Source organism: Siphateles boraxobius, unplaced genomic scaffold, assembly GCF_051911475.1.
Source record: "Siphateles boraxobius isolate OS27281-9 unplaced genomic scaffold, OSU_SipBor_1 12, whole genome shotgun sequence".
Classification (NCBI taxonomy): Eukaryota; Metazoa; Chordata; class Actinopteri; order Cypriniformes; family Leuciscidae; genus Siphateles; species Siphateles boraxobius.
Genome location: NW_027508722.1, coordinates 3,530,297 through 3,674,475, shown reverse-complemented (window position 1 = coordinate 3,674,475; position 144,179 = coordinate 3,530,297). Strand labels below are relative to the sequence as shown.

The following is a 144,179-nucleotide window of genomic DNA, read 5'->3' as shown; positions in this document are numbered from 1 at the left end:
AGGCTCGGCTATGTGATTCAGATGCACGGTCTCCTCCCCGCTTCCAGGGATCCCGCTATACCGTGGTGTGTGGCTATGCCCCTGTCATGCGTGTGAAGGTCTTTACTCTACTGGCGAAGGGTACGATCGAGACCGCCTCTCCAGCCGAAATGAAGTTCGGCTTCTTCAGCCCCTACTTCATTGTACCCAAGAAGAGAGGTGGGATACGGCCAATCCTGGACCTGGGCGTCTTATACCGAACCCTTCACAGGCTTCCGTTCAAGATGTTGACAGCCTAACGCATTCTCGAATGTGTTTGTCCGTTGGATTGGTTTGCAGTGATCAACCTGAAGGACGCGTACTCTCCATTCTTCCTCGACACAGACCGTTTCTTCGGTTTGCTTTTGAGGCGCAGGCATACCAGTACATGGTTCTCCCATTCGGGTGAGCCCTGGCTCCTTGAGTCTTCACGAAGGTCGTCAAGGCAGCCCTTGTGCCACTACGGCAACATGGGGTTCGCATCCTTAACTATCTCGTCGACTGGCTGATCCTAGCTCACTCTCGAGACCAGGTGTGCGAATACATGAACCTGGTGTTCCGGCACCAAGCCCGTCTGGGCCTTCGGGTCAAATGGGAAAAGAGCAAACTCTCCCCTGTGCATAGGATTTATTTTCTTGTTATGGTCGACTCGGTTGCCATGTGCGCGCATCTTAGGAGCGAGCGCGCGCAGTCACTACTGGCTTCCCTGAGTCAATTCCAGAGCAAGAGTGCGGTTCCACTGAAGTTTTTTCAGAGGCTCCTGGGGCATATGACGTCCACAGCGGCGGCCCCGCTCAGACTCTTCATATGAGACCGCTTCAGCAGTGGCTTCGCGATCGAGTCCCGAGATTGTCATGGCAACCAGGCACGTTTCGAGTACCAGTTACTCAGACCTGCCATCAGACCTTCACCCCGTGGTCGAACCTCTCCTTTCTACAGGCCCGAATACCCTTAGAACAAGTTTCCAGGCATGTTGTTCACTGCGTGAAAAGAGCTGTAATCGGGCATGTAAAACTCCTGAGTACTCCTGTGTACTCCACAAATAAACGTGTGTGTACGGGAGTTTGCTGTCCCGTCACACAATCCCGAATACTCCTGGATATGTACCAAGTTTGGGGCACAGCAGGGAGCCACTAAGGGCCATCAGTTACCATGGTGAATAATCCCCTGGTCGGGGTCAATGCAAGGGAATATTAGCATTTCACACCTTTGGGACACAAGACAGTGGCCTCCTTCAATTGGTCAGAGGTCTTACATAGGATTGGCTGCTCAATGCTTTGTCCCTCCTCTAAACCCCCACACTATTGGTCCAGTTTATGGCCTCATTTGGGTTTATTATTACTCATTATTAATATTTATTATCATTGGTGTTCATGGTTATAATGTCAAGAAAATCAGATAGACAAAGTTGAGTTTGTTATTTTTATTATTTGTAAATGACACTGGGCACATGACATATATATACACACAGTCAAAATTCTATAAATAAAAATTACTTTAGCACAGAATACACTTTACTATTAGTCATACAATATATAGCACAGCGCAGACAAAACTGTACTACGGGTTGGAGGTCGAACAAGCCACACCGACTTTCCATCCAAGATGGCATCCTCCTCTTCAGACATGTGGTCAACTGTTGCAGTCTTCCAGATAGCTGCCTCTTCCTCTGTCTGGAGAACGCCAGTCCTGCTGCTCAGCAGCTGCAAAATAGGAGGGAAAAAAGTAATTAAACCACTGAAAATATCAAATGGGTTGGGATGGTAGCCTCTCCCAGGCTGAGTCTTTTACTGAGATTTATATTTATTTATACTTACTCTTCTTTTTCTTTGTCTCATGCGTGCAATGATCCTGCTGTCCTCCATCTTGTCTTTGTTCTCATCTTGGGCCATCCTGTTACCCCTTCTAACAGTTTCAAAATACGTCTTGCAGGATGCTAGAGAGAGGGAGATAGTGAGGGGGGAGAATGTGTTTATTTACTAACTAATCTATACAGTTAACCCTCTAGGCGCCACGGTCGAGTTTACTCGACAAGATGCGGCACTGAATAAAACGGCCGATTTTGTCAAATTGGGTGTCAAATTTCGTTCGACCTCCCCTCCACTGGATGGCAGACATGTCATACTTCATCCCCGAATCAAAAAAACGTCATGTTTCTATACAAAATGTTCGAGTTAGAGCGCATTGAATCAGTGCGATCAAAAGCGGAGCTAGTTTGCGAGTGAGCCATTTTATCAGATCCTCTCCGCAATCGCGGCGACAGTATTGTGGTGGAGACTTAGTCTAATACCACTGGGTATGTTAGACAAGGTCGAAGTATTCATAGGACAGTTAGGAGACAACGTGGAGGCAGGGTGAGGAGTCGCAATGACAATGACAGTAGTCCGAGCTGTGCACACTCGGCGCGCGCGCGAGGCAGATCTAGCCGCGCTGCTCGTATCATCTCACTCATGATCTGTGCCTTGCCGTGGCGAGTGAGCGTTTGACCTAAACAGGTCTTGTCTACTTGTGTTTGTATGTCATATGAATAATATATATGTGCCCCATACATGGAATCAGAGTGCCTACTGTATTTAGTAGATGGAAAATCTCTACAGCAAAAGGCCAACCACTACATGCATTCGGTTTGTTTCTACCATTTATTAGTAATGATTTACACAGTTTGTTTACTACTTACCATATACCTGAGCATTCAGTATTGTGCAATATAGCATACAGAAGGTGATGGACATTTTTGGGGGAAAGAAGTGCTGCATTTTATCATTTAAACATGTGACTTTTCATGAAAATTCTTTAATCCAAGATTGCCACCACCATATGACGTCATAATATGCCAATTAGATGGGAAAATGTAATCCCTACATAAAATTTGGGTCATCCTTAATATTTCTCTAATTTACAGAAAGTCTCTATCTTTTATCACTTTTAAGATATAGCCTTTTGAAATTAAGATGTCAAAATCGAACGTTTTAGGAAAAAACCTCTGGCGCCTAAAGGGTTAAATAGTTGTAGCCTTGGGACATCTTCTTGTGACTTAACTTTAACAACAGCAGGATCTACGTCCGGTACAGCCATGGAGACGCCATTAAAAAGATAGGTTGTGACCTCGAGGTTGTGGGTGGAGGATAGACTGTCGAGCAGTAATTAAAGAAGGTTGATTAAAAATATAATTTAGAAGAAAGGACTGTTATGAAACAATAGTTTTAAAGATATACCTTGTCTGTTGGTCATATTTGTGTATGTTGTTTTCCCCATTGTGCAATCTCCGTACAGCTTCCTGTAAAAACCCAACATAGTATGAGGGCTCAATTCAAATACATTAATAAATAAAGCACACAAAGTTAAGCAGACACCGCCAAATGTTTGTGACAGTCAGAAAATAACTTACCGCAACAGAATTATTCCCAGCTCTCTTTAATTTCTTTGAAGCAGACTCCTCTTTTGCCTCTTTGAGCTCATTGATGTCAGCCTCCATCTTATCCAACCTCTTGTCCATCGTCTCCAGCTTTTCAAATATGTGACCAGTCACGGAAACTAGGGACACAATTCGGTTCTGGGGCATTTTGAGTTATTCATAGATTCTGAGAGTGTAATATCCAAGCTTTCCAACGATGTGTAACATGTGGAAATCTGATAATATTTGGAGAAGTTGTGGCCATTTTAAAGTAGGCACTTAAAAAAGCTCAAAGAGGAGAAAACGAGCTCTAAAGATTGTGCAGTTCTCACCTGTCTCTGCTGCTGGGGGTGACAATAGGGCTCATTTACATCTCATTTAGATAAGCCATACCCCCTGTAAAGCTCCTCCATGTGCTTTACAGCTTTTTTTACACTTCGAATGAGTGCACTTCTGCCGCACTAGGCGAAAAACAATTGTGCTGCCCCTCTATTTGCAACGTACCAGCAACAACACACAAAGACCAATAATGCCATATAGCCTGCATATAACGCGAAACCAGCAACAACACATAAAGACTAATATGTCATATACATATAACGCAAAACCAGCAACAACACACAAAGACCAATATGCCATATAGCCTGCATATAACGCAAAACCAGCAACAACACACAAAGGCCAATATGCCATATACATACAGTATAACGCAAAACCAGCAACAACACACAAAGACCAATATGCCATATACATATAACACAAAACCAGCAACAACAAACAAAGACCAATAAGCCATAGGCCTACATATAACGCAAATAGTGCGCAACGCTCGTGTGCCCAAAATGTCAACAATATTAAAGTTTATGTAGGAGGCAAATGCCTGCTGGCATTTTTCTTTAAGCAGTCATTTCTGTAATTTTCCAAATAATCACATTTCACCTCCTCAAATTACTGTTGCAAATCTCTTTACACCACTTTCTTATGTGCGTATACACACACAAATGAAATGTCCGCAAGCACATTATATCATCAGCAGGTTCAGCATCTTAAATAACGACTAAAGAGCAAATGAAGCTTAACTTACATTTCAGAAACACGCACGGCAGGCCTTCATCGCAGCAAAGGTCTTAACTGCATCCTCTATTTCGATTCTCCGTCACATATGAAACAGCCAGCCACCGCTGTCAGCGAGCCGAGCCGCCGAATTGAAGCACTGAGGGCGCGCGCGCTGCGCCCATACCTCCGGTTCAGTTTCCCGAGCCCACGAAGTGCGGCGAAAACATTTTCGGTGTAACTGCCAGACGGTTCAGCTCGTCTGCGACAATCTTTGCGGCATCCATCTTCATTGAATTTTGATATCAGAGAGAGCCGGCCAGAGCACAGCATAATAAGTAGCCATGTGGTTGACTTGGAGGGCGGGGGCAAAAGCGCCGGGTTATTCAGTATGGAAATACACACAGACAATGACACGCCACGCCCCTACTGCATGCTAGAATCTCCGAAAACAAGCCGATTTCAACCTCAAAATGTAAGCTTTTAAATATACCAATACTGCTATCTCAAACATGGAGAGGCTTCTTCGTGATTTCAATTAACAGATTCTCCAAAAAATTGAAAATCACCAATTTTGAAAAAAAACTCTTCTTTCTCATTTTGCTCGAAAGTTGTGCTGCCGACTTGTGTCCCTGGTTTCTGTGACGGGTCACATATCCTCTTCAAACTTGCATTTACCATATACACCAGTCTGTTTTCGTTCAGACTCGTAGTTTGAATAGCCACATACACCCAGGACACCCAGATACAAACAGCCTAATCACCTTTCCTGAATACTAATGAGGGGGGCAGGGGAATAGGGGCAATCTTGAGCTGCCAGTCCCAAAACAAATTAGCATTTACAAAGCCAAGCCATCAACTAACAGCATGTGGTCAGACAAGTTCCTGTTTTCGGGCCTTTGCGGGCATTTACAGGTACGCATAACAAAGTTCCAAAGATCCCTGCCAAACAGCACATTTAGCGGGCGTATTCATTGTCTGAATTCTCCCGTATACACCCCTTTTGATGCAGTGGTTGTTTTAACAGATGCCTTCACCACGGGCTGGGGTGCCATGTGCAAGCGACATGCTGCCAGCTCCTTTAGCATTTTAATTGCCTCGAGTTGCTGGCAGTACAGTTCGCTCTGCACCACTTCCAGGCATTGCTCAAGAGTCAACATGTACTAGTCTGGACAGACAACACGCCCACAGTAGCGTACATCAACTGTCAAGGTGGTCTACGCTCCTGCCCACGCTCCCGCCCATGTCGCAACTCGCCCTCCATCTCCTTATATGGAGTCAGAAGCATCCGAGGTCGCTTCCAGCCATTTATATTCCGGGAGACCTGAATCGTGCAGCCGACGAGCTCTCACGATTTCAGCCTCTTCCTGGAGAATGGAGACTCCATCTCCAGTCGGTTCAGCTGATTTGGGAACAGTTAGGTGACGTACAGGTATATCTGTTTGCCTCCCACGACTCTTCCCATTGCAGCCTGTTTTATTCCCTGTCCGAGGGCACGCTCGGCACGGATGCACTGGCGCACAGCTGGCTCCGGGCCTCCGCAAGTATGCGTTTCCCCCAGTGAGACTTCTTGCACAGACTCTGTGCAAGATCAGGGAGGACGAGGAGCAGGTCACTTTGGTTACACCTCATTTGGCCACCTGGACCTGGTTCTCCGAACTAGTAGTCCTCGCGACAGCACCTCCATGGCCAATTCCTCTGAGGAAGGACCTCCTTTCTCAGAGACGGGACATTCTCTGGCACCCTCGTCCCGATCTTTGGACCCTCCACACGAGGTAGGTTTGAGTACCCTACCACCTCCGGTGGTGGCTACCATCACTTCTGCTAGAGCACTGTCCACTCGACATGCCTATGCGTTGAAGTGGAACCGCTTCGTCACCTGGTGCTTTTCTCGCCGAGAAAACCTCAGAAAATGCCCAATCAGTGTTGTGTTTTCCTCCCTGCAAGAAGGGTTGGAGCGAAGGCTGTCTCCCTCCACCCTCAAAGTGTATGTTGCCGCTGTCACCACACATCATGACGCAGTTGAAGTTAAAATGTCCTTGGGGAAACATGACCGGGTCATCAGGTTCCTGAGGGTAGCCAAGAGATTAAATCCTCCTCGCTCTCCCCTCGTACCCTCTTGGGACCTCGCAGTGGTCTTATCTGCCCTGCACAGAGCTCCCTTTGAGCCTTTGCAATCAGCCGAGCTTAAGATCTTGTCTATGAAGACAGCGTTCCTGGTTGCATTGGCCTCCATCAAGAGGGTAGGGGACCTGCAGGCATTTTCGGTTGACGAAGCGTGCCTGGAATTCGGGCCGGCTAACTCTCACGTGATCCTATGACTCCGGCCTGGATACGTGCCCAAGGTTCCCACCACTCCCTTTAAAGACCAGGTGGTGAACCTGCAAGCGCTGCCCCTGTAGGAGGCAGACTCAGCCTTGGCATTGCTCTGTCCAGTATGTGCCCTCCGTCCTTACATAGACAGAACGCAGTGTTTCAGGAAGTCAGACCAGATCTTTGTCTGTTATGGTGGGAAGCTGAAGGGAAAGGCTCTCTCCAAGCAAATGCTGTCTCACTGGATAGTGGACGCCATTGCTTTGGCATACCAGCAGCAAGGTCGACCATGCCCACTTGGTGTGAAGGCCCACTCCACTCGGAGTGTGGCTTCATCTTGGGCTCTAGCGCATGGCGCCTCGCTCACAGACATCTATAGAGCTGCAGGCTGGGCAGCACCCAACACATTCGTGAGATTCTACAATCTCAGAGTGGGGCCAGTGTCCTCTCATGTACTTGCCCCCAATGGCCGGTAACAGGACACGCTCGTTGTCATCGCTTGCTCGCCATTCCACTCCTTGGACTGGATACATGCAATATTCAGCTCAGGTGAGTTTTCCGAGAAGCCCTGAGTTCCTCCAGCACTGCTGACGTCAACGCCAAAGTCCATGCCAGCTTTCACATTGGCTAGGTGCCTCCATGTGGCACGGTTCCCCCCCTGTGTGATCCCCACGTGTGTATTTCCGCTGTTAGCCTCTCTGAGCATGTGTCTTTCCCTTGGCAAGCCACCTTGCCACCCCTGGAGTTGAAGGATTCCACCCTACGGGCTGGAAACCCCAGTGTTTCTCCATATGTTACCCCCTCATGGGCCATATGTGTATTCCTAAGCCCTCCCTTCAGATATCCATTGTGTTGGATATCTCCTCTGACATATTCTTCCCAGTGTACCTTGGTATTCCTGTGTTAAGTAGGAGTCCTTCGTCCGTGCTAGTCTCACGACAGGGAGCTCAGACTTACGTAGGGCACTAGAAGACAGCCGAGGTGGCATGATTAGACTGGGAACCCCATTCGTCGTCACAACGTAACTCGTAGTGACTACGAAAGCGAACGTCTCGGTTACGTATGTAACCCTCGTTCCCTGAGTAAGGAACTTCAGCTGTACCTCTGGAACAGCCTGAGTTCAGTCTCGGCTCCACAGCAGGTAACATAATGGTATGTTGCTAGCGTACTTCCTTATATACCCACGAGGTGGGTATATACGCTATGCAAATTCCGCAAACCCATACATACAGTCAGCAACGCGTCATAGTTGGGGGGCGTGGTCGGCGTGGGGGAAAACACCACGAACATCATGTGCATTTGAATGACAAAATGTCTTATTGCGAAGCATTGACGCCTGCCGACTGGCAGCGATATATTGCTAAATGAACTGCAATAGGGTACGATTGCCCATATTTAATTAAAAACTAGGTCAATGACCCAACCAAATGGCCGGAGGTGTCGTTTCCAGACATATTTTGCTATCTGGTTGAATCTCCAGGTAAGACATCGCGGTAGCTACCGGTAACATTAGCCACTAACTCAATCATATGTTGCATACTATAACTCCATAAAACCTTGTCACTTACCAATTGTACGTATGCTTCACTCCAAACTATTAATCCTTTTGTAAAACGGTGATCAGTAGTACGAGGTTGCCGAGGGACTGTGCTGACAGTTATCCCTAACTCACAGACTGCAGTCTGTATTGAGTGTAGACAGCGATTGGCCTATCAAGCGAGCCTTCAGCTGATAACGCTAATGTGAATGATAAATCCCTTATGAAAAACAACTATAGGAATCTTGTAGTATTTTAGGAAAAAATATTATAGTAATCTTATAGGAATACTATAGTATTTTGGGACATAGGCTACTATAGAAGTACTATAGAGGTACGACAGAACATCACAGAAGTATTACACTACTGTTTATAGCTTGTAGCCATTTTGTCCTCCTTTCCGGGTCTGTGTGTTTATTAGAAAGGATGTAGAACTTCAAATCATAATTTGTTTGTTTATTGGCGGTACAGAAAACGACACAGCACCTCTTCGGCATGATTGTCGCGTGTATTTCAATGAGCGCTAAGGCAATGTTTTCCCCCACGGGCTAAATTCACATAACGTGACGGGGCGTTCCCTGGGGCGTTCCCAGACCAACCGACTGTATCTATGGCATTTCCTTGCCATTGGCTCGTTTTGTAATACTCGAAGTTGATAGGTTTTCTAAGCGAAACCCCATTCATCGTCACGACGTATGAGTAGGGAACGAGAGTTACATACGTAACTGAGACGTTTTTTAATTACATTTATTTAAAATACGTATTTAATTACTTTTGAGTATTTTGTAATTTGTATTTTTATATTAAACAAAAATAAATTAAATGTAATTTGTAATTAAATACTTTGAGAGACTTTATTTTGTATTTAAAATACTTTTTCAGATGTGTAATTTTATTTTGTATATAACAACTTTCATCACCAGGGTTAATAGGACCATAGACATAAAATATGAATAGGACTACCAAATTGCCTATAACAGTTTTTGGCTAAATGCAAGAAAATCACGTGACGTGACACATCCTATTGACCCTTTTAACATTTCCGAGTTTCTCAGAAGTGGAAGTCTTCATAGTTGGGTAAACTTATATAGCAGTAAATAAGAGACTAGGCTACATTAAATATATATTTTTGTGTTCCCATTTGCTCAATAGCAAAAGAAAAACTCCACAATAGTTTTTCACGACTTTCAAAAAGAGTAAAAAAATAGAGAGGGTTTGATAACGGCAGTCAAAAGAGAGAAAGATTTCAACTTTACCGTCACAGCCACTGTATTAGAAACTCCCTCACAGCAGCGTTAACGTTTTTTCTTCCTTGTAATTTGATGCAAAGGTAATATAATACAAAGTATAGTGTTTTAAATGTACATAAAAAATGTACGATGCTGATGACCGTTAAAACACGTCATCACAGTCAGTGAAAAGGGTCCAGCGCCGCTCATTGTGAAGAAGGTCAGACGCCATTAAAGAAGCTGCTTATGTGCTCAGGATTAAAATGTTAACTATCTAGTAAAATATACTATCAGATATTGTTCACTGAATGTCATTATAGGTCAGGAGATTAGCACAACTAGCTAGAATGTGTGAATTGACTTGCAAGCTAAAGAGTGAGGTGCGCTGTCAGTGATGCACGGATCGCAGTAATATCTGGGGGAGGGTGGGTCAAGTAATAAAAAATAAATAAAAACATTCTGATTAATAGCGGCTGGGTCACAGGTGGAATATAAAACATTTATGATGGAAATATTAAAACAACATGTAGGCCTACATGATAATGTGAGTGTTGCTGAAATCTGAGTGGTTGATAAACTGCTGTTTTGCGGGGGAACTGCCAGATACACATGAATGTCAATGCCCGTCTCTGAGAATATTCATGTAAACACACTTCGGTTGTGTCTTAAATTAATGTAAAGCCACCTTTCCACTGCCCACAGCATTCAGACTGTCGGAATTTGCCATCGCCACCTTGTGGCAGGCGTAATGATCTTTTATTTTGACCGTACGCGGCAACATGTGAAAGAAGCTCATTCTCGCCAATCTTCCCTGTTCCCTTCTTCTGCACTAAGCGATGCTATTCTGATATTCTATACTCTTACGTGCATCTAATTCCACAGTTACTCTTGCATTTGAAATGATTGCTTGTAAATTTTGTTTGTATTTTTGTATTATCAAATGCCAAATTACTTGTATTTAAATTAAATACATTTTTCAAAGCAGTATTTTGTATTTTATTTAAATACATTTGATGAGTAAATATATGTGTCATTTGTAATTAAATACTTTTTGATGTATTTGGGCCAATCTCTGCCTATAGGCTCATATTACTAATGCACCCTTAAAAAAAAAAAATAATAAATAATATATATATATATATATATATATATATATATATATATATATATATATATATATATATATTGTGCCATTTACTTTAGACCAGGTTTCAGTTGGTCAATGGCGCAGTCTATTTCAGTTTTGCCTAAAAATAGCAACGCGCCAGCAATGTGCCTGAACACACCTTGTTTTCAGACCAGCAGCACATGGGCGCATAGATGGGCGCAAATGCATTTGCTATTTAAACAACGTGGCACAGGACGTGAAAATGATAACTGCGTCAGGCTGAAACTAGCAAAACACACTTGTGTCGCGCCTGGCGGGCGCCACATTGCACCGGGTGTATGATATGATTGATTTAATGACTCTACAAATTACTTTTAATCAACAAGTAAAAAGTAATTACAATTTATTTACACCTTAAATACATGTGTACACATAACAAAAACAAAACATTATTTAATTTTTTTATTTTTGGACTGCATGTATTAAATCTTTTATGTCATTGTACCATGTATTGGATGCAAGTTGCATATGAGGTATTTTACCATGTCATTTGTAAATTCAGATCAGCAGCTAAAGTCACATTCATCTGTCCAAGTATTCTGGAATTCTGTGCATTCATACTAATGTTTCCTGGCGTTTCTGATACCAGCTCTGCCGCGACTGTCTCATATAATCTTGAGGTCATCTCAAACAGACAAAACATTCCCTGAGCTTCACACACGCACACACACACACACACGCGCACACAGACACACACACACACACACACACACACACACACACACACACACACACACACACACACACACACACACACACACACACACACACACACACACACACACACACACACACACACACACACACACACACACACACAAACACACACACACACACACACATACACACTGCACTCACAGGCATTTCACACTGCGATAAACAAACTTCACTTAGAGGCAAGCTTTGACGCCAACTGTCGTATCAATCCTTTGCTTCTTAGTGACACACGTGGACCTTTGATAAAAAGAGGAAAACAAAACTATCACTGGGATTTGATCATGAAAAGGCTGCTGGAGGTTACTATAGAGACATGGCATACCTCGCTGGGTAAGCTTCATTAGAGATAAGCACGAGGAGAAAAGTAGCCCATGTAAATGTAACACACACATTAATAGCCCTTACTTGATAATGATCCTTTTAGCACCATAGTAACAGCCTGGGCTGAATAGATGGCTCACGAAAACTGTATCTATATATTTCTGACCTCTTTTATATTCTAGATAAAGATGAACATGTACACAGATCCAGCACTCACTGACAGTGATGTGATCCGTATCATGCCGAAAAAAAATTGAACACAGGAAAAGGTCAAAGTCATCTTTGGGCCAATGGCTGATTTATGGACAAACCATATTAACCACAGTCCACTGGACTAGTAAACAAAGATGCCAGTCCATTTAAGTTGATTGTTCATTGAAAACATTAAGAAACTGTGTCGATGCAAATCTGACAATTTAATAATCAAAATATGAGAATTAAAATCATAAATATTGTCCTTTTAGCAATGACGGCTTGGGTTGTTTTTGAAAAGTTTTTAAAGTAACAAGGAGACAGAATGATTATGCGATATTGCTTTTACACAGAACTTCAATACCTTACCAGCAGAACTGTTGTGCAGTGAATAATTCAGTGACTCACTCATAAATCACTTGTTTCTTTCCTGAATAACTACGTGTTTTTGAACAAAACAGTTGAGTGAGTAAGTGTGTTCGACTTCAAGTTTGCAGACTGTTTGGTGTAAAGGTCCTTGCACACTGAGGGTGCTTTCACACCTGCCTCATTTAGTTCGGTTGAATCACACTAGAGTTCTTGGTGCGGTTAGTTTGGGCAGGTGTGAAAGCAGCAATCGCACTCGTGGTGCGCACCAAAAGCGGACCAGACAAGCGTACTGAAACCTCCTCGAAGAGGTGGTCTCGGTACGCTTTCAAACGAACTCTGGAGCGGTTCGTTTGTGGTGAGAACGTGATCCGACCTCGAACAGACCCAACTGCCAAAGAACTGCGGATTTTTGGACTAAACCGGCTGCCGTAGTCAGCTGCGCTGTGCATTATGGGATGAGGACTAATGTTTGTTGACAGTTTGCACTAGCATGGCAGCTCGCGGACAAACGTAGAGTTCTAAGGAGGTGCGGAGCATCATAGAAATTTGGTCTGATGACCATATTAGCTCCCAACTTTCCAAAACTCAAGAACAGCGAAATATTTGCTTTGTTTAGCAAACAGCATTAAAACATTATTTTGAAGCCGCATCCTCACTTCATTCTCAAATGTTATTGCTTGCCTAAAGTGGTGTAGACAAACTATATAATACACTATGACCAGGGATACAATCAGCCCACGCAGTCATCTCTCCATAGTAAAAAGCTGTCTGCTGGATTTTCCTCCTCTTTATTACCTCTTTATTAAGTTCCGGAGCTCTGGAATTTTCCAGCACATTAATTCTGACCAATCGAAGTGCAGTTACCTCTAGCCAACGAGTGATGTGGATGTTGTCACGTGACTGCATTTTGGTTCGTTTCATCAACTCATCATCTGATTCGGACCAGAGCAATCAGTGTGGTGTGAAAAGGAACCAAAACGCCTGAAAATGGAACAAAGTATAATTTTCCGCCCTTAGTCCGGACCAAATGAACCGAACTACAGATGTGAAAAAACCCTGAGTCTGAAAATCTTGTCCTAAATATTTGCACGTTAAAAAATAACGACCTCACATTGTGTCAATCACGTGTACACAATGCCTCCAAAACTTTATTTTTTTTCTTTTTTTCTTCTTTTTTTATTAATAAAAGTATCTCAAGCACAGTACAAGCATCAGATTGTTACATAATTAAATAAAGGGAAAAAATCTAAAATTAAACAAGCATAGTAAATTCTCACATTTGAATGAACATAATCACACTAACATATGCATATACATATAAACAACTAAATAAACCAGAAAAAAGGAAAAAAAGGGTTTATCCATTGCTCGTCTCCTTAAAATAATCTAAAAATGGGCTCTAAGATTTCAAGAAAAGATCGGGTTTCATTCTAGCTCCAAATTGAATCTTTTCGAGTTTGAGGGCAAAAGGTAGGTCAAAAACCCACTGACGGTAGTTTGGAGGAGATGGCCGATTCCAATTAATTAGTATAAGTCGTCTAGCCAACAGTGTGCTAAGTGCAATATTATCCATCTCTAAAGATGCAAGTTTAACATTTTCCGGAAGAACCCCAAATAAAGCTGTCAATGGGTTGGGGACTATTACTGTGGTAAGAATTTCTGAGAAAAAACTAAAAATTCCCCCCCAAAACCGTAATAACTTAGGACAGGACCAAAAAGGATGAAACAGAGAGGCTGGCTCCACAACACAGCGTGGGCAGGTGGGCTCTAAATCAGGAAATAACTTGCCGAGTTGCAGCCTCGACCAATGAATGCAATGCACTACATTGAATTGAATAAGCCTATGCCTAGAGCTAACTGAAGAAGAATGTATCCTTTTAAAGATAGTGTCCTAGGTTTCATCTTCTAACAAAATGCTTAAATCCTGCTCCCAGGGAGATTATTATTATCTGCTAGATGGGGTTTGTTTGTCATTTATTATACTGTAAATCTTTGAAATGGCACCCCTTATACATTTATGTTGGTCTAAAATACACTCCAAGACACCACTAGGAGGAGCAGAGGGGAACTCCGGAAAATGTTTACGGGCAAAGCTTCAAACTTGTTTTTCACATATGTACAGTAGCAAGCATTTGAGTGGTGTTTTGACAATTCATATCCACCGTACAAGTGCACAGCAAGATCCAGAACTGTTCAGGATTAATTGGTTTTTAGGTCTTCTTTTTAATATGTGGCTCCGGTATCACTAGCAAAGCATCAAACTGAGCCACTGACATCCTGAAGTAAACTTTAAATCGCTCTGGATAATCCTGCAGCGAACTCTCCTTCCTCTCTACTCAATCTCAGGATTGGATGGACCCAATATAATAGAAGAGAGAGAGGACAACAAAAACAACCTCAATGCTTGAAGACTCAATTTTGTATTGTTACACAAATTTTTTTCGCGACGGATTAATTAATACGCATCGACCTTAAGGCATCAAAGTACCACGAAAGCGTTTCAAAAGCATACAGAGTCGTCTGCTCTCTAAATGGTCTCGCAGTACTTTTATGTCATACACCGATTCGATCTACACAGTGCCACTTCAAGTTTTTGCAACAAATCAGTTGAGTGAATGATTCAATGACTTACCAATAAGGTCATTTGTTTCATTCCTAAATGAATAAGTGTTTTTGGACAAATCAGTTGAGTGAATAATTCACTGACTCACTCATTAAGTCATTTGTTTCGTTCCTAAATGAATCAGTATTTATGAACAAATCGGTGAATGAATGAGTCAATGACTCGCAAATAATGTCACTGGCATAACAATGTTACTAATTATCATTACATAGGCTGGTGATGGCGCAGTGGATAAGACACATGCCTTTGGTGTGAGAGACCCGGGTTTGAATCCAATGTGTCTCTGAGCAAGACACTTAACCCCTAGTTGCTCCAGAGGCGTGCGACCTCTGAAATATAGCAATTGTAAGTTGCTTTGGATAAAAGCGTCAGCTAAATTAATAAATGTAATAGCCATGTAGACATGTTTATGACACTTTAATAATAATAATAATAATAAATGTAATAATAGATCCCATCGAAAGGGAACATAGGCTGATTAAAAAGTAATACTAATAATTATAAATAATAAAAATATATTGTTTGATGAAATAGCAAATACAAACAACAGAATTTTCTTTTTATTTCGTTTCATTTGCCTCCAGGTGAGAAACACTACTAAACTTCACACGTACAATACAATGTTAGCACTTTTAACAGGATGCTTCATCGCTGATGTAATTAAATAAAAAGACACAAAATGCTGTTGTCATATTAACAACCGTCTCCCTCCTTTAACTTATTCCTGAGCCGAGAAAAGAACAAACACAAGTCCCTTTCACACACGGCCAGAGACATCCAAATGTTTTCGAGTGCAGGACTGGTGTGTTGCCATATGTGATTCAGCGGTCACAATGTCCAACTTTAACCCTCAGATAAGCAACAAACACATGCTGACTAGATTTAGACAATAGATAAGAACAGTTTATTGAGTTTACTGAGTGCATATTGCTTCAGTTAAGATTGATACGATTCCAAGGTTTTCTCTCATTGCTCTTCCTGTATATTTATTTCTCTGTCAGCAGATGAAATGGCACTAGATGTGTTTTCCAAGCTTGAGGAGCTTCCAGGAAAGAATATTCTTTTTAGTTCACTAAGCGAATCTAATTTTATTATGTAATGATGCTGCTAGACTTCCTTAATTCATAAAACATGAATAAAACATATCCAAGACACATCTTAAGAACATGTTTAGTATGTGTGCTCGTGCTTTATTTAGCATTCCAGCATAAGCTATTTCCTATTGCTTTTCCTCTGGGCTGCTATTAGTTTTCCCCATTTGAACAATGTTTTATCTATGCTGAAAACTCATCAAACTTTGCATGTATGAAGAGTCTGAGGCTGCATTTTGTGAAAATTTGGTATGATTGAGATGTATGGTGTGTGTGTGTGTGTGTGTGTGTGTCTGTGTGTGTGTGTGTGTGTGTGTGTGTGTGTGTGTGTGTGTGTGTGTGTGTGTGTGTGTGTGTGTGTGTGTGTGTGTGTGTGTGTGTGTGTGTGTGTGTGTGTGTGTGTGTGTGTGTGTGTGTCAGCCTCACTACTCCATCTGCACTAAAGACAAATTTGCTACACAGACTCAAGATCTGACATGAATTGACATAAAACTTTTTGAAAATTCTCCCAATTGTCCTCTCTGAGCTTTTTATATCATCTTTGCAAATGGCTTTTGTAAATTTGCTAAATAAATTAAATAATTACATTTGTTGAGTTTTCCTGGATCTAGAAATTAAAATCCAAGAGCCAATATCTGTATCCTTTAGTGAAAATCTACAATTTTCAAATAGCTGTTTCTTTAAAATAAAACAACTTTTCAATCAATTCTTCTGCACAATATAATGATGTTTTACTCTTTTTTCTAAATAAGCTGTTTGCATTTTGATGCTTGTGGATGCAATAAAGATGTTATTTGTCATTGCATTAAGAAAAGTATTGCATTTTATTTTCATTCAGGTTTCGTCCACATGCATGTTGCATAGTTAATTTTTTCTAGAAATTGTCAGCAAGAAATATGTTTTGAAAGGTGTCAATGTTAAGATGTAATATTATAGATAAAAGTCAGCTACATTAAATACTCAAGACCTACCCGGTACAAAAGAGTCTAACTGAGTGGTGAGGCATCAAAGAATTGAAGAAATTGAAGTGGATTGATTTGTATCCCATTATGAACACAGAAGCTGGTTCCATTTCATGTATCTTTACAAAACCGTCTCATATCCTTGAATCCTGTAATTGCTTCTTCTATATTTGTCATTCATGGCTGATGAAGGCAGGATGTGGTACTATTAGGCGAGGAGGTACATGACGTGTCTGTGCTAGTGGATCAATGCTTGCCTGTTTAAACCAGTCTGAGGTGGTTATCTGGAAAAATTAGTCAGATTGGTCTGTTTTGGGAACTTTTAAACCAATGTAAACCTACCTTATACTGGTTTCAGATGCCTTTTTTATGTTTTATTTCTTACAGTGGATTTGTGTTCACTATGTTAAGTTTTAATTTTTAGTTAAATTTTATCACTTTTTGCCGTTTTGTCTGTATTTGATAATTTTGATTGTATTTGATATTCCAAAGACACTCAAGACCGAATGGGGTTTGATGTCATACTATTTGGATGTGACATTGTAATTGTCATTGCAAAAAAAGTCTGAATGAAGTCTGTAAATTAAGCAGTTAAGGCTGAATTAATTGCTGAAAATATCATCCTATAGAGTAAAAGTTTTTAGAACAACTATTAAACACTATTAAGCCCATTTCACACAGAGATTCCGGAAAATACACGGATAAAGTGACCCGAGATTTGACCCGGGTTCGTTTGATTTTGGTTCATTCACACTGCCAGTGATTTTCCAGAATCAGAGAGTGCGTTCATACACAACCCGTAAAAATCTCGTAAAGACACGTGGCATCGATGTGACATGAGCCCCTTTCACACAGCGCGTTAATCCCGGAAAATTGCCGGGAAATTGCCAGAACGCAATTCTTCTGTGTGAACGCAAACACGACCCGGGATTGATGCCGGTGTTGTGCCGAATTTCCACCCCGCCAAATTACTAGCCCCCTAGTATTGGTAGGTTTAGGATTAGTTGTGGGGGAGGGGTTAGGATTAGGGGTGGGGTTAGGATTAGGCAATCAGGTACTGACTTCAATGAGGGGGGTAATCATTTGGCAGGGGGTCGAAATTCGGCACAACACGGGGATCGATGCCGGGTTGGGTAACCTAGGAACATTGCCGGGATCAGTCCCGGAACGCGCGCTGTGTGAACAAATGCCGTAATCAGTGCCGTGTCGTAATGATGAAGTGAAGTGAAAGCAGGAGTGAAACGGTACGTAATGCGCTAGTTTATGATCGAATCAGAGGAAAAAAATGCACAAGCGTGGTTTCTCGAGAGAGAAATCGACCCGCTCATAAGCAAACTATAGACGCTGCTGAGACATTACATGTCAAATTGATGTCACGTGTCCTTACGGGATTTTTACGGGTTGTGTGTGAACGCACTCTCTGATTCCGGAAAATCGCTTTTCATTTCATTTTCATTTTCATTCATTTTTTTGAATGACCCAAAATCGTCTCGGTTACGTATGTAACCCTCGTTCCCTGAGTAGGGAACGGAGACGTTACGTCGGATGACGACGAATGGGGTTTCGCTTAGAAAGCCTATCAACTTCGAGTATTACAAAACGAGCCAATGGCAAAGAAATGCCATGGGTCTGCGGAATTTGCATGACGTAACTCCGCCCCACCTCGTGGGTATAAAAGGAGGACGCCGGCAACAGGCAGATATGTTTCTTCGCTGAGGAGCCAAGACTGAGCTCAGGCGATCCCCGCGGTACAGCGAAAAGTGGCAGGCAGACGTAACGTCTCCGTTCCCTACTCAGGGAACGAGGGTTACATACGTAACCGAGACGTTCCCTTTCGTTGTCACTCCGAGTTACGTCGGATGACGACGAATGGGATTACCAGTCTAATCACGCCACCTTCTCAGCTGTCTTCCAGTGCCCTGCGTAAATCTGAGATCCCTGTCGTGAGACTGGCACGGACGAAGGACTCCTATTTAGCACAGGAATACCAAGGTACACTGGGGAGCATATCCCATAGCTTAGAGGAAATATGCAATTATTGCCAACCCAGAGGGGGGGACTTAGAGAATACACATGTGACCCGAAGGAGACATGGAGAACACTGGGGTGTCCAGCCGCAGGTGGAATATTTCAACCCCAGGGGTGGCAAGGTGGCTTGCCAAGGGAAAGACACATGCTCAAGAGGCTTACAATGGAAATACACATGTGGGGGTCGCTCAGGGGAGGGACCATGCACACGGGAGGCACCTAGCCGACGCACAGGCAATAGACACTGGCGCCAACGTCAGGAGTGCTGGAGGAACTCAGGGCTTTCGGGGAAGCTCACCTGAGGAGAATATCGCACGTATCCAGTCCGTGGAGTGGAATGGCGAGCAAGCGAAGACACCTGAGCGGGTCCAGTACTAGCCGGTTGAAGCGAGTACATGAGAGGACACTGGCTCCACTCGGAGATTGTAGAATCTGGCGAATGTGATAGGTGTCGCCCAGCCTGCAGCTCTGCAGATGTCTGTTAGCGAGGCGCCATGCGCTAGAGCCCAAGAGGATGCCACACTCCGGGTGGAGTGGGCAGTCACACCAAGGGGGCACGGTCGACCTTGTTGCTGGTATGCCAAAGCAATGGCGTCCACTATCCAGTGAGACAACCTTTGCTTGGAGAGAGCCTTTCCCTTCAGCTTCCCACCATAACAGACAAAGAGCTGGTCTGAGGTCCTGAAACACTGCGTCCTATCTACATAGGCGCGGAGGGCGCGTACTGGACAGAGCAGTGCCAAGGCTGGGTCTGCCTCCTCCTGGGGCAGCGCTTGCAGGTTCACCACCTGGTCCCGGAAGGGAGTGGTAGGAACCTTGGGCACATATCCAGGCCGGGGTCTCAGGATCACGTGAGAGTAAGCCGGCCCAAATTCCAGGCACGCTTCGTCAACGTAGAATGCGTGCAGGTCCCCCACCCTCTTGATGGAGGCCAATGCAACCAGGAGCGCTGTCTTCATAGACAGGAACTTAAGCTCCACTGATTGCAACGGCTCAAAGGGAGCACTCCGCAGGGCAGTTAGAACCACTGAGAGGTCCCAAGAGGGAACGAGAGGAGGGCGATTCAGTCTTCTGGCTCCTCTCAGGAACCTGATGATCAGGTCGTGCCTACCAACAGACTTACCTTCGACCGGGTCATGGTGTGCGGCAATAGCGGCAACATAGACCTTCAGGGTGGAGGGAGACAGCCTTCGCTCCAGCCTATCTTGAAGGAAGGAAAGCACGACACTAATCGAACATCTCCGGGGGTCTTCTCGGTGAGAAGAGCACCAGTTGACGAAGAGGTTCCACTTCAACGCATAGACGTGTCTCGTGGACGACGCTCTAGCGGAAGTGATGGTAGCCGGCACCGCTGGTGGTAGGGTACTCACACCTGCCTCGTCCCGTCCAGGAGCCACACGTGGAGGTTCCAAAGATCGGGACGAGGGTGCCATAGGGTGCCCCGTCCCTGAGAAAGGAGGTCCTTCCTCAGGGGAATCGGCCAAGGAGGTGCTGTCGCAAGGAGTACTAGTTCGGAGAACCAGGTCCGGGCGGGCCAGTATGGCGCGACCAGAATGACCTGCTCCTCGTCCTCCCTGACCTTGCGCAGGGTCTGCGCAAGCAGGCTCACTGGGGGAAACGCATATTTGCGGCCCCGCGGCCAGCTGTGCGCCAGAGCATCCGTGCCGAGCGTGCCCTCGGTCAGGGAATAATACAGGTCGCAATGGGTCGAGTCGTGAGAGGCAAACAGATCTATCTGTGCGTCCCCGAACTGGTCCCAAATCAGCTGAACCGACTGGGGATGGAGTCGCCAATCTCCCGGGAGGGGCTGAAGCCGTGAGAGCTCGCCGGCTGCACAGTTCAGAGCTCCAGGGATATAAATGGCATGAAGCAACCTCAGATGCTTCTGACTCCATATGAGGAGGTGGCGGGCGAGTTGCGACATACGGCGAGAGCGTAGACCACCTTGATGGTTGATGTACGCTACAGTGGCGGTATTGTCTGAACGGACTAGTACGTGTTGGTTCTTGAGCACGGCCTGGAAGCGGCGCAAAGCAAGACGTACGGCCAGCAACTCGAGGCAATTGATGTGCCAGAGGCGGCGGGGTCCTGTCCAGGAGCCCGCGGCAGCACGTCCATTGCACATGGCACCCCAGCCCGTGGAGGAGGCATCTGTCGTTACAACGACGTGCCGCGAAGCTCATTCCAGGGGCACTCTGGCCCGTAGAAAACTGAGGTCCGACCACGGGGTGAAGTTCTGACGGCAGGACGGAGTAACTGTTACTCGGAAGGTGCCGTGTTGCCATGCCCACCTCGGGACTCGGTCGCGAAGCCAAAGCTGAAGCGGTCTCATATGAAGCAATCCGAGCGGCGTTGCCGCGGCTGCAGATGCCATATGCCCCAGGAGCCTCTGAAAGAGTTTCAGTGGAACCGTACTCTTGCCCTCGAACTGTCTCAGGCAAGTCAGCAGTGACTGCGCGCGCTCGCTCGTAAGCTGCGCGGACATGGCGACCGATTTGATATCCATACCGAGAAAAGAGATCCTCTGCACGGGGCAAAGTTTGTTCTTTTCCCAGTTGACCCAAAGGCCCAGACGAGCTAGGTGCCGGAGCACTAGGTCCCTGTGTTCGCATACCTGGTCTCGAGAGTGAGCTAGGATCAGCCAGTCGTCGATGTAGTTCAGGATGCGAACCCCGTGTTCCCGAAGGGGAACAAGGGCTGCCTCGACGACCTTCGTGAAGATGCGAGGAGACAGGGCTAGCCCGAAAGGGAGAACCGCGTACTGGTATGCCTGCCCCTCGAAGGCAAACCGAAGGAACGGTCTGTGTTGAGGGAGAATGGAGACATGAAAGTAGGCGTCCTTCAGGTCGATTGCTGCAAACCAATCCTGGGGCCGCACACATTCGAAAATGCGTTTGGCAGTGAGCATCTTGAACGGCAGCCTGTGAAGGGAACGGTTCGGCACACGCAGGTCCAGGATTGGCCGTAACCCACCGGTTTTCTTGGGGACAATGAAGTACGGGCTGTAGAAGCCGGTCCTCATCTCGGCCGGAGGGACGGTCTCGATCGCACCCTTCGCCAGCAGGGTGGCGATCTCTGCTCTCATGATAGGGGCGTTGCCACCGACCAAAGTGGAGCGGACTCCCCTGAAGCGGGGAGGAGACCGCGCGAACTGAATCGCGTAGCCGAGCCTGATGGTCCGTGCCACCCATCGGGACAGGAGGGGAAGCTCTAGTCAGGCTCCCAAGAACTGTATCAGCGGGGTCATACGGACTAACCCAGAGGCGGAAGAGAGCGGCACGGTCCGGGGACGGCGCGCACTGTCAACCGGCTCTGGAACAGAGGGGGACGAGGGGTGCACGGCTCGGGGGCAGCGCACCGTGTCGTCCGAGAACTCTGTGTGCTCAGGGATGGAAATGTTACTTCTTTCTTTAACCACATTAGGGTGCTGCCCACCCGTGGGTGAGCAGCGGGGAGTGGAGAACAAAAGATTCTCCTCCCTTAGCATCTGGGCCTGATAGACCTGCAGAGTGGCCATGGCATGCAAAGAGGCAGCCGCCTGTCCCGCCGCTCTGTAGGACTTCGCCACTAGGGTAGACGAGAACCTACAGGCTTTGGATGGGTGCTTAGGCTCGCCGCGAGAAGAAGCACTCTGAGGACACAGCTGCATCGCAACAGAGCGCTCAACCGGGGGGAGCCCAGTGTACCCACGGGCGGCTGCCCCATCGAGGGGAGGAAAGGCGGATGAAATCAACGAGCGGTCGCGGGAAGACATGGGAGTCTTCCAGGACTTCGAGATTTCATCATGCACGTCCGGGAAGAAAGGTATTGGGGCAGGCTGAGGACGGGAAGCCGCAGCTGCACCCAAAAACCAATCGTCCAGCCAATGCTCGCGGCCGCCCGGGAAAGCATGGCCGTCATCTCTGGATCGGACTGAGCCACAGCCGTATTCACACCCGAGGGTGGCAGCTGTGACGAGTCGTCACTTCCAGACGAATCAGACCCGCCTTGTGATGCTGCGATTGACATCGCATCTTCCTCTGGAGCGCCAAAGGACACCCACGGGACCTCAAAGGACGGTCCCGCGAGGATCCCCTGAACGCTCGCGGGTTGCAACACTGGAGAAGGTGCTGGGGGGCACGGACGAATAGTCGGCGCTTTGTTCCACACAGTCACCCTCAGATCACCCTGGCCACCAGCCGAAGTAGAGCCTCTCGAGGAGGCGCTAAATCGGGGTGTGGATGAGGGGACTCTCACTCTTGCGAGATCATTGAGTCTCGATCTAAGTGTTGCGATGGTCATGTTCCCACAGAGAGAACATGACTCATCCACGAGCGCTGCTTTAGCATGATTAAAGCCCAAACACACCAAGCAGCGCTCGTGCCCATCAGAGTCAGACACCAGCCGACCGCAACCAGAAGTGCATGGGCGAGGCATCTTTAAAAAGACGTGCCGCGTGAAAGCTCTTTTTGTGAGAGAAACTCAGTGCTTAAGCGCCCGCGGAGAACACACTCGCTGGCAAACCACGCTCAGATAAGCAGGAAGTGTGCACTCGCCGGGAGATCGCCGTCACACCAACACTGGAGAGTTGCTCGTCTCGTAAGAAGCTGACAATCAGAGATAGCTTAAGGAGTGAAGAATTACACTTGGCTCCGAAGCGAAAACATATCTGCCTGTTGCCGGCGTCCTCCTTTTATACCCACGAGGTGGGGCGGAGTTACGTCATGCAAATTCCGCAGACCCATGGCATTTCTTTGCCATTGGCTCGTTTTGTAATACTCGAAGTTGATAGGCTTTCTAAGCGAAACCCCATTCGTCGTCATCCGACGTAACTCGGAGTGACAACGAAAGGGAACAAACGAACCCACCCGGGTCAAATCCCGGGTCACTTTATCCGTGTATTTTCCGGAATCTCTGTGTGAAAAGAGCTATGTAGTAATGTCTCAGCAGCGTCTATAGTTTGCTTATGAGCTGCGATTTCTCTCTCGAGAAATCACGATTGTGGATTTTTTTTCTCTGATTCGATCATAAATTAGCGCAATACGTACCGTTTCACTAGCCTGCTTTCACTTCACTTCAGCGTCATCATTACGACACGGCACTGATTACGGCTAAAATAGTAGCCTACTATTCAATTTTATTTAATGTTTTATTTTCCGTTATTTTTCATTTTAGTAAGTTTGTTGTGTTTTTGTCATTTTTATTAGTTATTGTTTTTCTTTTTTAAATGTGGCTATATATATATATATATATATATATAATTATTATTATTATTATCATTTTAATTATTAATACAATATTATTAATATTATTATTTCAGTTTTTGTTATTTTAGTACATAAACCTAAAATGTTGCATAGCTGAAATAAAATAAGGTTGAGTTTTTTATTTATTTAGAATAAGTGTCCATTTGTTAAATTTAGTTAATGCATTAACTAACATTAACTATCTATAGGCGATACATGCGTTACGTCATTGATGTTTGTTAACTTTGGTTAATACAAATGCAACTGTTCATTGTTAACTCAGGTCCATTAAATAATATTAGCAGATACAACTTTTGAATTAAATAATATATTAGTATTGAAACCGTATTGAAAAGCATAATGTTTCTTTTATATTTTATTTTATTTGAGTTATTTTCAGTTATATTTCAAGTGATAATTTGTTATGGTTTTGTTTTATCTATAATAACCCTGTTTAGAACACACAAATAAAATAACCAATCACCATAAAACTTGTCCTTTGGCACAAGTTTTGCATAAACACTGATTGACCATGCAATATCCCTCCAACAAAATATATAAAACCAGAAGCTACTGTATAATAACAGAATCTTCTCCAAAATCTGACAGAAAGGTTTGTAACTGGAGGAAAAAAAATATTTTAAAAAGTGATTTAAATATTTTATACACATACACACTTGTTTGTGTGTGTTGCAGTTTGTTTTCTCTGGGTACAACAGACTTTTGATGCATTTTATTCAGCTACTTTCTGTGAAAGTATCACATACGATTTCTTCCCACAGATGAAGGGAAACCCGGCGGTTCAGACATGCTGAAGTGGTTCTCTGAGACGAAATTCCTTTGAACCAATAAATGTCACACTCACATCTGCTCCTTTGTTATATGTTGTTCACATGTTTTGTGCCCAGAATCACTGCATCCTTCCTCTTTTTTCATACTATGATTACCAATTTGTTTCTTTTTGTTTTATTTTTGTATAATTGTATCCCTTTTTTAAATACTACTATGCAGTATTGCCAGACGTACGCTATTTATCATATTTGTACGATAATTTTGACCTCTGTACGATGTACAATCAATGATAAAAAAAATCATAATGTACGATAATTTCTGAATTTTGTGACACTTCAAATGATGGTGGTTGTAATCATAGGGCTTCTGTACTCATTGATCTAGCTGTGGAGTCTACGCATACCGTCATGATTGTGAGGAGAACGTGAACGTGGTGTTACGCATGTCTTCTTGGCCAATCATCGTGGAGAATGACTCTCTTACTAGCACAATTTTCCGTTCCTGCTGCGGCACTTAGGTCAGTTGTTTTCAAGCTGAGGTCGATAGTTTAACAATAAATATCTAGATAAATAGCTGTATTTTGTACGTTTGACCTGTGTACGATAATTTTCTTCCAAATACGGTAATTTTTAACTTCTGGTACTACACTTGGACATTTCCAATCTGGCAACACTAATACTATGGGCTTTTCACAATGTAGGTTAGTTATTAGCAGTAAGTTCATTAACTCCATAAAGGAGTTAAACACCAAAGCAGTAAAATGAAATCTAATAAAAACTTTGCACGAAAAGATCAACAGCCACCTTGATTTCTGCTGCCTCGGTGGCCAACTTCATGGTCCTTTGCCTACTGGACCCTGTAATGCCCAACATATCATAAGCCAGGGACTGGCTCGCACCTCACCCGCCACATGTTGCCTCAGTATTCTTCCACCAAATCTGCATACCTAGCCCTCTTCCTCTCGTTGGTCTCCTTGATGCGGTCCTCCCAGGTAACAGTGAGTTACAAGACTTCCACTTGTTTAGTGGATTCAGAGATCAGCACCATGTCTGGCCTTAGCATTGTTTTGGTAAAAGTTGCCGGGAACCTCAGTTGCTTCCCCATGTACCTTTTAGCTCCCAGTCTTGTGCTGTTTTAAGCAGGCCAGAGGAAGTGGTCCTGGTAGCTGATGTCAGCTTCAGGGTCAGCAGGCAGGGTTCCCCAGCCCTGGTCTTCTCCACTGGGTGGAAGCACTTGCAGTAGCTAATCCCACACCAGCAGCACCCCTCACCAATGGCTTTCAAACAACAGCTGAAGATGTGCTCTAGAGTCCCTTGCTTCAGGCACAAAGAGCAAGCTGGAGAGTCCACCTTCCCCCAGCAGAACAAGTTAGAAGGGCTTGGTATAACATCATAGATTGCCTAGATTAAGAATCTTGTTGGCTGGGGCTCGGCTTTACCAACTTTGTCTGGCTTCGCCGGATTTTAGCTTATACGAGCCCAGGTAACCAACTCCTTAGGGCCCTTTGGGAATCCCCTACTCTCTTGGACAGAGGCTGTTGTCACTGTCAAGTCATCCATAAATGCTCTAATAAAAAGTACAAAGAGGATCACTGGAATAAATGCACTGAAGTGCATCCAGTAATAATCCCCTCCTTGAGTCACTTTGAGGTGGTATTTCCAGCAGGTACTCTCAGACTGAACCTGTTGTAGTAGTCTAGAATGATGTCCCTGAATTTGCCTGGTATATGATGCTGGTTTAGAGACTCTTCAACCAGCTTGTGGGTTATGGACCCATTGGCATTTGTGAGGTCAAGCCACAGCACTACCAGATCCCCATTGTTCCCCATCCCCACTCTCTGGCTCTCCTGATAAGGTGGGTGACCATGGCTGTATGCTCCAGAAACCCCGGTACCTTCAGGACCCCTCATTTCTGGACCGAGGTATCAATTTAGGATAGTCTGTAGGATAATGCTGAAGAGTATCTTCCCCTTAAAAACACATCTCTTTGGCTTAGCATAGACATAACACATTATAGACATCTATAATTCAATGTTAGGCTGCATAGTTTAGATCAGACGGAATCAGGAACAATTCCCATAAATCCTGATGTACTTTGTACATCATAAGAAGGATGGCATTTACACTAATATTAGTCTTTCTGTTTATCCCGAGGTTTACCGCAAACTGCCGGATCCAGGCCATATCCAGATCTGATGAAGGACTATCGCATGGACACGACGACAACGCATCCCTGAAGTGGCAGCCTCATCAACACTGTGAAGGCCTCATGGACACCTCAACAAACTCATCTCCATACCGGCGTGATGACTCCGACCCCCAACCAGATGAACTGGATAACTATTGTGAAAGTTCTGATCCAATCTGACTTCTGACCTATAATGCTGCCTAAATCATAATCATACACTGTTCGTTCGTTGACCAGAGGAGGACTGGCCCCCCGACTGAGCCTGGGTTCTCCCAAGGTTTTTTTCCTTGTTTTGGTTCCTTGCCACTGTTGCCTTTTTTCGCCTTTGTCGCCATTGGCTTTTGGCTTGCTTAGTTGGGGACATTTAATTTTATATTTAACAATGTTATTACAACATTATTTTCCTGTTATCTCTGTAAAGCTGCTGTAAGGAACCTAGCTATATGAAATATTAATAATCAATAATAACTTTTTATAATTAATTATGAATATTTGGGTCAGTTAATTGGATTAACTTGACATGGCTAAATTAATATTACAATCAATTAATCAGTTCGTCCAACTAACCCTTTTGATTGTTAATTTATTCTAAGAAAAGGGTATCTTCCCTGGCCACAGAAGAATAATTATTTCTTAGCATGTACAGCGTTTTGAGCATGTAGCAAGAACAAAAAACGTAAAGAGACTTCGTATTGCAAGCAAATCAGAACCAAATACATAAAGTGCATAAGTTTTATTAACTAAATCATAAACATAAATAAACTAAACACACATATATACAGAAATACAGAAATAGGTTAGTGATAGGATTAAATTGGAAACCAGAAAAAGGGACTATGAGAAGAACCATCAGAATTTAATTTTCACATTTCATTGAATTGAATACTTGCATTTGTAATGGGAACAATTCTTGAAGTTGTTGAAAATTGAAGTCGTTGATGGTTCCGGCAGTGTCAAGTGGAAGTTGGTTGAGAGTTATCTTTCTCCAGGAACACATGGCTGGTTTGGTCAAGGCCTGGGACTCTGTTGAGGCCACGCCGAGCACCCAGGAGAAGTGAGGAAGTCGGAAGAGTGGGTGATTGGAGTTGTTATTGGCTGGAGTCTTTGTTCCAAAACTCCTGAGATTGTCCTTGGTTCTTTGTGAGAGAGTCTTCTCTCTACTGCCTAAGCCCATGCCCTGTAACATGACACTGTTTCTGCCCTTGTGTTCGTTCATTTGGGCTGTTAGTTTTGGAGTTTCATAAACATTTGTATATAATGAATAATTAGTGTGTGTCTGATTGGTCCATACCCTACACTGCTTTGAAACAATCTGTATTGTAAAAAGCGCTATATAAATAAAGGTGACTTGACTTTACTTGAATATTATTGTGTCACGGTTCATGAATCCACCGTCTCTCTCTCGTCCCACGCGCTGTGTGTGCGTGTCTGTGGGCGTGGTCACTGATCACTGCTGATTACAGCATCAGCTGTCACCACTTGTTTGTCCCTTTAATGTTCAGTTACTGTTGTCTCATGTTGTCAGATCGTTGTGGTTCCCTGGTGTGTGATCCTGTTCCTGTTCCCGTTCCCGTGCTGTGTGTTGGATATTTGTGGATTTACTTCTTGTTCTTCGTCATTGACTTCAGTCTGGATACCGCACTACCGCACCGGATCACCGTGCACTATCACTGAGGATTTACTGCACTGGATCACCGAGCACCATCACCGGGTTGCCTACCAAGGTCCCTGCGCCACTTACCATTGGTCTTTGTGTTCGCCTGACCTGCAACTGTCTTCACTTGCTTAATAAAGCGTTTTACTTGCAACTTGCATGCAGTTCTTGTTATTGTTACATATTGCCTTAAAACATTGCGATCCAAATGCTAAATTAATTTTATTGCCTGAAAAACATTTGAACATTATTAATTTCAGTATGTGTCAACAAGTGATCTTTATGAATTATTGAATCATACACTTAACTGATGTGTATCAGTTAATGATTCGAAATTTTGTCCAACTTGAGACCACGTCACTGTGACATATGGCATATAAGTACCGCAAAAGCGATTCGAGAGTACTGATGACGACACAACTGTTCCACGATTGGCCGGATTCACAGATGGCAACAGTGACGTTTAAGAAGTTCTGCTAATACTCACAAATCTGTGTTTTTATAACAGTAAAATATCTTTTCATGTTACCATAATGTTATATATTGTGTCATGTTTAAAAAACAAAATAAAACCAACTTTATTGGTATTTAAATAGTATAGGCTTACAGTGTGTTGAACTTCATTTTTGTACAGATGGTGCTGTATTAAGCAGTACATGAAATGTGTTTATGTTGCTTCATAAAAATGTCTGAAACGTCACTGTATTTGACATATTTTGCGTCTAATCCACTTATCTATGAATCCGTCTGTGATAAAGTATGCAAACACAGTGCAAGCGTCACTACGGAAAGCAAGTCAAGTCAAGTCAAGTCAAGTCACCTTTATTTATATAGTGCTTTTTACAATACAGATTGTTTCAAAGCAGCTTTGCAGTGATTACAGGAAAATAATGCAACAAACTTTGTTTCAGCAAACAGCAGGTCTAAAAGAGAGTAGCATCTTAGTCCAGCTTGAGTAAATTCAGTGATTGTTCATTTTGGTTGTAAAAAAGTTATAAATGTATTTCATACATTTATACATATATATATATATATAGCCGCTCTGGAGAAAGCAGTGATGTCATCGTCCAGCTCAGTTCAGTTCTCATATAATGGTGTCAAGGGTTAGGGGTTATTTCTGTAATAAGTACTCTTTTAAAAGTATGTTGTTGTTGAAGTGTATTTCTTTTACACAAGGGGTTTCTTTTGTGATGCCCCTAACAGGAATGTAGTGTAACACTGTCAATGCCAAACAGGCAGCATAAATCCTCTTGTCAAGTAAGAGCAGATAAATAAGATCAGTGTTCATACGTACAGGGCTTCAGCCCTCAATCTGGCATAGAGAGATATGTGGATGAAACTCAAAGGTCTTTAAAAGATGATTAAATATTTATTTATCTATTTGGCTACACAATCATGCAAAGCTGTTGAGAAACAATTTGCTTCAGATCTCCTTCCTTTTTCACTTTCTCTCTCTCTCCCAGCCTCACACGCACGCACACACAAACAAACAAACAACCTCACACATGCTCTCAATAGAGCTGAGCTCTTTCATTTAGTCAGGTATGTCAGTGTAGATGACTCCAGCAGCAACTCATTTTTAATATGCTCACCTTTCATCAAAGATTAATATGGTTAACCTGCTGCAAAAGGCCAAAACTGACCAGACCATCCGCTCATGTTCCTGGCCTTTCTTGTCACATTCAGTATCAGCATCAGACAGCTGCTAATGGACCTCCCAGAGCCTGTTTCCTGACCCTCTTATTCTCACACATCTGGAATGTACTTTTTCATTGTGGCAAGCTCTAATCTGATTGGCTGACCCAACACAAGTTGCAGGAGGAAAGCCACACAAGTGTTTTATCAGTCTTTTTGCCATGTTTGCAAGGTAACAATCAGCACTTTTCTAAACACACTGAATTTGCCAAAGTTTGTCAAGTTACATCTGTGAAATAATCAGTACTTTTGGACATGCTCTGATCACAAAACTTTTTTTCCCACCATTATTTGAATTATTTTTTTGTCTGATACATGCTGAAACTACACAATTACACATGTGTTTTCTATTGAATGTGCCCATAAATATTATGAAATTGCATGTAAAGTTGTAGTTAAGTCCTAAGACAATTAAGGCCAAAAAAGCATGTTAAAGTTAATCTAATTGCATTTACTATAATGCATTTTGGTTAATAGCAATTAACATGCAATTAAAAATATTACATTAATTTCAATATATCGAAAAAATGTAACATTTATTTACACTAAAGGGTAATTCTTTTCACAATGCATAACATTTCAAAAATAGCTGCGCATACTGATAACAAATTATTTGGTAGACAAATAAATTGCAAAAAAAATTATTATTATTAAAATTCTGGGCCGACACTATGTTGCTGTCTGGTTCAGGGTAGCACAATATTTCATTTTTGACAGGAATGATATTGAGGTTGTGAGGAAAAGAATTACAGTGAGTTAAATGGATTGCACTGTTGTTTAAAACTCTGTTTTAAAAGTTATGAGTTGTGAAAATTATGTGATCTAGGACCTTGCAGTGTGTCTCATTGTAAGGTCTGTAAGTCTATCCCTCACAGCCTCGTTTTCATATGCATTAAATTCAATATGGCATCTAACCTGACTAAGGTTGACTGTAGCTCCTTAGAATCATATATTGGTAGCATTCTTGGCCTGATTAAACTGTTATGAGGACTAGGCTATGAACAAGAGCAGAGGAATCACAAGCATCTCAATAAACTGTCATCCTTAGCATTTGTCACTCACTGTGATGAGGGATTGCCGCCTAGTAATGATGGCAGGTGATAATTGCTACTATGGCCATGAGATAAGTATAGCTGGGAGTCCTATCCAGACGGAGATGGCTGAGATTTGCCCAGGAGCACATGGAGAATTACACACAGAAAAGCCTTAGTGAAGCTTTATAAGCTTACAAACTGTGAAACTGAAACTAAAAGTATTTAGAGCAGTGGTTCTCAAACTATGGTACACAGATGAAAACAACTAGAACAGTTTACAAAAAGCATCAACACTATGTGAATTGACTCATTAAATAACCCATAAATGATGCTAAAGGTTCGGTTGAACTTCGCTCTCCACAAAACAATTTGTTTTTACTGTTGAAGCACCTACACGTTTGAGAACTACTGCTCTGTCTGTTAGAGATGTAGCCAAACTTTGAAAAGCTACCATATCTTTATATGACATCCATGTAAGATTAATCTTTTAATAAAAGAAAAACTGACAACTTTCCCTAATTATTTAATGAGTAATGGTTAGTTTTGGATGAAGAACACAAATCAAGTACTTGAGTAAGTGCAGATATTCTAATAAAATATGACTCCAGTATTAAGTACTCTTTTTCAATTTTTTTTTAGTAAAAGTACAAAAGTACATTATTTTTTAATGTACTTAAGTATTAAAAGTAGAAAGTACTAATAGATGAATGTTTATTTATTTTTCAATTTTATAGGCTACACCATCTTACAGCTCGAAATACGTGTGCAGGGTTGAGTGGGATGGAGGGAGTATAACGAAGATACACAGATAGTAGCTCAGTCTGACAGCAAAATAGAGAGAGCTTTGGTGATAACTAAGTGAATATTTAATGACTATAATACCAATTACTTGCTAGAAATTACATTAGAAGTGGAAAACGTTGATCAACAATTTACATTTACATACAAACTGACCAGCAACCACAACTTTCAACCGCCATCTTTCTTTTTCTTGTCCTCCAAAGGAAGCATTTATCAGCTTTCGGACGCAGCCGAACACACCTGTTGACTTGAGAACAGATGCAATCGGATCAGTCCAATTCACTATTGAATCGTTCAGTGAGATTTCCAATCATGTCTGGGAGCCAACAGTTTTGAATATAAGAGATATAATTGCTTGTGTAGCAGCTCATTTGTTAGTCACTTGGATGAAAAGTATCTGCCAAATGAATACATTTAAATGTTAAAAGTGCCCTTCAATGTTCAGTACTCTTTTCATTGCTATAATTAGCAAATGCTAACATCAGAACTAAAAACTAGCAGACCGTGGTCAAAATTACTATTGGAATTTCTATAATATTGGGAACCTATCCTGATGGAAATTCTCAAACACGTTCCAATGTAACACAAAACATATTTTAGAACACACAGACCCAATTAGACTATTTGATTCTCAATATGATACAATTTGACATGAAAATTAGGATTTCATGTAAAATTTTCGGTATCACTGTCCAAATATATTTGTATTTATCTAACATTAAGCCATAATTCATAGCCATAAATATGGCAACGGAAGTTTAAAGTTTACTTTGTGGACTAACATGGTGTAACTCTTTATTTATAATTTTATTCTCGGTTACAAGTATTTATTGAACAGCACCTGATGAAATGGAGAGGTCATTAACTTGATTCAGACATTTCTTCATCTGGATAGAATCATTGTCAGGATTATTGATAACCTTACAGGGGAGAGTTTAGCATTCAAACAGGGAGCCCATCTACATGTCATACTTTTAAGTCATCAAGCACAGGAAATGCAGTATTGAAAGGCGGTAAAACAAATCTGTATTGAAAGTCACAGAGATTTTACAGGGCTATTTTCTAAAAGTGCTGTTGCACATAGTCCCCCATTGCAGGGATCTGGCGATTGCCTTGGTGAGTTAGCCTATCTGTAGCAGATAATTAACTTTAATTTTCTTTTTAAAAATGTATTGTTTCTGAATTGACACCTTCTATAGCTACGCTCAGATATTCTGATGCTCAACCTGTCATCCTGCCATGATGGTTGTCAGGGTTATGTTTAGTTTCATTGTGTTTTTGTTTATGTGCCTTGGTTTCCTGCAATTCCTTTCAGCTTAACGTTCTTCATTACCGTAACTACTCCCTGTTAGTTTCCTTAGTTACTGATTATTGTCACCTGTGTCTCACCTTGTTTGCTCCTGTGTATTTATACCCCTGGTTCTGTTTAGTTCTTTGTGAGTTCACGCCTTTATTTCATGTGGTTAGTGGCAATTCTCTGTGCATTCTCTTGTGTATATTCTCTGTGTTGAATAAAATGATCTTTGTTATTTACTCTGCGTCATGCATCGGATCCCTACCGCCATTTACGTGACAGATGAACCGACCGAAACAGTAAAAGAGAAAGAATATGTAGAGGGCTCCTTGGAGGCAACGATGCATGCTGGTATGATGAGGTGCTTAAACATCTCTTCTGGAGTGGGATAGACAACTTACTCGGCCAGATGCTGTTTTTTGGGGGAGGATTATTGCACCTTCACCACGTTTGTGGATTACATTCTGTGGTGCGGATTCTCCCTCACCGTGGGAGTCGTCGAAGACAACAACACCATCTCCGACTCCCTGGCACATTTTCCATCTGCAGCCACCATCTCTCTACCCACTCTAGACAGGACTCATCGTACGAGCCCGGAGTGTCCTAGAAGGTATGAGAGATCTTCCACCGCAGACCTGATCTCGATGCACAAGCCCGCCTTGGAAACAGAGCCTGAGCCATCGCCCGCCACGGATCATGTGCTGACTCCAACCATGGAGCCAGAGCATGCCAACACGTCTGTCCTGGATTTAGAGCCAGAAGCCATCTCTGCCACAAGGCCAGAACCTAACACCAGGTCCATCCTGGCGTCTGTGCAATAGGGGCAGTCCTCTACTTAGACCAGTGGTCTCAAACTCAATTCCCGGAGGCCACAGCTCTGCACAGTTTAGCTCCAATCAGCTCCAACTCACACCTGCTTGGAAGTTTTTAGTAATCCTGAAGACCTTGATTGGAGCTGGTCAGGTGCGTTTGATTGGGGTTGGAGCAAAACTCTGCAGAGATGTGGCCCTCCAGGAATTGAGTTTGAGACCACTGACTTAGACAGTCGAGGAGTGCTGGCACATCCATCTCACTACGGAGCCTGCTCCCACCCTTTTCCCCACCCCTGAACTCGCTCCAAGGAACTCATTGGATGATCCAGTCCCATCCTGTCCACGCTCATCACCTTTGGTTCCATCTAGTCCACTGTATTAACCTTCTCTGCTGGTGCCTCTCAGCTCCTCTCTCTGATTCCGGGGTCCTCTCCACCGGCTCAGCTCTGTGAGATGGATCTCATGATTCCACCTCGGCATGTCAGCCCGTCATCTCTGGCTTGGTTCTGCACTTCCTCAGATCCACCGTAGTCTGACATCACTCGGGTTCCACCGGCCTCCCTTGTCCCTCTGGCTCGACCTTCATCTCTAGTCATCCTGGTTTCGCAGTGGACTTTTGGGCTTCTGGCTGTGTCTCAGCCTTCCACCCCTTCGGCTCCACCAGGTTCCTCCCCTCTAGCTCGGTGCCTTAGTCCTTACTCCCACCAATATTGCCCTATCTTTGCCTCAGTCCCTTAAGCTGGCAACATCGCCTTTGACTTTTAGGCCTGCAATGTCGTCCCAGTTCTGCATCCCTTTGGTTGTGCTGCGGCCTACACCTGATCCAGCTCCGCCTCCATCTGTCGAACTTCCGCCTTGGCTCCTCCCTCCATAAGCTCCACCATGGTATTCCCCTCTGCTGGTCCCTTTTCCTCCTCCTAAGCCCCCTTCCACAGTTGGACTAAATTGCACGGCGCAAGGATGCAGTGTGTGGGAGAGGGAGTTCTGTCAGGGTTATGTCTAGTGTCATTTTGTTTCTATTAATGTGTCTTGATTTCTTGTATATCCTTTCAGTTCAGCATTCTCTGTGACCTTAATTACTTCCTGTTAGTTTCATTAGTTACTGATTATTGTAACCTTGTGGATATATCTGATAATATTTGGAGAAGTTGTGGCCATTTTAAAGTAGGCACTTAAAAAAGCTCAAAGAGGATAAAACGAGCTCTAAAGATTGTGCAGTTCTCACCTCTCTCTGCTGCTGGGGGTGACAATATGGCTCATTTACATCTCATTTAGATAAGCCATACCCCCTGTAAAGCTCCTCCATGTGCTTTACAGCTTTTTTTGCACTTCGAATGAGTGCACTTCTGCCGCCCTAGGCGAAAAACAATTGTGCTGCCCCTCTATTTGCAACGTACCAGCAACAACACACAAAGACCAATATGCCATATAGCCTGCATATAACGCAAAACCAGCAACAACACACAAAGACCAATATGCCATATACATATAACGCAAAACCAGCAACAACACACAAAGACCAATATGCCATATACATATAACGCAAAACCAGCAACAACACACAAAGACCAATATGCCATATACATATAACGCAAAACCAGCAACAACACACAAAGACCAATATGCCATATACATATAACGCAAAACCAGCAACAACACACAAAGACCAATATGCCATATACATATAACGCAAAACCAGCAACAACACACAAAGACCAATAAGCCATAGGCCTACATATAACACAAATAGTGCGCAACGCTCGTGTGCCCAAAATGTCAACAATATTAAAGTTTATGCAGGAGGCAAATGCCTGCTGGCATTTTTCTTTAAGCAGTGATTTCTACAATTTTCCAAATAATCACATTTCACCTCCTCAAATTACTGTTGCAAATCTCTTTACACCACTTTCTTATGTGCGTACACACACACAAATGAAATGTCCGCAAGCACATTATATCATCAGCAAGTTCAGCATCTTAAATAACGACTAAAGAGCAAATGAAGCTTAACTTACATTTCAGAAACACGCACGGCAGGCCTTCATCGCAGCAAAGGTCTTAACTGCATCCTCTATTTCGATTCTCCGTCACATATGAAACAGCCAGCCACCGCTGTCAGCGAGCCGAGCCGCCGTATTCAAGCACTGAGGGCGCGCGCGCTGCGCCCATACCTCCGGTTCAGTTTCCCGAGCCCACGAAGTGCGGCGAAAACATTTTTGGTGTAACTGCCAGATGGTTCATCTCGTCTGCGACAAACTTTGCGGCATCCATCTTCATTGAATTTTGATATCAGAGAGAGCCGGCCAGAGCACAGCATAATAAGTAGCCATGTGGTTGACTTGGAGGGCGGGGGCAAAAGCGCCGGGTTATTCAGTATGGAGATACACACAGACAATGAAACACCACGCCCCTACTGCATGCTAGAATCTCCGAAAACAAGCCGATTTCAACATCAAAAAGTAAGCTTTTAAATATACCAATACTGCTATCTCAAACATGGAGAGGCTTCTTCGTGATTTCAATTAACAGATTCTCCAAAAAATTTAAAATCACCAATTTTGAAAAAAAACTCTTCTTTCTCATTTTGCTCGAAAGTTGTGCTGCCGACTTGTGTCCCTGGTTTCTGTGACGGGTCACATATGCTTATTTGCTAACAGCCATATCATCCTGTAGCCCAAGACTGGTTGCCCACTGAAGCTAAGCAGGGTTGTGCCTAGTCAGTACCTGGATGGGAGACCTCCTGGGAAAACTAGGTTGCTGCTGGAAGAGGTCAGCAAGAGGTGCTCACCCTGTGGTCTGTGTGGGTCCTAATGCCCCAGTATAGTGTCAAGTCAAGTCACCTTCATTTATATAGCGCTTTTAACAATATAGATTGTTTTAAAGCAGCTTTACAGTGATAATAGGAAATTAAAGTAACAGAGATTGTTTGGCTTTACAGCAGCTCTAGAATAAGGTCATTGACTAGCTAAAGTTAGTTTTGATTGATTCATCAACGTTAATTAGTTATTAACTTAGGGGCCTTTAACACGACACTGTTCTAACAGAGAACCCTTAATGCGGCCTGGCCGCTCACTTGCACAAAACAGTGCCTGGTGTCTCGAGAACGCAAACTATGAAATAGGTTCCAAGGTACAAGCCTTGAAAAATGTATTGTAAGGCGGGAGCCAGCAAGTCTGGAGGACTACCCCTCGAGAAAGCAAAAGGGTCTCCTGAAAATTAACATTTGACAATCAACCCTTGCACAATTATGTAACAGCAACATTCGAGATGCAGCACACAGTGCAGCTCACACCTCACATCTCACTTTGACAATCTCCTCCTTCTCTCCCCTTCTCCTCCTCATTTGAAACCCACTGAAAACCCATGAAATGTTACAGTAAGTGTGTACAAAAAAGTAACTGGATACTGCGGACTGCTGTAAACCTCGGGATAAACAGAGAGACTAATATTAGCGTAGACGCCATCCTTCTTATGATGTAACAAGTACATCAGGATTTATGGGAAGTGTTCCCGGTTCCGGCTGACCTAATCTATGATGGAGTGATGGAGACACTGTACAAAATGCACTGTACATTTTTATAGAACACCTAAACATGTCCATATGAATCTGTCTATGTGAATCTGAGCTGGAATTCTGCTGAGCTGATGTGTTGGCGTATAGAGACTTTTTATCTGGGTTGGAGTTTTATTTGTAAACCACTCCAGCTGGTCCTGTGTGAGGAATTACATGCTTGTTTCTCAATTTTGAATGGGAACAAAAAAAAAAGAAAACAGCTGTCAAACAATCAATTACGAAGCTCCACAGAAACAGCTATGTCGACAAAACTGACAGTCACGCGTTTAACAGTGATGGAAAGTCTGCTGAACAAATACTGCTTCTCAAACATCCAGTCCACAAATAGTGGCTCCAGGCTCTTCATACTGAGTACATTTTATTAAAATACTGTGAATACAACATAAACAACTTCCAAGTCAGTGGTACAAGTAGAACTGAGCAACTGTATTAGCTTTCACAGTCAGGAAAGTAAAAGAAATATGATCTAGTCGGAGGTGTGGAGTAGAGAATTTGCCAGGGATAGCTTTAATATAACATCTGTTTCCTATAATAAAACATGATATAAGCCAGCTCAAATCAACCCTCCCGAACTGTTAACAAACAGAGAGATGTTTTAGTTTTTGCCAAAAATTAACCTCTAAGGACTGATCGACTTGCTTGTATGTTTAATGCATTATTTGGCCATGGTGGTGTCAAAATATTAAAGGGATATCAAATGTTTATACTGTGTGTGTGTGTGTGTGTGTGTGTGTGTGTGTGTGTGTGTGTGTGTGTGTGTGTGTGTGTGTGTGTGTGTGTGTGTGTGTGTGTGTGTGTGTGTGTGTGTGTGTGTGTGTGTGTGTGTGTGGCCTGGTAAACCCTACATTAAACTCCCCATAAGGATGGCAATATCTGAAATCCTTGTTTGTGTGGGGACATTTTTTGGTCCCCATGAGGAAAACAGCTTATAAATCCTACTAAGTGATGTTTTTTGAAAATGTAAAAATGCAGAAAGCTTTCTGTGATGGGTAGGTTTAGGGTTAGGGTTAGTGTAAGGGAATAGAATATACAGTTTGTACAGTATAAAAATCATTATGTCTATGGAAAGTCCCCATAAAACATGGAAACACTACATGTGTGTGTGTGTGTGTGTGTGTGTGTGTGTGTGTGTGTGTGTGTGTGTGTGTGTGTGTGTGTGTGTGTGTGTGTGTGTGTGTGTGTGTGTGTGTGTGTGTGTGTGTGTGTGTGTGTGTGTGTGTGTGTGTGTGTGTGTGTGTGTGTGTGTGTGTTCGTGTGTCAAATTGCTTGTTTGACTGAATCAAAAGAGGTTCCATTGCACATTATCTACTGTCATGTCAAATATTCATTTATTTTCTACAATTAGCTTATCTGCATTATACTGTATATGCTTGATTTGTGCATATACAGTAGCATACGTTTTGTATTTTAGTATAATTAGAGTACCATTATAGTTTTTTATTAAAATTATTGTCATTTTTAATTTTATTTTCATTCATTTTATTTGAGTTTTATTTATTTATTTATTTATTTGAGTACATCAATATTGTATATTTTATTTATTATATTGGTTAATGTTTATTTGATTTAAAATAACAAAAGTGTTTAATTTTTTATGCGGTTTTAGTTTACGTTATCCAATATGTGATTGATGTATGCTCATAGAAAATGCAACTGATGTATTTCTAACTACAGGTCAAGGTCATCATTATAAATGAAGTCCTTTAGCTGTGTTTAAGTATGATACACAATCAATGATCAAGCATTAATTCACCTTTTACATGATTAAAGCATCCTCAATTTTGCGTGATACAGTGTAATTGGTCAATTGCATGGCGAACCTCATAACTGACTCAAGGGATTTCATACATAGATTAGTAGTTTGATGTCTCTTGTATTACTCAGTGATTTGTTTCCTCCATAAAATACAATAATTTCACCTAAAATTAGTATTTCAAGTCCATTTATTAGTTGTAATTTTGTATATGCCTACAGTATCTAAATTAGAGTTGTGACGTTCGCGAACGAACCGATTCTTTTGAACGGCTCATAAACATGAACGATGGGACTGGGAGCCGAGTCGTGGCTGAAGGGGAGCCGTTCTTTCTGTCGTTCTTTTTTCCTATGCGTTTCACACAGATGCACACAAAATAGCTCCTCAGCTATAGGGGAAGGGGCACACCCAGCGCAGGGGTGCTACTGCTTAACATCATGATGATAGTAGTTGTGCACGCGCGCGCATCCTTTACGTTAGTACTCCAGTGGGAAAAAAAAACTACGTGCCTCTGTCATTGGGTAGGAGCAGAGCCAATGACTTGTGCACGCTGCCGTCAAGCTGGCTTCTTAAAACTGACTAAATATTTAAGAAGAGCCAAAAGAGCCGTTTTTTTATTTTTATTTTTTTTATCAAAATGTTCTTGTGTGATAACAATGTTCTTGTGTGGAAGTGTTAGTGTTTGAAGTAAAAGCTGTTTTGCACAGAAATTCATTGCAGTCGGCTTTGTTTTTGATGTTTATTTGTGAGTAGGTATTGTATGAATAACATAAGTCAACATAGCTTTACACATTAACACACTTTGTACTAAAGGTAAATCCAAAATAGTGATGTCACTTTCTAAGCAGAGGGATGTTGTGCAACCCTATAGAATATAGTCCACACATGACAAATGAGGTAATAATCAATATTTCAGAATAATTCAAACTCAGATATTGGTGTGTGATATCTGAGTTTAAATTATTTGACTACAAATCTCACCTCATCATTCCTCCAAGTGATTATTTCCAGGATAAACTTAGATACCCCCAAGCTGGCTTCTTAAAACTGACTAAATATTTAAAAAGAGCCAAAAGAGCCGTTCTTTTGAACGGCTCTTTGAAAGGAACGGATCGCCAAGATCCGGATCCCCTCAAAGTGCCATAAATCCCATCACTAATCTAAATGAGCTTTGCTGCAGGGTTGGGCGTGACTCAAAGTCACCTGCTGGTGGCGCTCTACATCTTCAACTGAGTATTAGTTTGTAATCTGTATTAGGGCGTTTTCACACGTAAAAGTTCGCACCAAGATCCGAACCAAAGTTCACGTTTTGATACATTTTATACGTTCAGAAAGTTTTGGTTTGGTTTCACACTGCAATTATACGAGCGCACTAAAGAACTTTACGTGACATACTTGTCCTGTCGTCATCATCTATGTGGGCTGCATCTCGACATTGATTGGTTTGTAAACGGACGTGCGTCTGACGTCAGCGTGTTGTCAATTCGGCAGGTAACTATGACAACATGAATGAACAGACGCATATCGTTGCAACTGTATTGTTATTTTTTCGTTGTGCGAACATTTTATCGTCATCGGCAGGAAAGGAGAAGACTGCAAGCAATCATGCGATTATTATTATTATGTCATCAGACCCGCTACTTCAATTAAAAACCTCGTCTCCTCCTCTCCCCATGTGCTATCACTACTCATTTTTCCTGCCACCTTCTGTTTTTTCGGATATGTGGGAACCACCGGAACTTCCTGTAAAAGGTCTGAAAGTCCGACCCATACAGAAATGCTTTCACACTAGAAACGAACCAAATCTTTGTTCAGTTTGATCCGGACCGAGACTACCTCTTTTCGTCGGACCAAATTTCATCTGTTTGGTCCGGACCGTGGTCCGGGGTAGGTTTCACACCTGTAATTTTGATTCGGACCAAACTGAAAAGTCCGAAAGTCCGGACCAAACAAGGTAGGTGTGAAAGGGCCCTTAGTCAACCTTCCTCTTCTGAGATCATGTCTGTTCATATGTACACTTCATTGTCTCAGATCTCTAACTCCACACCTTGAGCCTGATGTATGTCTTACACTGTTATATTCATTGCCGGAAGTGAGTGACGGTTATTAAAAGACCCTGTATCATTTTACTGCTCAAGATGCCATCAGTAATTTCCACCTGCAATGATGTATTTACCACACAAGTGATCTGCTTTGCTGTCCACTGACTATGAGGAACTGCCTTGTTGCACTCTTCAAAATAAAGGTTCTGTATTGGCATTGATTGCCCCATTAAGAACCTGAAAAAATGAATGCAAACTTTCAGCACAGAAGGTAATTTAGAGTAAAAAAAAGTTCTTCAGATTATTAAAAAGTTATTAAAAATGATTATTTTAAGAATTATTATTTGAAATGTTCTTTGGGAACAAAAATTGGTTCTTCAATGGCATCACTGGGAAAACCCCCTAAATGAACCTTAATATTTAAGAGTGCAACACAGCATTTTAATCTTAACAAACTGTTTTAAAATGCTCTGCAATAGCAGCAACTCCTCACTTACTTGACTCACAGAGTTTGACGTTATCATGTTGCTAATGCTGTAAAACTCTAATAGTGCACAAATGCGCAATAAAATAGCTTAACTAGACTATTTCAATCACTATTTCTGTAAGAAATGATAGGAAGGAAGTAAGGAAAATATCTTTCTTGCCTCGTCCACCATCTTGGTTGGATTTATCACATTGTATTACCTGCAAAGTATCTTAGAAGATGCCGTAATTTTAGATTTTAGAACGGCCTTCCTGTTAGGCTTCCTGAATTCGTGCCCATATGTCTATAAAGGTTAGTGGGAAGAATGCTTTTATGATGCATATGTTTAAAGAAACCGACAGATCCAAACTGTTAAAGGAAAAGCAGAAATATTTGGAAGGAGATAATGAAAACATTAGAAAAAGAATATTTGAACTTGAGCATAAAAACCCATTCGTTTTCTTCTTAAACCTTTGTTCTTCCAAAAAAAAGACCTTTTCTAGGCATTCTTTGTACTGCCTCATATAAAGATACACATTCGCTGCCTCTTTCCAAGCCCAGATGGGTTTAGCAGAACTATTAAATGTGTCATCTCTGGGATTCCTCACTTATAATGTGGAGAGTTACAGGTGTTTCCCTTTTGCTTAAAAGCATATTCATTGAAAATCTCAGTAGGAAGGCGAAAGGCAAGTGTGTAGAAATGATCAACATAAATCAAATCATTCATTTGTCACTTTTAATTGTGTTTTTTTCTCCGAGGATGTGTGCTTAAAATGAGTTTGTTTAGCTGGATCTACATTATGGTACTGGTAATTTTCTGACATTATTCTTTTTTACGGACACGTTCTTTATCTCTAAAACAAAACCCAAAGCAATGCACAATTCAAAATACAGATAAAACACCTATGAAAAAGACAATGTGGAAAATACCTTCATACTAACAGTATATTGTACACAATTTGACTGACATTTCTTAGAGAGAACCTTTTTAGAAACTATTCAAATGTACGAGCCTGGTTAACACCAGACCCTTCTCAGTCGTAACTGAGTTAGGGTCTGGGGAAGGTTCATTCACAGCTCATTTCCAAAGGGCGTCACCAACGGACGTCGCTCAAATGCCTCTGGGTGCAATTTCATAGACCTAAAACCAATCAGATCGATCGTCATCTTGTAAAGCCCACCTCAACGTTTGTGATTGGTGCCTCGATTTGGAAAGAATGGAAATGAGCTTGAATGGGCTCTTCGCCCGTTTTTTCATAAATGCATTTCATAAGCATTTGACTAACAAATTATATTTTTAAGATATTCTTCCTTAATATATTTGGTAAATTGCAATCCATATATTCGACACTAAATTTACTTATTCAGATTCAGAAAAACAAATACATTTACTCAATTCATAAGGTATATTTAAATGGTTTCATAGCATTTTCTCAAAACTTTTATGTGTAAAAAAATCTGAGTATATCATTGTTTAATTTTTTGAATGAATCCCCATTTTAATGAATTATGATTGTATAGTAATAACTGCTACGATATTTTGACAGAACCGTCCTCAACATTTCATTGCTAAGGGCATTCTAGTGGATACTGAGGTGTGAAGGAGTGTGTCATGTTTGTTTATGATGGTGTTGTCTAAAACTCATTGCTAAAGTCATATACGCCTATTGTAAACATTTGGTTACACCCAACACCACTCCTCTACTCAGTTCTTCTCTACATACAAGCACGGATATAAACCTACATGACATTTAGTGGAGTGACTCACTCTGTATCTGTTGTCTCTGTGTAAACCTCTCAGAGAGTGAGATGGACCATGTTCCTTCTCCACATGCAGAAATGACCTTATTAAAGCAGCGGCTGTCTGGGCTTCTCTCATGTCTGATCGATGGCTGTTGTTAAAAAATAGGGAAAGAGGAAGACCTAAAATCCACAAAAGCGTTTCATTCTCATTCTCATTAGTGCTAAGGCAAGCATTATTTTATTGATGCTCATAATTAGGGCTGGTGATTTGAACAGACCCTTAAATACAAGTATTAAACGCCTGTGCATAATTATCTAGCACCATTTCACAGTGAATAAATTATTACTCATTGTAGTTGCGGAGGTGTGCTATTATCATTCAAAGAGATCAAACTTACTATTTGTTTCCTAGTTTCATTTCGTTCGTTCATTTGATCATTTAATTAATTAATTCACTCATTCATTTGGTCTTTTTATCATTCGGTCATTATTATCATCATCATTCATCATCATCGTCATCATCGTTCATACATTCATTGATTCAGTATCATTCATAATCCTCATCCATCCATCCATCATCATTCATTCATTTTATTACTTATTTATTGTGTAGTAAAGTGTGTTTTTTGGGTCACAAACTGTTCAGATCAGACAAAAATGGAAAGAGATCTGTTTAAAGACACAAACAGGAACAGCACAAGCTTTGACCCACTTTCCCACGTTTTACTCTTATCACTGGTTCTTCTGCGTTTTCGCAATAATATTTTCTATTCTACTTCCTCCGCATTACTTCACCTAACAATCACTGGGTGGGGTACAGAGTTTCTAAAAAAAAACATATAGAGGTCATGTGATCATGTTTCAGGGTCTGATGTCAGAAATCCGAGGGTTTCTGAATGAGCCGTTTTAATAAATATACTTTCTGGGTGGCAGACCTGAAAGTTACGATATGTTTTCTTAGCAGAAAGAAGAATTTTGTTGTTAAATATCAAGAACATTTCCTATTCTATTACATCTTTAAATTAAAGATTTTTCTTTTGCTCTACGAAAGAGCAATGTCTGAGTAATGAAATATTCCCCCTGGAGACCCAATGACAGATTCCATTAACTCTGTGGCTTTCTGTCAGCTCCATGGCTCATCTGTCTGTGGGTTTACCCTACTTTCCTATTGCCCTGTATGTATGAGAGATTATCTCTGCAGCAGGTAGTGGCTAAATGTAAACCTGCTAACTCTAATGAGTGTAATCCCACGGACAAAGGGATCACCTTCTCTCTCTCTTCTAGACCCCCCCCCCCCCCCCCAGTCTGTTTAGAACGAGAACGACAGAGTTACATGCACCACAATGAGAAGACACTTATAGCAGGCCTGAGACACACATCCTTTGTCGTCTAGCAGCACCACACCTCTCTCAAAAGCTCATCTTACCTTCATTTCTCCTTATATCAATAGCATTTATTTTCCACATTCCACATTCGTTTTTATTTATAACCATGTGCCTCCCACATACCTTTCATGCTGTGTGAGAGACGAGTGCGATGGGAACAGTCTGACACGAAACTGCTGAAACTGGAGCCCACCAGGGTTCAATCCTTGGACCTTTCCTGTTCAATACAACAAGACCAAATAATGGAAATCTCCAAAATTGTCTATTATATCTATGCAATTGACAGCCAGATCCACTTAGGCCTACCTAGCTGTGTCATCAAGCAATTACAGCCCCAGGGGCCTTGTTTTATCTGGCGTTATCATCAGTCTCAGATTATATGACACTGCAATACAATTTTGACAACATCTGAATGTGGTTTGAATAATCCAATCACAAAACAATTTGGACCCTGTCTTCACTGGCATTAAACGGCGTCCACTAGTGACAAGATCACACTAAATAGATGTTAATACCAGGTGTATGTGGTGCTTGCTTCAGTTAGTTTTTTTGTCCATTTAATTGCTTTTTTGTTTCATTATCATTTTTATTTTGCAATATGCCGTTAATGTTGAATTTCAGCATTTTATTTCATTCGTTTTTATTTTCTTAAATAATTTCTAAAGAGAACAAGCGTTTTGGAGAGTTGATGGATGTAGAAATTGACTTTGTTTATTTTTCTTTCTCTATATCATATGTAGAGCACTTTGAAATATCATTGTGAATGAAATGTGCAATTTAAATAAACATCCATTGTCACTTCTAAGCAAATATGTATATTATGGAAATGAGAGTTTTTCTCTAAATGGCATTGATTGAAAGCTGGTAAACCTCAAATGCACAGAAATACTCTAAAATAATAATAATAATAATAATAATAATTGTCATAATGATAACTTTAAAATTTGGGGTGAAACAAAACAAAAAAGTATGTTTTGAACTTGTTGGCCAACATTAAATACTGAAGTCATACAGTCGCACAGACATGTGTATGTACAGTAGATCCATTGTGCTGAAATACTAACCATAAAATAAGTACAAGATTTCTGTTTCAAATAAACATTTATTCTTTCTAATTAGTAAAGAATCCTACAAAAAAATGTATAATGGACAATAACTGTTTTCAACATTGATAATAATTGAGTAATTATGCTGAAAATTCAGCTTTGCCATCACAGGAATACATTTTTAAAATTTTATTTTAAAAACATTTTAAAATATATTACAATAGAAAACTGTTATTTTAAATTGTAATAATATTTCACAATATTACTGTTTTTACTGTAATTTTATTAAATAAATGCAGCCTTTGTGAGCACAAAAGCAGATTTCTGTGTATTTTTATATGCGTATAACAGTAAATATGTGCTTTAAGAATGTGTTTCCCTCACCTCTGTATGCATTCAGTGAGTTTGTTAAGACAAGGCTGAATGGTGAATTATTGTGGTGTCGGTAGCAGGCAGTGACTCTGTTGGAAGTCGAGGTAATTCCTCGGCACTAACACAGGCAAGGGGGCTTTGCTCTGGGAAACATTGTCACTTTCCTTCAGCATTTCTCCAATTCCATAAATCTCTTCATCTGGAAAAAATGCCTCATGGAAACGGAAATGGAAAAGGGAAAAGTCCCCATGGAATAGCCGGCAGCTCTCCAGTCCATGATTGGAAAACGCATTAGGAGACAGAGAGAATGTATTTGACGTTATAATGTATACCTACTGATCTAGCAAGAAAAAGAGATAGTTCAACTCACTCAAGACTACCAGAGTTTCTGCTGGCCTTTGATTTCCAAAATAAACTCATCAAATGGCATGTGATTTCATGTGTTCTCTCTAAAGACTCACATGTGGCTGCTCACGATCTTAAAGAAGATCAGAAATCTGTAACTCATCCAAAACCTCAGTTCCTGAGTTGTCAGAGAGCTTTCAGGCATCATCGGGCGCTTTTTGTTGTGAAGACTGTTCAAAACTCCTTTTGGCCAAATTCCGAGGCAGCATTGCATGTGTCCTTCACATTAAAGGCAATCCCAGAATCCCTTGCAAAGAACTGGAAGTGGGGGGAAAAATCCTATTGGATGGAAGATGGAGTCAATCTGAGGAAGAAAAAAAAACTATTTTTGGGTACATTTTCATTTGTAAAAATGGTATATATATATTTTTTTGGTAGCACTTTTTTTTGATGTCCTTGTAAATTATGCAAACAAGTACTCAAATAAGTAATGTTATTTAACAACAATATTATATAATTAAGTTTAGGGTTATTGTTTGGCTTATGGTTAGTTGCTTGTAACTATGCATACTTTATTCTTATTACTATAGTAAGTACATGTAAGATGTTTAACAGAACACTGTAAAATGAAGTGTTTAAAGTGCAAACACTTTTTATTAAAGCTCGTATTTAGACTATGGGCTAGGATCAGGTTATAGTATTTATAACTAGCTGTATATAAAATCCCTATATAAAATGTCTAAACTCAAAAATATATGTCTCACTTGAGTTATGTATGTGTATTGCATATAAAATTTCCATCCATTTTGAGTACAAAGTTTCAACATTAAACAAACTTAATGTGATGCATATGTGTCTGCCCTACATAAATAATAGAGGTACGTTTTCTGTAATAGCACTAACCACGAGACCTCCTTGACAGGTTCCCGTCACTTTTTCGGCAGAGGCCTGGGCGGACGTAGCTCGTACATCACACCATCCACCTCACTGACTCTACACCTTTAAGACAACAATTTAAGGCACATTAAGTATGTAGATTTTCGCCACCAGAGGTCACCTATTCAAAACAAAGGTGTAGCTTGATGACGCCGAGATTGAGCACAGAATCATGGGCGTTGTTGTCTTTACCGGTGGAAAAGAGTTTCAATGGGATTTGGGCAGAAATAATATGCATGGATGAGATTATTAACATTACTGTAGTATGAAGCAGAGCAGTGGGGAGTGCTGTGGGAGCGTAACGAGGCTGCTGGAGCGATTTATAATGAGAGACAAGTGTGAGACACGACTCGAGAGCAGCAGAATTTTTATTATGCCGCAGACGCCGCTTCCACTTCTTCAGGTCAAGCGTATGTGGGGTAACGCAGCGCTGTTTTATAGTTTGCATTTGTCCGTTGAAAATTATGTTATAACGTTGCTCTGTGCGTTCGCTCTGCGGCTGCTATGAGACACTTGTTGCACACTGCAGTAAGCTAGATCAATATTAGAAAATCATATTAATAAATGCTGAATGGCTTGTTTTTCTAAATGGCATGCAATTATTTTAAAACATATTGTATGGTGGAGAAAATGCTAAATATAAACACTACATTTTAAATACTAAACATAAAGCTGCATCTAATTATGTTGTAAGCCACTTGACAAAATAGTGTTTTTCTCTGTGGTAAAAACATAGTACTGGCGGAAAATCAAGAAACCAAGCGATTCAAACAATAAGACTAACTGTAATGAATGGTCCTGGAGGCAAGCTGGTTGAGAACCCAAATGCAACTTTAATTAACAACACTTGATCAAACATAAAACTGAAAACAAGAACAAGAACCTGGACAAGAAACATTCAATACTAGACAAAGACACAGGGCAAACATGAGGGCTTAAATACACAGACTAATTACTAGACAAGGAACACCTGTGAACAATGATCAGACGATTAACAAATGACAAGACACATGGCAGGATCACATGACAATCAGGGAATCACATGACAAGACACAGAAACATGACAATGACAAGTGCAAGAAACAAAACTCAAACAGTGATATAGCCCCCAAGCCAGGGTGGACCAGACAGTTCAGGGGGGCAGGCCGGACCAGACAGTTCAGGGGGCCAGGGCGGACCAGACAGTTCAGGGGGGAAGGGCGGACCAGACAGTTCAGGGGGCCAGGGCGGACCAGACAGTTCAGGGGACCAGGGCGAACCAGACAGTTCAGGGGGCCAGAGTGGACCAGAAAGTTCAGGGGGCCAGAGCGGACCAGACAGTTCAGGGGGCCAGGGCGGACCAGGCAGTTCAGGGGGCCAGGGCGGACCAGACAGTTCAGGGGGCCAGGGCAGACCAGACAGTTCAGGGGGCCAGGTCGGACCATACAGTTCAGGGGGACAGGGCGGACCAGACAGTTCAGGGGGCCAGGGCAGACCAGACAGTTCAGGGGGGCAGGGTGGACCATACAGTTCAGGGGAACAGGGCGGAACAGACAGTTCTGGGGACCAGGGCGGACCAGGCAGTTCAGGGGGCCAGGGCGGACCAGACAGTTCAGGGGACAAGGGCACACCAGACAGTTCAGGGGCCAGGGCAGACCAGACAGTTCAGGGGGGCAGGGCAGACCATACAGTTCAGGGGAACAGGGTGGACCAGACAGTTCAGGGGACCAGGGCGGACCAGGCAGTTCAGGGGGCCAGGGCGGACAAGACAGTTCAGGGGGCCAGGGCAGACCAGACAGTTGAGGGGGCCAGGGCAGACCAGACAGTTCATGGGGGCAGGGCAGACCATACAGTTCAGGGGGGCAGGGCGGACCATACAGTTCAGGGGAACAGGGCGGACCAGACAGTTCAGGGGACCAGGGCGGACCAGGCAGTTCAGGGGGCCAGGGCGGACCAGACAGTTCAGGGGGCCAGGGCAGACCAGACAGTTCAGGGGACCAGGGCGGACCAGGCAGTTCAGGGGGCCAGGGTGGACCAGACAGTTCAGGGGGCCAGGGCGCACCAGACAGTTCAGGGGGCCAGGGCAGACCAGACAGTTCAGGGGGCCAGGGCAGACCAGACAGTTCAGGGGGGAAGGGCGGACCAGACAGTTCAGGGGGCCAAGGCGGACCAGGCAGTTCAGGGGACCAGGGCGGACCAGGCAGTTCAGGGGGCCAGGGCGGACCAGACAGTTCAGGGGGCCAGGGCACACCAGACAGTTCAGGGGGCCAGGGCAGACCAGACAGTTGAGGGGGCCAGGGCAGACCAGACAGTTCAGGGGTCCAGGGCGGACCAGACAGTTTAGGGGGCCAGGGCAGACCAGACAGTTCAGGGGGCCAGGGCGGACCAGACAGTTCAGGGGGCCAGGGCGGACCAGATAGTTCAGGGGGCCAGGGCGGACCAGACAGTTCAGGGGGCCAGGGTGGACCAGACAGTTCAGGGGGCCAGGGCAGACCAGACAGTTCAGGGGGCCTGGGCGGACCAGACAGTTCAGGGGGCCAGGGTGGACCAGACAGTTCAGGGGACCAGGGCGGAGACGACCCTTCGGGCGGCCATGGCGGAGTCGGCAGTTCAGGCGACTATGGCGGAGACAACATGGTGGCGCAGCCTCCATGGTCCCATCAAGGGACCCACTGTCCTGGAGGCAAGCTGGTTGAGAACCCAAATGCAACTTTAAATAAAAACACTTGATCAAACATAAAACAAAGGCTGGAAACTGGAAACTGGTAAATGAAAACAAGAACAAGAATTTGGACAAGAAACATTCAATACTAGACAAAGACAGGGCAAACATGAGGGCTTAGATACACAGACTAATTACTAGACAAGGGACACCTGTGAACAATGATCAGACAATTAACAAATGACAAGACAAAGGCAGGATCACATGACAATCAGGGAATCACATGACAAGACACAGAAACATGACAATGACAAGTACAAGAAACAAAACCTAAACCGTGACACTAACGGTGTTGAGCTAACAGTGTTGAGCTTTATAAAATTGATTAGTTTTCTGCCAATAAATGTATCCAAACCGTTTTACCCTTGTCTAATAAAACATAATATATTAATGCATCTTTGGTGTTTCCTTGGTTTCTGCAAAATAAAACCGGAAATTGAGGGTAACGCAGGTATGATGTTATTGATTGGCGACGCATTGACATGGTCTGTGTCCTGGTTAAAATTGCTTATTTCTCTGGATTTAAACATTCTTGGAAACATTTGGGATAATGTAAGTACACAAGTCAAAAATATATATAACACTGTTAAAGTGGTTTTTAGACATTTTAATCCAAAAATCTTACATATTGTGCCTTTAACATGTCCCAGAAAGACTACTGAACACTTTGAAGGCAGAGATAAATATGATGAATGAGTTGGGCATCATCGAAGCCTCCACAAGCGAATAGAGTAGCCTGCTCGTGACCATTCCAAAGAAGGATGGATCGTTGCGTGTCTGCATCCACTTCCACAAGCTAAATGCCCAGTCGAAGTTTGATACCTACCCTATGCCAAAGATTGAAGACCTGTTGGAGAGGATTGGATAGGCCCAGTAGATCACGACAACCGACCTATGTACAGAATACTGGCAGGTGCCCCTCTACTTAAACCAGTGATTTCTGGCTCAAGCAAATGCCTCCGATAAGCGGTTTGGAGCGGTACTGGCCCAAGGGACAACCAGAGCTGAAAAACCTGTGGTGATCCTGAGCAGGAAGCTTGTGTCCGTGTAAACCAGGTACTCAACCATCGAAAAGCAGCGTCTCTGGTCCCTGGAAGCCCTGCACTATTTCCTCCTGGTGCGGGAATTCGACCTGGAGACTGGTCATCAGGCACTAACCTGGATTCACACCATGGATTGACTTCGCAATGCTCGAGTTACCCAATGGTATCTGGCTCTCCAGCCCTACACCCTCCAGATCCGACACTGCCCTGGGTGGAAGAAACCTGTGGCCGATGACCTGTCCAGATGCTCTGATAGTGTGCGGATTGGAGAGAGGGCCGAGGTGATGTGAAGAAGTAGCAGCACTGGTGCTTATAAATGTACACACACACACACACACACACACACACACACACAGACACATCCATAAAACCACCATGCCCCCTTCCCTAACCTGCTGATGCTGCTATTGGAGTAGTGGGTGCCCACTCGATCCCGATAGCACTTGGTCGTTCATCCACATTCCATACTGTCTGTTATTCCCTCCGGACATGTCCCACATACGCATTGTCTATTGTTTCATGTTTTATAGTTGAATTGTTTGTGTTATATGTTGGCGTAATCGGGATAGTGGGAGCTGGGCCAACACGAGCCAGTTATGACATCGTAGGCTTGTTTCTATGTGGGGTAACAGAATTCTGAACTGAAAAAAACACCCAGAAAGTTGTGTTATTCTTTCCTTGTTTACTACGGTTATGTCTATTGTTTAATTAATTAATTAATTAAGTTCATTTGCATTGTGTTTATTTTGTTATTGTGTTATTTTATATATCTGAATGAGTGGATATGTAATAACTTATTAAACTTACCTCGTAATGGTAGCATCCCCCGAAAAGAAGTGGAGTCTGACCTTTAAGAGCAGCGGCCAGCCTCCAGAAAGTCGAACAAACGTGCTACTGCGTTGCAGTGAACAAAAACCCTTAACTGTATATTGTGGATACGTGTGAGTTTATTTGTGTACATAATTGTATATATACAGTATATTTATATATGTATATATATATATATGTTGTTGGTCGTTTGGTACTTTGGTTTCTCTATTGTTTTGGTGCTTTGTTTTATTGGACTATACACTTGTACACTGTAAAAATATTATATGATAATTTTTTATGACAACAAATTTTTACATTGCTTTAACTCATCAAAATAAGTTAAGGAATTTTCAACGTTTTTTTTTTATAAGTTATACAAGATTCAACTATTTTTCAGTTTAAAAGTCAGTTTAATTTCATTTAAGTTGCAAAATGTGTGCACTGTGCGATTTTGGCTGCGATTTGGCCATCTGAGACAAATTTTCCAAATCCTAAAAGAATCCTCTGATCCTAGGCTAAAATCTGAAGTCTTTGATCGTTAGTTTGACATGTTCACTGACAGCCAATTAATGTGATCAAATTTTACCTCAACTTACCTAAATTCTGGTAAGGCAAGGCAAGTATATTTATATAGCACATTTCATACACGGTGGTCATTCAAAGTGCTTTACATAGAAGAAATTAAAATAATCAAAAGAAATCAGAGTAATTCAAACAGTTTTGATTAAAAAAATAATAATAATAAAATACAGTACAGACAGTCGGACGAACAGTGGCACAGTGCTCATTCAGTAAATGCACAGATAAACAGATGTGTTTTGAGTCTGGATTTGAATGTGACTACTGTAGGAGCACATCTGATCTCTTCTGGAAGCTGGTTCCAGCTACGGCTGGCATGGTAGCTAAAGGTGGACATGCGTAGCGTGAACCCTTGGTATTTCTAGCTGTTGTGATCCTAGTGATCTGAGTGATCTGTTGAGTTTATATTCAGTGAGCATATCTGCAATGAATTGAGGTCCTAGGCCATTGAATGATTTATATACCAGGAATAATACTTTAAAATCAATCCTATATGTAACTGGCAGCCAGTGTAAAGACCTGAGGACTGGTGTGATGTGTTCATATTATCTGGTTCTTCTCAGAATCCTATAGCAGCAGCGTTCTGTATGAGGTGCAACTGTCTTATGGTCTTTTTGGGAAGGCCAGTGAGGAGTCCATTACAATAATTCACCTTGCTGGTGATGAAAGCATGCACAAGTTTCTCTAAGTCTTGACTGGAAACAAAGCATCTAATTATTGCGATATTTTTCAGGTGATAGTATGCTGATTTAGTTATTGCTTTGACATGACTACTGAAACTAAGGTCTGACTCCAGAGACACAACCAGACAACACAGTGTGCACCCGGCTTTTAAAGCCCAAGTTTATTGTACTTAAAAAAAGATTAAAGCAGCAACGGTTTTTTTTTCCTTTTTTTTTTACAGTGAAAATTATTGTTTTTGGTGCACTTGTAAATAAACACCATACCCTCAGGTATGTACAGGTCGAGCTAACCTTTTTTTTTTTTTGTACCTTAACATGTCTCTCAGTAGACCCGAGGACACCCAGCATATGCATCACAGTATTCACAGTAACTGAATATTGCTTATTCCGCAGCTAGCCATATTTTAACCATATTCATATTTTTAACTGAATAAATGTGATTGTTTGCACAATATTATCAGATTTGTGCTGATTCTTAGCTATTTGAAAAAAAAATCATTTTGAAAATATGATTATTTACATAAATAAAACTATGCCATGACATTTTTTGAGTTTGGAAATACTACCTGTTTCATTTATGTATGAATGACAAATATGCATCACGTTAAGTTCATTAGTTTATTTATGTTAAAACTGTGTAATCCAAATGGATGGAAATTTTATATGCAATTCAAATACTTATATCCTAAATCTGAACCTAAATATCTTTTTCCAGTTATAATGTTTCCATTAAGATAGCCAATTAAATTAGAATAAATAGCAAATACAAAAAACTCAAATTAACCTGGTCTATTTCACCAAATACTATTACACCAAAAGACCACTGACTCTTGACCATTAAGAGAGTTTCTGCCTTTATAAAGTGGCAATCTGCCTACGCATATATGTGGGCAAGGAACAGAGCTTGTGTTTTTAGTGGCCTGTACATAACACAAAAGCTATGACGTCATATTTGACTAAATAATTGTTCATCGAACATCAGGTAGAAATACTCAGTGATAGCTGCACTATTCTTAGCGTGCACTAAAGGTTGACCCGTCTAAAGGTCTGGTTGCCCCGGGTGACTGCTGATGTCATATCTATGTCCAGCAGACTGTGGCTTTACACAAATGTCATCTCACTAAGATATATGTTTACTGCTCACTGAGTGTGGCTGCTGTCAAATGCCTGACCTGCTGTAAAAGCAATGGAAGTCACAAAGTTATTGTGGTCGTTCTGACGCAGTTCACCCTAAACAACCTTTCGATTGAGGTAAAAAACTCTGTTCTGAGAACTACTGTTTTTCTAGCTATCTTTTTTTCATGAGGGTCGTCGTGAGTCCCTATAGTCAATCTTCCCTGTGACAACAGTGGCGTAGTTTGCACAGTACAACACCCCCAATAAATACCACAGTTATTGGAAACATAAACAGTTTGATATAGTGGTGATACATTGGCCATCACCTTATAAAGAGTGGAGGGCTTGATTGGCCCGCACAGAGTCCTGACTTCAACCCGATAGAACAGCTTTGGAATGAATTTGAGCAGAGACTGTGAGCCAGGCCTTCTCATCCAACATCAGTGACTGACCTCACAAATGTGCTTCTAGAGGAATGGTCAAAAATTCCCATAAAACACACTCCTAAACCTTGTGGAAAGCCTTCCCTACTCGTCCATCGGATTGCCAGACTGGTAAACGTGATTCGTCACTCCTGAGAACACGTCTCCACTGCTCTAAGTGGCGGTGTGCTCTACACCACTCCATCCGACGCTTTGCATTGCACTTGGTGATGTAAGGTTTGGCTGCAGCTGCTTGTCCATGGAAACCTATTCCATGAAGTTCTCTACGCACTGTTTTGAGCTGATCTGAAGGCCACATGAAGTTCGGAGGTCTGTAGCTATTGACTCTGCAGAAAGTTGGCGACTTCCGCGCACTGTGAGCCTCAGCATGTGCTGATCCCGCTCTGTGATTTTACGTGGCCTACCACTTTGTGGCTGAGTTGCTGTTGTTCCCAATTGCTTCCACTTTGTTATAATACCACTAACAGTTGATCGTGGAACATTTAGTAGTGAGGAAATTTCACAAATGGACTAACGGTCCATTCATGTACCACGCTTGAATTCACTGAGCTCCTGAGAGTGGCTCATTTTTTCACAAATGTTTGTAGAAGCAGTCTGCATGGCTAGGTGCTTGATTTTATGGAGGTGATTGGAACATGATTTGGAGGGGTGTCCCAATACATTAGGCAATATAGTGTATATATAAATGTAGGTTTTTAATATTAGATTCCTTTCTCATATCGCATATCTTTTTTGCTTTGTAATTTCATTAGATGCTGCACGTGTCGCAGGAATCACGTGAAAAGAATGAATTACATAATACAGTATCTAATTTCTAGGCAGTTTTGGTTGATTTGGCACAATCTATGGGACAAAAGGTTTTGGTGCATGCAAATCCATTATACGTACATTTATATATCAGATAAATCTCTCTTGGTGGAGTTTGACACTTTTATTTTATATACTGCAAACTTGCTCCAAAAGCAGAGAGGTGTTCAAATTTTCTGACATTATTGTCCATGAAATGGTTAGATTTACATATTAAACAAAGGTGGGTAAACTGACAATTTAAATACATGAGCACAATGAAATGACTGTGTTGCTTGAGAAGATGTACAATATAAAGTTAAATGTGACAAAATGACATTCTGCAATTGGTGCAATTCCTTTTTTTATTGAAGAAAACGTTTCAAATCTTCAAACAATTGAACACAATTTTACACAAAATAAGCAGTTAAAAAATGACATTTAGCAGCTTGAATGAAGAATTCAAAGCAGAATGACAATTAAATTCACTGATACAGATAGAAAAACAAGCATAATGTTTGTTTGTCCTAAAAATAAATGTTTTTTTATAAGACATTTGACCACTAAGCATTTGGCATCATCCGAAGAATGGCAAGAAAGGAACTCCAAACTTCACAAAGCGAGTCAAACATTCCGCTGCCAGCAAAATCCACAGGATACTGTCAAAATGTTAAGACAAACTGGAGGGCGAGTGAGAGCCACAAACTGGAGATGCAAACATGTAAAAAACTAAAAGAGATGAGATGTGTGAACATGCACAGGTGCAAAACTAAAAGAGATGAGATGTGTGAACATGCACAGGTGCAACATTCGGCCCTCCTGATCAGCACAGACCCCATTGGTTAAAAAAAATGTTCAAATATCAATCACTTTAACGACCATATCTTAAAATCTTTACAAATGCATCCATTGGTTTTTAAAGGGGTCATATCATGTCATATATTTTTCTTCATCTTTTGAGGTAAAATATTTTGATGTGCTATTTAAAGTGGGAACTGAATGAGGTTCTCGAGTTCATGAAAATGTAAACATAAAAATATAAAATAAAAAAAGAATTAAAATAAAGCACTTTAAAAAGATTTGTTTACCTGCACGGCATTGAAAATAAACCAACTTCAGAGAACCGTTAACATGCAAATGTGTTGTTATTTTTGATGTTAATATTATTAAAGGATACTTCAAATAAATATTTTAGGTCAAAGGCATTTAGCTGACAAATACGTTTGGTAATAGCCTACTATATAACTTTTAGGAATCAAAACTTGCTCCCCAGTCCAAAAACAACATTTATTGAAACTAAACATCCACAACTTTCTGACAACAGACAGATGAATACATTATTTACACACCAATGATGTCTACTGTGTGAGCCAAAACTTGCAAAGAATGTGCCATTAAGAAAAAGCCCAAAATACCCAAAATCTTGTGTGCATGAGCCGAGCAAAGCACAAGGTTTGACGGGGGTTTCTATGAGGTCCTATACATCTAAAGAGCAGGAAAAACGGCTAGGGAACAATTAAACCGAGACAATTTTGGAAAGGAAAAAAGTGAAAAGGCAGTGAAAAAGTATGATATGACCCCTTTTAAATCTCTTTCAGAAATGTTATGCATCACAAATTTAAGTTATTTCTCCTCATTTAATCTTGATAATGCCAAATAGTGCAACATTTGATTGATGCGAGCACTTATGCTTTATATGATGGAAACTCGACTGCAAAGTTTGCATTCCATTGAAGATGGATTTAATGATCTGTGCTAAATACTTGTCTGTTCAGCCAAATTGCTCACAGTAATGAAATAAACTCTATTGATTAAAAGACATTTGTCGAAGGAGATAAACCCCTTCACCAGCTGCACCCATCTCTCCAGCCCCCCCTCTCTCTCTCTCTCTCCCTCTCGTCTGAGTCCTCGCTTCTCTCTCACAGTCTCGCTTTCCTCTTCCTTCTCCTCTCAAGTGTCTTTGTCAAGTCTAAACATATATGCCACCGCTCCGCCTACTTCCTTCCATAGCGCTATTAATCAAGCACAGGTTAACACTCTGTTAACAGGGGGTGAATGTGGGGTCACGTTCAGAGCAGCTGTGAAGGGAGTGCATGAACACAGCCCGGTTTAGTTCCAACGGTTCAGCAAGAGCTGTCGAATTCCCTGCTTGGATGTTACAGCAAATACTGTCCCACCATCAAAGCTGCTTCTGCAAATACCTTTCTCCTAGAAAGTTAGGAATCTAAATTCGCTCTTGGTGCGAAAACAAGTATTTTCTTTGTTTTCTACCATGCATGCATGTGCCCTCAACGCTCACCTTTTTGCATCTACCTAGAGCATCACGTTTCTTATCTGGATGCTGTTCAGAAACAATAAATTAAGAGTTCCATCACAAGACGTACTGCTTCAGAAATAACGCAGAGGACTGCAAAGAAAAATGACACTTGCATTGGTTGTAAATCAGGACACATCATGTACATTCACAAGCTTTAAGTCCCTTTGTCGTGTATTTCGAGATTATGAGGTTGCTTTGCTCACCTCAGCATACTGCATTGACATTAGGCACTTTGAATGCATTCACATGTACAAATATAGACAGCACTATGACATCATTTGATAGTCTGGGTATAAAAATACAATCTTAAAATCTTTGGTTTGTACAAACTGGAATCGTACTTTTTGATTTTCCCCCCTCATTCAGAGAGTCTTTGGGAAACTTTCTTTGCGATACATCGGTTTCTGTTTGGACTGAAGGGTGCAACGACACCTCGTACTTCCCTTTTGATGCATCTAATGACTGAGATTAAATGTTTTTGATAATGTCAACCGATCAGAAACGCATGTTAGTACGTTCAAAGCCTCACAAATTAAGCAGAAGTTGCCCTCCAAACTGTTGTTAGCAATGGCCATCTTATTTCAGAAAACAGCGCATGAACAAAAAACCCACTGGAGCTGTTTTACACTGAGCCCAGTTCATGTCACTCAAGCATCGGTGCAGATTGGGGAAGTGAGACAATTGCGAAACAACGTCATCTCCCTTACAACAATGCAATGATTCAGCTTGTCTTTTTCACCATCTTTCAGTTGCACGGTAGCCACGTGGAGTAGGTTTGCTGATGGCAGGTAAAGACCGGCTGCACTTGGGCAATGTAATAATTGCTAAAGTTACCGTCTGCTACATAAGGGGCAGGTTGGTAATAACAAGTTACATTGGCCACGTTGGGTATGACGTTCTGCTCGGCTAGCACACGCACCGCCAGCATGGCGATCAAGCCTAAGGCCTGCCGTCGTTCGTGTCCCATCAGACACACCGTGCTCTCGTTCACCACCCCATGCAGAGTCGTCAGATAATCGTACTTGCGGTCCTCCAAGCCCACAAAGTGGTTCTGGAGGTAAGACTCCAGCTTGCGCTGCTGTTCGCTGATGTCCGAGAAGTCGATGAAGAAGCGGGAGCACATGTAGCGCTGGAGAGACTTCATCTCTGACTCGGAGGCGGCGCGAAAACCCCTCACCAGAAGATGGCAGTACTTCAGCAGGCCTCCTCCTCGGATCTCCTCGGGGTTCCTCGTGCAGATCACCTTGTTGCGCAAGTGGTCCAATGCGGTGTCGAAGTCTCCGTACACGCTCTCGCCGATGATGGTGGGGTGAAACGTTTTGGCCATTGGGTTCTCGGAGCACTCGTAGAAAAGAAGCAGAGAGTCTAGCTTAATCTGGAAAGAATCGACACTGAACTCGAACTGCCGGCGCAAAGAGTCCACGAACTTGAGCTCTACATTTTTGCCCCGGTTGTTGGAGAGGGAGATAAGACTCCAGCGGTCTGAATCATTGCACACTTTCACCATCTTCTGCACATATGCTTCCTGCACAAAATGACAAGGAATTGTTGTTAGATCAGTGAGATCATTGTTTTATTATTATTCATCAAATCATCAAATACATTCAAATGCACATCCATTTGCCATATCAGTTCTCCATAATTTCCTGTCGCAGGAGATCTAAGAGGCTGAGAATGCTCGATTGGCATTAACCTGCTTTAGCGCAATCCTCTTACCAACAGAAAACCAACATTTCACCAGCCTATCAGTAAACTACTCTAATTGCATTTCTACTGAATGTCACATGAGACTATAGGGATCCATGCAGATGATCTTAAATTACAAACAAATAAACAAAATCACATTCACAAAAAATAAAACGACACATGGAGTAAAGCAGTGAAAGCCATGTCATACAGTGTGACATGCTGTACTTTAAACACAATTTTCTTATAAAATGATAATTGAAAATTTGGTATGAACTAGTTATTCAAGGGTCCACTGATAAACAACATCAAAGCTAAAGTAACTTACTGTTTACTGTACTTTACTTTGCCTAAATTACTCACCATTTTACAACCGTGAATAGTGAAAAATGAGTAGAATATCAGTCTTAACAACTGGAAATAGTCGAAAAGAAAGATGAAAATCATTTAAATTATTAAGATGGCAACAAAATTTTCTTTATAGGCATTGATGGTTGCATCAAAAACCTTTAACATCCATGGAATATTTCGTGGTTCTTTACAGTGGAAAAGGGTTCTTTAGATTATTAAAAAAGATAATAAAAAAGATGGTTCTTCTATGACATCTCTGCAAAAAACTCCCTTTTGGAACCTTTATTTTTAAAAGTGTTATTATAAATGGAATTAATATGATTATTGTTTCTTCATAATGCATGCTATGTTTTAGTGTTTTAATTTTAATTTATTTGTTATAGTACAAAAAGTATAGTACTTTTTTTCCAGACACACACACTCAAAGCATTATGCATGGAATTATTAGCTGATTAATTTAAGAGACCGATTGGGTATTTTACATTTGCAGGCTATTTTTGTTATTAAAAAATTATGTTTAACTGACAACTGTAAATGTGATTAGGCCTAAACTTTCAAAGAAGTGGTGAGCACTTAAAACATAAACGTGTCCTTTTACAAATAAGTAGCTACATTTTAAGCTGAAAATTTCAATTATTCAACTACTCTCATGAATCTGAACACTCACCTTCAGGGTCAACGGTGTGATTTTCTTTTTGTTGACCCCATCAGGTAAAAATTCCAACAGACAGTCCAGCACTATGTTCTTGACGATCTGAAACTCTGTCTCTCCCTTCAGGTCCACGCAGAATATGAGGTCCAGGTCCTTGTAGCCGAGCCCGCTGTCCCCGAGCAGGACGTGGCTGGCGGCGGACCCGTTGAGCCGGGTGTCCCGCACATGGATGCCCTGCTCCCGCATGCGGCCCCGCACCGCAGTCACGATCTCCCGGGGCTTCATCTGCAGCGTGGGGAAGTTTCCTCGGCCGTGGATCGGGATGCTCTCCGTCAGGATGAGGTCCAGGCGCTGGACCTGCTCCCAGCTTAACACGCTGAAGTTCGTGCTGTCCGTGAGTGTGTCTGAAACCCTGTCCTCTTCAGCCATCGTCGGGTCTGTGTGAGGACTCAGAGAAGTGTTTGAGGATCTGGAGATGTTATGTTATGAGGAGAGCTGAGGTGCATCACAGAGGAGACGCATAATGCGCTCGAGACTCGACTGAGGTCTGTCCTTGTAATGTGAAGAGCGTCATGCGTCCACAAAGCGTTTGTGTGTGTGTGTGTGTGTGTGTAGTATGACAGCAGTGCTGAGGCTTTCTGTGCGCCTCAGGTCACGCCTATCACTCACACACACACACACACACACACACACACACACACACACACACACACACACTCTCTCTCTCTCTCTCTCTCTCTCTCTCTCTCTCTCTCTCTCTCTCTCTCTCTCTCTCTCTCTCTACTGTTACAGCAGCAACCCAATGAGACGCGTCTCTTCTCACAGCTGTGCGCTCAAACGCACATTTGGACATTTAGCACAAGGGTTTTTAAAACTGAGGTCCGGGGACCCCCGGGGGATCGCGTGGGAGTGCTAGCGACTAAGTTGAGAGAAAATCGATAAATAAAATCGATAACATTGAAATAATTAAGGAGTAAATCAATCTTACAGTACAGTATGATGAGTGATTTAATAGAAACGAAATATTTTCAGACATATTCCGAATGTTTTTTCCTCCATGTAAATTGGGTCTTTGGATATAGAAGCGTTTTAAATTTTAGGATGGGATCCCTTGCATGAGGATGATCATATTTATTTTGGGTTCGTCTGAAAGACTGAAAGCCCCTGATTTCGCAAAGACACACACTAATACATAAATAAATAAATACACAAACGCATAATTTCACAATTACTTCCATTGTCTTAGAAAGGATTTAAGGTAGCAATTTAGTCATATTAATATATAAATATAATTATATTTTAATATAAATAATACTTTTTTATATAAAATAATTATCTTATTAAATTTAAATACAATAGTGAATAACTAGTTACATTTATAATCACGAAATTCTAGTGCTTTAGTAGTCAACACAAAATACGCTAAGCGTAGGCTACTTCGCTTAAGTATGACAATAGATCATTAAAATAAAAAACTTTTTATTTGACATTATTACAAATTGTACCATTTAAAACTTGTTCACCCAAAAGTGTTAATTCTGTTATCATTTACTCACCCTCAAGTTGTTCCAAACCTGTATAAATGTCTTTGTTCTGCTGAACACAAAAGAAGATATTTTAAAGAATGTTGAACCAAACAGTTGATGGATCCCATTGACTTCCATAGTATGGGGGGAAAAGTGCACATCACACAATTAAGGGCACTTCTTTTTCACAAGACAGACAGACAGACAGACAGACAGACAGACAGACAGACAGACAGACAGACAGAGAGACAGACAGCTTGTTTGAAAGTGCAATAAAACCAGTAATGCAGCTGAAAATGCAATAAAGCCATTCATCAATAGCGCATCTGCAGCTGAGAAGATTAATATGTTTTGGGAGAAAGTCCCAACAAATTGCAAAGTAAATGAAGGATCAGTGTCAGGACGTTTAGTGTCTTTTATTGCCCTCTAGGGACGTGATAGAAAATCGTCTTGAACAATAAATTACTCTTTCCAGCTGTAGACAACATTCAGCACTAATCCTGCATTCAGTTCTATAAACACCAGCAAGTGTGATGTCCAGGATTCATAACCTGAAGCCTGAGGTCTGCCTGTCCCGTATGTTAGACAGAGTCTCCAGCTCATGTCAGAGTGGGGCAGCTGTCAGTCAGGATTCAGCCGCGGACACAAAGCCCTGCGTCACTGTACTCACCCAGCCCTTTAAATCACTCTGATCCCATTTAGGTTAACACAGGCTAAACCCTGCGAGCATGACCAGTACACCTACAGTCCAATCATGCATAACCTATTCCTGACCACTAACCCATATTCATATCTGTACTCATCCTCTCGCAAGAAAGACACCAATAAATAATGTAAAAAATCTATCTATCTATCTATCTATCTATCTATCTATCTATCTATCTATCTATCTATCTATCTATCTTTGTCAATGAGTACCTCTAGATGATTTACACCAAATTCTGTGTGAACTGGACTTTTCTTTCCATACTAAAGAAAAGTCCTAGTCAAGGTCCTAGATGGAAATACCATTGTACTGAGTGAGTATTTGGCACAGTCATGTTCTGTTTCTTTGTCCTGTTTAGTTTCTAGTCATAGGTTTCCTTGTTACTGTTTTGCCCGTGTTCGAGTTCATCTTTAGTTATATATAGTCACACAGCTGTTCTCTGTTTCTTTGAGTATCATCCTCTGTGTATATGAGCCCTCATTTTGTTCAGTTCATGGTCTTCGTGTTAATATTATGTTTATTATTGCCTGGTTTATCTTTAAAGTTACCCGTTCATTCTGTGTCCCGCATCTCTCTCTCTCTTGGATTCAACTACATACATCAATATATTTTTGTGGTATTCCAAGAACTTAAAAGTAGGCTGTATCACGGAATCGCAATGGTACATGTCCAAAAATCCCTCACATGGTCCCAACCGCTTGCCCACAAGTACGCCAGTTTTCAATAAGTGACTCAGTCCTGACCGGGCCAGAAGTCTGATCTGTCCAGACAAGAATTGTGTCTCTGCTGCAGTAAACACTTCATTTACTGGGACAAGGCACATGAGTCACTGCGCTGACAAACACTCGTATCCTAATAAACAAAAAGAGATCACAGCTGACAAATTCACAAATCTAATGAGTTTGCTGTTGAACTTTTCATCTGAAATAATCACCACGGGCTGTCAGCCATCAACTGCTACTGACACGGGAAGAGATTGCTTACACTCTCAGAAAGAAAAATGTACAAAATCTGTACCTTTAAAGATTCATATTCCGTATTCATAAAGATTCTAAGAATCCTCTCAGAAAACTCTTAATTTAGCTTAAAATCTTTTACGTAGGAGTCTTAGCTTAAGAGCGATTCGGGACCGATCTGAGAGCAACTCTGAGTAAGGAAAAGACAAAACCTTGTATCTTAGTGAGGAGGCGGGGCTGACCCCGTTGCTATGTATGACACAATCTTTTGAAGACTGTGATTGGTTGGTTGTCCAAGAAGGAAAAAAAGACTGATTTTAAGTATAGGATTTATTGTAAGCCTTCACATTGAAATTACATGCGTAATTTTTCCTATTCCACCATTCTCATACACACACACACACATTATATATGTGTATATAAATCCTTTTTTTTTTATTTACCATACTGTTAATTTCCTATAAGGTATTTGATTGGATTAGAATGATAAAAATTGTTCCACTGTCTATTTAAGTGGTGGTTTGAATGTTGGTTTTAATGTAGAAAAACATGGAATAAAAAACAAGGACAAGAAAGCTCAACTGGACAGAGGAACAGTGTTTACTGTGAGCCCAGTTAGTGGATGAACACAAGGCCATCCTTAAAGGAAAAATCAGGCCGGGTGTCACAGCACAGAAGCAGATGTAGGAGCTTATAGCGGTTAATAATAAATTATTTACGGTTCATTCCCACTGCTTGTGCGGAAGCCTGCTATATTCATAAATGCATTTTTTTGAGCCTGCAATGTTGGAATGTCTTGTGTCTCTAATAAAATCGGTCACAAACATGATCCCTGCACGAACTAATCTATAGTGTCTTATTAACTCACTGTCATCTATTGTCTGCAACACATTTCTTCTCCCTCTTCGTCTTTCTGCCATTTTCTCCTCTGCTAAAGAAACTCTTAAGCCTCTTAAAAGTCCTCGTCCGTGCTCCTAACAATTTTGACCTAAGACCTCTTTTAAGGGTTAAGATGCTTTCTGAATTACTATTTTCTTTACTAGGATTTTTTCTTTAATTTTAAGAGTAAACGCCCACATTTCTAAGAATTTTCTTAGAATTTTGTCACTAGGAGCTACTCTTTGCATTAAGGTTCTTTATGAATATGACTATTTATGAATGTAACTTCACTTTTCTTCAGAAACCCACACTATTGAAAGAGCTCTACAGAAACCGAATTATAAATAACTAAGCATCATGTATTTGAATTTGCTCACTTCATGTGTTTTTACTGATCACTCAAACCTTTGATGATGTTTAAGTCTCATACGAGTGTAAATGCATTGTTCATTAGCATTGTTATTGAAATGAACTATAGCATATAGTGGGAAAGTCATATCCCTATTGCAGTTAAACATTTATGTGTTTAATCGGACAGCAAACCAATAAATCAAGAGGCATGAAGTGACCAAGTGTAAATAGGCTCTAAAGCACATATGCGTTAAACTGTACAAAATTACATAACATTGATAGAAAATAACTGACACTATTTACACAATTTACACTTTTAATAGTTCATGGATCAGGCCTAGTGGTGTTTAAACCTCCAGTTGCTTAGTTTAGTTATTATTATATTACATTATGTTAAGCTTTTTGTTCTTTCCTTTATTTGGTGTATAAAACACTGGTGATTTATGATAGTGGTGTCTTTTGCACTCAAGGTTCTTCTCGAGGTTTTTGTTCTGCTTCATTCTTTTCTTCTGTCTGTATGTGTAGCCTTCATATAAAACATGTGCCCAAATATTTGCCTGAATGTTTTGACTGAATGCATATTTACTAAATACAACTGTCTGTAGTGCATGGAGACAGCAGAGAAATAAACATTAGAGATACAATGCGTCATTTGTCCTCTGGGTTTCTGTTGGACCAGTGGCCCTACAGTTACTATAGTAACTTTTGCTTAGTCAGTTTTGGGAGAATACCAGAGCGAAAGTCATTACATAATTCCCATTCCCTGCTGAGTTCATTTATTCTAGTCATGTCAGGTCCTTAAAGTGGTGTAAAATCATTTATCTTGTTCATACTTAACATACAGAGTCAACTATACATGAGACATTCAGTGTGTGCCCAAAAATAACAGTACGGAATAGCCAGGTGTCAACTTCAATTTATTTATTTTTTTGACATCATCATATGTATTTAATAATGAATGTTTTATAGGAAGACAAACCAACTAATTCCACAAAACATTTCATACATAATTCATCAGATACATAGCTAATATTCTCAGATGATTGTGCTGGTATTTTCCCTTCAACATGTCACTTCCTGCAGAATGATGGAATTAAAGGACCTTCCCAACTTCCCCACGAGAGGTCGTGAACTCTATCGCAGAGCTGGACCAAGGCGAGCAATTGTATGTTTAAAAAGTATATACATTTTTAAATTAGAAAGTGACTGATCATTTCACTCAAGAAGAGCCTTTTTCATCAGCACTTTAAAGCTCCCAAAATATTGATTTATGTTGAGCATCATTCATTTGCATTAGAAACAAATCCTGGTGTGTTTTCCTACAAAACTCTAGTTTCTCTTCAGCAGAAGAGAGTCAGTCAGACACATCTTGGAAGGCCTTGAGGTGAGTAAATAATCAGGAAATTATGAAATTATTTTTGAGTTTCTATTAGTTAAAGGAATTTGACTAATTAGGACACTAAACTAAAGAGAATGAAACATGATACTAACTAAGCACTGACCAATTAAAACAAATTAAAACACCGACCAAACAAAAAACAACACCAAGAAAGCAAGTTTTAGTTTGATTAGATAAAGCCAAAGTAAACGAACTACTGTAATATTTCTTAAATTATCACTTTTAACATGTATTTAAAATTGAATGTACTTAAATTATTTAGAATGAACCCCTTTTTACATAAATATAATTACTGATGATTTTCATCATTAAAATTCAGGACCGGTTTCATAGACAAGGCTCAGATTAAGCCAGGATTAGGCCTTAGTTCAGTTAGAGCTTTTATAAACATGCCCTAGAAAAATACATTATACTGATGTGAATCTTGAGACAAAACAATGGCAGTATTAAGATATATTTTAAGATACATCAGTGCAAGTTGCTTTCAGTGAAAACATCTACAGTCTGGGACTAGTTTAAGCCTGGTCTGTGAAACCAACAGGGGAATAACGTGTAATATTTGATCCAGGATTGCAAAACTACACTCTCAGAAAAAAAGGTACAAAAGCTGACTCTGTGGCGGTACCTTTTCAAAAGGTACACCTTTGTACTTAAAGAGTGCATATTAGTCCCTCAAAGGTACATATTGGTACCAAAGGTGTACATATTAGTACCTAAATGGTACATAGAGCCTTTTTGAAGGATGCTGTCCCAGCTTTTGTACCTTTTTTCTGAGAGTTTAGGGATAATGTCAAAAACGTTCTCAGGGCCTGCGGGAGAAAGGCCAATCCTAGCCCAGCAACACATGCTCATTTTCTCAGAAGTCTCTTTCTCACTATACACACTAACCTGCCTACGTAATGAATCCGATCCGGCATCCCGAGCCGCACGTGGCGAAACCCCCATGAGCTCAAAAGTGTGGGAGATCAGTGATGTCACTGAAAGGGTAAGCACGTTCTGGGCACGCTCAGAATACACTGCACTCGTAGCCTTATTTATTCAGAGCAGTTCACTAACAAGAATCTGCTAATCCACACTGATGCTCCATGAGCTCAATGAGATCAGAAACAAGTCCACCTCACAGAACCGACTGTAAAAGCCGCTCTTCATAACGGCTTCTCTTCGGAAAAAAAAGAGGAGAAAAGTGATGTGCGATTGTTGACATGAGTGAAAAAAAACGCGGTCACGTAAAGGAAGAGTTTACTTAAAAATGAAAAATCTGTAATCATTTTCCCTCCCTCAAGTTGTTCCAAATAGTCAGGGGGCCAAAACTGATATTAAAACTTTGTCGGACACTTTTTGGTACAAGCATACAACCTATCCAGTATTAATGTTTAACCCCTCAACATGTGTTCTAGCCAGGTTCTCAGCTTAGAAAATGTTTTTTTTTGTCCATTTTAACACTATATTCTTAAAAGTGGTAAAAGCGGATTTTTTTTCCAAAGTGCTTCCATTTTCTTCCATGTTACCTACTGTAATTTTGGGCAAATGTGGAATATAATCCAATTTATGTGCAAGCATGATCATTAAAAAATAATAATCAATAAATACCACAAGAGTATCACACCACAAGGGGCACTGTTGTGTCAGCACAGCTGTGATTTGGCATGAGGCAGCAGATTCAGAGAAGATGATCACAGCAGGTGTCAACAGTCTGAACAAAACTTTATAAAGGAGTGATTCACACAATCACACAACAGATTAACTTGGTCTATTTGTCTACACAAAAATTTACCTCAAGATTCTACCATTCTACCATCAAATGTTGCCAGAAACAGGTAAGCTAAACTGTTTTCCAACTAGCTATACTTCCCAGACAGATAGCTAGGCTAATTTACTTTCATAATTACTAGCTTACTTACTAATAGGTAAATTAAGTTTTGTACATATGTGTAATGGAAATATTATGTTTATAATTTATTTACTGCACAGTAGCCTATTTTTCAGTCTGCTAGCTAAAAGTGTTAACCAGTTTGTTAGATAGCCAAGCCCTCAGCTTATGTCAGAGGATATTGTAGTGATCCACTCAGAAACCAATCAGACTAGTGTAGTGAAATATTTCTTTGCCTCTCAGATGAGATAACATGGATCCAGAGGGAGCTGTAAGCCTTGCGTCCAAAGAAAAACAAATAGGAAGAGATATTGATTGGGAAAAATGTTTCATTTGTCAAGACAAATATGGAAAATACAGCCAAGATAAAGCCCTAAGAAATCCTTCTGAGAATGGGCTAAAGTGTATTAGATTGAGAGCAAATGAACGGGCGAAATACCAAGATGTGGAGTATGCTGATACCCTGGAGAGAATTGAGGAGTTTCTGGACACAGAAACTGAAAAGACAAAATGGCACAAAACATGCTATGCAGCTTTTACAAATGTGACTTTTATTTCCCGCCTGAAGAAACGCTTTGAAAGTGAAAAGAAGTCACTAAATCTTGCAAGCGACTGCCAGCCGATCACCACTAGGAGTTCGATGCCTTCAGTGTCTTGGGAAAAATGTATTTTCTGTCAGAAAGACAAAACTGAGGACAAACTTCGAAACATCCAAGTCATGACTACATCTAAAAAGATTCTTGATCTAGCTCAACAAGACACAGAATTGCGACTGAAGCTTGCAGGAGTCAATGACTTGATTGCCGCAGAAGGCAAGTATCATCTTATCTGCTACAGGGAGTTCCTCAGGAAGTATCAGAGCACTTCATCAAGAGCAGGTGATCCATATTCTATTTGCTTACACAATGTGGCAGATGAGCTTAGAGCAGGACTTGCCAGAGGTGAAATATACTCACTGAAAACAGTTTGGGAAAGATACTGTAAATTTCTGGGAGACTTTGATTTGGAACCCCGAATATACAAAGGTCAGCGTTTCAAGACAAAGCTTGAAAAGTTGCTTCGGGGAAAAGCACTATTTGTTCAATCATTAAAACCAACTGATGCAATCATGATATTTCCTGAAATGACAGCTGGAACTGCTGTGCTTAACATGAAGAAATTAATGGATGACAAACAAGATGATGCTAAAGGGATGACAATGGCTAGCTGTGGAACGTCTCAGGTTACGACTGTAACCTATGTTCCCTGAGAACAGGGAACGAGACAATACGTCAACGACGTTATGGGGAACGCCTCAGGCGTGACAGGTGTCTGAAATCACTATCAAATCACGTCAATCATATTGACCGGCGACAGCCCGTGAATCATTAGCGTGAATGATTAACGTGCGACCTGGAAGTATAAAGGGGCGCCTTGCAAACATGACAAATCACCTTATCGTCTGAAGGGACTGTACGGTAGGCAAGCCCCGAGGCATGGCAGGGAGACGTATTGTCTCTTTCCATGTTCTCAGGGAACATAGGTTACAGTCGTAACCTGAGACGTTCCCTTTCGAAGGGAACTCAACAATACGTCAACGACGTTATGGGGAACGATATACCAACGCCGCCATGCTAAGGGGAGTGCATGCCAAGTGGCAGTGACAACTGTCAGAACCAGCAACTTCAAATGAAACGCTAGAACCACTCACCCTCAGGTCACACTGGGCTGTCAGTGACAGCATTCCCTACGGTCATAGCCCAAGCTACAGCCTCACAGCAAAACCTTCATAAACATGGTTAAATGAAAGGTCTACCTGGGCCGGCTCCGGGCCTGGAACCTCAGCTTCCAATTAGAAGGGGTCCCTTCTAGGGAATGTGGCTAGGGAACCCAAGGGAACCCCAGCCAGTCACTATTCAGGGGAACGTACTCACCCCGAAATGCCACCAGGACGGCCTGACCTGGCGCCAGTACATAGACACTTAGTCTGGCCAAATCCTGTCTGTCTGAAGACAGAGCCTCTGGACAAATGCCTTAAGTAAGGCATCCAACCCGAGGGACTGCGAAGCTGGCAGTGAACCACTCGGCCCGGATCTCAGAGACAGGATATCCCGGAGAGTATGACTCAGCATAGTGCTTTCCGACCCTTGCTAGCGAGGGGAGTTTCTCTACTCGATCCACGGATCAACCCAGTGTCTGTGTTTCAAAACACTGAGGAGGCCTGTGAAGGCCTAAGGGCTGATCTAACTGGGAGGCCTCACGAGAGGCCTACGACCGTCTGACCAGATTCAGGAAGCCGCATGCTCATAGAGACCCTCGTGAGGGGAGCACAAGGTCTGCCTGGTAGGCAAACCAGGCTGTAGGCAGAAAAAGTTCCGGGAGGGAACCTTTAGCAGAGAATGAACACTTTAGCGAGCCAGGGCGCAAGCTCGCCTTCAGCAGCTGCCTATTAAGGCTAGCTGAAACTGATAGCAAGAGACCACTAGCTTCATAAACCCAGCACCACTAGGGAGCGTTACAGGGAGGCCCGGAGAGGCCTACTACCTGATAGCAACGTAAGTGGGAATTCACCTTTAGGGAGGCACGTGAGGCCTACTACCTGATAACCACAGTACGTGGGAACTCACCTTCAGGGAGGCCCGGTGAGGCCTGCTACCCTACGACCACAGTATGTGGGGAGCTCACCTTCAGGGAGGCCTGGAGAGGCCTACTACCTGGTAACCACAAACTGTGGGAACTCACCTTCAGGGAGGCCTGGTGAGGCCTACTACCTGACCGTTCTCAATCAAGGAGGCCTGGAGGAGCCTACTACCTGATAACCCCAGTATGTGAGATGCTCACCTTCAGAGAGGCCAAGAGAGGCCTACTACCTGATAACCACAGTACGTGGGAACTCCTCCTTCAGGGAGGCCCGGTGAGGCCTGCTACCTTACAACCACAGTATGTGGGGAGCTCACCTTCAGGGAGGCCTGGTGAGGCCTACTACCTGGTCACCACTATCTGTGGGAACTCACCTTCAGGGAGGCCTGGTGAGGCCTACTACCTGACTGTTCTCATTCAAGGAGGCCTGGAGGAGCCTACTACCTGATAATCACAGCATGTGGGAACTCACCTTCAGGGAGGCCTGGTGAGGCCTACTACCTGACAGCCAAAATTTTTGGGAGCCCACATCCAGGGAGGCCCAGAGCGGCCTACTACCTGACAGCCACAATATTTGGGAGCTCACATTCAGGGAGGCCCAGAGAGGCCTACTACCTGATAGCCAACGTAAGTGGGAATTCGCCTTCAGGGTGGCCGGGTGAGGCCTACTACCTGATAACCATCTTAAGTGGGAATTCACCTTCAGGGAGGCCTGAGTGGCCTACTACCTGATAACCACTGGTAGCTTTGAGCCCTGAGTCCGGGTGAAAGTATAAGGTGGCCTGCTAAGGCCAGCCAGCTGGGGACTCGCCTATCAGGGAGGCCTGGTCGGGCCTACTAGCTAATAGCAAGTCATATTCTGCCATAAAGTACACTGTTGGAAACCATACTACACAGCATAATTCACTAATGGGCTTCCAGTAGCGCTATAAGGTATGTCCCACAATGTTGGGACTCACCTCCGAGGAGGCCTGTTTAAGGCCTACTACCCATCAGTGAGTCAACTGCCCGAACCACCAAGGCCAACCACGTAAAGTGAGCTGGCCTACAGTGCCCTCTGGGGGGCTGTCCAATCAAGGAGGCCTGCTGAGGCCTACTACCTAATGGCGCAGCCTTCGTTGGCAGAAAAACTGTTTACACAGCGCCTACAGCATCCTGGTGCCTAATCACATTGCCCATGGCAGTGTACTCCGCAAGAAAGCCAGCACCCTTAAAACAAGGGGAGTACAACATACGCCACTCTGCCTCAACGGACGCCCCAATTAGTCAGGGGCCTACCATCTATGCATGGGCGTCAGCTCAGGGCAATGCTCTGGCTTCAGGGGAGCGTACTTCGACCAAAGAAGAAGTGAAGCTTACTTCATACTCGACCCGAGCCATAGTGGTGCGAGGTAGGATAAAACAGAACTGGTAGTGAAGTGCTCAGACCTACCCTGTATCACAGGGGAATACTCACACCTCACCCTGAGGTTACCAGGGTGCGGGCCTGCCAGCGGCTCTAGGGGTGACAGAAATGTATCTGTGCCCAACCTAGGGGAGTGGGGCTTGAATGAAAGCCAACCACCTACAACCTAGCGCTCGAGCAGTAGCTCAGCGAGGTGAGTGAAGCCTAAACTGGCGGCCTAAATCCGTAGGCCAGTTCTGCATGGCAGGGTCGGGCAGGAAACCCAGTCTTCTTCGTGAAGCGAAAGACGGCCTAACCCTGCTCAATAAAGACATATATACCACGGAGGCCTGTTTGAGGCCTACCATGTCCTTACAAACCATCCTCTGCACCACGCTGCATTACTCTAGTCACCCCAGAATGCAGAGAAGGGGGCGGGCCTTGGCCTAACGACTCCCACGGGAGGAGGCTGTTTATACAGGGATGCTAGAAACCAACATTCACACAGTGAAGGGTCAGAGGAAGAAATGCTCAAATCTTTAGCAGAGCGCCTCTATTATCCCTGGCACAGCCTAGGCCAGCTACAGAGGCGGCCCTGGTGAGGGCCAGCCTGCAAGCATAGATCTATCTGAGGGCTCGGAGGAGCCACAGCCTTACTAAAGAATATAGTCTGTATTATTCCATACAAAGGGCTGCAGAATCGCTCAGCCTAATGAAAACCCAAACAGAGCTCAAGGGGCGACATACTCAGGAAGAAGTCAAACGGACCTGTGGGCCGGACATAAGATCTATCTGAAGCTCTAGCGTCAGTCAACACTCTAAGTAAAACAATTTAAAGAGAGAGACCAACCACTCTACCCTGAGGTGGCTAGCAGCCCGAAGGCTAACACAGTTACCGTTCTGGCCACCTAACGGGGAACTTCAGGGCCCTGATAATCCAATAAAGTTCTCTTACCTTATTACCTTGACATGACCCCATGACTCTATACAGGGAACGAGGTCTGTAAAGAGAAATATGTTATTTTTTAATCACAAAAAATACTCTTTGAAAAGACCAGCAGCTCACCTGCGGCGTGCAAAGTGAAGACTCGCCAGATAGTTCTTTACAAACCTGGGATCCGCCACTTTACATGCCTGAAAGGGGCGTTTCCACTAACCAAGCCTAGGTGGGCCATCAGAACATAGTTCTCATCATAGGCCCATCCCCAGGCCTGATGTTATGAACGCCTGGGGGTCAGAAGAGAGAGGGCAGATTTCGTGACCCTCCGGGGAGGTTATCCATTACCGACGCTGTGTGCGTTTGTGCTGGATAACCTCCCTCAAATCTCTTCTGTTGCGGGAGTCACGCCTTCTCTGCGACCTGCTCCTCAAGGGAGGGGGCGCACGAGAGGTGACACTGGCTCGCTGACCCTGCCTACGGTCCTCAGACCGTGAAGGGCCAGGCCCTCCCGCTTGCCGGGGTACGGACGCGGATCTCAGCGGTATACAAGTTTTAAACGCTGCTGAGCGCGCCTTCGCCTCCCTGAACTTCCCCACCACCGCCTCTACGGAGGTGCCGAAGAGTTCGGAAGGCGAAACCGGCGAATCGAGGAGAAAGGCTTTTTCTTTCTCCCCGATGTCGGCTAGATTTAACCACAGATGCCTCTCCGTGGCCACCATCGCCGCCATCGACCGTCCGATCGCGGCAGCGGTTTGCTTGGTGGCCCGGAGAGCCAGATCTGTGGTGCAGCGCAGCTCAGCCACCGCCTCAGGGGACAGCAGGTCGGCCTGGTACGCCTGTAATACTGCCATGGTGTGCAGTGCAGCACCGGCCTGACCTGCTGCCGTGTATGCTCTGCCATTCAAACAAGCCGTTGTTTTCAGCGGTTTGGATGGCAGGGTTGGAGCTTTCAATGTCGCTGCCCGCCCAGACACGAGATAGTTCGCGAACGTCTCGTCAATGGGCGGCATTGACACGTACCCATGCTCTCCGATCCCCTCGACATCAGCGAAACTGGCCCGCTGATGTCGGTGAATACGGGCAGAGTATGGGCTCTTCCATGCCCTCTCGATCTCCGTGTGAAGATCAGGAAGGAATGGAAGGCTCACCTGAGCTGGTGGTGTATGGCCGGGGAGAAACCGATCGTCGAGCCTACCGCGAGCGATCTCTCCTCTAGCGCGCTGCCAAGGCAGCTGCAGCCTATTGACAGCGCGCTCCATCACATCCACCAGCTCTGCATACACGGGGCAGGAAGGCTGAGGAGGTTCAGGATCTACCTGATCATAAACCTCCTCAGCCATCTCCTGCGCGTCCTGAAGAGCATCAACTGCAGGTACAGTCGGTGAGTAATCTTCCCCATCGACCTGCAGTTCGCCCTCGTCAGCCGTCGAATCATCTGAGAGGTTAACAACCCTCTCGAGGCGATCGACGAGCTCCATCTGGGAGCCCCATGATTTAAGTCGCCGCTCGGCCTCGGCACGAGCGGGACCCGCGCCGTGAGGTCCAGACGCTGAACCCCCTTCACTCGAGAAGAGGGCCAGACGAGAGCGGAGCGTTTTAAGAGAAACACGCTCGCAGTTAGCACAGAGGGCTCCCTCGAGAACCTCCCGTGCGTGCTCTTCACCCAAGCAAAAAACGCACAGCTCGTGTGTGTCGGCCGGTGTCAGAAACCTCGGACACGGGTCGGCACACTTACGAAAACAATCTGCCTTAGCTGTGCGTTTCATCTTTCTCTTACCTTCGTATACTTGAATAGCGTTTCAAACAAACAGTCCCTGAAGACGATGAGATGGTTTGTCATGTTTGCAAGGCGCCCCTTTATACTTCCAGGTCGCACGTTAATCATTCACGCTAATGATTCACGGGCTGTCGCCGGTCAATATGATTGACGTGATTTGATAGTGATTTCAGACACCTGTCACGCCTGAGGCGTTCCCCATAACGTCGTTGACGTATTGTTGAGTTCCCTTCGAAAGGGAACAGACAAGGACACTAAGATACTGAGTTGGCTGTGTCGGTAAAGATCAAGGCAGACATCAGGGAGTCCCCAAGACATGATGTTATTGGAGGGATAGATCAGCATCATGCAGAAAAAACTGTGCCTGATAGTCTGTACATCCTCTTACGGCTCCTTTGCGTTAATGATGATGACCCAGAAAATGAGACTGAACAATCCCGTCACATAAAGCTACTCAGCATTGCTCAAGACATTGTTTTCCTGGCATCTGGTGGACAAAGACCAACACCAAAACACATTGGAATTGGAGTTGCTTTACACCAAGCTACACGCTCAAAGGACTTAGTGCAGCTACTTCATGCTGCTGGGCACAGCATAAGCTATGAGTCAGTGTTGAGAGCAGATACTACCATGGCAAATGAGGCTATGAAGCGATACTTTGAGAATGGTGAAGTATACATTCCACTGAACTTTGTCAATGCTAGTCTCCCAGGATACATAATGTATGCAAATGACAACATAGACATAAATGAGGAGACCCTTGATGGGAAAGGAACCTTTCATGCTTCCCAGACTGCTGCTTTCAGACGAAGTAATCCTGAAGAAGACATCCCCAAAATAATGCTGAAATCTGGGAGATCAAAGTCAGTCTCAGTTCCACCAGGAGTGTTTGAACTCAAGGATGCTAACATGGAATCGCAGAAGCCCCCTCCAAAATTTTATGGATCAGTTACACCCGAGATGTATTATCTGTACTAATGTATAAACCTGTATGAGTCACAAAAGAAGATATTTTGCAGAATGTCGCAAACTAAACATTTAGTGAACCACATTGACTTCCATAGTATGGAGGAAAAAAATAATAATAGCCTACAAGTCAATGGGGTCCATCAACTGTTTAGTATATAGAAGAAAATGTCTTCTTTTGTGTTCAGCAGAACTGACTACAAGTTTCCATGATAAGAGGGATTTAAGAATGTATCTTGTCATGATAAAACCTCAGAGGAAACAAATTAGAAAAATCAATTCAACACTAAGAACATTAGGAGATCTAAATATTTAGTTTCCATGTGCTTGTCCAAGACTGTAATGCTTTCATAAAGTACACAGAACAAATAGCGTTTCTGTTGATGATGGCATGGATTTCTGATGTATTTCTCTTTGTGGAGCTCCATATCAAATGTTTCTTCCGTTAAAACAACTACCAGAGTAAGTCATTTACATCATCCTGCAGGATTTTCCATAACCAGAGTTTGTTGATGCAGCACATCCTGAATTTTCAACAAATTGTCCATTAAACTAATTCGTTTGTATTGTAACACAGTTCCGTCTCTAAATTGTGATTGGACGAGCCACGCTCAGAGTGGATGTGGTTGCCAAGCATCAGGCTAATGAGAAACATTATAAACCATATGATGGATTAATCATTATGCTCATGTGACGTAAAATGAACAGCATGAAAAGCAGCTTGTCTTAAATGTGTCAAATGTCTATCGCTCTTAAAATTCGGATTTTGTTCTGTATCCAACACACACAGGTCATGGTTTTGATAATTCTTTGAAGTGATATTTAATTCATTGTAATACAAAAGTAAATTAGAAACCCTTTACCAATTGTAATGTGTTTTTTTTATTTATTGAAATTACTGTTTAAAAGTTTGGGGTCGGTAAGATTTTTAAATGTCTTCAAAAGAAGTCTCTTCTGCTCACCAAGGCTGCATTTATTTGATCAAAAATACAGTAAAAGAGTAATATTGTGAAAAATTAGCACAATTTAAAATATCTGTTATCTATTTGAATATATTTTAAACTTTAATGAATTCCTGTGATCAAAGCTGTATTTTCAGCATCATTACTCCAGTCTTCAGTGTCACATGATCCTTCAGAAATCAGTCTAATATGATGATTTGCTGCTCAAGAAACATTTCTCATTATTATCAATGTTGAAAACTGTTGTGAAGCTTCATATTTTTTAAGGAAACCTTGATGCATTGTTTTTCACATTACTTTTTTTTTCTTCAAAAGAAGATCATTTATTTGAAAAAATCTTTTAATTCTAAAATTTTATAACTTTTTTTAAGTTCACTTTTTTAAACTTTTAACACTTCAGCAATAATTTGCCAAGTGTTGTCATTAAAAAGAGACCAGACTTAAGTCTTTTTTCCACAGCATTCAAGATTTATGACCGTTTAAGACCGTTTCAGTTCCTTGCCTAAAAAGTGAATAAATGGATTAACTACTGCATAAAAATAATTAAGTACCATAAAATCCCCTAAAAATACAAAACATTGAATAAAAAACATTATCAAACTAAAATATAGTGCAATTATATCACTGAAATAAAAAAAAAGTGTCATTTTTTTATTTTTGAGCCAGAGGATAAAAGTATTAATTTATATATTTAAAAAAAAAAGCATACTGAACGGTATAGTAAATTTTTTAGTTTAGTTTAATTGATGTATATTGTCATAAAACCACAAAAGCTGTTTTAAACGGTGTTAATTATATTACAACACTGTATTAAGACACGTGGCAGCTTTTGAAACAGGGTTGCATACTTCTTTCCAATCTCCTGGGCATCAGATCTCCTCTCTGACTAATTCAGACAAGTAAGTGATTATCATTCCTCTCACTGCATGTCTGGCAGATGCTTGAACTGAAGCGTCGCAGTCATTACGCACATTAGGACCCTGAACCATCATGCTCTTATTTATGGAAGGTCATCTGTTGCACTCTGCTTTTTAATTTTCTGATGATTCTAACATATGCAAAGAGAGAGGTTTGTTCGTAAGGAAAGGACTGTCTCCTAAATCAAATCACACCAAACATCAAATTCATTAGGACAGGCTTGAGATGACTGCATGAGCGCAAATTTGACAAATGAAAGAGAGGTGACATCACTGAAGTAACGTCACTGGATACACGTTGTTCTCTGACCCCGATGACTGTAAAACATCGAGTCAACAGCGGTCTGCTACAACAGGCTGAGGTGGACAAGAGGTCCTTCAATAACTCATTTTCATATGAGCTGAACCAGCCCAATCTCACGGCAATTCGTACGAATTTTACGAGGTGGCTAATTCGTACGAATACATACGACCTCAACCGTACGAATTAGTAAGATTTTTGCTAAATCGTACATATTTTACGAGTTGCCCAATTCGTATGAATTTGTACGAATGACCTACCGCTGACCCCGCCCCTAAACCTACCCATCACGTGGGTTCAGACAAATCGTACAAATTCGTACGAGTGAGGTCGTACGAATTAGCCACTTTTTAATCACTCGTACAAATTCGTACGAATTGGTCGTGAGATAGTGCTGAACCAATCATTGGGATCGGACACACTTTGGGCCAGATTTACTAAACAGGGCAAATTGGCTTAAGAGTGCAATTCCACAAAAGCGCCGAGAGGAGTGGAAAGTTGTGCACATGATCTACTCACGACATGCAAATTAAAGAACACAGACACAGCGGATAATTTCCATAATTACCAACACAATCTACCAAGAGCAGCGCAAATTAGCATCTGGTGCATCTTCGTTCGGTAAATGATGGCGCAAATACAGACCTTAGTAGACCACCTTGTGTGATTCATTTAAATACTCTCCTCCCATAAATGTTGCGCCTGAAAGGGAAATTCCTACAAATGCATGTGCAATAAGGTGTCATTAGTAAATCCTGACAGTATTTTAACGCCAAAAGATTTGTGTTGGAGCAAGCTGTTAGTAAACCTGGCCCCTAATTTATACTGTCCGGATAAAATCCCACATCATAATATATCGGAAACCTTTTACACCTTCATTGTAATTATAGCCACTTTGTGTGTGTGTGTGTGTGTGTGTGTAGCATTGGTTCATGTGGATGATTCGGTGATACAATTGAAATGGGCCACTGAAAGATTTAGAGGAAAGATTCATTTTAATTCTAGCCATCACATTTTCAGTTATTAACAGAAACATAAATTAGCATGTAGGAAAGTTATGCAAAACAAGATCATGTATACTCTTACCAACCTATTTTATTTGTCTCTGTTCACTTGGTTAATACCTTCCCTATATGGAAATGTGCTAAATGTGCTAGCCCTCTTTTTAAAAGTGGTGACCCATCTGATCTGAACAACTACCATCCAATTTCTATTATTTGCACTGTTGCGAAGGTTTTCAAGAAACTAATTTTCAATCAAATATCAAAAATACATTAATCGGTTTAAGATTTTATCTCCATCTCAGTCAGGTTTTAGACCCAACTTTTCCACCACTATGACCTTAATGAAATTCACCAATGATTTGTTTACTTCCTTTGATAAAGGCCAACTTACTGGTGCAATCTTCATTGATCTCTCTAAAGCATTCGTCATGGTGGACCATTACCTTCTACTTGATAAATTGCACTCTATAGGCTTTGATTAAATCTCTCTTCTCTGGTTTAATTCCTCTCTCCATAACAGATGCCAATATGTTTCTTTTCAAGGCTCTTATTCTGATTATTTGGTTGTTGATAATGGTGTTCCTCAAGGCTCAACGCTGGGACCTCTGCTCTTCTGTGCCTTTATTAATGACCTTCCCAAAACTTTCATTCATCTTTATGCAGATGACGCTGTTATTTACTCTTCCTACTCTGATATTTCATACACTCAGTCCTCTCTGCAGTCAGAATTTTACTCATTACAGGATTGTTTTTACAAAAACAAACTTGTTCTCAATTAAAAGAAGTCTTGCAAGTATGGTGTTTATTGTTCCTTTGATTTAAATATTAGTTTTAATGATGGGTCACCCGACCCTAAAGTTGATCTATTTAAATATCTTGGTCTTTGGCTTGACCCCGAAGTGTCCTTTAATCCTCACATCTCCCAATCAATTCTTCCAATTATCGACTATGCGGTCATTATTTACCGAAACACTTCAGATACCAATTTAAAACCTAAATGTCGTTCACAATTCTTTACGTATTGTTTTGAGATGTTTTGTAAACTGTATGAAACCTTAGATTGGCTCCTATCAAAATCCCTAAGGCAATACCACTGGTTCCAGTTTCTTTCTAAATGTGTTCATTTTTAACGGCCCTTCTTATTTAAAACAGCTGTTGGTTCCATTCACATCCTCCTATCCCTTTCGACACATCCAGCATCCGTTTTTCTGTGTCCCGAGAATTTTTACTGCAGGTCATTCCAGGACAAAACCCGATCTGACTGGAACAATCTCCCTCCTCCTCTCAGATCAATTACATCTTTCCGTCCGTATAGGACTAATCTATTTTCTCATCCGAAAACAACCTGCTCATGTTTTTAAATCAAGCCTTCTGTACCAACGCTTATCATCCTGTTCATTTTATTTATTTATTTTGTATTTCTGTTATCTCGAAGGGTGCAGGGACATTTTTGTACAGGTGCAGGATTTTCATGTTTGTACATGCTCCTGTTTGTGTAATGCAGTTGGAGACTGTAGGTGGGAGAATAGGGGAGTGAGATGTTTGTCTGTTTAACCTGTTGTGCGGTCTTCATAATAGCGGTATACACTCATGATCTTGGGATTTCCAGAGACCCCAGGCAACAAAATGTAATTTTGTGACAAAAAAAAAAAGACGTTTTTATTTAAACAAATGTAATTTTACTCTGTTTATTAATGGTTTTACTCCACATTTGTGCAGTTTTGGAGGATTTATGATAGACAATTTTAACAATAAAAAATAATTTTCTCAAAGTTTAGCATGTGTTGTACTGATTTTTTTTTTCAATAATGTTACATTATGATTAGAATCAAACCTGAAAAAGATGTTACAAAGAGAAAAGTTTGAGTTTCTACAGTTTATCATTTATTTAAATCTTTTTTTCATATAATTGTCTTCAGTTACTAACTGTAAGAGAACAGATATGAACAGTTATATTACATATTGAGTACAAATACATGACATGAACTGAACAGCAATAACAAATGAGCAAATAAAGCAGTAACTTTTGTCTCTCTCTCTGTGTGGGTTTGTGTCGGTGTCACCAATTTCTTTTTGTGGTGGTTCTGCATTTTGGACTATTTTATTTGACAAATTATAAGAGCAGTTTTTATAGTCTCACAAATTGATTCCTGGGTGTGTGTGTGTGCACGTGTGAGCATGATAATTTTGCATTGTGAATGTTTTTAGCATTGTTAGAAGTGTGCCACTTCATTTTTGTCTATGTGTGTTCTGCGTTGTTTCTGATTCTCCAGAGACACTGAAGACCATGAGTGTGATTTTTTTTCCATGCTAATATAAAAACATATATCATTACAATAAAAAAAAAAATTGTAGATCTAGAAAGTGTTGAGAGCCGTACAAAGTTTCATCCCATTTGGACAAAAGAACATTTAAAAAAGCAAAAAAAAATGTAAAAGTTATTTGCGGGTCAAAAAGACCCTGAAGAACACACAAGGGTTCAGGGTTATTTTGGATTATGACAGGTTTTCAGTTTTAGCGCGCCCTATTGACAGATATTGGTACACCTTGTCAATGTGTATCAAGTTTCATCTAGTTTGGACATTGCATTGAGCAGATTCAGGTCAAGTGGTCAAAATCAAAGACGTCAGACCATTTAATATACTTATGTCTTCACAGCGCATAATTAAATTGAATTCTTGTTACTTTTACTTTTACTTGAGGAAATTGGGATGATACGTGCCAAGTTTGATGCAAATCGAACCAATTATTTAAATTTAGAAATCTTCAACGGAAGATTTAGAAAAAGTTTTTCAGAAAATTAAAAATGTCCCAGGGATAAACAATATTGGACATATGAACTTTTAGACCAGAAAAGAATAATTGGCAAAACAGTAAATACAATATGGTTCAGCATCTTGGTTTCTTGGACCCCGAAAGAAAAGAAAAGAAACTCAATGAATCCCTTAACCTAATTTTTACGTTAAGGGTTTGGTGAACTTGATTGTCTGAACCAGTGGATAAATTAAAAAATAAAAAACAAGGTGCTAAATAATATTATATGGTCTTAGCCTTGACCAAGCCCCAGTGCAGAGGTTATGCTAGAATGACGGTGAATATTTTCACGTTAAGCTCCAATCCTAGATTAATATGTAACAATTGTAAGGATATGTAACATTGTATGTAATACGTAATTGTTTGACCTACAGTACCAATGGAAATCTGAAGACTTTCACAGACCACACCATGTGGGTGAACTATCCCTATAGACATGCATGAAGAAGAAAACAACAATCGCTGATGCTCACATTCACCTCTTTATTGCATGCCACTGCAAATATCTTCTCTTAACATTAAGCAGAAATGACTAAGAGGTATTCAAAGAAAGAACAATCTTTTTTTAAACTATAGTACCAATCATATTCTGATAATGATTTAAACATAATAAACTATAATTAACCCCAGTCCCAAATGAGAATGTTATTAATGTGGATTGCACGAGGAAGCAAAATATAAAATGCATATTTGTAAATGTCAGCTCCTTTCGTCGTGCACAAGTTTCTTTTAAACCCGCTGCTTCAAACAGAGCCCGTGAGCAGCCTAATAAAGTCTTTATTGCCTTTCACGGCTGAGTGGATTTTCCTCATCTTGTCACAACAGGTGAGTTTTATGTGTGTTTGCCTGGCCTTCATAAGACACACACACACACACACACATACACATACAAGAGATGTAGATCCATGCACCACAGGATCATCAAGAAAGAAGAAGAGATACAAACATCCTTTGGCACATGCGGCGACTCTCCGGAGCTGAGAACAATAGATTACACTTCACGTTCCAGTCTTTTCTTTAGAGAAAACAGCTAAATGAATGAAAAAAGCGGACAGAAAGAAAAAGCAAGCAGTCTAGGAGAACAAGTGTGCATTGGAAAACAGAACACGGCTTGTGATGCAGCTTAACACTGCCTGAAACTTAAGCGTGATGTGATGTGTGTTACGGTAACGCTGTGTTAGTGTCAGCGTTTGTTCCAGGTGGGGGTGGCGATTGGACCTTGTGGAGCTCGTTCCACCAATATCAGCTCCTCTGGGTTATTAACGGCTTTGTAATGGAGTAACAGGTCCTGAATGGCTCGTTCTTCAATCTACAGTCAAAATGAGAAGAACGGAATTGAAGGGTCAATGACAAAAATATTTGAAACAAATCCAGTGTAATACACATCTACAAAGTTCTTGATGCTGAAAATTCAGCTTTGATCAGCTTCTATTACTCCAGTCTTCAGTGTCACATGATCCTTCTGAAATCATAATATGATGATTTGATGCTCAACAAACATTTATTATTATTATTATTATTATTATTATTATTATCAATGTTGAAAACAGTTGTGCTGCTTCATATTTATGTAGAAAACGAGATGCATTTTTCTCAGGACTCTTTAGAAAGTTCAAAAGAACAGCATTTATTTGAAATAGATATATGTTTGCAACAATGTAGTCTTTACTGTCACTCAACAGTGTCTTTTTCATAGATTAGCAATTTTATGACAATTTTATCCAAAGTTGAGATTTAAATACAACAACAAGCGGTGTAAAGCTAAACGTACATATTTCCTTTACAGTACATGAGTGTACATATCTTAATCATTATCACTCAAAAGTAGAAAATGTTTGAAGTAGCTTGGTTTTTGAACCATTTATATCATGCGGTTTCCTTGCAGTTATACCATTTGACAATCTGAACTAACTAATGTTATTGGCAGGTTAAAGTGCCTGTTTTTCAGTCACATGCACATAACGCAGAATCTCATGACCTGTATGAGTGCTAGCGGCTTCTCGCGGCTGCGGATCAACGCCTCCTCCTGTTTCCTCTCCTCTTCCACAATGGAGGCAAACGTAGAGGTGGACGGAGGGCTTCCCACTGCTCTCAGCACCCAAGGGCTGATGGGAAGAAGAAAACACACAAGAGAGAACAAGGTTCAATGCAATGTCACTTCCTCCGAAGCGAAATAACGAGGTTGCTTCGAATGCTTCAGTTGACTCAGACATGTGAACTGTGAGGAGTTTAATCTTTACATTTAATCCATTGTTTCTTAATGATTCGGTAAAGTCAAGTCACCTTTATTTATATAGAGCTTTTTACAACGCAGATTGTTTCAAAGCAGCTTCACAGAGATAACAGGAAAATAATATTGTTAAATATAAAATTAAATGTCAATTAAACAGTATTTGGTAAAGCTAAGGCACAAACGACAGAAAACAGGATCGTCACAACAACGGCAGACACCGCACACACACACACACACACACACACACACTATATATATACACATAAAAATGCTTATATAATGTGTGCGTAAATATGATACATGGTTTTAATCCCTATTAATCGATTTGACAGCCCTATTTACTTCCTAAATCCCATATCAAGCTCAACCAGTTGAACAATACAAGGATATACATGAACTGCTCTTTTAATTCTTTCAGATAAATAAAGTTGCATAATTTATTCTAACCGACCCTTGTTTTTAAAGCGAGATGTTACATTAAGAACATACATTTTAACATTAGATGTAACATTTTATGTTAAATCCACTACTGTTTTATATAGAATTGTTCTATAACAACGTTCGAATACAAATATGGTTTTGAAAATATTAGGTAATGACTTTCCTAAGCTTTCGGTCACCGGGTCCAAGCTGACCCAGGAACGCAAAAGATTTTTGAATGCATTAGTAGGGTTAAATAACAGTCTATACAGTATTAAATTCATAAATGCAAGCCATTTACCCAAATACAATTACATCAGAAGTAACTAATTAAATTACAGAAAGATTAAGAGTAATCCCTTACATTACTTTTTCAAGGGGAGAGTAATTACTTAGTAATGAGTTACACACAACACTGGTTGTGTTTTAATTTATTATTTTGAAATTTAATATAAAAATAATTATTTTTTTAATTTTTGCTCATTTACATTCTTCCACAATGTCTACAAAACATTAATTTCACCGTTGAAGATGTACCTAGTAGCTAGTAATTACTGACGTCTGTAACTCACCCAACACTGTACACAACACAAAAACAACAAAGGTAAAACAAGCCCTTTCCACTGAGAGCTTCTGCCTTCTCATGGCGCTCGTAAACACAGGTGACGTCGAGCCCCAGGGACGAGTGTGTTTGTGACAAAGTTTGCCCTTATCAATATAGATTAGAATCACAGCCAGGCTGCTGATGAATATTCAGACCTCTGCCCGACTCCGAGAGACGCACATCTGCAGGCTCAGGTCAGATCAGTGCTGACACATGATGAAGGAGAACACGTCGCACTGGACGCGTTCAGAGCCTCCCAGAAAACACCAGATGCACCGCATATAGACGGACGTCCTGCTGTATTCAGGTCCGGTTTGACCCGGAAGAGGTACATAAAATGTTTTTAAAAGTTTTTAGTACAAACATTTTTTTTTCAAGTGTGTCAAGACCGTCAAAATACAACGTTTTATTTTCCTTTCTTTTTTCCACAAAAAACCCTACAAGAGACATAACTATTTAAAGTAAATTGTTACACCTTTTGCTTTCCTGTCCGTTTTGACTCGAAAGTGAACTGTGGCTTTACACATGAAATTATGCTGGGGGTTTTTAACATTAGATTTGTCTCAAATTACTTCTGTAAAATACATTTAGCATTTTTCCTACACTCTGACACACACACATTATACACAATAATTCTGAAAACTAAACAAATCAAATAATGTCTAAATTTTGAAATAATAAAAGTTTATCCAAGTAAACTGAAATAGCACTAACCCAAGAACAAGAACATCCCATTACTTTGAGAGAACAGCACAAAGAAAATTAAATTGTATCAGCCTAGACTCACACCAACAGAACACACCAGTAAATGCCAATAGATGTAATGTAACGTGGCTTCAGTCCCCACTGCCTACAGCATCTCGGTCACATGACCGATCACTCACAGGCCTCGTTATAAAGAAGCATTACAGTGCCATCTAATGGAACATACAAATGAACAAGAATCAGAATAACACCTAATCTCGCACACAAGGTCTGATCCAAAAACTGGTGAGTGTCTAGAAAAGCAGAAATTTAAGTGATTATCGGTGAACTACAAGCAACCTGGAGGCAGCAAAAGACGTCTTATTGTGGCCATATCGTAAGGAAGCACTGCATGTGTGCTTCACAGAGAAAGCAATCCCAGAATGCACTCTACAAAAAAAAAAAAAAAAAGATATTTGAGTGTTTCTATTTTTGTGCTTGGAGAATTGTGGCGTTTCCCTGAGCAACGTTTCTATTCCAGATGATCAATATCCCTGTTCTAAAATCGAATGACCATTAAGAAATGGTTAAAGGAGTCTGGTGTGGACTAATCTTGTGCACCTAGCAGGAAGATAAAGCATGTAAAGCGATCAATAACAGTTTATTTAGTTTACGGTCACGTTTAGGGGTGGGTAAATGCCACTTCAATAACACCATGTGCAACCATACATCATTCATTCAAGATCACAACACTCTTTATTAAAGCACATGAGAAATTAGTTGATGTTAGTTTTTTTCTCAGAATTTTAATCTCTACCGTAGAAATTGGTGTTTATTTCCCAAACTATAATAAAACTTTTATCCCGGCTGTTCTGTGATAGTATCGTTATCTCTGCAGGGTTCGTACAGACTCTGTCAAATGAAATTCCAGGACTTTCAAGGAAGTTTCAAGCACTACTTTTTTGAATTTCAAGGACTTCAATCCGCACTTATCAAACATTATCTTTACTTTTATTTTTTTTATAAAAGCTTATCAAATATCTTTATTTTTTTAATTTTTTTTTACTCAAATTAAATATATATGGTATCTTATGTTTCACTTCATAGATGTCAATCCATTGACCAGCGCTGTCAGGCATGAGAAATCCCCTTAACCATTGAAAGTATATTGAAACTGATTTTTTCCCCATTAATATAGATGATTGACCTGAAGAATGAAAGTTGTATCATATACTTAATATCATGCTCATAGCCATGACATGAGAAATAGCTCTATATCTCAGACGGGCTGCAGCGTTGATTTAGTGTGAAACAATTGTATTTTTTCAACAACAAAAAAAAAATCATATTATTTTTATTTAGGGATGCAGTTTCCACTTTTTGCAGAAGGAGATACCGATACCGTAACCGATCCCTGAATTTTCACTGCATTTGTAATTTTTAAATGTATTCGTAGAAAAACCAAAACAATTCAAATCATATTAGTTATAGTTGGCTTAATTTGTTCATCAAATATATATATTTCTTTCAATTATTTTCATGCTTAATTAAGCCTGCTAAAATACATTGTATGAGCTTCTGTTACTGTACATTCTATTGCTCTATCATATTTTATCTTTCATTGAATAGCACAGCACATATTTAGACTAGAGCAGCTCCAGAAGGGTCAGTGCTGAGGATTGGGTCAGTGGTACAAATGTTTAGACACCAGTGAAATATCAATTATTTAATCCAATTTTGATACTACAACAAAAACTGCCAGCCTAATTTATGTGAATTTTAAAAATTATTAAGGTAAGCAGTCAGCAACTAAATAAGAACGAATAATTTACTCACAAATAAATACAAAAGAACAAAGAAAGGCTACAAATGAAATAAACAGTGTTTTTAGAGTTTTTCGGGTAGATCTAACAGGTACAGATATTTAAATAAAGTAATCAAATGTGAAAAAATTGCACATTCACTACTGAATAAATTAAATATAGATGGATCATTTTGTAAAGTTGAAAAGGGTAGCCTATTTGGTCAAGAGCAGTGAGTCATTTATTTGTCCATTGTTTGATTAACATTTAAACAGCAGTGGGTTTGTTAAACTACTGCCACTTTTAGACCGAACGCACGGACCCCATCTGAACATGGCTACTTCACTTGAGATATAACTGTTAACTGGCTATGTTTACTAGGATACTCGCCAAGATGAGCGTTTTTACAAAATTTTGTGTGAATTCGTCCATACAAGCGCAAGACGTGAAAGACAATTTAATTCAGTATTCGCGCGCCATATATCAGGTAACAGTTCATGTTTTACTTTACTTACATATACGATTTAGTTTTCATCCAAATAACACGCGCTGAGTGAACGATTACAATCAAGAGCATTCAACAGAACTGGGCGCTCTCTCGTCAGTTAACGTTAATAATAAGCTACATGCCTCATTTTATTTTCTTTGCCGTTGACATCCGACTGAACTACAAACCTTCCACTGATGTATTTCAACCTCTGGGGTCCTTCGGTCCAAATGGACCCGACGCATTTAAATATATATTTTTTTTCAATCATAGCTTCATCGGAATGGTCTGAAATTTGGTGACTTTTTTGGTACTTGGTATATGAACATCCAAAAAAATTGGGGACAGGATTTGAATAATCTAAGTGGTTGTAAAAAAAATTGTCACACTCAGGACCTTCGGGTCCAAATGGACCCGGATAGGAAATGAATGGCAAATTGGCAAAAATGTGAAAATACCGAGTTTTTTTGTGCGTACAATCTACAAATCAGCCACGATCCAGAAAAAAAGCACACAACAGTGAAGGGGTGAATCTATAAAACATCAAGAGTGCAAAACAGAATCATCCACACACACACACACACACACACACACACACACACACACACACACAAACACACTTTTATACATAAACAAACCAATAAATTCAGATTACCTATGTGTTTTGCATTTTTAAAATGCTCAGTTTGTCCCCCAGATGGCATCCAACTCATTTCAAAAATTGCTTTCATGAGGTCTAGGCTTGACTCTAAAATGAAATACAGCTTTAAAAAAATATATTTATTGCATTTAGTGCATCTCTATTGTGTTTATTTATTATTTTCATACTTTTATGCTCAGCTGAGTGAAACGACACTTGCGTCTGCAGTTTGTGTGTCGCATAAAGCCAGGCTTTCTGCTGCTGTCATACCTGACATGCGTTTTGTTGAACTAATGATGATGTCATCAGCTAAAAAGCATGCACGTGTTTCTTTACTTCCTAAACCACCCGAGTCGCTTTTACCACAGTTCCAGTGCATCTGAACTCACCTTTTAATTTTAACAATTTTTAATGCGAAACGTGCCCCGTTTCAAACCAAACCACCAGTGTGAAAGCATCACTGGACTACTGACTTTGCGAACCTGTTTCCAGTTTAGTGTACCATATGCATCCATCATTTCGTGAATGGATACTGTGCACTGAATGAGATGTTCCTCACCCCGTGGGTTTATCCGGGTCGCTGCTCTCGGCACATTTAAAGGTCACTCTTTTGGCACACACCGGCGGTCCTGCAGCGGCCACTGGACTACTGGCCTTCACTGGGGAAACTGGAGAGGGTTTTCCACGCTGTTCCTCCTCCACTAAAAGATCCCGGAAGGAACAGGAAGAGGGCGGGGACTGATTTGCTGTCGACCTGACAACACAATGATGCAAGGTGAGTGAGGAACTGAAAACAATGGTAGGACAATCACTGTTTCCAAATGACACAAAGTTAATGGCTCTGCCAAAATCATGCTTAGGCTTAGGATAGGGCCTTTTGACTAATTCCCCTTATACAGGATGACACATTGTGTATTTATGTTCCCACCTTTTATTTTTAAAATTGATGGTCTGGTACTTTTTAATGATAAAAACTGAGAATAAAATTGTTAGCAATAGTTTAGGCATTATATAATGCATTAGGTTTCACTGACCTAGGTATAAATATGCTATTTATACAACATGTTAAATGTTAAAATGCATTAGTATCAGATTTATTAGTTTACTAAGGGTGTTCACACACTTGTAGTTCGCTTAGTCCAGACCCAAAAAAAAACAAAAAAACATTTAGTCCTGGTCCGCTTAGCGTTCAACATTGGCATTTTATCTCTGAACCTAAAGGCATAAGGATACATTCACAACATGGTCGGCTTTTATTACATATATTTCACGACGGAACAATACTGTGTTCTGGGATAAATGCGCTCACTGTATGTGCATGGCTACATGTGACGTTATTTTGACCAGCTGAGAACTCATTTAATAAAACGTTAAAATAAAAAAATGTTCATGTAGTTTAACTTCCATCCATTCATTCTGCTTTTATCCTCTACAGGGTCGGGAATGTGTTGTGCTTTGCTGGACTATAATGCGTCTTTGTAAATGGTTTGCATCTTCATTTGCTACTGACACCAGTTACACTTGCAGGGAGCAATGATTAAAAAGCAATTTGACCAATAGTGTGCAGGCATTGCACATACTCAACAAAATGTAGTGTGCGAGAGATGATGGGATCAGAGCAATGTAAACACGTGTACAGCGTTTAGAAGACACTTAATTATTCAGTAATATTATTCATTCAACTGCACCAATACTATCAATACTAGAATTGACTGAATAATAATACTATTGCCTTAAGAAGAGCTGCTTATTATAGCTGAATCAAATTTGTTTCAATACTGATGAATTTTGCAACATTGACTTTACAGCATAATTTGACCATGTCTCATATTTGATGAAGTTTGCATCCCTGAATCTGTTATTTTCCTGTTTATTATTGTGAGGCTGCTATGAAACAATCTGTATTGTATAAAGTGCCGACCGTATAAATAAAAGGTGACTTCACTTGGCATATTATGTATTACTGTAGAGAGCATGTCAATAGGAAAGCCAAGCCAAATTAATAAACACCAAAGAGGCCGTACGGTCACCCTACCTTATACCCATTTCTCATACATAATGGAGTAAGGGAAGCAGAAAGTGGTCGTGCTCTCACCAGGTCTTCACAGGTTTCACTGGAGTAACAGATGGCGGTGATTTCACAGACATGCTCTCCGTGCTTCCCTCTCTGGAGGCCAGAGCCATCATCTTCCTCTGCTTCTGAGACAGCTTACTGGGAGTGACCGCGGCTTTACTGCTGCTCGATCTGGTATTTAAAACAATTATGTAGAGAATGGAGTAAAACAAAACAAAATATTGAGTATAGACACTTTAAGGGAAGCACGATGATAGGTGCTAAGATGACGTCATCACTACCGCAACAAAGACAGCATGTGAAGTCTTTATAAACTGTTTGTGGACTTATGTTTCTTTACATTTGTAATTTATGGTTTTGTGTTTCTGTTGACTATGGTACAGTTTATTAGGTTTATGATAGAATTGTTTAATCTGGTTCATTATTCTATAACATGCATTTATAATAAGTTTAAGATATGCTGTTTGAGTTGATTGCAGATCGGTGCACATATCAGCAGTCATCCATCGTGTTATGTCTGCTATAGTTGCCCTTTGATGTATTTTTATTTTTTTCCGTTAACCACTCGGAGACAAGTTAGTGATGTAGTTTTGATATTTATTATTTACAATCTGTATTTATACCCACATGCTTTTTACTCACCATATCCTGTTTCTGTGACTCCTCAAAGGAGGGGCCGGGATCAAAGCTTCTGTTTTTCTTGTGTTGGGTTAAACCATTTTTATTAATGTGTAAGGCAACTTAACCCTAGGTGATGTAGGTATGGATACATGTTTTATGGTGTTTACATTTAGTTTAAGTTGCTGAATGAGTTTATTTTATTTATTGTTGGAAGTTAAATAGTCCTATATTTAGGCTACAAAGTTTTGATATTGATGCCACTGCAGTTGGTACGGTCTTGGGTGTAATGAGCCTTTTAGATGGTTCCGTAAACAAGCATGGATGATGTTAATCTAACGACTGAGCTGTCTGATATAATCAATAGGTGGGAGAAAGATTTCAAAGGTCTCTTCTCTAGTGAGACTTTTGATTTATGAGGACATATGTCAGAGGAAAAATGTAATGGGGGGCCACATTTTAAAAGGGGAACATTGGATAAATGAGGATCTTAATAAGAGTATTAACGAAGAAGTAGTTCAAATGGCCATTAATAAAGCTAAGCTGGGAAAAGTGACGGGGGTTTAAAATCACCCAAATGAAATACTAAAAATCACCCAAACTATTTGATTTATTTATTTATTTATTTAATTGGTGTTATGAATCTGGCAAAATACCATCTATGTGGAATATATGAATTTCGAAAAAGGTGTTAAGGTTCGGACTGATTCAGCACGTAGAGCTTTGGGAGGAATTATTGGTAAAAGCAAGAATCTGAAAGACATATGTTTTCAAACTTATTCTAAACTGTTCCAAGCTTGTGTGTGCCCTATACTTGATTATATTGTGGGGGTTAGAGGACTTAGAAACATATCTAATTGTGAATTAGTGCAAAATAGTGCCATAAGATATTTTCTGTGTGTACACAAATATGCCCCAACACTGGTGACAGTGGGAGACATGGGATGGAAATCATGTGAGGCTCGTTGGAAGATATGTATGGCCCAGTTATGGAATCGTTTACTAGGCATGGACGCAAGTAGGCTGACGAGGAAAATATTTCTTTGGGATAAACATAATCTTGGACCTTGGTCTAAAGTTATATGCAAACTGTTTTGTAAATATGGGTTTGTGGAGTTGTTTTTCTAATAATGAAAAGCTGAATATTGGTTTGTTTAAAGAATCTGTGTTTGGTAAAGATAAAGAGCAGTGGGCTGAGGATATCTGGGCTAAGCCAAAATTGCGTACTTTTGTGAGGATAAAACCCGAATATGGCACAGAGAATTATGTTGTATATAATTTGTCAAAAAGGCAAAGATCTCTGTGTGCTCAAGTGAGCTCTGGTGTTTTACCTTTGACTGTTGAAACAGGACGATATGTAAATTTAGAAGAGGAAAAACTGATCTGCCCCATGTGTTGTTTAAATGATATAGAAAATGAGTCCCATTTTGTTTTGTACTGTCCATTTTATTGTCAACAGCGTGATTTTATTTTGTAAGATAAAACCAGAGATTGATTTGTGTAATATGGATGATGCTCAAAGATTGAGATGGCTGTTCACATATGAGACATAAATTAGCCAACTATCTTGAGAAAGCCTGGGAGAACAGGAAAAAACTCTTTATCGAGATGATTTGTAAATGGGATTCGTGTGCGTGTGCGTGTATATGTGTATGTATACATATGTGTATATATATATATATATATATATTTGTATTCATGTATTTCTCCGAATGATTTGTATATACGACCGGAAGATGTTTGTAAAATAAGTTTGTGGTGTCTTGTAATCCCATGTGGGATAGGCCAAATATTTGGCATGACTCAGAAATATATTTTTTTACCTTAAACTAACCTGTAATGAGCCTGTCCTAGGCTATATAAGACAGTCTAAACTGGACCTTGGGAGGTAAAGATGGGGTTATATTGCTGAATGTATCCATGTAGATTTTGCTGCCTGTAGCAATTTGTTTTCCTTTGGGTGGTTGATTCCTCAAGCCTAGTGTTTATTTAATTTTGTAAATATATTTATTTTTGGTTTAATTTTGTTTTTTTTGACACATCATTGTGACTACTTCTCCACTGGCATTTAATAAAAATCCACTTTGGATGATATCTGAGTCCTGTGCCTATCTACCAACTCCCCTTGATCTCTACGGGACACGTTATGACAGTTCACTTAAACATAAAATTCTATCATCATTTACTCACCCTCAAGTTGTTCCAAACATTTATGAATTTCTTTCTTCTGCTGAACACAAAAGAAGATATTTCGAAGAATGTCAGTAACCAAAGAGTTGATGGACCCCATTGACTTTTTTTCCTACTATGGAAGTCAATAGGATCATCAACTGTCTTCTTTTTGGGTTCAGCAGAAGAAAGAAATTCAAACAGGTTTGAAACAACTTGATGGTGAATTATTTCTTGAACTGTGCTCTGTGAACTACCATGACTTACGAGCTGGGCCCTTTGGCTGTGGCACCCAGGTTCAGTGAGCTGGCCTCCATCTCCATGATGACCCTGAGGTCCAGGACAGGAGCTGGTCTAGAGAGACTGAACATACATTCAGAATTACAGCGACACCAATGAAGATTATCAACTGCTTGCGGTGACAGAGATTTAAATCACCTTGCTTTGACTGTCGGGATGGGTTCAGGGGTGGAAGACTTAGTGGGAATGGGGCCATTTTTCAAAACAGGGTTGGCAGGAGGTGTCTTTAGTCCCACTGGTCCACGTCTCTCCTCCTACAAAAAACAATTTTTCTTAAATGGAGAGTTCACGCAACGATGTAAGTTCTGCCATCATTTACTCAGCCTAATGATATATGAGATCTCTAGTGGGAGGGAAAATGTTCAGAGAAAAATGACTTCAATTTTGGTACTTTCACAGTTGTTTTATTACAAAAGATGTCCGACAGCAGTGTTAGATTGTTTCTGTGTATCAAAGAATCCTGAAAACAGCATTTCAATATTGATAGTAAGAAATGTTTCTTGAGCAGCCAATCATCAAATTAGAATGATTTCTGAAGGATCATGTGACACTGAAGACTGGAGTGATGATGCTGAAAATTCTACTTTGCTTCAGAGAAATAAATTAACTCTTTTCTATGTGAATATATTGTAAAATTTATTTTAAATTGTAATACTATTTCACAACATTACTCACAATTTTACTGTATTTTTGATCAAATAAATGCACCTGAGCATAAAAGACTTCCAACCCCCAAATTACGAACTATAGTGAAAATAAATAACAAAAAAAAAAGCTTTAAAAGGATGTAGCTAACATGATCAGAGTCAGAATCTAGTAGTATATCTTTAAATTTTACAATTGTTAAAGGACAAGTTCGGTATTTTACACTTAAAGCCCTGTTTTAAGATCGTTTCTGATGAAATAGAACGGTTAAGATTGAAATCTGGACAAATGCTGCTGTCCCGAGAATTTTCGGTTTCGGATATGCTTACACAAAAATCACTGCAAAAGATGCTTTCCAACAGGTTTTATCGTAGTTTTTGTCCTGACTTAAGTCAATGGAGTTGGACAAAAACTACGATAAAACCTATTGGAAAGCATCTTTTGCAGCGATTTTTGTGTGAGCATATCAGTGAACACCCAAGACCACTCGGTGAGTTTCACGTCTTTGTAAACTAAAGTGTAATGCGTTTTATGATTGATTCTTCCAGTGCTCATATGGAACCATTGTGGTGGGGGGGGGGGGGTTATGGGGGGGGGGGGGTTATGGGTGGGGGGGGTGCTACCACAGAAACCGAAATTTCCCGGGACAGCAGCATTTGTCCAAATTTCAATCTTAACCGTTCTATTTCATCAGAAACGATCTTAAAACAGGGCTTTAAGTGTAAAATACCGAACTTACCCTTTAAAATGTATATAAGCTTATAGTAAGTACAGTGTATATTACACTAAAAATAATATCTTAATTTTTAAATATTATATTACACCAAAAATAATTATCATTTTTGGAAATCATTTTGGGTTAAATATTACCCACTAAATAATATTATTGATATTAGTGAAACTGAATTTAGTTTTTTTTTTTATATTAAAGAATGAAATGTGTCTATACTATAGAGTATTGTGAGTGGATAGTAAAGTGTTGTGCTATTACCTGTGTGTCAGGCCTGTCCTGGAAGACGGGGGACGGCAGGTCTCGAGGGCTTCCCACCTCCATATAACTGCCCTCCGAGTCAGATGTGATGAGCTCCTGCAGAGACTCCACTGAACTGGCCTTCACCGAACCACACAAACCTGGGGAAACACGACAGTCAACCAGAACCAGTCCAAACTAAGAGCATCTGTGTTCAAGAAAACTACTAAAACGACTGAATAATTTACATTTGCTTTGTGATCACATGATCTTCAGTGTCCAGAGCGCCATTTAGATCAGTGGTTCTCAAACTTTCTGTCTTAAAGGCCTCGATTGTTCACCATTATATACAGAGGCCCCTGATGTAAACTGAAACATGTCCTCGATGTTCTGCTGTAATTATGACGAAGCTGCTGGTTTTCAAACATTTTTATCAAGAGAAACGTGTCAAAATACTAAATTGACAATTATTTTGGTGATTCTAAACAATTCAACATCTGAATATTCTTCTGTATGAATTTCTTTCTTCTGATGAACACAAAAGAAGATATTTTGAAGAATCAACAAACAGTTGATGGACCCCATTGATGGACTATGGAAGTCTACGGGGTCCATCAACTGTCTGGTTATTGACTAAATATCTTCTTTTTTGTTCAGCGGAAGAAAGAAATTCATACAGGTTTGAAATAAGTTGAGGGTGAAGAAATAATCACAGAATTACAATTTTTAGTGAACTATTCCTTTAATTTAAATAAGTTTAATTAATCCTGCGACTCATATAGAAGTTTGCTGAGGCCCCTGGGTGAGAACCACTCATTTAAATGATCAATATTCGTTTTCGGAAGAAAGTGTGAGTGGTATTTATCTGTTGCAAGTGTATTTTGGGGTGGTTGCACACTGACCCAGCTCAAAAGAGCCCTCAGAGGAATCTGAATAATTCCCTATTCCCAAGTATACGCAATAGTAAAAGTGATGCTTGCCTTGGCAAACACAACTAATTAGTAGGAGTGTAACGATACCCTCATGTCAAGATTTGATACATATTGAGATACTGAACTCACGATATGAATGATATTATTGTGATACTCCAAGACATATGGTAAAAGGTTAACAAAAAATGCACTGTTGATTCAAATGCTAAAAATGCATATTTAAAATGACGTAGGCCACTTTTTACTGTTAACATAATATTTGCGGGTCCTGACAATGCCAAATCTCCTTCTCCCATTGCATTATTATACATTATGTTCAACATTGCATATAATAGTGTAATGTAGCACTGACACTAAAACTCTGTAAACTTGAATTTTTTTCCTCACACCATAATTTTCATTTTGAGTGAACTACACACAATACACATATTGTCACTATCCACGATACGTATTGTTGCATATTTGTATTGCGAAATATTGTGACACGATATATTGTTATATTATACGCATTAAGGGTTTTCTGTTAGCGGCCCCTTAGTTAATAACTAATGATCTTTGCAACGGAAGTGAATCAATCCAAACTAACTTTAGCTGTATAATAACTTTATCCTGGAGCTGATGTAAAGCCAAACCAATCTCTGTTACTTTGATTTCCTATTATCACTGTAAAGCTGCTTTGAAACAATCTATATTGTTAAAAGCGCTATATAAATGAAGCTGACTTGACTAATTAGGTGTCTTTTATCAGTGAGCTAGTTGACCTGTAGTTTGCGGGCTGTGGGTGACGTCAGTAGGAGAGCTCTGAATGACATCAGACAGGTTGTATCCGCCAAAGCTGTCAGAGCGGCGCCGAGGTTTCCTCTTGGCCCTCATCTTGGCCTTCTTCAGCAGGATATCACTAAGTTGAACACAGTGAGAACTCTTACAGATGGACAGTCCTTCATATCCAGACTACAGTGTTTCAGCAGGGCAGATTTCACACCTGGAGTGATCCGCTTCAGAGCCGCTCTTACAGTCCACAGCTGAGTCCCAGTCTGCGTCCTCATAGGCGCTGAGATCAGGAGCGTCGGCGTATGGCGTGATGAGCCGTCTCTGCATGGCTGGGATCTGATGGAGGAGTTCGCTGTCAGGATCTCTGAGCCAAGCTTTAATGAACGATGATTTCAAACTTACCATCCTCCTGTACGCAGACGTCAGATCGCGGAGGACGTCATCGCTCAGGATATCCAGCGATCTGATAGTCACATGAACAACATCTGTTTATTCACTACTGTTCAAAAGCTCGGGGTCAGTATGATTTTTTGTTAAATAAATGAATTCTGTCATTCAGCAAGATTTGTAATGTTATAAAAGATTTATATTTCAAATAAATGCTGTTTTTTTAAAACGTTCTATTTACCAAAGAATCATGAAAAATAAGATGCATTATGGTTTTCACAAAAATATGAAGCAGCACAACTGTTTTCAACATTGATTATAGTTAGAAATATTACTCAAGCAGCAAATCATCAATCAAGGATCGTGTGACTGAAAACTGGAGTAATGATGCTGAAAATTCAGGTTTGCATTGCAGAAATAAATTACATTTTAAAATATATTCAAATGGAAAATTATTATTTTAAGTCGTTTCAACTTCAATATTTCACAATATTTGATCAAATAAATGCAATCTGGTGAGCATGAGAGACTTCTTCAAAAACATGAAAAAAAAAAACATTTGAATGGTAGTAGTGCTGGGCGATATGACGATATTATATTTTGACCTCTTGTACCTTATTGCTTGAATATAATGCAAGGCTAAGAGTGAACTAAGGACATATCTTAAGCTATCATGTTTGAGGAAATTAGTTTAAGATAGTTTGACAGATGTAAGCTGTAAAGTACGGTGACCAGGAGACAAATCAACCGATAAGGATGTCATTACCTCGACAAAATGATCTCGTGGCCACGAAATATATTCTCACACTCCCCCAAGTTATGTCATGACCACGATAAATCGAAACCCTCCCGGTCACCGTAGTAAAGGATCTCTGGGGGTTTAAAGGTGCATTGTGTAATATTTCTGAGGATCTATTGACAGAAATGCAATATAAGATCCATAACTAAGTTTTCAGTGGTGTATAAAGACCTTGCATAATGAACCGTTGTGTTTTTATTACCTTAGAATGAGACATTTATATCTCCATAACCGCGGGCTCCCCCTTCTATGGAGGTCGACATATTGTGTCGTCATGTTTCTACCGTAGCCGACAGCGAACACACAGCGCTACAGCGAACACACAGCGCTACAGCGAACACACAGCGCTACAGCGAACACACAGCGCTACAGCGAACACACAGCGCTACAGCGAACACACAGCGCTACGGCGAACACACAGCGCTACAGCGAACACACAGCGCTACGGCGAACACACAGCGCTACAGCGAACACACAGCGCTACAGCGAACACACAGCGCTACAGCGAACACACACAGCGCTACAGCGAACACACACAGCGCTACAGCGAACACACACAGCGCTACAGCGAACACACACAGCGCTACAGCGAACACACACAGCGCTACAGCGAACACACAGCGCTACAGCGAACACACACAGCGCTACAGAGCACGTTTCGTCACTACCTTGAAAAATAAGTTTTCAGTGGTGTATAAAGACCTTACTTAATGAACCGTTATATTTGTATTACCTTAGAATTAGCAGTTTTACTGAATAATTAAGTAAACATAATTTCTTAATTTATCCTTGTAAAGAAACCTCATTGCTGAACTGCTACTCTCTGCTGTCTCAGACGATGACATTTTCCTGTCGGCCACCGTAACTTTTGTTGGTTGCAATTTTTTTTTCTACTTCCTGCTCAGCTACTGTTCGGACGCTCTCGCTTACTGCTCCGCGCTTTGCTCTATCGCTTTTATATTTCTATATTTTATCTCCTTTTATCACCTAATTTTAACTTCAGCAAATCAGCACAGTGCTCAAACGTTTGGATTACTACAAAAAAAAGCAGAATTATTTTATTCAACCAGCCTCCCACTGAAAGCTTACATTCCGGGGAAGAGAAAACAAAACTGCCTACATTCATAAGGATAAGAAAATGCCTCCTCTGGAATCTACTTGCTGCTCCAACTGCCACAGACTTTTACAAAGGATTGCAATTCTTGAAACAAAGTTAATTGCGGGACCACCAAACCAGACGGAACACACAACAGAGCTTCGTCATGGACGTCCTCAGCATACAGCCGGTGAGTCCCATGAATCTAGTGCTTCTCGACAGGCCATACTGAGTGTAGAGAAACAAGCCGATCGTTTTACTAATCGATGGCACAAACAGGGTGCGAGACCCAAAGGCACTCGAGACATCAGATTGTCACGAGCATCACATATTACTGCAGTAGCATCCTCTACCCCAGATACGGCTCTGACAAGGACTGCAAACACTGGTCTCCTACCACCGCCTATACATCTTGAGAACAGATTTGAAGTATTAATGAATGAGGAATCCCCAAATTTGATGAATGTGATCACACACAGACAGAATCAGCCAGTAGCTAACACTGATGCTAACTGGGGCTCAAGGTCGAGCAGACAGCGGCACTCAGCTCACAGTGCAGCCGAGCCCAGGACTCTGATAGTGGGCGACTCCGTAATCAGAAACATTAATAGCAGGGATACAACAACGTGCTGCCTTCCACAAGCAACAACATCTGATGTAAACAGGGAACTTCAGAACATTCTGATGAAACATAAGACTGCAAATCGACTGATCATTCATGTGGGGAAGAATGATATTCATAAAGAGCAGTCGGAACTTCTTAAAAAGGATTTCAATGAACTTTTTGAAACACTTAAAAGACTGAAAGTTCAAACATTCATCAGTGGACCACTCCCAGCAAGAGGAACAAACAGGTTTTCACGGTTGCTTGGGCTTAATACATGGCTGCAAAAAACCTGCAATATAAAAGGAGTGAACTTTATTGACAACTTCAATCTTTTCTGGAGTCAGAGGCAACTGTTTCAACAGGATGGCCACCACCCAAACAAACTTGGTTCAAGAGTGCTAAAGGACAATATCTACTTCTCCCTCCGTCATCCTTCTGCAATGTGTGCCAATCCACTCAACCTGAATGGCACACACACACCTGGATACAGTATGAATGACCACAGGATTTCACTTCAGCCCCTGAATGGACATGCGGTTGACACATCACACAAGGACAGTGATAACACCACTCAGCCACAACAACCTCTGCTCACGGACACAATCTCAGCTGAGCCCTGCCCACAGAGCTCACCACAGACAGACTGTGACATACCAGCACTGCTCCAATATACAGCACCCAAGGACGACTTTCTGGAAAACAGCCAGGGAAACCAGGACAGCATATTACAGCCTCCAATAACACCAGAGCAAAAATCACTCTCACTGGAAACATTATCACTCTCTCCAGCATCTCCACTTCTGTGCTTCTCAGAGAAAATGGAACAACTGGTGCATGCTGGAACTAGACTATCCCACTCTTTTGCTGCGAGCCCCCAGATACCAACCAAAAAACGCCAGGCCCCACAACCACCAAAGCCTACGGGCCCAGCTCGCCCTCCCCCTCCCCCTGTGAGAGCTCTTCGGCCTCTGCCACAGCGCCAGGGCCCACACCCTTCTCCGGCGGCTCGAGGTGAACCAAAAACAACTGATACCAGCTCTCAGTGATATGTGTCGGGTCCCCGCTATGATAACAATAACTTTCTCAAATGTTTACAGAACAAGCGGGAACCCAGTGTGCCTGTATGTTTTTCTATTGCTGTTCAATTACATGATAGAAAGTCTAAGGCCTTCAAAAGCCGTACAGCAAACCCATCTAATCTGGTGCCTATTACACGACATACCAAGATTGCTGTGGGGACAAAAAGTAAGACTGTTAAGTTAGCACTTTTAAACATCCGCTCACTTAAAAATAAATCACTTTTAGTCAATGACTTAATAACCACATACAACCTGGATTTTATGTTGCTAAATGAAACTTGGCTAGAAGAAAGTTGCAGTGCAACAGTCCTCAATGAAACAGCCCCTCCTAACTTTACTTTTATGAGTGTCTGCAGAGCTGTCAGAAGAGGCGGAGGTTTAGCTGCTCTTTATAAAGATGTCTATCAATGTAAGCAAATATCATTTGGGAATTACCCGTCTTTCGAATATCTGGGTATTGTGTTAAAAGGTGCTCCACGCATTTTACTTATCATTGTTTACAGGCCTCCAAAATACTCTCCAGCTTTTGCTGAGAACTTAACAGAACTGTTAAGTTCTATTTCCTCAGAGTTTGACTGCTTTGCCATTGCTGGAGATTTTAACATTCACATAGATAATGCAGAAAACAATATGGCAAAAGAAATCAAAACTGTTTTAAAAACTTTTGATCTGACTCAGCATGTACATGGAGCCACACATAATCGTGGACACACTCTAGATTTACTGATCAGTAAGGGTCTAAACATTTCATCAATTGTTATTAAGGATGTAGCACTGTCTGATCATTTTTGTATTTTCTTTGATATATTGATCTCTCCTGCCATTGAAGCTAGATCTGTGTCTGTCAAGAAGAGATGCTTAAATGAGAATACTAGTGTACTATTTATGAAGGCTATATCTTTAACACCAAGCATATCTGCTGACTCTGTTGATTTTCTCCTTGATTCTTTTAACTCAAAAGTTAAGAGTGTAATTGATGATATTGCTCCTGTGAAAGTCAGGAAGAAGAGTGGCAGACAAAAAGCACCTTGGAGAAACTCAACAGCAGTGCAAAATATGAAAAGACAATGCAGAAAAGCAGAGCGCATGTGGCGGAAGACAAAACTTGTAGTCCATTATAACATCTACAAAGATAACATCCATGCTTTCAATAAGGAACTAAGCAAAGCTAGACAGACTTTTTTCTCGAATATTATAAACAGCAATATAAACAACACGCGCACTCTTTTTGCTACTGTAGAGAGACTGACAAACCCCCCAAGCCAGATTCCCAGTGAAATGCTCTCAGTGAGAAAGTGCAGTGAGTTTGCTTCTTTCTTCTCTGAGAAAATCAATAATATCAGAAAGGTGATCAGCTCATCCTTGAGTTGCGCTGGGGTCAGGCAGATCAAACAACAGCACGAGAAAGTAGCAACTATGTCTGATTTCGAAGAAATTGATGGCAAAATTTTGGAAGAAACCGTACAGCAACTAAAAACATCAACCTGCGCCCTTGATGCACTTCCCACATCTTTTTTCAAAAATGTGTTACACAGCTTAGAAGCAGATCTCCTAGAAGTGGTAAATGCCTCACTTCTCTCTGGGAGTTTTCCGACCTCCCTGAAAACTGCTGTTGTCAAGCCCCTCCTGAAAAAGAGCAATCTGGATAAGACCATATTAAACAACTATAGACCGATCTCAAATCTTCCTTTCATAGGCAAGATCATTGAAAAAGTTGTCTTCAATCAGCTGAACAAATTCTTAAGCTCGAATGGATACTTTGACCATTTTCAATCTGGTTTCCGACCGCACCACAGTACAGAGACCGCGCTCATAAAGATAATAAATGATATTCGCTTAAATACTGATACAGGCAAATTATCAGTGCTGGTACTACTCGACCTCAGTGCTGCATTTGACACTGTCGATCACAAAATACTTCTTGACAGGCTGGAAAACTGGGTCGGGCTTTCTGGGATAGTCCTAAAATGGTTCAGGTCATACTTAGGAGGCAGAGGTTATTATGTGAGTATAGGAGACCATAAGTCTGAGTGGACATCCATGACATGCGGAGTCCCTCAAGGCTCAATTCTTGCGCCACTCCTATTCAACCTGTACATGCTCCCAATGAGCCAAATAATGAGAAAGAACCAAATCGCTTACCATAGCTATGCAGACGACACACAGCTCTACTTAGCCCTATCGCCTAACGATTACAGCCCCATTGACTCCCTTTGCCAATGCATTGATGAAGTAAACAATTGGATGTGCCAAAACTTTCTTCAGTTAAACAAAGACAAAACTGAAGTCATTGCGTTTGGAAACAAAGATGAAGTTCTCAAGGTGAACGCATACCTTCAGTCTAGGGGTCAAACAACTAAAAATCAAGTCAGGAATCTGGGTGTGTCTCTAGAGTCAGACCTTAGTTTCAGTAGTCATGTCAAAGCAATAACTAAATCAGCATATTATCACCTGAAAAATATTGCAAGAATTAGATGCTTTGTTTCCAGTCAAGACTTAGAAAAACTTGTGCATGCTTTCATCACCAGTAGGGTGGATTATTGTAATGGACTTCTCACTGGCCTTCCCAAAAAGACCATAAGACAGTTGCAGCTCATACAGAACGCTGCTGCTAGGATTCTGAGCAGAACCAGAAAATATGAACACATCACACCAGTCCTCAGGTCTTTACACTGGCTGCCAGTTACATTTAGGATTGATTTTAAAGTATTATTACAGGTATATAAATCATTCAATGGCCTAGGACCTCAATACATTGCAGATATGCTCACTGAATATAAACCCAACAGATCACTCAGATCATTAGGATCACATCGGCTAGAAATACCAAGGGTTCACTCTAAGCATGGCGAGTCTGCTTTTAGCTACTATGCCAGCCGCAGCTGGAACCAGCTTCCAGAAGAGATCAGATGTGCTCCTACAGTAGTCACATTCAAATCCAGACTCAAAACACATCTGTTTAGCTGTGCATTTACTGAATGAGCACTGTGCCACTGTTCGTCCGACTGTTTGCACTGTATTTTATTTTATGTTTTAATTATTCTGATTTCTGTATTTTATCTTTTATTCTAAACTGTTTTAATTATTCTGATTTCTTTTGATTATTTTAATTTCTTCTATGTAAAGCACTTTGAATTACCATTGTGTATGAAATGTGCTATATAAATAAACTTGCCTTGCCTTGCCTTGCAATTCGTAACCTCACCACTAGATGCCGCAAAAAAAAGAAAAAAATCACACACTGCACCTTTAAGATTCTCGATCTTACTTGGACTCCAGCAGTGCCGCCATGTTGAGGACGATGAACTGCAGACAGGAGAGTTTGAGCTGATCAGCGTTGAACACGGTGGCGAACTCCAGCAGCTCTGCTGCGTTCTTCAGCGTCACTGCACACAACACAACACTCAGATTACACTAGAAAAGCTTACCGGACGAAAGCAACTCATTTCTGTGTCTATTTTGCACTGCAAGAATTTTAGACTATGTACAGTATCTTATATGCGATTTAATAATAACAAAAATCAAGTCAAGTGAAAGATAAAAGCTTAATAGTTATAGTTCATTTCCATGCCATTCACAATTAAAGGGGCAGTCGTTCCTGGAAGCTATTGTTTCATCTCGAAACTTTAACAGAACTTTGTTTTCTCTCCATTTACGGTCTTGTATTTTAGTCATGGAACTTTTTATTAACACAAGCCCACTCTCATGCTTTACTAGTTACTTGAAAAAAGTAATCCGATTACACACTTCATTCCACCAAGCGTTGTTTGTTTTCTTCTTATTTATTTAAATCCAGATAATTGATTAACAAAACATCGATTGAAATTGAGGTACAAATTATACAAATAGAAAAAACTTTTAAAAAAACGCATGAAGTGATTAAAAATCGTCTCCGACCCACACGCATATCACCCAACATATTGTATTCAATCCATTTCCTTTATGACGTATCCCAATTAAATGCAAAAACAAATTCTTAATTAACAGATTAAATTAAAACAAACAAATAATATCATAAAATTGTAACAAAAATATGAAACCAAATAAATTTAAACAGTAATGCATTACTTTTAAATTTACAACAAAATATCTGAACATGAACAACTTTCCCCAACTCTGAAAGAGAGACTTACAGTTCTCAGTGATGGCGACCTCGCAGATCTCCTTCAGCCGAGTGATCAACAGCTGATCAGCCACCACGAGCACGTTACACACGAACTCCACGTTCACAGACTCTGAGATACACAGGGACGAGATATGGATTACACAGGAGAGAGGAAGAAACGGCAGTATATGACAGAAAAGCACAACATCTGCGCTGAAACCTCTGACAGTGGGAGACTCGTCTGTGTAGATGTACTCCAGAATAACCTGCAGGACATCAGAGCTGGTGGGCATTTCCAGCGCAGTGCAGCTGGTGGCCTGAAGAGGGCAGAAGAGATGACTTTAAAAAACAGCTCCAGTTCAGAGAGACTAACATGCTTCATGTTGTTCAATCCTACCTCTATCCAGGGGCTGCCCAACATACTGTTGAAATACTCTGAAAATTAAATAGTGCATCAATATTAAAATATGATCATCCACACTCCTAATAAGAACAGGACAGAATTCCCAATAAGAAAATTACGCGTGTGTCATTTAAAACATGTATAAACTTGTATAATTCGTACGACTTTGTCTAAGCTACTGAACGAAAGCGAAGGGGACTTTCAACCATAAAATTAAGGATCTTCAGCAAGGAACTTAAATTTCAAATATACATTTACGAAGTAGTTTTCTGTTTTTTAGTCATTTTTAAAGCTCTCCACTATCCTCTCTTTGCTTCCACAGGTGTCATTAAACCCGTGTTAATGATGACAGACTTTTAATGTGAAATGGTTGTGGTGATGGCGCAGTGGATAAGACACATGCCTTTGGTGTGAGAGACCCGGGTTCGAATCCACTGTGAGACACCAATGTGTCCCTGAGGAAGACACTTAACCCCTAGTTGCTCCAGAGGCGTGCGACCTCTGACATATAGCAATTGTAAGTCGCTTTGGATAAAAGCGTCAGCTAAATGAATAAATGTAAATGTAAATGTCCATGAAAGAATAAAATCACTGCGAGTCAGAAATTATATATAAATGTCACTTGAGTTTAGTCAGAGTAAACGGATATACCGGTTCACTGCCATTCAAAAGTGTGGCATTGGTACGTTTTTAAAAAAAAATGTTTTTAAAATAAAGTCTCTTCTGCTCACCAAGGCTGCATTTATTTAATAAATAAGTAAAATATTACAATTTAAAGTAACAGTTTTCTATGTGAATATTTAAAAAATGTTATTTATTCCTGTCATTATTACTCAGAAAGATTTCTGAAGGATCATATATTTTTCTAAAATGAGAAATGTTTCTGATTATTATTATCGATGTTGAAAACAGTTGTGCTGCTTCATATTTTTGTGGAAACTGATATTCTTTTCAAGATTCTTTGATGAATAGCAAGTATTATTTGATGCATCCTTCCTGAAGTATTAATTTTCAAACTTTTAAATGGTAGTGTATTTATTTGACAAAAATGAAAATGAGGCTGTGTAGGCCAGACATATACTGAGCTAAGTTTACGATTTTCCAGATCATAAGCTAAATGGTTAGTAATCAGGTGCACAATGTAATAGACTTCTTCACCTTCCAACACTCACAGCTTTATTTTCATTCGAGTCAGATCTAATATGGTATCTGAATCATTTTGAATAAAGTCTACGGCAGTGGACACAAGTGTGAAACAAAACATTTGATCTCACCCAGCCGAGCGCACAAAACGCATTTGTGACAGGGAAACTCTTTCCCATCTTCAGAGCGCAGCGTGACATCACAGAGATACAAGCTGAGGACACACAATGAGAAGATCTGTATTCACAGCCAATCAGAGAGTGTATAACATCGACTGATGTTTCTCAAAGGAACAACACACACCATTTTTTCTGGTTGAGTCGTAGCTTGTTGCCCGTCTTCTTCTGCGCCACACTGATCTTCCCATTTTCAAACTTCACTCCGTCAAGCCTAATCAAACATAAAATACAGTTATTGATGACTTATGTCTACAGCAATATCCAATAAAAAACCCTCATTTATTTATACATATATATACATACATATATACATACATATATACATATATATATATATATATATACATACATAAACATGACAAATCAACAAAAGATTATCCTGAATGTGCGTGAAAACGGTACATATTATACGCTTGTCAAAATGAAACGTTAAATATGATTCGTCAGTTTCTATTGGTCCTATCCACAATGTTATCTTTACGACACAAGGTTGTAATACTTGTTATAGTGGTTTGTGCAGTTGAATTTGAAAATGGAAGCAAATATCAATAAGTGGATACTTTAAAACCCGAAACTTGATTATGATGCTTTTGTCTCTGTTTTTAACCATATTGCAGGAGTAAGTACAAACATTTTCTCAATGTGTATGGTTAAAAAAATTCTAAACATGTATTCATCAAATGTTTATACTGACAAACTTGATAGAAACAGGAAGAGCCTTTGTATTGTTTCATGCACTGTAAAAAATTGTATGACCAGTAATTCATGGCAACATCTTTAACTCAAAAATAATTTAAGTAACTACAACTTTCTTTAATAAGTTATATGGAACTCAACTTGATTTTACTGACAGTTTCAATATAATTTAAGTTAAAATGACTTACACAGCCAATTTGATTACACTTAATTTAAAAGCAGAGACAAAGGTAATTTGGCAAACAGTTATCATACTCCACCCTGTTTTATGTAGGCTGTTTCAATATCCCATGCTTCAGTAATGTTTTTGCGTTAAATTATTTTAATGCGTTAAGAATTTTGAATTAATCGCATTCATTGACGTTGACAGCCCTATATATATATATATATATATATATATATAAATATATATATATATGCAGCAGTGAAAAAAATGCTTCCACTTAACCATCAATACCTTGTTTTGACCAATTTATAATTCAGCATGGCATGAATCCTTCATATAGATTGCATATAGGCTGACTATCTGCCTTGTTAAAGCAAATACTGACTTTTTTTGGAGCAAGACACCTTGATTGACATTGTAGGTGAACTTAAGCTAAAAATACGCTATAAAAAGTGTCTCACCGTGCGGAGAGACTCCCCAAGCCCAGTTTTTTGGCGACTCCCTGCAGCATCTTCACAGGGTTTTGTCCAGGTTGACCAATATTTCCGTTCTTGGCTTTTTTCCCAGACTTAGTGCTTTTACCCTTGGGCTTGTCTGCGTCCTCACAAGTCTTCGCAGGCAGAGAGCGGTACACCTCCAGAGCAGAACGGTTCTCCAGACCCAAAGCCTGGAGACTGTGGATGAGCTGCTGCTGTGGTTCGGGATCAGAGCTCGGGTTGGAGCGGGGCATGATGGGCCGGGTCCCATGCACCAGCATCTCACAGGAGTCTGTGTAGATGAAGTGAAGCGCGTGCTCCAGCATCTCAGGAGGAACCTTCTCCAGAACCAGCAGGTCACAGCCCACTGCATCTTCCCCTTTCTTCACCTCTCCATCTCCCTCTTTGCAGCCCTCGGGGAGGAGAAATTTCCGGAAGAAGTCTGAGCGCATGGACAGAATGTATTTGTGCGCTGCAAAGGTGCGGTCTCCAGCCTGCAGGGTCACGTCATGGATGCTGTCGGTCTCATCGGCTTCGGACAGGAGGCGCTGGAAGTGCTGGGAGAATGTGGACCCAGAAGTGGTGGGAACTTCATACAAGCTGAAGAAGGGAGAAGAAAAGTGAATGAAGGGCTGCATGATCAAACTAAATAAAGGAAATATCACATTATGGCTCAGTGCGGTTATTAAATCACAAAGAGTGTGATTTAATTAAATAAATATAAGCATGTTTAAGAGTGAAGTGCGGCACTATGTTCATTTACACGTCAGCAGATCATGATCCGCCGCCATCTGCAGGACTCCCTGCGGTTTTCCATCAAAATGATGGTTTAATGTTTCAAATTGGAGAAATTAAGATAAATATTAGTATTGCAAATTTACATTTGTAATGTAAACTAAATTATAATATTATTTTTCTTCATTTCACCGTGAAATCACAATCTTTCTTATTTTGTTTTTATTTTATTCAGTAATTTTTACACTTTATAATTACTATTGTTAAATCGCATTTAAAAATTGCAATTAAAAAAAATTATTAGAAAAATTGTAATTACATTTTTTCCCCCCGACTCGTGCAGCCCTAGGTGAAATGTATAACAAGACATGATTAAGATTGGGATCGGTTCAGAACAAAATACAGGATCTGAATGATTTTCATAAAATTCGGTTCCATTAATGGTTCTTGAGAGATTGCATTCTTACACGGGTGTAGACATAAATACTGTTTTTTTTTTGTACAGCGTTTACTGCACCACTTTACACTCAACTCTATTTATTTACTCTTATTTGAGTCATTGCAAAGGGGTTTGCTGAAAAACTACTCAACGTTACAAAGTATTTTGGTATTATTTTTCTATTTTTACCCCAAATGAGGCCATGCTAGCAATATGGAGAGCTAAACATTCTCATGTAATTTCTGTTTCATTCATACTGGCACCCTCGTGCAGAACATCCACAAGTGAGATTCATAGAAGTATTTAACGAAATCCCTTAGATAGCAATCATGCGTTTATTACCTTCATGTTTCATCAGTCAAAATGTCTCTTTACCATGAATAACATGCAAATATAGCAATATCATATTTAAATGTTATATCTATGTTAGTCAGTGCTCTTCAAGCTATCTCGGGTACCAGTTTCACATTATAGAATTTTATAAAATAATATATTTTCTGTCTCACCCTGTGTTAAGAAGCAATATGGGACCACAGAAGTTATTTCAAACATGACTGACAAAAAAAAAAAACGCTCCTTTTTTCTTTCTACCGAAAAATGTGCCGGGAGTGCACTGTTGCTATAGTAACTAACTACACTTTCATGTGCATCTAATTGACGGATAAATCATGCGATCTAATTTCACTGTTGTTGCTAATGTTGAGGTTATTTCAGCTCCATGCAAAGTGTGTCTTGCACATTTAGTTTATTTGCATTGTTAAAAAGGTCAAGCTTAACCATTAAACTGAACTGTGTGCAAACTGTGCATGCAATCGTTCTTGATTTGTCCATGCAATAACTGCATCCTTGTACGAGCCGAATTTCTATTTATTCAAACTGCTCAGAGCTCTGATAATTTCAATAATGAGCATAGCTCACTTACATTCACTAAAATGTTGAAATGTTAGTGATACACATTCAAAATGCGAGCGCCAGTGATTGAATGTCGAAGTGCAGTTTGAACGCCGCCCCGCCTGGAAGTTTTGATTGTTTTTGCACCCACATCAGACCTGTCTGTTATTGGCTGAAGAGCAGGGCTCCACCGATGTAGTTTGAAAAGTGCCCATCAAATAATAAAATCGCCCAGTTGCTCCGTAGGCACCTTTGTCAAAGTACTTGTGCACTTTTGGGAAAAATAAATGTAGCGAAGTTGAATACTTTATTTTTATTCAACTCAAGTAAAAGTACCACAATTTAATTATACTCAAGAAAAAAAAAAAAAAAAAATTTTTTTACTCAAGTACGATAATGAAAGTATTTGTAATTAGTTACTTTCCACCTCTGGCATTTTTTTAAATATGTAGAACACTTGTGTTATTTGATTGCTATCAGGATGCGTTTCAATCAGTTTCAACCACAAAAAGAGTTTATGAAAAAGAAATTGCCTACCCTACCTTTAACTAACCATAGAATTACTACATAGTTAAGATAACATAATAAACAGGTTTATCGACTTTTAAAAGGGAGGAGAGAATGCCTCTCAGGCCTCTCTGATACAAGGCCGTGAAAGTGTGTGTCCAATAAAACCATACAGTGTTTAGGTAAAGATTTATCGGCCTATTGGTAACATGGCTGATACTGGTGTAATGTTTATACTTCTGGTGGTGTTTGTCTTGAAAAAGTGTACATTTGGTTTTAAAGACATTTTGTTTACCTTTATACGATAAACAACTTTGATGATCAGAAGGAGCTGGAACCATTTAGTGACATCAAAAAACTCAAAAATTCCAAACATGTCTTTAGCCATACACATCTGTGACCTTAGTCATAATTATCTGCACCTGGTTTTGGGATCGGCTTGCAATACTCCGAAGTTTCGTCCGTTGGAATCCATGGTGATGCTGACGGCTCTGTGGACGTAATGAAGCTTCTCCAGACGGATTCGTTCATAAACAACTCCTCCGTCTGAGTGGCCGGACACCTCCGTGTTATCTGACACAACAGAGCATATCTAGTTACGTTCTGTTTTATTTATAACAGGTTTAGTTAAACTGATGGTCCTAGTACCTTTTTTGTCTACAGCTTTCTTGTACTGTCCCAGCCACTGTCCACTGAAGCCCTCTCCATCCTGAGTAACAAACATCATGCTGTTCTTGCTCAGGGCGATGTCTGTCATGAAGACCTGTCGTCCATAAGCCCAGCGACACTGCCTCACTGACGTGCCCGTGGAGCGCCAGCAAAACACCTGCAAGAACATCCGAGAATAAACTGTGAAGATTAATAGAATGATTACAATACCAGCTAAATAGTTGTTAAAGTGATTGATAAAGTGGTTGAAAGGTGTCTTACTGAATGAATTTCCAAGAAAATATCTAGGGCCTTATGAAATCAGTTTTACTTTCTCAAAATCAGTTTTTCCATTTTCATTTTCCTGGATTCCCCCCATAATCAAAAACCATATATAATTAACTGAAATTATAAAACATACAGTTTTAACAACAATTTCGTAAAAAAGTTCAATCATTACATTTTCCATTAAAAACAATTCCCCGTTTTAATGGTTTAATAAAATTTTAATAATCAAAAAGGTTTTCTGGGACATTTATTCACAAGACGAATGCACTAATCCACAGGAAACTGTGTGTAACGTAAACTGTAACTGACTGTCATAACACTGACTTCACTGCCATTATATGATAGACTGAGCCGCCTCACTAGTTAGCCATTACACTTTTTCCAATGGTAAGAGCCACAGACCCTCTCATCTCCCAATAAGACAATCTCTGCTTACAAACTGTGCAGAACGGGGACGCACAAGGACTGGAATTGGGAACCCCTGCACCACTCCATATCGCAATTTGATTAAGTGTACCGTCCTACTTTTTATTTATTCCTCCAAAATTTGCCAAATTCCATGACATTCTAGTCATTTTTTTATGACTGGAGTATGCGATTCAGTCCATGTCTTCAGCATCACGGAAATCAAAGAGCCCTACATAATCTTAAGTCTACTCAGAAAAGTAGTAATGCATCTCTCCTCAAAGAAACAAGCCACATGATTAGAGGGATACACCATTAAATAAACTGACAAGCTGTAAAGATATAAAAGCATAAAATTCTTGCATATAACCAGACAATTAGGCATACATGCTAGGCAAACCAACTAGCGGCATAAGATTAAGCTTTTATTACAGAATTTTTTGTTAATCAAAATATATAGATAAGAAAACTGGTGCAAAATTAATTAAACATGCTAAAAACTTGGATCCCATTCCACTAACTGGCCTGGTGCAGCTGATAGTCTTATCAGGCACGTACTGGCCCACAAGACTGAACATCTTGGTTAAGCAGACATTATGAGGGGGGGGGATTTGTACATTTGGACGCTTAATAAGTAGCTGGAATGGTTTAGTGGTTCAACAACCATTCTAGTAGGCAAGTATTACTCACAGCATTTTACAAAGAAATTGACAGAGAGACAAACTTATGTCATCTGATTCTAGTACCTTGGAACAAAGTGCTGATTTTGATACTATAGATCAAAAAATTATTTTACACTAGCTTGGTTAATGTCTTACCTGTCTAACTGTTGCCACCGATTTGTGTAAATGAAAATCTGCCTGACCTATTGCAAAATATGGTGTGCCACAAGGCTTGGTCTTAGGACCTTTGTTGTTCTTGCACTTTTGGTGATAATTTTAGGAAACAGAGCATTAGCTGTCACTGTTATGCAGACCACAAACATCTCTATTCTTCTTCCAGATCAGATACATTTTTTCCAAATATTGGACATCAAGAAATTTCCATTTGCAAAATTCTGATTAAGTGAAGTACTCTCAACAACAACAAAAAAACAAAAATAGAAACAAGCTTTAAAGCAACAGAAGAAATCTAGAAATTTTGCTATTAGTAGCAGTATTGAGAGTGAGACTTTTTCAGACTGACAGTGTGTTTACATCAGCATTTTTGTTGTTCCCCAGAGAATACAAACAGCATCTTCATCGAGTCTTGAATGATTGATTCTCTCCTTCAGTAAAATAACAAATAATCATAACAGGCACTGTGACAACTCCCTCAAGAGCATTTTTAGGCAGGAATTTTTGTATGATAATAACACATCAGAACAGTTTTTATTTAGGCTTTAACCCAATACCCGAAGTTTTAACACAATCTCATCTTAAACTTAGTAATACAAGAAATTATTGAGTAATATTTTTACCCTGTGTGCATATGGAAGTGCAGTACAGTGTCGTATATATCACTCACCCTTCCAGTTTCATCTAGAGCCAGAATCACCAGCTTCTCTCCTCCACCATCATGCAGAAGCTGAGAATCAATTCGATGATCCAAACTACCACCGCTCACTAGCACTTTTTTCAGGTTCATCTGTCTGAAGAACAACACAAGGACAGTGTTGGACTTCCATCCTACTGAACTTTGAATTGTAATAGGAATATTGCATAACATTTCCAAACAAAGCACCATTTCCATCTGTATCATTTTTATGTAGCACCTCAAAATTTGCATAAAAATACGTGGATGGAAACCTAGCTTGTGTTAAGTGCTTTTGCAAACTATATATTTGATATAAAATTCAATATTGAAATACATTTCAAGCTCTAAAAACGGTACAAAATCTGGATCGCTAAGACAACATAATTGTCAATCTCTGGTCTCTGAACTCCACTCACTTGGAGGCCAGTTTCTTGCACTGATAATCTGCCAGGAGGTACACATCTCCCTTTTCGGTCACACACACAGTGGCCCCATTGCTCGCTGCCGCCATAGTGATGGTCAAATCCTTGTGGTGCAGAGCGGACACCTGTCGAGGAACAGTCACGCACTTCTCTCCGTTGGGCTCCAGCAGGTAACCTGAATGTATCACAATGGTAGGACCACAACTTTTCATATGGGAAGAGGCAAATGAAGCAGATGCTCTGATGAATTTGCACGCAGAGGATTTGCTGTACACCTGAGAGATTTTAGATCAGATAAACAATCTGGGATGCGTTTTCCAAAAACATCGTAAGCAGATTGCCACCAATGGCCTCTACGATCAACTTATCTCACAATGCTTTTGAGAAACGCAGCCCTGATTGTTTTCTGTGATAAACAGATCTGGGTACTTGAGCCTCTTACCAAGTTGGCCACCATTTAATCCTAAGGTATAAACCGCATCTCGGGTCCAAAGAACAGTGTGGAACCGGCCGGCTGCAACACCAATCACGGACCTCCCTTTCAGGGACTTAGATGTGACCTGTGGTCAATAGAAAATAACTTAAAAAAATTAATTAATGGAATTACCTAGAATTTATTACATTTGTGATACAGTGCATCATACATAAAACAAGGGTTTGGATTCACAACAATCTTACTAAAGGTACACTATGTAACTTTTTTTTGTTTAAAATGTACAATTTATATAATGAGTGGAGTACACTATGAATAATAATAAAAATAAATTTCAAGAAAGTTTATTATTCTTAAGTTTTGTCTTAAGAACAGTGTTAGGAATAAACGATAAGAGCAATCTTAAGTTTTTTTGGGAATACAAAATATTCTTGTGTTTTTCTCCTAAGTAAGAAAATGAGAAGAAAATGGCAGTTAAAGGTGCTATAAGCGATGTTGGGTGACGACACTTCTTGTTGACATTCGAAGTATTGTCAAACAAAACGGAGGCTAGCTCGACCCTCCCTCCTCCTCATCCGCGCACTAACCCCCCAAACCCCGCCCCCAAATCCTTCTTGTCGGTTATTGGCTGGAACAGTTTGTTATGTTTCGTGGTGCGGGTTAGCCCAGTTTGTTTTTGTTGCTGTTTTTGGAGCCTGCGGTGTCTGCAGAGACCACATTTTTTTACAGTGTGTTCAGGTGACATGAAGCTAGCGGATAGTGAGGAGACATTTGCTGTATGTGACAAAAAATGTTTTGGCCTAAAAAACTTGTGACATCGGTTAGAGCACCTTTAAGAAGAATATTAATCTTAAGAATGTTTTGTAAATCTGTCCCCAGGCTGACCGACCTGTTTGGGAACTTGGCTGGAAGCAGGAGGAGGTGCCAGACCCAGCTGATGGTGGGTGTTGAGCCCAAAAGTGTAGACGTACCCCTCCTCTGTCAGAACGACAGTGTGATCTCGGGCCGCTGCAATCTGTAAGCAGTGATGGGACAAAAGTCCCTCCACCATTCGGGGAACCTTTGATGTGAACATGGACACCAAGTCTTAGAAAGCAAATGTGCAGAATATATGCGTTACCCCACACCAAAACATCTTACCAGATATGTCTGTTCATCACCATGTCCAAGTCGTCCGCCCTGTCCGTGTCCACATGTGTACACCTGACCCTTCTGGGACAGGAAGACCGAGTGGAACTTACACAACACCACCTCAAAAGACACAGAAACACAACAATGTTGCCATCATCATCATCATCGTTCAAGATCATGTTTTCACAGGCAGGCAAAGTCCTCTTTCTGATATAACTCATAAGCCACACTCATGCAGCACAAGCACGTTATTTTCAGCAAAAGATAAAAGTCACTATTTACGAACAGAAAAATTGCAAAAATAATACATTTCATTTGTTAACAAAAATGTATTGATTACTTCAATGAGCTCATTGTTACTACCTTAAATTAATACATTGTTTAAATCAATACATTATTATTTCTGAAATGCATAACTTAGACAGTTACCTCTGATAACAGATAACTCTAAATTGTAATGTAGACATGCATTTTCTGTAAAGCTGCTTTGAAACAATATGTATTTTGAAAAGCGCTATACAAATAAATGTGAATTGAATTAATAAACAACTTGACAATTAGCATTGTCTTGCCTAGTAAGTCCAGAAATTTGGGTTTTGGCAAATAACTTTCACTAAGTAAGAATGTAGAAGGCATCAAGGAATGAGTAACATGTATGTAACATCCTGTACACTGACATGCCTTCATCTGATCAATTTGAAACCAGAATACACTAGTTCAAAAGTGTGGGGTTGGTAAAAATTCATGTTTTTGAAAGACATCACATATGCTCATGGGGGCTGCATTTTTAAAATTAAAAATTAACTACTTTCTATTGTAATGTATTTAAAAAATATAATTTATTCCTGTGATCATTCCCCATGATATACTTTTTATTTCAGGATTCTTTGATGAATAGAAAGTTCAAAAGAACATTATTTGAAATAGAAATCTTTTGTAACATTATAAATGTTTTTATAGTCCCTTTTGATCAAGTTAATGCATCACTACTTAATAAAAGTATTAATTTCTAGAGGGAAAAAAGTACTGACCCCAAACTTCTGAATGTTACGTATATGTGGAATGACAGAGAAATTAACCCATAAAATGTCCTTTTTAATGATTTCATCTCATAATTCTATTTTAACAAGAAATAAGTATTGTTGTCATTAAACTCCTTAGACAAGATGCTACGGTAATAAGATAGTCAGTCAGAAATAATTTTACTTGGGAGGTAAATTCATTCACACAAACACACTTTCTGCAAAGTAACTGACTAATTTGGTAGCTTCAGTTTTAGACAACCATTGAGACAAGCTGGTTAAATGTCACTGCAAAAATATCAACGCAAGTGCAACTGCAAAAAAGGCCTTTTTTCCCACAGAACTATTTCTGAGCTATTTATGCAATGACAATTAGACATCTTTTTAGCCTAGTGTAACAAAAACTTTTGATGCCACTGTAAATACGATAGACAAATTCATAGTGGTGTGATTATTGGTCGATTAAGAACTGAGATATGAAAACTACAGAATGAATGAACGAACCTGCTGCGTTCTGCTCATCATAAGGGCTTGACTTTTAGCCATGACAGCTTTGCCCTTTCTCTACAGAGCGTGCCAGCTCTGGATTGGCTTGGAGTTGACTACAGCGGGGCAGGGGTGCCAGGGTCAACATCATCATTAATTTAACACACTCCTCAAGGCCAAAACAGTAGCAAGAGATGTTCTGTAAAGTGTCCAAACTCGGCGCCTAAAGAACTGACTGGCACGCGTTCTCCCTCGCTGCCGTACGCACGCATTCACACCGCTTATTTAATCTGCTGCTGTTATCCCTGAATGAATATTTTAATATTTAACTGAAAGTATCTGCAGAAAAGCGTGGCAGGGCACAATGTGCTTAGGGGGGCATTGGAGAGCTGATGAAAGGGTCTGGAAACAAGATCCACCATCACAATGAGCACTGTAAAATTAAAGGACTCCCCTGCACTTCAGAAATTAATCACACACAACCCACCAAACAATGAAAAATGAAAGGAGTTGCTGAAGTGGCTCTAAATAGGTCAGTAGCATCTCTGGAAGTTTCACATCATCCTAAATGGTTGACAGATTTGGCGTACTAAATTCGTTTTGATCGCACCCTTAACCTTCTTGTTCTTCTCCTTTCAAAAATGCCAAAATACCAAATGAAAGGCTGACAATGGCATCATGCAACACTACTGGATCACGTTTCCCATCCACATATGAGCACATGTTGGTTATCCATCCAAAATGCAAATGAGTCCCCGCTATGACCACGGAAAAAAGGGAAGCTTATACACCGTTCAAAGCATGATGTTGGCTTGAGTTGAGCTGTCAGGGTCAAGTATGCCAAAGCGGTGACAATCACCTAATTGCTCATGCACATCTGCTCAATGCCCGAGTTCCAGCACAAAGAGCTTCTCTCCATCAGCTTGAACATAGTTTTCATCCTCGAGGGCATTTTCAAGAACAATTCACAGAGAAGCAAAGAGGTCTAGGTCTCCTCAGATGGTTTGTAAGGACTCTTGGAGATCTTTGTTTTGAAGGAGTTCCCTGTTGAGAAGCCCGCTATCAAGGCAACACTAGCAGGTCCTCTTGTTTTTAACCGTCCTCTGTTGTCACACATGACCCTGGGGAGTTTAGACCCAGTTTGCATTAATAAACCCTGAGGAATAGCATTGCATATGAGGATTTCACAGCATTATGTGCCTCATCAGCAAAAATGTATCTAGTAGAGCCCGACCGATATATCGGCGGGCCGATATTATCTGCCGATATTAGGCATTTTCCTAACTATCGGTATCTGCATTTATAATGGCCGATTAGGGCTGCAACAACTAATCGATAAAATCGATTATAATCGATTATGAAAATCGTTGTCAACGAATGTCATTATCGATTAGTTGGTCTGCTTACGTCACGGGGAGCGTTTACTGGTACGCACACACACACAAGGTCTCTCTCCCTCAGGCGCTCTGCCGAGCGCGCGCTACACGGTTTGGAACAGTCTCTTCTGTCTCGCATGCGCGCTCTAGATTTCGGAAGTTTGAACTAATTCGCGGGCATCAGGGAGCCGCAATCAATATGCGGGAGACTCCCGGGACTTCCGGGATGTCTGTATTTTGTCTCGAGCATCAGGTTGTGCAATCAGTTCGCTCGCAACGTAAGTGATGGATTAAAATAGCGCTACCGCAGAAATAGGTTAAATTAAAACGGTGTTTACAAAGTGAAGCATTAAATACAAAGGCAGTTAATAACAGCAGCAGTAAAATATTGTTTTTTAGTCACTGTACTCAGTGGTTTTCAGCGAATGCTTGTGCACTAATGCATAATTTCTCCTGTCCTTTACTCAAGCCTGTTAGCTTGCTGGGTAACGTTACCTCCATTCCGTTCTCTTTTTATAGCATTTGTCTACTAAGTTTTAATTGTTTTTCAAACGCGATCTACTGCGGCTCTACGTTCACACAATTGTTTTCAGTCTTTCTATATTTATTTAATCAATTTATCCTTATATTATATTCTTTTATATATTATATATATAATATATATTATATTCTTTATCCTTATATTCCTTATATATAATTAATTTTAAATAAAAATTAAATGAATTATATATTTTAGATGTTTTTAGTTTGTTTTTAGTTCAGATATTCACATCTGAACAACATGTCTGTGTAAATTTGTTTTTAACAAAAATTGTGTTAAAACATAATATGTTGGATATCATTTTTTAACAATAATCATGTTTGTCAACTTGCCATCAGCAATTATCATTAAAAACAATGCAAATATTGATATTAGTAAAACTCAATGTGTGGCTTTTGCACTTTTTAAAGTACACTTTTACACATAAATACCCTGATTTACGGTTTTATTTAGTTATAATAAAAAAAAAAATCTAATTTAATTTCTATCCGATTAATCGATTAATCGAAAAAATAATCGTCCGATTAATCGATTATCAAAATAATCGTTAGTTGCAGCCCTATGGCCGATATATTAATATTTTTAAAAATGCGGGTGCGTGATTCATGTGGCGCTGCCAATAAAGCACCTGTCACAAAGAACTGGCAAAAGTAATGAATGTGAATACATCAAATATAGCAAAGAGACATTTTATTTTTTTATTAATAAACAAGTGTTTTCAGTCAGTGTTGCTGCAAAGTTGATGAGGCTGACTCGCGATCTTCAGTGAACACACCAGAGAGAAATGCACATTTTATACGGATTACAGCAGAGAGCAAAGTCTTTCGTTTTGAATTGCTCTGTTTTAAAGTAGACATTTCAATATAGATATATTTCTCAGGTCTATACGCTGAGTTTCGGTTCATTTAAGAGACGAGTTGCAGTTCATGCGCCGGCGCCTCCGTGTCGAGATTATCTATTGTCTGCTATATTTACTTCTTATTTATTAAATCCAGGCAATTGGTTGATGAAACATTGATTAAAATTAAGATACAATTAATACAAAATGAAAATCACTTTAATGAAAGGCTTTGTGCTTTCTGTTTGAGGTCTCTGTGAAAGGTTTAACGCACTTTAGTGCCGCTTTCAGAGCTTGTCACGTCCGTAACATTGTTTTTTCCTCATAAATGCGAACACATACAATAAAATGAATATTAGGCTATGTTCTGTTGAGAGCCAACCCTTCTTCATCCGGTGGGTAGTAGCCTATTACTTTTGATTTGCGCTGTGTAATTCACAGAATTGATTTCTCTGCTACCAGCCTCTGTCACGTATTGTGTGAGCTTGTGACTATTGCAAGCGCGCCGCTGAGAAGTACTGATTATATTGTCTGCTATATTTACTTCTTATTTATTAAATCCAGGCAATTGGTTGATGAAACTGATTAAAATGCGTTGCGCGAGCGACAAATCTCCGACAGTAAACTGATGCCCCATTCTGCTCTGTAACGGGTGCTTTTTTGTGTCTAGGGTAAACAGCTGTTGTGACACGAGCAATAAAGGCCGCGTCCGGCATACAGTGTTAAAGCTCATTCTGCCTAAAACGTTACAACATCAAGCAATATTCCAATAATTTATATAATTATAACACTTTATGTTTCACGTTTAGTGGGCCTGCATTTTGCTTACTAATTTAAAACAGTATAAAGGTACTGTACATAAATTAAAAACGTTTTCATTATGATATTATTAATTTTAGTAAAAAGAGTTCTTCCTCCACTGGAAGAGATTAGAGGAATTAAGACTAAAAATAGAAGATAATAAGGTTGTCAGTGACACTTTTGATATATTTATTGATACAAGTTATGTTTTATATAACGTGACTAAATTAAAAGACAAAGTCGTTAGTGAAGATTATGCAACAGTATTTAGAATATAATATAATATAATATAACATGCAATGCTAACTAGTTTGGTTACAGCTCAAATGTATCATTCTCATTCTGTCATTCACCCTGCCTCCATTACATATCTGTCACACAAGTGTTTGATCACCACATTTGAGTGATCATTGCAAAACGTTTATTTATTCTGTTTATACTGTGTATTCTATATATAGTACCCATCAAAAGTTTGTACACACTAATAGGAAAGTGTGTCCAAACTTTTGACTGGTACTGTACTATAATACATAATATTGCTACTAGAGCCCGACCGATATATCGGCGGGCCGATATTATCGGCCGATTTTAGGCATTTTCCTAACTATCGGTATCGGCATTTATAATGGCCGATAAATGAATATTTTAAAAAATGAGGGTACGGTGATTCATGTAAAGGTGGCGCTGCCAATAAAGCACCTAAAAGCTGTCACAAGAACTGGCAAAAATAATGATTATGAATACAACAAATATAGCAAGGAGACATTTTAATTGTTTATTAATAAACAAGTGTTTTCAGTCAGTGTCAGCCAAAGAGGAAGTTGTCGATGCTGACTCGCGATCTTCAGTGAGCGCGCGCCAGAGAGAAATGCACATTTCATACGATTACATGAGTCTGTCTGTCTTTCGTTTTGAATTGTTCTGTTTAAAAGTAGACATTTCAATATAGATATATTTCAATTCTCAGGTCTATACGCTGAGTTTCGGTTCATGAGACGAGCTCCAGTTCACCCGCAGGCGCCTCCGTGTCGAGATTGTCTATCGTCTGCTAAATTTACTTCTTATAAATTAAATCCAGGCAAATGGCTGATGAAACATTGATTAAAATTAAGATACAATTAATACAAAACGAAATTCACTTTGAAACGAAAGGTTTTGTGCTTTCTGTTTGATGTCTATGTGAAAGTTTCAAAGCATTAGTGCCGCTTTCAGAGCGCTCACGTCCGTAGTGCTGAACTGTCGCGTCTGTAACATTGTTTTTTCCTCATAAATGCAAACACGAAAAATAAAATAAAATAAAATGAATATTTTATGTAGCCTGTGGAGACTGAGAGCCAACCCTTCTTCATCCGGTGGGTAGTAGCCTACTTGTGATTTGCGCAGTGTAATTCACAGAATTGATTTCTCTGCTACAAGCCTCTGTCACGTATTGTGTGAGCTTGTGACTATTGCAAGCGCGCAGCTAAGAAGTCCTGATTATATTGTCTGCTATATTTAGGCCTTCTTCTTATTTATTAAGGCAATTGGTTGATGAAACATTGATTAAAATGCGTGGCGCGAGCGATCTCCGACAGTAAACTGATTCTGCTTTGTCTAGGGTAAACAGCTGTTGCGACGCGAGCAGTAACGGCCGCGTCCGGTGTAGACACCGTGTTAAAGCTCATTCTGCCTGATAACGCTACGTTACAACATCAAGCAATATTCCAAAAATGTATATAATTATAACACTTTATATAGGGCCATTTTGCATTAAGAGTAGCCTAGTGTCACGTTTAGTACATTTTGCTTACTAATTATTTAAAATAGTATAAAAGTACTGTACATATGTAATTAAAAACGTTTTCATTATGATATTATTCATTTTACTTTAGTAAAAAGATCTGAGTTCTTCCTCCACTGGTAGAGATTAGAGGAATTAAGAGTAAAAATAGAAGATAATAAGGTTTTGTCAGTGACACTTTTTATATATTTATTGATACAAGTTATGACTAAATTAAAAGACAAAGTCGTCGTTAGTGAAGATTATGCAACAGTATTTGGAATATAATATAATATAATATAACATGCAATGCGAACTAGTTTGGTTACAGCTCAGCTGTATAATTCTCATTCTATCATTCCCCCTGCCTCCATTACATATCTGTGTCACACAAGTGTTTGATTACCACATTTGAGTGATCATTGCAAAACGTGTTTATAAAATATATTTATTCTGTTTATAGCTACTGTGTAAAGTACCCATCAAAAGTTTGTACACACCAATAGGAAAGTGTCCAAACTTTTGACTGGTATACTGTACTATAATACACATAAATAATATTGCTACTGTATTATAATATACACATAAATAATATCGGCCGATATATCGGTATCGGGCTTTTTTACTCCCTAATATCGGTATCGGCCCCCAAAAATCCATATCGGTCGGGCTCTAATTGCTACTGTATTATAATATACACATAAATAATATCGGCCGATATATCGGTATCTGTTTTTTTTATCGGTATCGGCCCCAAAAATCCATATCGGTCGGGCTCAAGTATCTAGATAGAAGTAATAAGATGAAGAGGAGTTTGAGAGTGACCACAATTTAAATATTATCACTTAAGTCAAAAAATCTTGTTTTTTATTGCAGTATTTATTATAAATGATATATCAGTACACATTATAATTTTTTTCTTCACATATTCACATATATAATCAAAATAACTTCTCCCTCTTGCAGCGACATCTCTTCTCTTCTCTGATGATACGTTTACTGGCGTGAGGGCAGGACAACCTGTCACTCACATGAGATCCACCAATAGCAAACCACAACCATCCAATCAATTCCCAATGGACAAAAAGAAGTTTCAGCCTGCATTTTGTCTTGTTGCAGAAGCCGTTTTCACTCGAATATACATTGCAGTAGGGAAGAAAAGTCTATCGCAACTTCAGTTTCATGACGACTTTAATGAAAACTTTTGAAGAAGAAACGTAAATAGTAAATAAACTAAAAAAAAAATGTAAAACTTTATTTAGATGGTCCAATTTAGACATTCTTCTAACTATAAGAAACTTTGCAACTACATGTTATCTAACTCTTAATAGAGTATTAGTAAACTTACTGCTTATTTTCTGCTGATATCACACTGGTTTTGGGCCCAAATCTCCCCTTCTGACAATCCTCGGTACAGTCACGATTATCTTGTTGGTTCTACAGATTATCTTAACAGATTCTCCTGTGGTGTGAGGCGTGTTAAGACTGATGGAATCTGCTCGGAAGAACGTTGAGGCCTCACCGATATCAAATTGTAATATCCAACATGTTGATTTTTTACGATCAGAAATCCTGTTGAGTGGGAGGAACCCCAAGGACAAACCCGCACAAACTCTATAGATTGTCACGTGGAATGAAACGATACCCGATCAGAAAGCAAGCTGATGGGAGACAGCAAAACACGACTTCTTCCAAAAATTTTCTGTAAAAACTAGTCTAAACACTATTATCGCCATTTCTTCTTTCCCGTCGTCCACCATGTTTGTTTACTCTAAAGGCACGTTTGATCGTGAGAGATTTTGCGAGATTTCCTGTGTTCACAGTCGGGACTCTGGCTGTTTGTGAATGGAATCTCGGTCACACATACTAAGAACAAAACTGTTAAATCAATGATTTTATTTATCGTCATGTTTGTGGACTCTCGCATTTTGAAAATCTGTATTTTTTTATTTTGATGCTCCCAAACAGACATTTTACCGACTACAAGTAACTTTGCAAACTACATGTCAACTTATTCTTCTAACCCGAACCTAACATTCTACTACGGTTTAATAATATTCTAATGAGAGTTAGTTGACAAGATACTTATAGTTAGTAGAATGTCTAAAGTGGACAATCAAAATAAAGTGTAACCTAAAAAAATAGTAATAAAAAAAAACCTAAAAAGACATTTACCTGCTTCACATAGATCCCAGACCTTGAAAACAGGTCCACAATCTCAGGATGGTGTCTGCTCTCCTGGTTTCCATGTCCGAGACTAAAATTTGTGTTGTTTCCCCAAGTGTACACTTCAGTAGGATCTGAAATGAGATCAGAACAAGGACACAAGTTATCCACTTGTTTTAATGCATTGAAAAATGTTTCTAGGTCCAAGCCTCCAATCCATTTCAAGTGAAAATAACATCTCAACAGCCGTTTATGAACATGATTCATTCATATCACACATTTAAGCTAAGCTTTTAAAGCTCACGGTGTACACTACAATCTTTATGCTCACAGCATCCCAGACACCAGTATTTTAACGATTCATAAAAAGATGAATCACTGCCTGGCCAACTGAGTTTTCGGTATAGAGATAAAGGTTAGGATCATGTTATTTCTGTAGTACTATTACAATGTATATTAGCACCATTTGTCGTTTGCTTTTGGGATCTGATAGAGTGTCGGACCCGGAAATGTGACAAGTTGGGTTTATTGATTTTAGGTTTAAGCCAAAAGTAAACTCTCTCATTTTAAATCTCTCTCCTCATGTCATTCCAAACCAGAATTTGAAAATGTTCCCTATAATTTCATTTTGAATAATATTCTCGCTGGGTTTTTTTTCCACTAAATGGAAATAGTCAGTGACCAGGGATCGTGAAGCGTCCCAAAAGAGTACTACGAGATTGTCAGATGCTTATTTTATGCTGCAAGTTTGAATGACGCAAAACACCAGTTTTGACATCAATGAAACCAAACACCATTTGTTCTGGCAGGTCTCATAACATGATGCCATGCGTCAGCTACTGTGGTGGTGTTTTGTCATCATTTTTGGAGCATGACAACCACTTGTCACTGTATACTTTTACTGCATAAAAATAATTAAATGCATCATATTTCTCAAAAGTTCTAACTTTGATTTTAACTAAGAATCATGCAAGTTTGGAATAATATTGAAAAAACAAAAAAACATTTTTTTTTGTTATAAGTACTACGTTAACACTGGTACAATCATAAATATTAAGAAGGTCATTAGCCCATTTGAATTACCAGTGTTTCGGAACACAACATGAGCTGGGCGGTCCTTCATGGTGAGGTCTAGGACAGAAAGACCCTCCTTGTCCTGGATGGACAGTCCTCCACCATGCTGGAACACAAAGATACATAGACCAATGAAAGACAACAATGCAAACCATTGGGAGGAAAAGTAAAAGCAGTTATTTGGAGTTTTCAACTGTGATATATCATCCAGGCCAATTAACCAGGCGTCATTTGCTCATTTTGAGATTATTGGCATAAAACGATAATACCCACTTGGCTAGATTTACAGAAGTGTTATATTACTTATGTGACAGTTCCAGAATTGACCAGCTTTGGATGAAAACGCACATTTTTGGTTTTCACATTTTAAAAGTTGAAGTGTCTAACTGCAATTTAATTTAGCAATTCTCTGCATAATTTAAAGGTACAGTTCACCAAAAAAATGATTATTTTGTTATCATTAACACCCTCATATTGTTCCAAACCTGTATGAGTTTATTTATTCTGTTCAACACAAAAGAAGATATTTTAAGGAATGTTGGTAATCAAACAGTTGAAGGCAGCCATTGACTTCCATAGTAGGAAAAAAAAAAAGACCATGGAAGTCAATGGGTGTCATCAACTGTTTGATTACCGACATTTTTTTAAATATCTTATTTTGTGTTGAACAGAAGAAAGAAACTTATACAGGTTTGAACAATATGAGGATGAGCAAATGGTGACAATTCTCATTTTATGGTGAACTATCCCTTTAACGTCATTAAATTCCTTTAAAATGAATATTGACATTATATTTACCATTGGACACCCATCTCTCTAATATTGGCATTGGTTAATGAAAAACTCATATTAATGAACCAGTTCTCACCTTGATGAGCGCCATAAGGCAGTGAATCTGCCCATAGAAGGCGCTGCGATGTAACGCGGTCCAGCCAGACTCCTTGTCCTTCGCCAGCAGGTCGGCATGTTTACGGTCCAGGAGCCACTGAAGCAGGTCCCGTTTCCCCAGAGAGGCAGCGAGGTGCAGAGCCGTGCGCCCAAACTCATCCCGCAGGGTGGCTGCGTTGTGACAGTGGACAGAGAGAAAGCCCCGCAGACGCCCCTCCGAACCGCTGGTCAAAGCGGCGATCACTTCATCAGCGTGCCTTTCAGAACGGCACTTCGGAGTGCAGTCTGGGCTTCCCAGACTCATTTTAGCTGAGTTACAACACCAGAGTTATCCAAGACACCCACAAACTTGAGCTTAGATTTGTCACACTTTCTAGCAATAAATTAAAGAAAACAGAATGAAAAAACAGGGAATATGTTTAGCCTTGCTGTGAATTTCAGGGCGCTAGAATTGTGCGCGTGTTGAGGTTCCACGGCACCCTAGCGGCCCCAGAGAGAAGATCTACCTCATCTCAGTCCACCATCCCAGCAACACATTCAACAACACCTTGGGAACAATCATTTGCATCAAAGAAAATCAAAAAAATTCTGTACAAAATCATACAAATATATTCCAGTCGACTCAAAAATAAGTTAACCTGTAATGTGTGTTTCGTATTTTACAAAAGGCAAATCCTTCGGTTCTTTGTACTGTCCATCCAAAAAGTCCACCAACTTTGAGGGGAAAGACTCCTTCCCCCCAAAACTCTCCACCATTTAAGCCTCCATAATTGCAAAAGGTGCCTGAAAAGAGAGAATGTCTTTCAGTTAATATCCACAACAAAATTCAAATTAAGCTCCACATCACCCTAGGGGTTGAACGACCTCAGATTTTTTTGAAGTCGATAGGCATGTGATTAGCGATTAGACAACGTCAACTTGACTTTAATGACATTTTTAATATAAACACAAGAGATGGGAATGCTTTGCAACATGCCACAATTTGCCACTAGAGGCTAAAGTTTGATGTTGGCTTGAGAAGCATGGGCATATGACAGAACGATGCCCGCAGTGCTATTGCTCTTACATAACAGCTCATTTTTATCAGTTACTTTGTATATGAGTCGTTATATTTCTTACAGATTGCTGCTCGTCCTAAATGAGATACATATAAAGTAGCACCTAGAAGGATTACATTTATTTGAATGCATCAGTGAGAGAAGTTAAGAACAGTTGTGTGCGTATATTAATCCTACCTGTCTGTGCAATGTCTCTCTAATAATAGTAAAGCTGTGGGTTTTAGGTACTTTAAAAACAGAAAGAAATATATGACAGAACTTTGACTTTTAAGCTATTTTTTGATAAATAACAGGACAACGTTGATAGTAAGTTTCTGTACTACTGAATGTTTCGGTTTCGCAAGATCTATACATGATGTGCGAGCTACTGTCTATGTGTGTGCGTTACAAATGCACATTAATCTAGAAATTAATTGAAGAATAAACTGTTTAAAACATGCATTCCACCGAGATTGAGAATTGAGATGGTATAAACAAACATAACTTGTGGAGCAGAGTATGCATTTATTTTTCATTTTAACTATTGTTGGACTGATATTTTATATTTTTTTTATGGCCGACACGGATATCTTAAAGAGCAGAGTGCCAGATGGCTGATAAATATGGCTATATACAGATTAGATATACATATATAGATTTAAAATATATATATATATATATATATATATATGTAAAATAAACAGAATTATACTTTAGATGGCAACTTCTTGATTCTCTAATCCTAATAAAAATTATTATTTTTTTTTTTTACAAATAAAGAAATTGTTTTAAAAAAAATATGAATAAAAAATGAAGTGAACACTATAACCAAAAGGGTACTCAGTAATCCGGTGAGTTTGAGCGCACTGGGAATCATATTTTAAATAACTAAGACAAAGTTACACAAATTTAATATGCGGTGAAAAAGAAATGAATATGACATTGAGGGCGACTGGATACAGTGCACCATAGTTTGAAATCAAGGGTTTAAAGTTTGTTGATCATGCGTGACTGCAAGGTGCCTGAGTTTACATTTTTATTAGATATATTTAAATATTTCTTTAAATTATAAAAATCTGTTTTCGCTGAATGATGAATACTTTTTCGTATTTCAACTAATGGAAATGGAGCGTAAAAATGGACTTCAAATATTTCTTATCCTGCGGACAGCATTAGTATTACAGCAAATGCAAATCTATGGGATTTTTTGGCATTTTGATTGTAATTTATACGAAAACCGTAAGTCCGATCAGTTAGAAAAGATATGGCACACTAAGTCAGAACAGTCAGAAGGTCTATTGCCAGAAGTCTTCTGCAAGGCGGCCATGTTGTTAGTGTCAAAAATTATGGAGGTAGTTTTGTTTCTTTATTATTCAATCAAAAAATATATTTTCAATTAAAAAAACCTTCATTTCAATAAAAGAAAAACTTTTCAATCAAAGAAAAAAAGTATTTGAATCCAAAAATATATTTGAGACTCAAAAAAATACATTTGAACACTGCTTTTCTTTGATTGAAAATGTTTTCTTTGATAGAAGTCCGTTTTGTTTTGTTTAAAGCAACCTTTTTAATTGAAGTAACATTGCAGTGGGCGGGTGCTTCTCTATTGGTCAGACATGTTTGATTGACAAGTGTCTACACCAACGACATCTTTCTGACAAAGAAGTCATGTTCGCCACTCGCCAGCAAGCTTTTTGCCAGCAAATGGAGGGAGCAGCCGTGAAGTTCATTTTCCTGAAGCTACAGATCCATCTCTGTGAGCCTTGCAGCGGCCAAGTACAGGGGGAGATCGACTTGTTTGAGCTTCCACGGTTGCCGTAGTTCCCATGTAGTGAGAGCGCATCGATGAACGTTATCAACTAGACGTTCGCGCACTTTGCTATCCTGTCTGAATATATTTAGATATCTAACCTAACACCATCACAAAAATTCCTCAACGTGAAGTTCCACTCCCTCCACTTGCTGGCAAAAAGCTTGCTGGCGAGTGGCGTCGAACATGACTTCTTTGTCAGAAAGATGTCGTTGGTGTAGACACTTGTCAATCAAACATGTCTGACCAATAGAGAAGCACCCGCCCACTGCGGAACGTTTGTTTCAAAATAATTCAAACGAAAAAATCTGAACTTCAAAACTTTTTGCACTTCAAATAAAAAAAATTATTCAATCAAAACAATTTGAACTTCTAAATTTTTTTAACTTCAAATAAAAATAAAAAAACAACAACGAAAAAACACATTCTCTTCAATACTTTTTTAATTCACTGGGTAATTTTTTTTTTGCATTTGAACAGTTTTTTCTTTGATTGAAAACTTCTTGAAGCAACTTCTTTTTTGATTGAATGATAAAGACACAAATGTCCTACCTATTATATGGTCCAATCAAAAAACAATGTTACTTCAATTACAAAGGTTGCTTTAAACAAAACAAAACGGACTTCTATCAAAGGAAACATTTTCAATCAAAGAAAAGCAGTGTTCAAATGTATTTTTTTGAGTCTCAAATTTATTTTTGGATTCAAATATTTTTTTTCTTTGATTGAAAAGTTTTTCTTTTATTGAAGTGAAGGTTTTTTGTAATTGAAAATATTTTTTTTGATTGAATAATAAAGAAACAAAACTACCTCCATAAAAAATCACATGATCAGCGTCAGCGACTAATCAATGTCAAGCTTAAAGCATCATGGCAGAGCAATAAGGTGCAGCAAGAGTATTCTGATAAACGCTGTTGAAAGTGGATCTGACCGAGTACGAAAACACACTTGAGGGGGAGGTGCCTGTGTTGCATAAGATGCATCTGAAATCGATTACTTCCTTACTATATAGTAGGCGAAAGACAAAAGTAATATGTCTGAATTCACTGTACTCATAAAAGAGTAGGCAAAAAGTACCCGGATGACTAACTTCTTCCAGGGAGATTCTGAAGTGTACACAATGGACTTTACTATGAGGTCACGGGAGAGGATTTGTGAATGGCAGTGAAGGGAAGTAACTGGTGCTGATTGGTCACATGATAATGACAACATGGAGAATGTAGTACGTCCAGATTACATTCATACTACACACACTCATTCTAAATAGAAAATACAGTTTTAATGGTTGTGAAGTAATTTATTCAAAATAACTACTAGGGCTGCACGATTTGGGGAACATGTCATATAGCGATTATAGAGGTCAATATTGCGATTGCGATGTAATAAACAAATGGTTTCATGAGTCGACTTGCTTGGTTCTCAAGTAAAATGCACACACAGATTAGTGATAATGCAGAAATGTGTATTTCTCAACTCAAACAACCAAATGCACAGTGTTTTCAAATTAAAATATTATTTTTTACAAAATTAAATTGTGACTTGCATTACTGCAAACTTTTTATCGTCTCAATAGTACAATAGTATAAAATAAATGTTATATTTACCTGTGCCCTTACTGTCTAACAGGTAGGACATGCAGAAATTGAAGTTATCAAACAGTCTACACAGCATAAATTATAAGGTAAATATAGACTAATCCTTATTAAAGCTACAAAAGTTCTTTAGTAAAGAGCAGCGAGTAATTTTCTCCGTTCACTCTGTTCTTTGATTAACTTTATTGGATGCTGGCCCTTTAAGAGCAGCCGCTGCTGACAGAGACTAAGATCAAACACGCGACTCATTCCCTCACAACTCTTTACGTTCATCATAAGACTGCAAATCAAATCAAATCACTTTATTGTCACAGAACCACCATATACACAAGAGCAACAGTGGGTGAAACTCTTCGGTGCAGTTCCGAGCAACATAGCAGTCATGACACGATGGGACGTATAACAATTTACAGCAAACATCAGAATTACACAATTTACACATCTAATGTACGCACAATTACTCACAGCACCATATACACTAACAATACAATAAATAATATACAATGTACAATATACAATATAGACATCTGTATACAATAGTTACACATACGTTAAATAATATGCATGTAAATATACTGTAGGTTATGTTGTACTGTGTTGACAATTAGACTGTTTATGGTAATTGATCATGAGGGATCAAGAGTTTAGAAATAGAATTGCTCGGGGGAAGAAGCTATTATCGAGTCGGCTGGTGTGTGTCCTGATGCTGTGGTACCGCCTGCCTGATGATGGTAGCAGTGAGAGCAGCCCATGGCTCGGGTGGCTAGAGTCTTTAATGATCCTCCGAGCTTTTTTCACACACCGCCTGGCATATATTTCCTGGAGGGAGAGAAGCGCACCTCCGATGATACACACCATCCTATGCAGGGCTTTGCGGTTACGGGCGGTAGCATTGCCATACCAGGATAGTCTCTACAGTGCTGGTGTAGAACCGTGTGAGGATGTGGCGGTTCATTCCAAACTTCCTTTTATGAAGAAAGATACTCAACAAAACTGACATTTGGTATAAATGTGTGTGTTATTGTTCGTTCAAGCGCAAAAGAGAACTGTATTCTGACGAGCTGTCTGTGTGCACAATACTGGCGCGTGTCTTTCTGTGTGTCACTGGAGTCAGGACATTCACAGGCAGCGCGGTCTCTTTTGACTTGTCGCGCATGAAAGGTTTAAAAGCATAGGCTATGCACGAATAAGAGCGGGGTCATATAATGTAACACTAGCTAAAGGATGACAAAAATTTACGGATGATGCCTTAATTGCGTTAAATATTTGATAAATATTTAATCAATTTAGCGTGTTAATGATGACAGCTACAAATGTATTAATTCCTTCAAATCGCAGCATTTTGCGTCATATAATCGCATAGGCTTGACATCGCGATTGCAAAATTATTAATCGTGCAGCACTAATATGTAGAGAGTATGCGATTTCGGATGCAGCCATAGCATACTTGTGAATTTGGGGGCGGAGCTAGGGGTGATAGATAAGGGTGTGATCCTGTTGGGTAGGGACGTGTTTGTTTGGTGATTTCAAATATCAACAGAGTTTCTCAGAAATCACTTACTGCACCTTTAAAGTCGACAAGTCTGTGCAACCCTTACATCATACTAAAGCACTTCTGTTTTGCCTTTATTTGTGACTAAACAACACCCTTTGAAAATGTATATAAAAAATAATGATGTATCTGATTTAATAATGTAAAATTGTAACATAAGTGTAACATTGTAACACAATTTTTTTTTTTAAACGCTTTTAAACTCACTAGTTTGTCCACAAACAATTTTCAACAGTTGCGGTAATCATAGTAAAAAAATGTACTAATTATTATTAATTTTATTGATCATACTTTAAGATTAGGTCTGGTCTTATATAAAAAAAGATCAAATCTATACAAAATATGCAGTAGAAAAGTAGTTAAATAAATAAATTAATAAACAATGACAAAATAATGCAAAGTTTCTATAACTTTGCATGTGACCATTACAAACCAAAAAAAAAAAAAGTTAAATCTGTGACCAAGCCTAATTAATGAAAATAATAAAAAGTACATAGTTGAAGAAACAGCCCAGCATTATCAAGTGCCACACTTGGCAGAGCAGTAGTTTGACACCTTCCAAATATGGCTTCAGGCTTCAGTCTTGCATCAGTTTCTGGATATTTAACAACTTTGTGACCCTAAATCGAAAATCCAATACTAAAAACTATTAAAATCACATATTTGAGAAAATAAGTCTATTGAAAGCGTTTGTTGACATTTGCAGACTGCAAACCTCTCATGTAATGTCAGTCAGGGATAAGCATATCTGGTGAAAAGAATTAACTCATTACAGCACGGACAGTTCGTGAATATCAATAACAGGACATATGAGATGTGTGACGAAGTCTCTGGTCTGAGTCACTAACACATCATCATAATTTGTATGAACCATATTGGGCTTAACTATGTACTGAAAGACTGCCAGATTACAAGACAACGCGCTGATATCTCTCACTCACCTGACGCTAGATGAAAGAAAATGCCATGTTGGTGTTTTTCCCTATGCGACAGATCCAGAGAAACATCTTTAAAGGAAAGATTGGTGTTTTGCTGTAAATATGTTGCAGCAGAAGATACTAGTCGATTAAGTAAGATCTAGAGGCGGAGGCACACAGGAGTAAAACGAATTCTGATTGGCCCATTATCCATGTATCCTTACATTTCATTGGACAATTCACCTTGCAGCCTTGTATTGTTATTTGTGATAGGACAGTTTGACATGTAAAAGACTTAGCAGAATATAAGCAGTCTTGCATTTGTGACAAAAATTTTAATGGAGGCACTCAAGTCATTTATGATATGCATCCATGGCTTGTTGTTATGCGGAATAGCGAGTTGGCAAGGGAGTCCCCTCTCTTGCGTAGGCGCTGTGGGCGGGGCTTGCGGGACATACCTTCCACATGAGTCACATGACTATCACGTCAAACAGATAATTGGTATGTTTTTTTTTTAAAGAAGGAAATCTTTCAATTGCTTTAATTCTTTCTTGCACGAATAATTGTGTATTAATAGTGGTGATTAGAATGGAAAATAAATAAAATGAAACATCCTTATATATTTTTTTTTCTTTTAGACTACCATTGTTTTTTCTTTTATTATGTTTTTATTAGGCTATCATTGAAACTGAAGAGTTTATAGTATCTCGACAGTACGGACTTATTTAATATAGTATTTCTATATATATATATAATGTAGTCCCCTGCCTTGTATTACAGTCTTTATTGATTATATCAAAACTTCATTTAGGTGAATTTAGGTTGATTGGGGCACTTTATTCCAAATCAGCCTCCTGAACGTTGAAGGTAAAATCTTCTTCAGTGTAGTGGCTAACAGACTAACAGCCTACCTGGAAAAGAACCACTACATCGATACCATGGTGCAGAAAGCTGGGATTCCAGGCTTCTCTGGTTGCTTAGAGCACACAAACATGATATGGAATCAAATCCAAACCGCCAAAAAGAATGGAAGAAATCTCCATGTTGTGTTCTTGGATCTTGCAAATGCCTTTGGGTCAGTTCCTCACAATTTCCTCTAGACTGCATTCCAGTATTTCAGCATCCCAGAAGAAATTACCAGCCTCGTTAAATCCTATTTTCAAGACCTGCAGCTATGCCTAACTACTAATGAGTATACCACAGCATGGCAAAGTTTAGAAATCGGAATAATGGCAGGATGCACCATCTCACCTTTAGCATTCACGATGGCTATGGAGGTCATCATTCGCGCATCTCGGTGGGTAGCAGGAGGTCCGAAGCTCAAATCTGGTCTTCGTCTCCCTCCCATCAGAGCCTATATGGACGATATGACCATCCTCACCACAACCAAGGCTTGTGCTAGGCGCCTGCTGAACAAGCTACAGGAGAACATACAGTGGGCTCGGATGGAAATAAAGCCAGGCAAGTCCAGGAGCATTTCAGTCGTCAAGGGAAAGCTGTCGGAACAGCGGTTTTATGTGGGCAAGGAGCCTATACCAACAGTGGCAGCGAAGCCAGTCAAGAGTCTTGGACGTTGGTACCATGCCACCCTCAAGGACACAGAGCAGGTGGACCAGCTTAGGCAAGATACCATGCACGGCCTTGAGAGTATTGACAAGACCATGCTCCCTGGCAGGTTAAAGCTGTGGTGCCTTCAATTTGGGCTACTACCTAGGATGATGTGGCCTCTTACCAGCTATGAGGTCTCAATCTCAAAGGTAGTAAAGCTGGAGAGAGTGATTAGCTCATTTGCCAAAAAGTGGCTGGGACTGGCCAGATGCTTTACTAACATAGGACAGTATGGAAGAGGCATCTTGGAGATTCCTATTTCCAGCATGGTTGAAGAGTTCAAGTGCTCTTAAGTAAGGCTGGAAATGACACTAACAGAGTCCCGTAATCCATGCGTTTCCCAAACAGCTCCTACCCTGGTGACCGGAAGGAAATGGAACCCAGCTGAAGCCACTCACCAGGCGAAGTCAGACCTCAGGCACAGAGACATCATTAGCAATGTGCAACAGGGGAGAGGAGGCCTCGGATCTGGAGAGAGCAGACCATCGTGGCATAGAGCAGCTCCAGCTCAGCGGCGACGGCTGGTTGTCGAAGAGGTGTGACGGCACGAGCAGGCAACGAGGTGTGCAAAGGCTGTCTCACAAGCCAAGCAAGGGCAGTGGATGAGATGGGAGGGAGTTGAGAGGAGAAAGTTCTCTTGGAGGGAGCTGATGAGCATGGAAGCATTTCACATCAGCTTCATCTTACTTGCAAAGTACGACGTCCTGCCTTCCCCCTCAAACCTCAACCAGTGGTACGGAGAAGACCCAACGTGCCCCCTCTGTCCATCCCCCGCAAACCTCAAACACATTCTGGTTGGATGCAAGACAAGTTTGTCACAAGGCCGCTATACCTGGCGGCACAACCATGTCCTGAAGTACCTAGCAGCCACCTTGGAGTGCAGACGACAAAAGAACAATGCCCAGCCTCCTCCATCATCCCATCCTTCATATGCAAGGGAGTTCATTCGAGAAGGGGTAAAGACAGCCAAAGGCTATACAACAACAGTTATCGGCCAGCTCGGAAAGGCTCGAGACTGGAAATTGTTGGGATGTTAGTTTAGTTACGTACAAACTAAAACATCATGATGTTTTAATGTTTTTTTATTTATTATATTATTAAAAACAAGCGTATAGCACCTCTTCAGTACAGACTTATTAAAGGCCTCATTGAAGTGCCTTGAAACGCGCAGCATTATTCAATTTGGTGATGTAATTTCCACTGAAACAGGAAGACAGGGCGGGACATATCAAACAGCTCCTCCCCCTTTTTTAAATAGCCAATAGAGTTTCGTTTATGTCATACCTCGGCCACTGCCAGAGCCATTGAGCTCGATAAAGCCACAGTTTCCTCCTAATGTCTAACCGTTACTCTTCCTAATCTCCACCATATCGCTTTAAAATTTAGCATCCTGTGCAGAATTCAAATCCGATATGTTTTCTGATCTGCACTGACTCGCGCATTTTATCCGCTCTGTGCTGTCGTGTCTCTGGACCGGAGCATACTGTGTGCGCGCTGCGGTGGTTCCCGCGACTGAAACGTGAAACCAGACTTCATTCGCTAGAATGGAAAGCATATTTACATATTATAGATAATGTGTGAAGTGAATGAGTGATCGATTTCAGCTGCAGCTTCAGTGTCTATTTATAATGTAGGGGGCAGAGCTTTAAATTCTAGAGAGCATTTGATTGAACAGAAAATATGACGGGAAGCTGAAATGCAGAGTGATGTCATCAAAATCGTTGATCCATATTTGCAGAAGTGAGAGACTGTAAGTTTTGAATGCATATCTTCTAAATGCGAATTTTGTCATTGTTTTAGAGCACACTAGTTTATAGATAACAGCAATGCTAACATATTCACACTAAAAGCCAAAAAACCTCCATTTTTATTTCATGGGGACTTTAAATACATAGTAGGCTACCTTGCCCGTTATGATTATTTACAGTGTCTATGTGTTATATCATAACTATATTTAGTTATTTTAATTAATGTACTCGTGGCGTGTTTATAGTGTTTTATGCCAAGAACGTTTTTATTTACTTGTAGCCTACATTCCCCCTAAAAGAATGTACCACCTGGCTGGAAAACTTCACAACGCTGCTGCTGGTAAACGTGTGTGGTCCTCGACGCCCCCCGTACGCGTGTAATGGTACAGTCCGCTGAATGGCGTTCAGTGTGGATTCAGGGAGCGAGGGGGGAGAATCATTTACCGCGTGCAGCGCGAGCGTTGCGGGACGCTGAGATGACGAGCCCGAGAATAACTCAACAAACGCGGCGAAAACACGTTTATAGATTTGTGGATCTACTGTGCACCTTTTAACATATCAAGACCTTTAATAACAAATCGGGGTTGTTTTGGGCAGGAATCGCTCGTAGGATTGGGCACTACGTTACTTTTGGTGGAACTCATGAAAAGAAGAGAAACATATTTGGAACTTGAAGAAACGTGCGGTTTTGACGGACATGAACTAAACCCATCTCATCTATTTTGCTTTGTACTGGAACTGAGGAGGTAAGGGAGCTCATCCTGAATGAAAGAACAAAGAAAGATGTGAGACTTTACGTTAAACGGCCGTTTGAGAAGCGCGTTCCTTTATTCTCTGGAGAGGATTGCTTTCACGCAGTTTGACTTATATCGCTAGTTCAAAATGTCCAATGTTGGATTATTGCGTTTGCTTCAACTTCAGAGGAAACAAAAGAATATGTGTAACCTGACTCTCTGTGTTTTACTCATCCTGACATGTTCCTGCTCATCTTTATCTTTATGTCCTGCCCATTGCTCGTGCGAAAGCACAGTGGTAAACTGTGTTAGCCAAAACTTGAGCTCCATCCCACAACCCCTTCCAGAAAACGTCACCACACTTAACCTCAGTGGAAACAATATAAGGATTCTGAACAATGAATCTTTCCCCAAGCCTTTGGGACATTTAACACACCTTTATGTGTCTGGAAGCCAAATGGAGCAATTGGACTCTATGGTGTTTAAAAACTTGCCAAGTCTGCGTTTACTTGACCTCAGTAACAACAGGATTTCAGAGTTTAATGTTGAGGCTTTACCTCAAGACAACCAGATTGAGGTTTTAAACCTCAGCAAATCCTTATACAATCACTCCTACATTGGTGTGTTTGCAAATCTTTTCAAACGCAGCCTATCTAAAGTTTCCCATCTTGATTTATCCAATAATAACCTGGTGTTCCTTCCAGAGGGCATATTCACAGATTTATCGGACTTAACGGTTTTGGATTTGAGGAACAACACCCTTGTTTCATTCGGGAATGATACATTTGTGAATCCTGCACTTAAAGAGTTGGACTTAAGAGACAACGCGTTAAAAGTCCTGTCAAACGTGACCCTGGCGGAGCTCAGTTTGATCCCTGATTTACGTGTAAGTCTCTCAGGAAACCCCTGGCGCTGTGATTGCGACATCGAGGACATGTTGATTTGGTTAGAGAGACATGACTTTGTGGTGGACAGATTAAACTTGACCTGTTCTTACCCAAAACAACTGAAAAATGCACCACTTTTACACCTAGAACAACCACATCTCCCGTGCTGGAGCAACAATGGAGATGTGGATCGTGCTCTGGAGCCCTCATATGTGTTTTTGGGGATGGTTCTTGCCCTCATTGGGGTCATTTTCCTTCTGGTCCTTTACCTTAACAGGAAAGGGATCAAGAAGTGGATTTACAATATCCGAGACGCGTGCAGAGATCATATGGAGGGATACCATTACAGATACGAGATCAACTCAGACCCACGGCTAGCCAACCTCAGCCTCAACTCCGATGTGTGATGAGACATTCTTGGAAAACCGGCTTGCACAACTGGCACGCAATGATATGACTCTAGCTTTGCATGAATACATATATAACTGTAGATGTTTGCTGTGACATGCATTCTTTTCTGTCAGATCGGACAGTAACTGGATTCTGCAAGGATCAACCCTGTTATGCTTGCCTTCAGCTCAATCATATATGCTGGTGTGTTGCTATAATGTTGTCCAGTGATGCATGAATCAAGAACATTTACAAATTATATTTCCATTTTTTTTATACAATGGATGGGTTTTGTCTTTTCTGATGAAATCCGAAATTCTGATTACAAAGGAACCGGTAAAATGTCTGAACAAACTGTAATTGTTTAATGTTATTTTTATAGCTTAATTAATTTCTTCTGCAAAAAAATACTGCCATGCATGTATTTAAGTATTTTTTCATTGATGTAAAATTATGGCAATATCCACTTTTTTATAATGTGTTATTTGGTTTTATATTTACATTTGTGTACTCGACTTAGAAGATCAACCTTTTTCTTGGGATGCCCTGTTGAATTAAAGGTCTTGCACTGATCTTTTTTCTCCAGTCCAGTGATTTTTAGGTTTAGAAAGGTGTGTAAAGCTAATGCCACTTCATAACCACTACTTGATTACATTATCTGGTAAACTGATTATAGGTCTATCACATATACCCAGCTTCACATTGAAGACTGTTTTAAAGGATTAACTGTTAAGTATTAATTTAAAGCCAAACTGTTTATCATCCTTCAGGCCGTGAGATCGACCACAGTAAAACAGGACCTTGCATCTACTCAAGGTACTGAAGCTGAAGATTTGCATAACAATCAGAAACATCTGTTTGTGAGAGGCCTGCGGATCCTCGCATAATATTAAAATGACAAACATTATAGACATTCATTCATTTTTATCAGTGTAATCGTTTTGCCATCTCTGAAATAAAATTTTATTCAGCCGACATCACAAAACTATGAAGCCCTATAAAATATATATATATATATATCGTGCTTTTTGGTATCCCCGAGAATCTTTGCGTTCACTCACAAAACCACTGAAATAGTTTTTCATCCCACAAAATTTTCTGGGGGGGAAAAAGGGGAACATTTAGCGAGCGAATGTTTCATCGAACACAAAAGTTTTGCAAAAGAACCCAAAGACATTCATTCATCCTATCTCATTTTTTTTACCGTCACCATGTCCCTCCCCTCGAAACCACTTCACAAAAATTCTCATATAAGCAAATTATGTTGCATTTGCTAAAATGTTGGACTACAGAACTAAAAACAGCATTGCACATTGACTCGAGACACAAGCTATGCTGTTGGAATCATTGGCTTTTCTGTCCATAACATACAGGCAGTGGTTTGTTATTAAACAATAATAAAATATGCTAAAGTATGTGACGCATTAATGTTTGAAATACAACTGAAACTATGTAAACAGAACTAGCCTATAATGTTACAGATGGTGTGATTTCAGTTGATAACACTAGTAGCAGAACCTGAGCTGAGTGCTATATGAGCTACTTGTGTGGCACACACAAATTACAGCAAAAATATACATTTTATTCCCATTCATCATTTTACTCAAACAATTCTCTGCTCTCATTTATCTTTAAAATGATGAGGAAAATGTCATTGTGATGTAGGTTGCCACAAAAAAAAAAATTGTGTTCAATAACATGAAATATTTAATGAGTCCTTGTTTTGTATGTAGTTTTATAGTGATTTGAATTTTAACCATATTCCTGGTTTGGATGTCGTGACATGAACTCTGATCAGTTCCATGAAGTTAACCGTCCATTACACATTTAGCATTCAAGGAATGCAGTGTATCAGTATGTGTTACCTGGCAATTGTGCCATTGACCTTGGTATTGCAATTGGCACTTGATCTATGCAAGCAAACATCGTCCAGATTAAGGTAAAGTTCATCTGTTTCAATGTCACATTTGAAAATAACTCCATCTGAAAGTATGTTACCACCAAACTAAAACAAACAGCATCATGTGCTTCCAATGTGTTGTCCAATATGTGTGCTTGCATAGTATGTTTGATAGCATTAATGACAACACCATCCAACTGTTCGATGGATTGTGGACATTGTTTGTTTGCAGAGCTGAGCAAGAGCTTGATGGCTGTATCAAATGTGACTCTTTGTGTTCAGTTTAATCTGGCAGCCGATGACACTCCAAGGATTCGCCACTCTTTCCCTGGAGGAAAGGGCTTGGTCGCCCCTCTCCAGGGAAGGAACAGGTGCTTGCTATCTCACGTTTCCACGGTGACAATCTCGAACTTATGCAATCTCTGTGCTGCTGGTGACTCTCGGCAGACTTTTAATAACGAGTTTGAGTTACGTAGCTCAGCTATGCTTGGTAGAGCTGGCGTAATTTGGATGGAGCCATAAAAGCTGGTGTACAAGAGAACCTTTGAAGGAAGGGGGGGAGGGCTTTCACTTTGCTATCCTCTTAATGACCCTCTTGTGCGTAATAACCCTGGAATCCAAATAGAAGAAAATAGCATTGCATATGTAAGCGTCTTTTCCCCCCATACTTTGCCTTTTGACACTGCTTTTTGTTTCTCTTTTCTTTCTTTGTCTCTTGTATTATTTCATTCTAGGGTTTGCCTTGGCTCACAAAGCAGGGACATGGCACAGAGTCTGGCCCATTGTGCAACTTATTCACGCCCACTGCAAGAGGACGTCATCTGACTGATAGGGAAAGTCTGGGCCTGCCCAAATACCCACACTTGCGGGCTTGGCCACTTGAGGTCACGTGACCAGAAGTATGTGTCCCAGGTTTGAAAAATGCCAAACACTTAGCGGTACACTTAAAGTCCCCCTGTAGTCAATAATTATATCCTTTAAAACTCATCTTTAATCACCAAAATTACATATTTAAATGTTTTTCTGGGAAAAAAAATCGTCATGCCTTAAAATAGCTTGAATGTAACACCCTTGTCTCATTTAGTATATGTGGGTATATGAATATGCTAATTAACCCTCCACTCACTCACACCAGCTCAGAGATTCACTCTGCCAACTTACTGAAGCAAGCGCTGCTCAATGGTGTCGATCTTTACAACGTCGGCACATAACAGTGAATAATATGATTAGCCTTTTGCTTGGTATCAAACAGCTAATAATGTGTTGCTAATTTTATACAAACTATGTTCCTTTCACTATCTCAGTCTGCCTTTAACAATCATAAGAAACGCTTTTACAAATCAGAATGTCAGTGGAGAAAGGCATATAGTTCATCATAACATCATAATATACCAACATCATACACCCACTATATTACTAAATCTAGGCGATTTTTTGTATCAACAAAAAAATATAGCGGGATAACCTGGCATCTCAAGAATCCCCTGCTAGTTCGCTGTTAATGATATGCTAAAGCCAGTCCGCACGTTGATCTGATTGGTTACAAGGTAGTTTGTGACGTCAGAAACGCCAGCGATTTCAAACCACAGTCTTTTTTTCACTGCAGTTTAAAGGAGAAAATACTCAGCAATGGTGTTGACTTGGTTTGTCTCAAAGCATATTAATAACACCACATAGACATATAAACAGATTAAAAGCTTGATCTTCACCACAGGAGGATTTTAAGACGCACTAAATCCACACTATCTCTAATATCACTCTAGGCGACAACATCCATTAGTCAAAAGTCTTGTGGACACATATTTCAGAAACTTTAAGTTTTAGTTTTTTCAATAATCATGCATAAACAATATTCTCTTAAAAATACAAACATGTACATACATGTTGCTCACATATTATGGCAGCCCTGTTTCTGCTAAACCGAGTGTAATGATACCTTTGCCATTAATATGTTTATAAGCAACTGAAAAAAGCACAAATGTCAGGGCATGTCAAAACGTCAAAATGTAAAAGCGCCTATTTAAGCAAGTTTGTCACTGTATTGTTTTTTGTTGCTGTTGCTGAAAAGTTAGTTCTTGCATTCATGCCTTCAAGACTAGATTACTGTAATGCATTGCTGTCGTGATGTCCTGTAGGCTCCTTAAACAAAATGCAGCTGTTAAACTCCTTAACACATAATTTGATCATATTACCCAAATTTTATCATTGCTTCATTGGCTACCTGTTTTGTTCTGATGAATAATTGTTGTTTTGTTTTGTTTTGTTGATATTTTATTGTTCCTTTACAGGAAATTGCATTGTCACGGCAGCTTCAAACACACACACACACACAAAACACAGCAACACGCATAAGAAACATTTCCGACTCTGTACTGATCTACAATATAAAATTAGCAAGAAATAAGAAATGAGCTCTAACATACTAAGATAAGAATGTGCAAATTA

The 144,179-nt window shown here is 40.2% G+C and overlaps 3 protein-coding genes and 1 long non-coding RNA gene across 5 annotated transcripts; 1 reads left to right on the top strand and 3 right to left on the bottom strand.

The window, feature by feature from the left end:
- Window positions 1-1,426: 1,426 nt before the first annotated feature.
- LOC143715186 (uncharacterized) lies at window positions 1,427-8,348 on the bottom strand. Its single transcript, XR_013195679.1, has 4 exons — window positions 3,407-8,348; window positions 3,234-3,295; window positions 1,836-3,148; window positions 1,427-1,721 (listed from the first exon to the last, which is right to left on the bottom strand). It is a non-coding gene; the product is annotated as an uncharacterized LOC143715186 (long non-coding RNA).
- Window positions 8,349-57,286: 48,938 nt separating this feature from the next.
- tent5aa (terminal nucleotidyltransferase 5Aa) lies at window positions 57,287-62,112 on the bottom strand. The gene is made up of 2 exons (XM_077206387.1): window positions 61,354-62,112; window positions 57,287-60,174 (listed from the first exon to the last, which is right to left on the bottom strand). The coding sequence occupies exons 1-2, from the start codon at window positions 61,765-61,767 to the stop codon at window positions 59,395-59,397; spliced, it is 1,194 nt and encodes a 397-aa protein (XP_077062502.1). The 5' UTR covers window positions 61,768-62,112; the 3' UTR covers window positions 57,287-59,394.
- Window positions 62,113-83,172: 21,060 nt separating this feature from the next.
- ibtk (inhibitor of Bruton agammaglobulinemia tyrosine kinase) lies at window positions 83,173-134,669 on the bottom strand. Of its 2 annotated transcripts, XM_077206681.1 has the most exons (29): window positions 134,492-134,656; window positions 128,066-128,342; window positions 127,540-127,932; window positions 126,681-126,777; window positions 125,607-125,731; window positions 116,618-116,728; window positions 116,367-116,537; window positions 115,487-115,604; window positions 115,039-115,219; window positions 114,614-114,737; window positions 112,415-112,592; window positions 112,189-112,339; window positions 109,180-109,794; window positions 107,981-108,067; window positions 107,809-107,891; window positions 106,529-106,566; window positions 106,352-106,448; window positions 106,160-106,261; window positions 105,295-105,412; window positions 98,461-98,521; window positions 98,270-98,394; window positions 98,049-98,185; window positions 96,377-96,516; window positions 94,879-94,994; window positions 94,708-94,803; window positions 91,675-91,824; window positions 90,139-90,333; window positions 84,688-84,814; window positions 83,173-84,018 (listed from the first exon to the last, which is right to left on the bottom strand). In XM_077206681.1, the coding sequence occupies exons 3-29, from the start codon at window positions 127,861-127,863 to the stop codon at window positions 83,893-83,895; spliced, it is 3,993 nt and encodes a 1,330-aa protein (XP_077062796.1). In that variant the 5' UTR covers window positions 127,864-127,932; window positions 128,066-128,342; window positions 134,492-134,656; the 3' UTR covers window positions 83,173-83,892. The 2 variants fall into 2 exon arrangements, with proteins under 2 accessions (XP_077062796.1, XP_077062788.1); XM_077206673.1 differs by having other exon boundaries at window positions 127,540-128,342; window positions 134,492-134,669.
- Window positions 134,670-137,842: 3,173 nt separating this feature from the next.
- Window positions 137,843-140,406, top strand: tpbg (trophoblast glycoprotein). The gene has a single exon (XM_077206376.1). The coding sequence runs from the start codon at window positions 138,706-138,708 to the stop codon at window positions 139,849-139,851; it is 1,146 nt and encodes a 381-aa protein (XP_077062491.1). The 5' UTR covers window positions 137,843-138,705; the 3' UTR covers window positions 139,852-140,406.
- Window positions 140,407-144,179: the final 3,773 nt, after the last annotated feature.

Excerpts from the sequence above, each read along its gene's own strand:
- tent5aa (XM_077206387.1), bottom strand. The coding sequence starts at position 61,767 with ATGGCTGAAGAGGACAGGGTTTCAGACACACTCACGGACAGCACGAAC. Across the intron at positions 60,175-61,353 it reads TCACACCGTTGACCCTGAAG|GAAGCATATGTGCAGAAGAT; the intron begins GTGAGTGTTCAG and ends CATTTTGTGCAG.
- ibtk (XM_077206673.1), bottom strand. The coding sequence starts at position 127,863 with ATGAGTCTGGGAAGCCCAGACTGCACTCCGAAGTGCCGTTCTGAAAGG. Across the intron at positions 98,395-98,460 it reads CGTCTGCGTACAGGAGGATG|ATCCCAGCCATGCAGAGACG; the intron begins GTAAGTTTGAAA and ends CTCCTCCATCAG. Across the intron at positions 84,019-84,687 it reads AGCCGCTAGCACTCATACAG|ATTGAAGAACGAGCCATTCA; the intron begins GTCATGAGATTC and ends TTTTGACTGTAG.
- tpbg (XM_077206376.1), top strand. The coding sequence starts at position 138,706 with ATGTCCAATGTTGGATTATTGCGTTTGCTTCAACTTCAGAGGAAACAA.